At 36.7% G+C, this 143472-nt stretch overlaps 9 protein-coding genes and 7 non-coding genes across 17 annotated transcripts; 7 read left to right on the top strand and 9 right to left on the bottom strand.

Moving 5' to 3' along the window:
- The first annotated feature begins 6219 nt into the window (after nt 1–6219).
- LOC133871026 (glutamate dehydrogenase 2) lies at nt 6220–10155 on the top strand. Its single transcript, XM_062308363.1, has 9 exons — nt 6220–6481; nt 6594–6707; nt 7983–8204; nt 8314–8388; nt 8525–8641; nt 8755–9005; nt 9302–9377; nt 9457–9543; nt 9664–10155. Exons 1-9 carry the CDS (start codon nt 6374–6376, stop codon nt 9847–9849), a joined length of 1236 nt encoding a protein of 411 aa, XP_062164347.1. The 5' UTR covers nt 6220–6373; the 3' UTR covers nt 9850–10155.
- A 206-nt stretch (nt 10156–10361) lies between these two features.
- Nucleotides 10362–13950, top strand: LOC133871027 (light-harvesting complex-like protein 3 isotype 1, chloroplastic). Of its 2 annotated transcripts, XM_062308366.1 has the most exons (4): nt 10362–10887; nt 11037–11174; nt 11502–11782; nt 13787–13950. In XM_062308366.1, exons 1-3 carry the CDS (start codon nt 10548–10550, stop codon nt 11768–11770), a joined length of 747 nt encoding a protein of 248 aa, XP_062164350.1. In that variant the 5' UTR covers nt 10362–10547; the 3' UTR covers nt 11771–11782; nt 13787–13950. The 2 variants fall into 2 exon arrangements, with proteins under 2 accessions (XP_062164350.1, XP_062164348.1); XM_062308364.1 differs by lacking the exon at nt 13787–13950 and having other exon boundaries at nt 11502–11868.
- Nucleotides 13951–15495: 1545 nt separating this feature from the next.
- On the top strand, nt 15496–22018 carry LOC133871827 (uncharacterized). The gene is made up of 8 exons (XM_062309261.1): nt 15496–15897; nt 16155–16294; nt 16450–16549; nt 16692–16790; nt 19215–19562; nt 20874–20966; nt 21050–21256; nt 21414–22018. The coding sequence occupies exons 1-8, from the start codon at nt 15568–15570 to the stop codon at nt 21675–21677; spliced, it is 1581 nt and encodes a 526-aa protein (XP_062165245.1). The 5' UTR covers nt 15496–15567; the 3' UTR covers nt 21678–22018.
- Nucleotides 22019–23554: 1536 nt separating this feature from the next.
- LOC133871106 (ankyrin repeat-containing protein BDA1) lies at nt 23555–26285 on the top strand. The gene is made up of 2 exons (XM_062308470.1): nt 23555–24156; nt 25429–26285. Exons 1-2 carry the CDS (start codon nt 23581–23583, stop codon nt 26155–26157), a joined length of 1305 nt encoding a protein of 434 aa, XP_062164454.1. The 5' UTR covers nt 23555–23580; the 3' UTR covers nt 26158–26285.
- Nucleotides 26286–30198: 3913 nt separating this feature from the next.
- Nucleotides 30199–71040, bottom strand: LOC133870145 (ATP-dependent DNA helicase SRS2-like protein At4g25120). Its single transcript, XM_062307203.1, has 29 exons — nt 70743–71040; nt 69548–70238; nt 69369–69410; nt 69041–69204; nt 58723–58921; nt 55713–55769; nt 55524–55629; nt 55298–55431; nt 55065–55139; nt 54788–54913; nt 54557–54688; nt 54385–54468; nt 53595–53708; nt 53405–53505; nt 40052–40118; nt 39576–39626; nt 38251–38328; nt 37939–38148; nt 37775–37813; nt 37515–37586; nt 37329–37415; nt 35295–35351; nt 34735–34940; nt 34546–34639; nt 33433–33483; nt 32535–32597; nt 32256–32315; nt 31315–31377; nt 30199–30638 (listed from the first exon to the last, which is right to left on the bottom strand). The coding sequence occupies exons 1-29, from the start codon at nt 70907–70909 to the stop codon at nt 30549–30551; spliced, it is 3480 nt and encodes a 1159-aa protein (XP_062163187.1). The 5' UTR covers nt 70910–71040; the 3' UTR covers nt 30199–30548.
- A 7569-nt stretch (nt 71041–78609) lies between these two features.
- On the top strand, nt 78610–82665 carry LOC133870949 (uncharacterized). The gene is made up of 6 exons (XM_062308250.1): nt 78610–78859; nt 79007–79099; nt 80316–80565; nt 80660–80756; nt 82020–82085; nt 82252–82665. Exons 1-6 carry the CDS (start codon nt 78724–78726, stop codon nt 82447–82449), a joined length of 840 nt encoding a protein of 279 aa, XP_062164234.1. The 5' UTR covers nt 78610–78723; the 3' UTR covers nt 82450–82665.
- A 1012-nt stretch (nt 82666–83677) lies between these two features.
- LOC133871264 (protein ORANGE, chloroplastic) lies at nt 83678–95871 on the bottom strand. Its single transcript, XM_062308671.1, has 8 exons — nt 95516–95871; nt 95296–95410; nt 90384–90500; nt 90104–90190; nt 88192–88268; nt 86347–86474; nt 84300–84436; nt 83678–83992 (listed from the first exon to the last, which is right to left on the bottom strand). Exons 1-8 carry the CDS (start codon nt 95722–95724, stop codon nt 83915–83917), a joined length of 948 nt encoding a protein of 315 aa, XP_062164655.1. The 5' UTR covers nt 95725–95871; the 3' UTR covers nt 83678–83914.
- A 19532-nt stretch (nt 95872–115403) lies between these two features.
- LOC133872088 (small nucleolar RNA R30/Z108) lies at nt 115404–115509 on the top strand. Its single transcript, XR_009900937.1, has one exon. It is a non-coding gene; the product is annotated as a small nucleolar RNA R30/Z108 (small nucleolar RNA).
- Nucleotides 115510–116346: 837 nt separating this feature from the next.
- Nucleotides 116347–116435, top strand: LOC133872105 (small nucleolar RNA SNORD34). The gene has a single exon (XR_009900954.1). It is a non-coding gene; the product is annotated as a small nucleolar RNA SNORD34 (small nucleolar RNA).
- A 5104-nt stretch (nt 116436–121539) lies between these two features.
- On the bottom strand, nt 121540–121679 carry LOC133872119 (small nucleolar RNA Z247). The gene has a single exon (XR_009900965.1). It is a non-coding gene; the product is annotated as a small nucleolar RNA Z247 (small nucleolar RNA).
- Nucleotides 121680–126644: 4965 nt separating this feature from the next.
- Nucleotides 126645–127302, bottom strand: LOC133871072 (putative glycine-rich cell wall structural protein 1). Its single transcript, XM_062308426.1, has one exon. It carries the CDS (start codon nt 127249–127251, stop codon nt 126793–126795), a length of 459 nt encoding a protein of 152 aa, XP_062164410.1. The 5' UTR covers nt 127252–127302; the 3' UTR covers nt 126645–126792.
- A 7924-nt stretch (nt 127303–135226) lies between these two features.
- On the bottom strand, nt 135227–135321 carry LOC133872126 (small nucleolar RNA snoR31/Z110/Z27). The gene has a single exon (XR_009900970.1). It is a non-coding gene; the product is annotated as a small nucleolar RNA snoR31/Z110/Z27 (small nucleolar RNA).
- Nucleotides 135322–135523: 202 nt separating this feature from the next.
- On the bottom strand, nt 135524–135614 carry LOC133872136 (small nucleolar RNA snoR31). The gene has a single exon (XR_009900979.1). It is a non-coding gene; the product is annotated as a small nucleolar RNA snoR31 (small nucleolar RNA).
- A 126-nt stretch (nt 135615–135740) lies between these two features.
- On the bottom strand, nt 135741–135842 carry LOC133872087 (small nucleolar RNA R30/Z108). Its single transcript, XR_009900936.1, has one exon. It is a non-coding gene; the product is annotated as a small nucleolar RNA R30/Z108 (small nucleolar RNA).
- Nucleotides 135843–136005: 163 nt separating this feature from the next.
- Nucleotides 136006–136108, bottom strand: LOC133872127 (small nucleolar RNA Z107/R87). The gene has a single exon (XR_009900971.1). It is a non-coding gene; the product is annotated as a small nucleolar RNA Z107/R87 (small nucleolar RNA).
- A 3918-nt stretch (nt 136109–140026) lies between these two features.
- LOC133871292 (cyclin-U4-1-like) lies at nt 140027–143214 on the bottom strand. The gene is made up of 2 exons (XM_062308702.1): nt 142797–143214; nt 140027–140552 (listed from the first exon to the last, which is right to left on the bottom strand). Exons 1-2 carry the CDS (start codon nt 143129–143131, stop codon nt 140282–140284), a joined length of 606 nt encoding a protein of 201 aa, XP_062164686.1. The 5' UTR covers nt 143132–143214; the 3' UTR covers nt 140027–140281.
- Nucleotides 143215–143472: the final 258 nt, after the last annotated feature.

The following is a 143472-nucleotide window of genomic DNA, read 5'->3' as shown; positions in this document are numbered from 1 at the left end:
TGATGGGTCTATTGAACGTCATAAAGCACGTCTAGTTGCTAAGGGGTTTCATCAACAGGCCGGTGTTGATTTTGGAGAGACCTATAGTCCTGTTGTCAAGCCTACAACCATTCGGACAGTTATTTCTATTGCCTTTTCAGCAGGCTGGTCCATCAAGCAGATTGATATTCAGAATGCATTCTTGCATGGTTTTCTATCCGAGGATGTATACATGGTACAACCACCTGGTTTTATTCATCCCAGCTTTCCTAATCATGTGTGCAAGCTTCAAAAGGCGATTTATGGCTTAAAACAAGCTCCCCGAGCTTGGTTTTCTCGTCTCAGCAATAAGTTACTTCAGATTGGTTTTGTGGGTTCTAAGGCTGACACCTCTCTATTCATTTATCGCACCAAGACAGTAACTATTTTTCTTTTAATTTATGTCGATGACATAATCATTACAGCCTCAGATCCAGGTGCAATTACAGAACTTTTGAAGCTTCTAAGTGTTGATTTTGCAGTAAAAGAATTGGGTGATCTTCACTATTTTTTAGGTGTTGAAGTCAATAGAGTGGAAGCGGGTCTTCTTCTCTCACAGAAACGATATATTTTGGATCTCTTGAAGAAAACAAATATGCATGAAGCCAAGCCTATATCTTCTCCTATGGCGTCTTCTTCAACTCTCTCTGCTTTCACTGGTGATCCAATGGAAGATCCAACCCTATACCGGAGTACTGTAGGGTCATTACAGTATCTCTCTCTCACAAGACCAGATTTAGGGTTTGCAGTAAATAGAGTGTGCCAGTTTATGCATCGCCCACTTCAACCTCATTGGCAAGCTGTGAAACGAATTCTTCGGTACTTGAAACACACAATTTCTCATGGACTTCTTATTAGCCGTACTTCTTCTCTTCAGTTGCAAGCATACTCGGATGCTGACTGGGCTGGATGTCCCGATGATCGCCGCTCCACGGGTGCATATTGTGTGTTTCTTGGTTCTAACTTGGTGTCTTGGAGCTCCCGCAAATAACCTACAGTCTCTAGGTCCTCAACAGAAGCAGAGTATAAAGCCGTTGCAAACACTACTGCCGAACTCCTATGGATTCGTGCTTTACTTCAAGAACTTGGAATCAGTTTACGTTCTCCACCTACTCTATGGTGTGATAATATTGGGGCTACATACATGTCGGTTAATCCGGTTTTTCATGCTCGTACAAAGCATGTGGAGATCGATTTTCACTTTGTTCGTGATCGGGTAGCTGATAAATCCTTGGAAATCCGGTTCATTCCTAGTTCGGATCAACTTGCGGATGTACTTACTAAACCTCTAGTCTCCCAACGTTTTCAGCACCTATGTCACAAGCTCAACGTGCGATCTTCCCCGTTGATCTTGCGGGAGGGTATTAAGGATACTACCTAGGAAATCAACTTCTATTCAAACTCTAGTGTTAAGCTAGATAAGATTCAGTTATATTAGAATTCAAATTCTATGATAAATAGATAAGAGATAAGATAGCTAAGAATTCTAATCCTATTATATAGGAATGAGATACAGTCATGTATTGTAATTCAAACTCTCTTGTATCCTCCTATATATATCAATGAAAACTCAATAGATGAGTACGGTTTCAAGAGCCAAAATATTCTTGTTCTATCACGGAGGAAATCTATTTTAAAGTAGTGGGATTTGATGATAAAACCATGATTTGTAATGCTACATGTCCTTAAAGCTCTTACATCACAAAGTATAAAACTCTGCAAAATTATAGCCACATATTATGAGGTTACATAGTCATAGATACAAATAAAATTTTTACAATAAAATGTTATTTATGACTTTCATCTTTCGCTAACCTATGTACAAATATAGTTAAAGAGTAGATCTGTTTCGAGCAGACTAGATATAAGTCAATGGTAGCCAAATATTTTAAAATATTTATCTAAACCGGTCATGAGAGATAATAACACCGAACTATTCAGGCCATGAGAGATTATCTTTCACACCTGATTAACATTCATCCTATAAATCGCCCATAAGGGTAGATTTAAAGAGAAAAAAACTCTTATTTAAAACAAAAACACAACCAACAAACAGCAACAACGGCGAAGAAAGAGATAAATGGCACAACATAAAGGTAGATAGACGGATGCATAACGAAGATGCCAAAATTGCTAATTTAGTCGGAAAATACCTAAAAAAAAGTAAAAGGAAAACTAGAATGGGAGGGGAGATGGGAGCAGGGAGTAGAAAACCAGCTTTCTCATTGTAATTTCCAACCTATCTACTACTACAGTTTCATCCAGAATTACATGTGTAACTTGCCAGGATGTAATGTTTCATATTATGTTTGGAAAGACGTGCAAAGTTCATGCTTTGTATCTAAATGGCTGGATAAACTGGCCTCATCCTCATCATCATCATCATGTTCTGGTTTCTTATCAACTACGTAATACTAACATAACTTCACGCTTCCAACATGTCTTCAACAGTACTTCTTTTACGTTGCTTTTTTTTTTTTCGCGCCTTATTACATGTTTACTTGTTTAGACACTTGCTTTTTTGGAGAGGATCCAAAAATAGATAACACGATTTAAAATAATATAATTATTATTGAAAAGATAGAGATATAATAATTTTCTTTGAAACAATCTTTGTTTTGTTTTTCCTTTTTTTATTAAATATTATTTGGCTCAATTGCACCAATAAAATGAAGAATCCGGGCTCCTTTATTAAAAAAAAAAAAAAAACTATTGATAATATACCTATGTTTACTACTTTTATTAAACAGGAGTTAAGACGTTTGATAAGAATCTTGTTTGATTTTTAAAACTTATTAAGAATAATGTAGGATATTGAAAAAGTATGAACTTTCACTTTTAAATAGATTAAGAGTATGTTTGTTAATTTTTTTTATTTTTATTTTTTCCTTATGTTAAAAAAAAACATTTTGATGTGATATAAAGATAAATAAAAAAACAGTTTTGAATGTTTGGTCTTTTTGGATGCAAGTAGAAAACGTTTTCTACTTGCTACAATATTTGTTTTTTTTTTAAAAACAAATCATATTTTATTCAATTTTTTTTAAATAAATCATATTTTATTCAATTTTTTCTAATTTTATCTCACAAAATCAAATCTTGAAATTCGTGCACCAAATAAAAATTGAATTCTGATTTCAAACATCGAACATTCAAATGCAGAAAGAAGCCTAAGTTTTGAAATAAGCTAAAAAGAGTTATAATTATTTTTGGACTAAACTACTTTTCTTTTACTTCTCAAGCATTTTATTAATATATTCTAACAAAAAATGTTTCCCTTTTGAAAAGGTAGATATAGTGGTGCAAGACACGTGACACTAATTGGTTGTTATTGCAAGAGGTTGTTTAGATTAGAGTCCCACTAATCTAAAACAAGGAAAAGTAAAGGATTCTTACACTACCATAACCATGATGAGTCACACTCAAGAGAAAGCCCACAAAAATGTAACTTTTCTTATTATGATCATTAATTAGAGTTTGTTTGGGTGTGCGAATATTTTAAAAAATATTTAAAATTGCGAATATCTAGAAAATTAGTCTTAGAAAAAAAAAAAAAAAAAAAACAACTGTACAAATATCTTTGATTGGAATTTCATTTTTTAAAAGAGCCTACTCTCATAGCTCTTCGCCTCTTACCCAGAACAATTTATATCTCTTTACGATATCAAATCTCATGCAACAACGTTTTGCGACTCTACTCGACAACCATTCATTCCCTTTTCTCCTCAAAGCCCGCATGTGGTCGTCTCTCACTTTCTCAGATATTCTTCATGCAAAACACCGAGTGTCTATGTACTCCGATCCGGTCCCTATGTGGCTTGCTTCAATTCAGACCACCCCCGTGGTTCTGCCATGGTGGCCGGGGGTGGTTCACTTGATAGCGGATTAATTAATCTGCGATTTGGCATGACCGGGCTACACGTGATTTTCCTTCCATTAAATTGACAGCGTACGTACGTGGGATTGGCTAGCTTATATATGGTCTATGAACAATTATTTGTCACAACTCACAAGTTCTGTACATAGTTGGAGGATTATATACATAATTAATTACAATATTTGGTAGTTTAGGGTTCGTTATTATTGCAAAGGTTTAATTGGGTAAAAGAATAAAGTGCTTGTACTTAATTATTATTATAATATATCAATTAGTAGAAAATTCTGTAAACTATACTTGTAAAGTAATTAGCATTTTTCTATTAGAAAGGGAAAATTAATTAAGAAAGAGAAGATAATATAGATAAGGAACATATGCTAGCTAGCTAGTTAGTTAGTAGCTACAGCACATGTCCACGTCACCCCGTCATAATACCGACCAAAATTGAGTCAACTTAAGTTGGCAATGCCTGTGCATGCACGAAGCCGGAATGAGGTATTGATTATAATAATAATTAATGCTCGTGTTTACAAATAAGTGCTGTATTTATCCACGTGAATATCAGTCTCATCTATCTATAAATAGTATATATATATATAATTCAAAGCTACCCATTAATGATGAATAATTAAATATATATATATATATATAATCCCCTTCAATAAAGAAATTAGCAATATTATATACAATATTTACCACTATCTCATCGGTCATCATTATTATTACGTTAACGTGGCATTGTTAATTTATTATTGAATTTGTTTTTCTTTTAACAATGATTGATATATGGATGGATTGACAGTACCTTGTCAGCAGAATGAGATAATTATGCCATATATAACGGACATTATTCTAAAGAAAAAGAAGTAAAGATAACAAGTAGCGTTAGATATTATATTTATATTTTACTTCTATTTCATTGGGCTGATGTGACAGTGTCATCAGCTTTTGTATTAACAGGTAATGTTATATATTATACTTTAATTATTATTATTAGCTTTAATTTTTTATAGATAACACTTTAATTTTTTTATTGTTTTTTTAAAAGCTAACGTGACAGGTCCTCTCATTTTCAATAAAAATGGAGTAAAACTAATGTGTAGTGTATTAAATTACTCAAAAAGTAAATGGAAGAGGTGTCACCAAACACAGGCCAATATGTTGAGAGTGCAAAGCTGAATTTAGAAGGACGGATTTGGTGGTTAGGTGCCCGGCCAATAAATTTTAGGAGGAGACAGGTGACGATTCAGTTTAACGAAGAGCCAGGATAAGATCGTAAGGCCTGACGTGGCGGGGCGCCACCATGCCACCTGTTTCTTATTTGTTTTGTTTTGTTTTTTTTTTTTTTTTAATATTTTTTGCTGGTCAGAGTTAAGCTGGCACGCTCATCTCTTGGTCCACGTCATCAAACGCGGCGAGCGGAGTACGTGATGAACACATGGACGGCGCGCCGCGTCACCGTCAAGCCACGTGGGAAAAGCACTCATTGGCCATTGGTTAAGATCCTCCTGGCCTGTGACCGGTCGAGATCATCTTCCCAGTACGTCTGTCCCATCGAATCTATTCAGCGTCCACAATGGATGGCTTTACTTTGACTCCTACCCTTAACCAACCATGTTCTGTTCTCTTCACCCACAAAAAGGAAGAAAAAACCATACCGAAATTTTAAAAAGAAAGATCACGATTTGCTTTAGAATTTACCTTCAGGCTTCAGCATATGTTCCGAAGCTTTGAGGTTGAAAAGTTAATTCAATGATAGCATGAATTCTTCTTAATTTTAATATGACAAATCCCTTCTTGGTACTTTAAGATTAAATTTAAAAACATCAATAGGGTTTTAAAAAAAAAAAATGTTAAAACTCTTTCTAATATCCTTTTTAAATTTTTCTATGCTGATATGACATTTTATATTTTTTTTAGTAAAAAAAAAAAAAAAAGCAATCAAATTGTAAATATTTTTCTAAAAAAATTGCCAATAAATATATCTTGCATTGTATTTGCGTGCCTAACAAATTTATAAATATATTTACCTGTAAAATTTATTATGGATCATAAAATAAATACTCTTAATTTAACCCAAAACAAAGAAAATTTATTTCAAGCAATATCTCAGTTTACTTAACATGTTTTAAGTAATTTATTTGTATTATTTTTTTAAAACAAATAATATGAAAAAGTAGTTAAAGCACGGTAACTAGGAAACATCCCATCTAATTAGCTTGTCATAACACGTTTACCTGTCAAACTCACTCCATATCCATCATTATTCACCAATTCAAGCCAAATACATTGTGTGTATATATATATATATATATCCTACCACTCCACACCATCCCACACCACACCGCTCATTCATTCTTGTTCACTCCAATCTTTCATTCACTCTCGCTAAGTTTTTTCTCCAAGATTTTCTTTCGCTTTCTTTCTTTCTAAGCCAATCTTTCTTCCTCTGCTCTCAAATTTCCTAGCCGTCCGATAATGAACGCTCTCGCCGCGACGAACCGTAATTTCCGCCATGCGGCACGTTTACTTGGGTTGGACTCAAAGATTGAAAAGAGCCTCCTGATCCCCTTCAGGGAGATCAAGGTTGGAAATTTGTTAGCTTTCAGTTCATGGGTTTTGTTTTTTTCGCGAGAACTTTTTCCCCCCCAGAAAGTTAGAAACTTTGATCCGTTTTGCTGGGTTGTTGTTTGATTAGGTGGAGTGCACGATCCCCAAGGACGACGGGAGTCTCGTGTCGTTCGTTGGCTTCAGAGTGCAACATGACAATGCACGTGGGCCCATGAAGGGTGGGGTCAGATATCATCCTGAGGTATGGGGTCACCTTTTCCCTTTCTGTTGATGCTTGGATTTTGTCGTTTTGTCTCTGTTCAAATTTTTGTTTGTTTCCCATGAAAATTGCTTTTGGGTTCTGGGTTTTCTTCTTCTGCTTTTTTTTTTTTTGGTTGGGATTTTAGGTCATCAGAAACCTTCTTTTTCATTTAATTTATGGATACTTTAAATTATGCCACTAAAAGCGTACTTAACCACCTCAAATTCCCAACACATAGATAGGTATAATAAATAAACTAAAGTATGTAAAGGGTGTCTTTTTGGATGCACTTTGCAAATGGAAAGGTGCTGGATAGTGTGTTTTGGCAGATGATGCGGAAAACTAATTTGACCTAGTTTGTTAATCACTTTGATAAAATTTCATTAAAACTGCATATTTCGTAAGACGAGTGCTACACATACTTTCAAAGTGCTCACTTTTTGAGATGGCAGTAAAATTCACAATTGGATGAAATAACAAAAGATATCTAATGGTGAATTTCATTGCCACGTCAGGGAGTGAACACTTAAAAGTACGTGGCATTTGCCCTTTCGTAAAGGTTGATGGCTTGGAAGAATTTGCTTTTGTGGTTTGCTATCAGAAACTAGCTTGGTCTAGCTATGCAGTTGAAATTAATGAGGCAAGATAGAAAGCATCTTGATGCCCTGCATGGTTCCAAGCCTTCACAAACCTGATATTCTCCTTTCAAGTCATCTGATGTCCAAATTAAGTGAGAGGACTTTTTGTGTTTAATGCGTAGCTTGGATGACTGCTATTTAAAACCCTTAAGAAAAATATTACTTTTCATACTTTGGCTCCGTCAAATATAAAGTTTCTAGCCCCCGGCCCTCATATGACAGATTTTTACTCTGATATTTCTATGTTAGAACGCTTATGACTTATGATATGTAATTTTTTTATATATTTATCACTTATCACATAGTATAAAATTAAATTTAAAACTTTTCTGTTTTTATTTTACATAAACGTGCGTGCACGTACATGGAGAGACTATATGCATCTATGTGCTTATTTATTTATGGGAGTTCAGACCCTCTTCACACAAAATCCTGATTCCGCCCCTGAATGCATGCACCAATCTTCTGGATTTGCATGACTACTGCCCGGTCTTACCCCTGCTTTATGCAGCCAATCTACATATTATTTACTTTCTTCCCGTGATCAATCTTGATGAAAAAGTGAACTGTAGAATTGGATCGGTATATGAAAATCCCAATTCTCTCTGTGGACTTATGATATGTCTGTTTTAAAAAGGTTGACCCTGATGAAGTGAATGCACTGGCTCAACTAATGACTTGGAAGACTGCTGTAGTAGAAATTCCATATGGAGGAGCAAAGGGTGGGATTGGATGCAACCCTAAGGATTTAAGTATGAGTGAGTTAGAGCGTCTCACTCGTGTCTTTACTCAGAAAATCCATGATCTCATTGGAATTCATACCGACGTTCCTGCTCCAGACATGGGCACTAATGCTCAGGTTTTCTGACCTTGCTGACTGTTATATGAATCTAGAATTTTCACACTATTCTCAATTTCATGGAGCTGATTTCCCTTCTCCCTAAAATGTCTAAAATCTCTTTGTACAGACTATGGCATGGATTTTGGATGAGTACTCAAAATTTCATGGTCACTCACCAGCTATTGTGACAGGAAAGCCCATAGTAAGTACTTAAGACTGAAAATTCGAGACTCTTTTTTGATTGAGGATAGATGCTACAGAAGATTGGAAACAAACATCTCTCTCTGTCTCTCTCTCTCTCTCTCTCTCACTCATAGCCATACTTTCGATTTTTTTAGGACCTTGGTGGATCACTGGGTAGGGATGCTGCAACTGGGCGTGGTGTTGTATATGCAACAGAAGCTTTACTTGCTGAGTATGGACAGTCAATTAAGGGTCTGAGATTTGTTATTCAGGTAGATTTGACATTTGGGTTTGATTTTCAATCCTCATTTTATTTAAAAATGCATTCATAGTCAAAATACTTCACCATCTTCTGAAGCTGTACTATTGTGAATGAATTGCCTAGGGATTTGGAAACGTTGGTTCTTGGGCGGCTAGGCTAATTCAGGAGAAAGGTGGTAAAGTCATTGCAGTAAGTGACATCACTGGTGCAATTCATAACCCGAATGGAATTGATATAGCAGAATTGCTTAAGCATAAAGAAAGCTCTGGCAGTCTAAAAGATTTCAATGGTGGAGATGCGATGGATCCTAATGAACTGCTCGTACATGACTGCGACGTTCTCATCCCATGTGCTTTAGGTGGAGTTTTGAACAGGTTTGAACATTTTGCCAAAAAATTTCTTCCTCACCTTGTATTTTTCTACTGTACTGCATACTCTCAAGTGGTATTTCTCTCCCTTGTAAAGGTTGCCTGAACCCCATCGTGGGTATGGGAATAGTGGGATTAAGGGTCTTTTATCGTTTGAGAAATGCTAGAAAAAATCAAGCTGTAGGCTTCACTTCTATGTACTTTTAAGATCAGCACCAAAACTTGTGTGCTTTTTTGCTAAATTTTCTGACTTACTGGATCCCAAATCATTTTGCCTAAATTCCATTGTTTCTCCTTTGAAGGGAAAATGCTGCAGACGTGAAGGCCAAATTCATAATTGAGGCAGCAAACCATCCTACCGATCCAGAAGCAGATGAGGTAAAGTCGCATTTTTATTTTTTCAGACCAATATGTTGTGAGAAGTTAGGTTCTGATACATGAGACTATATTAGTGCAGATTCTATCCAAGAAAGGAGTTATAATACTCCCTGACATATATGCAAATGCCGGAGGCGTCACCGTCAGCTATTTCGAGTGGGTTCAGGTAACAAAAAGAGATCTGTTCTCTCCATTGAATCTCTGATATATGTCTAATCAGGGCTTATATCCTCAATGAATTTCATTGCATTTAAGGAGTATACATGTTGCAATTCTTTTTTCGCAGAACATTCAAGGATTTATGTGGGATGAAGAGAAGGTAAATGCAGAACTTAAGAGGTACATGACTAGAGCTTTTCACAAAGTCAAGGGTATGTGCAAGTCACATGATTGCAATCTTCGGATGGGTGCCTTCACGCTAGGGGTTAACCGGGTTGCACGAGCCACCGTTTTACGGGGTTGGGAAGCATAAACAGCTTCCTTTCAGTCTTCTGATTTTCCATTTTCCCCTCTTTTATCTCTAAATTTATCCCTAATCACAGCAGAAGAAAGTATGATTGAAAGCTATTCTTGCCTCCTGCAAAGTCTTATATTTGTTCAAATTTCCTTAATCATCAAGGGGGATTTGTTTTATTGAGCAACATAATTTCTTACCACCAAGTTGTTTGGAAGATGGGTTAGTCATCATTATTCTTGTTATCATTTTCGTTTTTGTTTAAGACTGAATTGCCTATCTTCAGGCACATTTTAATGGTGAACAATATTTCTTTCTACTAAATTGATTGTCAGAGTAAAGGGAACTCCAGGTTAACTTATTATCAATTTTACCTTCACAACTAAAAGTCAGGCTGGCCTTGGAAATTCTGTACAATAAAGGACACTGATTTCATTTGGCAGCTCCATTTTCATAGATAATGCCTATTCTGTAAAACACTTTAAAGTTTAAAAATGTGAGAAGGGTACAGATAAAATAGTTTGCCCATAACTTCACTGACAGAAAACAGGGGAAGGAAGATAAGCTTTTTTTATTTCAAAGCATGGGTTTCTTCCATCTTCCCTACTTCTTATCTATTAAGCCCATCTAAAGCAGTAAATTGAAAAAGAAAAGATACCAGAAAAGAAGAAAAAGGCCAAAACAAGGGCTAGAGGAAGAGCTTTCTTAGAACAGCCATGGCTTCTGTTGCCATTACTGCCTCATTGCACATAGCATGCAGTTCACACCATGTCACCAAGAAACAGCAGCCTCAACCAGGACCTCCAAAGCCCAAGCAGGCAACCTATGTTACTCTGGATGTCGAAGGCCAAAAAGGTTTGAATATGGCAGAACACCATGGGAGGTCTGCTTTAGACATTAATAAATCAAAGAATGCCATAGATGGAGTTGAAAACGGTTTGGAGACAGATCCTTCTGCTCCAAAATTTGCTGATGAGCGATGGAAGAATGGGACGTGGGATCTAAATATGTTTGTTAAGGATGGGAAAATTGATTGGGATGGTGTGATTCTTGCAGGTAAGGCTCTCTCTCTGATGTTCAGAAAGAAAAAGAAAGAAAGATATGTATTAACTATTTTTTCATCTATCACAAATGAAGCAAAATTTTCAGGCTTCAGAGTCTGACAAACAATTACATTGCATATTTCACATGCGTTGGTCTTGCAGAAGCTAGGAGAAGGAAGTTTCTTGAATTGTACCCAGAAGCAGCAACAAACCAAGAGCCAGTGCTCTTTAGGAGTTCTATTATTCCTTGGTGGGCATGGCTGATTAGATCCTATCTCCCAGAAGCCGAGCTGCTCAATGGTTATAAGCCAAACCTTTAGCACATGATATTTGTTATAATATTAATTAAATGATTAAATCAATTATTTTTTATCAGCTTAAACTTTTAGAACAAGTGTTGATTTAACATGGTATCAGAGCAGACGTCTTGAATTCAAACATTATCTTCGTTATTTACCTCCTATTTCAATTATATATGTTACGTGTTGAGTCTTACTTATTAAGAGAAAGTTTGAACTTACACGTGAAGATAAGTGTTAAAATATTAATTAAATCAATATTTTTCTATCAGCTTAAACTTTTAAAATAAGTAGTGATGTAATAACGTTCATTGCATCTTTCTTGTAGGTCGAGCTGCAATGGTGGGATTCTTCATGGCATACTTAGTTGATGCATTAACCGGGCTTGATGTGGTTGGCCAAACTGGCAATTTCGTATGCAAGGCAGGGCTCTTCGTGACGGTCATCTCTGTGATACTCTTCAGGCGAACCCAAGATTTTGACACCCTGAAAAGGCTAGCAGATGAGGCTACCTTCTATGACAAGCAATGGCAAGCATCGTGGCAAGACAAAAATGAAAGCACCGGTGCTTTGGAGCAAACTGGGAAGAGAATTTAGTTTGCCTTCCAAGTAAATGAACTTGACCATATATTGTTAGAAAAGTTACGACTATTAAGAGTATCTCCAGCAATGATATGCATTTACTTGCCTTTTTTATAGGGTAATTACCTTTTCTCCCATCAACTACCGATCATTGCTAACATGCCATCACGAATTGATACCTCGACTAAAAGAGAGCATGAAACTACCATTTTCATACCGTTACCCTTCTTTCGTTAATCAACATTGTTAAATCGGACGGTCAACCCATCACGTTACCTACTACTTTTTACTTCAAATATTTTTTTTTATTTAACCACGAAGAGAAAAGAGAGAAAAATAACTGTAGGAAAAAAGAAAAAAAAAAAAAGAAAAAAAAAAAGAGAGAGAGAGAAAAATGATTAAAAAAAGAATACATAAGCTATAGTGCTTGCCTGATCTTTCATAGCTTTTGTAATCACACTCCTAAAGTTTAAAAATTCTTAGTGTCAGGTATTTAAGTTTAAAAATTTTGCAATTTCACTTTTCCATTTAGACTTTTTTGTTAAATCCTAATGGACGACGTGAAAATTCCCAAAATACACATTTTTTTTTTAAAAAAAAAAAAATTAACTGGCACAAGCTTGGCCATGGCATGGGTCAATTTTTTTTTTATTTTTTAAATAATTATTTAATTAAGGTAATTTTGTGATTCTAAAAATTTTATAGGAGTATAAGATTCATTTCACCACTTTACCGTCTTATTTAATCTTAAACCCTAACGATAGAGGTACCATTGCAAAGTTTTTAAATTTAGATACCCAGCATTGAAAGTTTTTAAATTTTAGGAATGTAATTATAAAAGCAATGAATTATCAGGGAGTGAATAAAATTTCCTTCAAAGCAATATATTTGCTTTAAATAAAGAGAAAACAAGATACTGAAAGTGATTTTTGCCTCGTAACTATTAAATATACAAAATATAGAGGGTTTAGAGCATTTACAAGAGATGCTCGAGGCATTGGATTTGCAATGTGAAATAAAGTTTTAGTAATACAAAGTGATTGATGTGATATGTTAGAGAGAAAGTGTAGAGATTGACTCACTTTTTTTTTTAGAGAAAAAAAGAAAAAGAAAATAAGGGTGGAGAGGTTGCCAAGCGGGCCCTAAATGTTAATTAAATAGGAAAAATGGTTGTATGTGAGGATCTTTACCACTCCTAATTTGAAAGGAAGAGAGAGTGGGAAAATCGAAAACCGAAAAAGGGATTAGTTCCCTAACATCATGCCTAAATCGAAAAAAAAAATACAAAAAAATAAACAAAATTTAAAAAATGAGTCAAACAAATGACTCGCAATCCTAAATGTTCTAGTATAGCATTTTTGTTACTTTTTAGTGATTCTTCATTTTTGTTGTCGTTGTCCCCAGAACAATCGGGCTATATATATAGCAAGCAAGCTTTCCCCCTTTGTTTGTTGTAGGTTGCGCCTCACCGCAGGCACTAAATGATTGGAATGAGAGGAGACCTTCCTTCCCCCTTGAAAATTACCAATAATTTCGTTGCCACTAGTGGTGAAGACAAATTCTACCATCCCACCCAAAAACCACTCAAAGCCTAAATAGATGAGAGTTCAGTCTACAAGAAGCTGGCAGAGCATTAGCCATTGGACTACATCCATCTATCATCCTACCTAAACGTTAACCCTTTTTTTGTTCATTCTTCGAATGACGCTAGTGGATGTTGGTTGGCTGGTTCAAGTCTCATAACCCATGCCTTAAAGATGCATGTTGGCTGGTTCGAGTTTCATAATACGCATGCCTTGAAGAAGTGAACAATAAGGAGACTTAAATGAAATACTTGATGACTGAAATGTAAAGTTGGCATGTTTATGTCTTGCATCTATTACATAGATTGGGACTGTTCATCTTTCATCCACCATTAAACTAGAGAATGTTTTCTTTATACCATCATTCAAATTTAACCTTAATTTTATCTGTTAGTCAACTAGCAAATGCCTAGTACTGATTTTCTCTTCTACTCAATGATTTTTTCAGGACCTGTCAACGAAAGGGGACGATTGGACAGGATAAAGTTCATGAGGGGCTATACTATTTCCAGGTGGCTTCAGCAATGACAGCCACTAAAAACTCCTCCATTGATTTGTGGCATTGCCGACTTGGATGCCTATAAATCCTTTAGAAATGATGATATATTTAGTCTTGCAAAGAAATAATATCCTTTTGATTTTTCTGAGTTGAGAAACTTAATTTGAGATTCAGTTAAAGCATTTTGAACTTAATATGCTTAATAATCTGTTTTTTTTTTTTGTTCTTTAAAATAAATTGTTTTCCATTACAAAATTATGTCGACGGTTGAATTAGATAGAAAAATCAAAGTCATGCTATTCTATTAATAAATTGATTCATCCTATTTTAAATCTTTCATTCTCTATGGCCGGGGACTATTAAGCAAACATTTTCAATTATAAAAGTTGTTAAAATAAGATAAATTCTTTTTTCTTTTTTAAAGAAAAAATTAAACTTTTCATTAATCAAAGACCAAACAGATGGTTCTACAAGTTACAACCGGAATTGGTGTACAACCAAACTGAGTCAAGACGGACTCAAACTATTATAGACAATTGCTACAAAGAAACCTAGCAAAACATAATGATGCATCTACATAGACATAAACATTTGCTTGAACTAAGAGTAGCTCACACATTCTAAGCTAAAAAGCAATGACTAGGATTTGATCTAATAATTAGAGCAAACTGCCAAAGGATCAACAGAAAAACAAATAAAGAAAAACATAAACAAAAGCACCCAAACACAGAGCTGCCGTCGGGAGATTTGCCGTCACTGGATAGATTCTATGGATTCTGATCCCGGATTTGATCTATACGGTGGAAGATGATTGACAGAAAGTGGCGGCAGCGCGTGAGAGAGACACGCAGAGACTTTTGGTGGCGTGTGGCTGGTTGGAAGGTGGTGTTTTGGGCATGGGCGGAACGGTCTGCGGTAGATCTGTCTGATGGTATGACTGTTGAAGTGGTTGGAGGATTGTGGCGGCACGTGGTTGAAGTTGGTAGAACCTCTGGGCGGTGCGTGGCAGTGATTATGGTGGTAATCTCGGTGGCGGTAGAGCCGATTGGTTTAGATTTATCGATTAGCTCAGGCAGCAAGGTGATTGGACGACTTTTGAGGGAAAAAAACCGACAAACAAAGCTTCATAGCCCTAAAAGGATTAAGAGGACGTAAACAACTATTGAATCTAGTTCAGAGGGACAAAAAACTCCACAGCCCTAACAGCTGAAAAACTCTCATTCACCTTAAAAAGGCTAGGAGGAAATCACCACCAAAAAAAGGGAGGTGTCGGGACCTCCCCCTCCCACAATTTTTACCTCCCCAACTCACGTGAGGGCTACGTCATGGAGATGTCATCTCCGTCGAATGAGCTCAACTACTCAGAAGGTCGAGATTATTAAATCTTCGTCGTCCGATCTCATCTTTAAGGCCATGAGTCCCATGACAGATGGAGATGCTGTCTCGGTCAAACGATATCCAATCTTTGATCGAACGAGACTTCTAAATTGTCTTAAAAACAGTGGCCCTCTCTTTACCTATGAGAGGCGGGCCATGTCATGGCGTGGATGACAATGCTGTGATGTCACCAACGCAATAACAGAACTCCCATTACATAACTTCCTTTTTCTCGATTAGAAAATAAAAAATAAAAAAAATTCTCTTCCTCCAGGCTCCAACGGACCAATAAAAGTATAAAACCTCCTCTCTCTTACAGGTACCAAACTCTCATTCTTTAGTTCTCGTGTCAAATGGCATCAGCGTCGCCGCCGCTCCAGGACAACGTGGACGCCGAGGGGCGGCTTCGGGAGGCGGAGGACAGGCTGCGCGAGGCCATCGAGGAGCTCCAGCGCCGGCAGCGCAAGGCCGGGGCCGCGCGTGGGCCGCACCAGAACCAACAGCAGCAGCAGCACTGTCCGCCATGCGACCACGCCGCCGAAACGTCGTGCGTGGCCAACGCCATCGGAAACCTCTGCCAGAGCTTCCTCCTCTCCTACGGCGTCCGCGTCGGCATTGGCATCCTCCTCCGCGCTTTCAAGCTCGCCCGCCGCCAGTCCTACTCCTCCCTCCTCGATCTCAAGGTCGGCATTATCTGTTTCCTTTTCTTGTTGTAGTTGTTGTTGTTGTTGTGGATTGAATAGGCTTGTGAGTGATCGGTGATGAAATTGGTTGGAATTAGGGTTTTAGAATTAGAAAGAAATGCTACAAATTTGAAGTAACAATGCTGATCTTGTTGATTGCTGTGAAAAAGAGAAAAAGGAAATCTAGAATACTATAATCCATCAATTGTTGTTGTATATTTGTATGTGTGAGGACGCTTTTTTTTTTTTTTTTGCAGCAACTTGTCTCAGAAAAAGATCTAATAGTAAGAGAGGAAGCATGCCGAATTGGTTTATTTTTTGGTGGCTTCACTGGGTCTTATCATGCCCTTAGATGTTTGTTGAGAAAGTTGAGGAAGAAAGAGACGCCATTGAATGCGTAAGTATGCACAGAGAATACGATTATTTACCTTATTTCAATTTTGAGTCATTCTTGGTACGTCTTTTGGTTTACTTTGCAACGTCTTGAAGTTATTGAGTCATGATAATGCATATTCCTCGTTTATGACTTTGTTTAAGGTGATGATGGAGCAGCATTTTAGCAGGTTCAGTCTCCGGGTTGTCTATTTTAGCGCTAGAGGATTCTAACCGTAGGCGCACACTTGCTCTATATCTTTTGGCCAGGGTAGGCCAGGTACGTGAACAAATGGCGTACAGTCTAATTGGTTTTGACATGCCCTCTGAAGCAATCAGAATTAGTCTTTTGTTTTCTTTTGCTTGTGTGTGTGCTTGTGTGCAAGCACACCAGTCTAATGGTTGTTTTCTTATCCTATCAGTGTGCTTATAATTCTGCAAAGTCTAAGAACAAGTTTCACCTTTGGGGAAGCCATTGGAGGCATGGCGATTCTTTGCTCTTTGCTTTAGCATGTGCCCAGGTACCATAATGTTCATTTTGACTTGCGAAGCTGTAATTGACTTGAGAAAAAAAATTTCAAATCCGTTATGCCTACCCACCTCCATGCACTATACAATTGCCAGTGGGATAGCTTTTAACTAGAAGAACAAAATTATTTATGATTGTTGATCAAGTCGTGCCAAATAGTGACTAGTATTGTTGCTTTGACAGTATTATACCTAAGCAGGATAGAGTTCATGTTGCCCATGGAATTTGTTTGTGATGGATGAAGTAGACTAATGCTGTGCGACCAGCCTATCTCTATCCTATAGGAGGGGATATTTAATAGACAGGCATACAGCCAGCCATGCTGTTATGAAATTGAGTGTTGGGTGATTTAGCAAAAAATTGTCCATGATTTCTGCCTAAGTTGGATCCAAATGTTGAGACTTGAGATAAATAAATGAATGCTAAGCTGAATAAGGCAGATTTAAAGTTGGGAGCATCAAACAGTTGATGAAGATTTTCTGTGTAAGAAGGAAAGAGAAGAAGACAACTATTCATAAAGGATATGGATGAAGTTAGTGAGCAAGTTTGTGTCTGCTTATGCTTGGTGAACAAGTGTGGAACAAGAACTTTTATGAGTCGAGTTGATAAGTTGCAATCTAAACTGGATACAAGAGGAAAAGAACTAAGGGCCAGTTTGGTAATCCTGTAGCTTTGCAAAAGGTTACTGTGAAGAAGCTGCTGTTGTTTTTGGCTAAAAGCTTGTCTGATAAATGTGTTGCATAAGCAGCTATATGCAGCTCAAATGCTTTGTCGAGTTTTTGGTAGATATTGTTGTAAATGTGTTATGAATGTATAAGATGACCAACACGCATTTCTTGGAATGATTGCAGAAAAAATGAAAAGAGTTATCATGGGAATTTTGGAAGAAATAATACAAACAAATTTGATCATTCAAGAATAATTCATTAACCTAGGGGCTTGCTGCTTGGAAAGTAGCTCTGGATCACAGCCTCCTGGCTGCTTCTCAAAATCTGCCACAAGGCAGGAGCTGCTTTCCTAGATGCAGCCTGCCATGTTTTTTGGCTACTTTTGCTCTAGAAAGCAGCCGTCTGGCTGCCAAAAGCTTTACTAAACAGGCCCTAATGGTAGTGCTGTAAAATAGATAAAACCATTCTACTATTACTTAACTGGCGTGCATGGGTTTGGAAAGCATGTATTTTAGGTTTTGGAAATACATAGAAAAGGGTGTAGGACATCTGGTTTAAATGTTGTTAGATTTCTGTGGGCTTCAGAGACAAGAAGTTGAAGAATTGCATAGAAACATGGTGCAGGAAACAGAACTTATGGTGTTTTCTTGAAGGTTGGTTTCCATGGTTATATGTTGGTGAAGGACGGGAATATATGTGGTGCTAGGGTTTGTAAAAGGTATAAGCATGTCTGCATGTATAGTTTGGGGCTGCAATTAAGGAATCAACGACTATTATGGGATCCATGAATAGTATCCTTAAATTGAATATTAGAATTGTAGAATTGCAGGGTTAGAAGACTCACAATTTTATTGATCAAAGTCCTTTTTTTGATAATATTAAAAAAAACAAAGCTAGAAATCTTACAAACTATTAGGCTGTCCTAGACCAATAATCAAAATATAATAGGCTGAAAACAAAAATATACCAAGAATTCTAGGAAATTTCTATCACCCACTGCACGTAAAAAATCTGATGACTCTAAAGCCAAAGACCCCAATCTTAATCTGTTCAGCATATTTTCCACTGATATAATCCTAAGTTCCACTCGGTTAACTGTTTACTTGTGACTCAAGTGTAAGATAGAGTAGGACTTGCTCAGATATTTCATGTGAGTGCCTTATAATAAATTTCAAAATTGCGGAAATTTGAGGCTAGACAGATAAAGTAGCAATATCCCTTTTTCATTGTTGCGTTGCTCTCTCTGTGTGTGCACTTGTGTTTTTCGGATAATATTAAAGTATAAGGTCTGTGATTCCTTGAATGCTGTTTTGCTTGGTATAGAATATGTGAGGTGAAATGAATGTCTCTTCCCCTATTTGTGATGCAAACCAGTAAATACCTTCTTGATTGATTAGGCTAGCTACATACACACCTAGCGGGTTTTGAACCCATTACTTCATCCTCCACCCTATTTGTGGAAGAGGATGTGCTCTTTGAGTTACGGCTCATTGGCAAGCTCAATTGGCTTGTTTTGTAGTATTTACTTACTTTTAAGCTGGTGCACATTAATATTTGCGCTGCAGTATCATTCATTCATTCACCTACATGAACATATTGAAATTGTGGTCCTTTTAACATGTTAACACCTTATCAGAATTTGATTGGAATTTCTTAACTCCATGCTTACTAGTGTTCTGTCAAAATATCCATTAGTAAGTTATGTTTATATCTTCCTCATATCTTATCGGTTGATGAACTCATTTCAGGTTATGTATTCCTTTGTAATGCGTCCTGAGAGCTTGCCGAAATCATATCAAGACTTCATCCAGAAGACTGGTCCAGTTGCGCAGCCTGTATACAAGGCTGTAAGGGACAGCTGTAGAGGTTTCCCTGTGGATGTGGTCTCACTCTCTGCTTACTTATCTGACAAAATGAATTCCAACTATGTAAAGATGGAAGAGTTTCCATCCATTATTCCTTGTTCTGTTATTCATCCAGATGCAAATTCGTGTTTAGTGCACAATGCAAATGCAACATCAGCTACATTCAGGAAAACATTTCCACTTTACTTCTCTTTGACCTTTGTACCATATGTTGTTTTGCACCTTCAAAAGGTACTTTCTTCACTCAAGTTGTTTCTTTTGGCACTACCTTGATCTCTAATAGCACAATCACCACGTGTTTTTTCATTGACATTACCATTACTGCCATCTCCATCTACATGGATGTTACCACATTACCATCAATACTTCAATTTACAGCACCACCTTCATCAATACTACCAGCCATCTGTTTTTGTTCATAACTGTCTTCATGGACATTATTGGTCAATAACGTACAACTGCACCACAACTACCTCCATTCTTTTTGGCCGTACTGATGGTGATAAAGATACTTTTTATGCTACATGGATAAAGATTGCATTTATGTTTTAGTTCTGTTCTTTCTGAACCTCCACTGAAATACAGCAAAGTAACTCCATGTATGTTATAGTGGAAATGAGATTTTTCCTGAGTTTTAGAATTGTGCTTTGTCCATTGCTGCCGCATAAAGAATGTCACAATTAGTGATATTATTGGAAATATAATGGTAAAAAGTGTCTACTTTCATTAAAAATCTCTAATTATAAATTCTTGAATTCTATTCGGAAATTAATAAAATCTTCTTACTTATCAAAAAAAATAAAATTTATATGATAACTTTTGTTCTTGTTGATTATATATATATATATATTTTCGGTCAGACCGGATGATTGCTTTTTAGTTGTTGGGTTTTGGTCCAAGTAGTGGAGTCCTGTATTGTCGGTTTCATTTAACTTATTTCCAACACCTTAGAACTTTCCTGTTCCTAGTTTTCTTAGTAAGTGGCTTATCTATATGACTGTTGGTGTCTGTGTAATTTCTGTTCCTTCTTTGCATATGTGCTTAATGTACCACGAACAAATGATAGGAAAGCAAATATACGTTGTGCATTTACTATTATTCCATACATCTTGTGCCTGAGAATTGGCATTTCTTTTCCCAAGATCAAGCACTAGGTACGGCTTGGTACACATACATTTGGTTGTCCAAATAGACTTAGAATGACTTTCTCTTCAGGATATCATCTCTTTTAATAAAGGCATAACAATTCTGATATTCCTGCTAATACAAACTTCCGTGTTCCTTATGTTGAATTCATTTTATACATGTATTACGTGGTATGTTTCTGTGATAACTGGTTTAGATGTGCTATATATTGATGACTAGGAACCAGGACAAAAACAAACTTCATTTTAATGCAATGAACCGTAGTTTCTGCGTTATCTTGAAATTGAGAGGGATTTATTTTAATTTAAACTAGCCATGGATAACATGCTACGTCTCTGGAAATATTGTTGTTAATGAATTATTGTTATTAATTTTAGTTACATGATGCCTTTTCAGTTCATGGATGCTCCTGCTAGTACCTGCTGGCTTGCTGTCAAGGGGGCTGTTCGCTCAACAGCATTTCTGTCAGCTTTTGTTGGACTTTTCCAGGTAGTTGTCTCTTAATTATTATCCAAATCTTTGGTTAAATCGGCATGACCATGTTCTTAGTTTTAATGCTTGGGCAATGCAAGGGAGTGATATGTACGCATAGAAAAGTTGCATCAAAAGACCACAAGCTTGTATATTGGATCGCAGGCGGAATATCTGCTCTTTCTGTATTATTGGAGAAAAAAGCTAGACGAAGTGAACTTGCTTTATATGTTCTTCCACGGGCCGGAGAGTCATTGTGGTATATCTTAGTGAACCGCCAGCTGCTTCCAGATATTAGGAATGCTGAGGTATTGCCAACTTTCTTACCTTGCTGTTATGATTCTTCTGAAAGCATTTTTTGCATTGTTTTAGAAAGCAAATATTCCTATTGAAGACTTAATGAACTGAAACATTGATTTTATATTACACCAGACACCTAAAATGGACACTTTTCCACTGTGACAGGTGTTTTTATTTTGTATGTGTATGGGAGGAATCATGTACTATTTAGATTATGAACCAGACACCATGGCTCCATTCCTCCGGGGCTTGATTCGCCGGTTCCTTGCCAGCAGAATTAGCAATCCTGGCCCTTCATCAAATCGTAATGCCTCCTCCGCATATTTACAAGCCCTTGGTGCCATAAAGGAACCAAAATTGCAAGAGGGTCACCCAGGTGAAGCTTCCGCTTCTCAAAAATACAATCTTGAATCCATACCAGGCCTATAATTTTGGTAGTGAGGGAGTGGATTCGGGGGTGGACAGTGCCCCCTGATTTTTTATTCTACATTTTTTTTTGTCGATAGGTTAGTGAAAGTCTTCCGTTTTGAGTTATATTCAAAAGTTTCAGTTCCATAGCACTTTCTTATTACGAAAATGCATAAAAGTCAACGTGATTACATGAGATTAAGTTTCCTGATTTGTGAGAGTTGTTGAATGTGATACACAATTCAAATAATTCGATTGAAGACAGTTGTTGAAATGTTTCATTATGTTGAATTTGTAAAAATTCTCGACATTCAGCACTTTGACTTCTTTGGAACATTGACATTTTTTAGTAGTTTGAGGAAGATATGTGTATTTTTTCCAAATAGAAACATATCATTTGTAAGAAGATCAAACACCAAGTAGGCAACAGTTCTTTCATTTTTATTGTGGCATGACAATTAGAACCCAGTTGCCCCTCTTGTCTCTGCCAGAATGAAGAAAGAATTAGGGTTAAATCCAAAATTTGGTCCATGTGGTTTTGGTGTGTATAATTTCAGTCTTTTAGGTTTTTCAATTATTGAGTTTTGTGACGGTATAAAATTACTCATTTCGTCCAGTTCCGTACGTGAGCCGTTTGCCATGTGTACCAAAAAACCAACTGGTCAAATCGCATTGCGCCATGTGTACTATTTCCATGTAAGCATTGTTAGATTATCACAAGGTGCCAAATTAGTGCTCCATATGGTTTAGTGCATTCATGTTAGCACCGCCATATCAACATATCTCCTTTAAAAAAAAAATAAATAAATAAAGGGTTGGCCGCGGGTGGTATTGGAATTTTCCCGCACCCCCAATGCTATGGGTTCTTCATCCATTATAAAATACCAAAAATATATGTTGGAAAACTGAGAGACTCTATTATGTGATACATTTAAATAGGGAATTTTTAGAATTGATGAATTGTATATTAAGCCCTTTAGCGGACGTGGCTTTGGTCATATTGCCCATTAATAAATTCAATGTACATATCAATATCATTCTCACAGATCATATAATGCATACTCTTTAAACTTTTAAAAATAGGATTTGATTCTTACACAATACCAATACAATAACCCCTCACATGAGGGTGGGCCCCAGTGTGTGGGACCCACCTTCATGTGAGGGGTTGTTGTGCAGTTGTTGTATTAGTGTTGTAAATCTAACATTTTCCTTCCAAAATTCCCCGTGATTGTTAATTAGGCCACATTTAATTCTAAATTTCTAACAATAAAAACTATAATATAATTTGACAGCCAAGAGAAGGCCAAGAGGTAGAAAAAGAAATGTTTAGTTTCATTTTTCAACAAATCTCTTGTACGTATCTTTTTTAAAATCATCACTGAATTTATGGAACACATACACGTGAGTCTCATATTTAATTGTGAATTTGCACATCTCTTGTATGAAAATAGAGAAAAGATATATGTATTGAAGAATGGAACCAAATATTTTTTTTTCTATCAAACAAACCAACCTTTTAGGTGTGAGAAGTAATTTTTAAGCTTGATAACACAATTCCAAATAGGCTCTGGCCGCTCCACCACTCCTTTCTACTTTCATTTAATGCAATTAAGTCAACTCATAATTATTAATAAGGCACCTTTGATAAATATTGGTCGCAAGGACCGTCACCTAACCTACCTTTACAAGGACGCGCGCGCTGGCCTTACTTCTGCCAATGGCTTTGGCTGACAAATGACATTAATAATTTTTTACAATAGTCAAATAGTCTAGTTTTTTTTTTTTTTTTTTTTTTTTTTTTTTATTTATTTATTTATTTTTTCTTTTCTAGGTGGGAGCTGGGAGGCATCTATTCCTTCTTGTAGCGGAACTATTTTCTTCAACTCTATAGAAAATAACTTCGCGTACATCTTCCACCCTGATGGATAGGAGGCTGTTTGAGGCAGCTGAAACAGGGAATGTCCAACAGTTGCACCAAATTCTTACAGAAAACCCCCTCATCCTCCATTCTGTTGCGATGGCTTCTGCCGAGAATCCCTTACATATTGCTTGCATGGCCGGCCACGTTGAGTTTGTCAGGGAGATCCTACGGTCGAAACCAGACTTTGCAAAAGAAGTGAATCAAGATGGTCTTAGCCCCATGCACGTGGCATCGGCCAACGGACACTTGGAGATCGTCAGAGAGCTGCTGAAAGTTGATGGAAATCTCTGCCGCTTAGAGGGGATCAGAGAGAAGAAGACTCCTCTTCATTACGCAGCTGTTAAAGGAAGGGTTGAGGTAATAGCTGACATGCTTTTGGCTTGTCCAGAGTGTGTTGGAGACGTGACTGTGAATGGGGAGACTGCTTTGCACCTTGCTGTGAAGCACAGCCAGTTTGAAGCAGTCAAAGTTCTGGTAGAATGGGTCAGGGAGATGAAGATCAAGGATATCGTGAATTGCAAGGATGAGCAAGGGAATACAGTTCTTCACGTAGCAGCCTGGAAGAAGCAACGCCCGGTGAGTACTTACGTTTTATGATTCATTATTCGGCGAGAAAGCTCCACTTTTCCACCGTTCTTATCTTTTATCAATTTTACAATCATATTCATAAATTTTAAAAAATGTTAATTTATTTTATTTATCTTAATTTTTTTTTTAAAAATAAATTTCACCAATCCATCAGAATTTTTTGTTAAATCCTAACGGATGGGTATATAAATTCCTAAAATAGTACATACTTTTTAGGGAAAAAAAAAAAAAAAAAGAGAAAAAAAATTGCAATGATCGAGTTAGGAATTGGTCAGAATTTAACAGAATTTCCAAAAATACCCATGTTTGAATATTTTTTTTTTATTTTTTTTTTATTTTTTTACAAAAATAAATATGGGTATTTTGAAACTTTTATTGGATTTAAGGGAATAAATCCTAAAAGAAGGGTAAAATTGGAAAAAAAAATTAAAAAATGAATATATACACTAAATTGACAGTACTTTTTAAAATTTAAAAATATGATTGTAAAAATAATAGAAGAATGGAAATAGTAAGCGAATTTTTTTCATATTTTATTGTGTTTAATTAGGAAGTTCCGCGGGGCTTGATGAGGTTGCCTGCATCTTCTACAAATCCCGCCAGATTTATATATGATGTAATGGATAATGAAGTTGGATACATAAACTATATATGGCCAAAACTCATTCTTGATGAGATTTTTATAGTGGCTTAATCTATTTAATTAGGAATATCTTCGACTGACCCCAAATTTAATTGGTCATTTTCATGGTGGTATGTTTTAAAAATAGATTGCTTATTGACCAATATAATAATTGGCTTTATTTAACAGTTAATAGATAGAAGCTTAACAGGAAAGCCCTCCTCACTGAGCAATCTTGAGCTTTGCTTTATTTTTTAATTTGGTCAACCCCATCTACGTATCCCAATTCCAGGCTGTAGCATTAATCAATAGAACAACACCTAAAACTATGCAATATGTGGCTCTCAAGATAATCAAAAATATTGTAGCTATCCTGATCAACTATATATATGTTTGACCAGAATTTCTCCACTTTTTTTTTTCTTTTTGAATCAGAATTTCTCTTCTCTTTCTCTCTCTAACACTTCTAGAGGCCGGAGACGCGACTTCTCTTAGGATTTTTAGGGTTTTATAGGAATTGAAAGTCGAGTTTTTAGAGTTTTGGATGCTCAAAAATCATTTACTCTCGTGCTAGGATCGATCCTCCTTTTGAGCTTACTTATTTCATTTATAAATGTCAAAATTTGAAAATACTGCAGGTGATAGAGTTGTTGATTCACAATGAAGCCGTAATTGCACTGGAAATAAATGCCGTCAACCAGAGCGGTCTAACTGCGCTTGACCTGCTAAAGATTTTCCCAAGCGAAGCTGGCGATAGAGAAATCGAGGAGATCCTTAGAGGTAGTACTGTAGGAGCCATTAGCGCAAGAAGAGGCGATAGTCACAATATACACACTACTCCTGCAGCTGCTGCTTCCTTCGCAGCATCAAGAACCTCTCTTGTGCAACCCAAGAATTTGGAGGAGTATTTCAAGTTCAAAAAGGGTCGAGATTCTCCCAGCAATGCTCGAAATTCCCTGCTTGTTATATCCGTTCTAGTGGCGACCGCAACGTACCAAGTCGGGTTGAGTCCCCCCGGCGGCGTTTGGCAGGATGGCGAGTTCAGAGGGCAGTCGATTATGGGTTATAATAGCGAAGTTACGTTTTTATTCTTCATGTTTTTCAACTCTGTTGGGTTTTCTGTGTCTCTTTTCATGATCAACATCCTCACCGCCAATTTTCCTATGCATTCCGAGCTTCAGATCAGTATGCTCGCCATGTTCGCCACCTACAGTATTGCGGTGGTTACAATTGCACCCAATCGCCTAAAGCTCTACGTAACTATCTTTACTTCAGTTTTGCCTTCATTGGTACGGCCTGTTGCCAGGGGGGTAAGACAGCTTATATGGAAGCATAGAAATTCGCGTATATCAAGTTCTGGATGCTAGCACTTAGCTATAGGGTATATAAGTTCGGCCTGACTCGGCTTGGCTCGGCTCGGCTCGGCTCCTTCTGTACACTTGCTCGAATATATATTCGTATTTATTAATATATGTATAAAAATAAGTTTTATAAATATACGATTCAATAATTGTAGTATGTAAACGTAATAGAGTATAATATATGTAATACTACAAACGTTCCATTTAGAAGGGAAAAATATATTAAAAAAAAAAAACCTTTAACTAACAGACGATTTTAAAATAGCTTCATAAATTTTCAAGTGTATTAAAGTGACTTAACAAACTACCATGTTCTGCCAAAAATGCCACATTTTCCGATAATACCATTATTCTCCTAAAAACTAAAATAAAAAATTAATAAAAAAACTATTTTTTATAAACAAAAAAAAAAATCTGTAAAGTTAAATTAAAAAATTTTATTTTTTAAAGTTTTTAATTTTTCTAACTTTTTAGCTTTATATATACATATACACACACTTAGTAACAATGACAAATGTCGTCATTTTATTAGCGCTGACGTGACAAACTAACAGAATTCTTCAAGTGTATTGACGAAATTTGACTGAAATGAGTGATTTGTATTTTTTCGAATATCATAAGGACCTCTGAATTCATTTTAATATCACATAGAGTTAATTGTGAATCAAGTAAACCACATGAACTAATTTTACATTTTTATTTTTATTTTTTTCAAACAGTGACACATGTTATCATTTTATTGGTGCTGACATGGACACTAAGGAATCTGTCAAGTGTTTTGACTGCAAAATTAAATTGTTATTTTGGTTTACTTTGATGACTTCTAAATTATTTTTATACCACAAGAGTGATTTGTAATTTAGGCCAATTACATAGATTGATTTTGCAATCATCCAGAAAAAATATTTTCTTTTTCCTTTTTTTTTTAAAAAAATTAAAATTAAAAATTGTTGTTTTATTAATTTTTTATTTTAGTTTTTAAGAGAATAAGGGTATTATTAGGAAAAAAAAAGTGGCCATTTTGGCACACCTTTGTAGTTTGAACGGTCACTTTAACACACTTAGAAATTCATGGGGCTATTTTAAAATCGGTTATTAATTGAGAATGGAGAAATATAGATCAAAGTTAAAATTTTACTGAATTTTAATATTAATTTTTCTTTTTTGAAGTAAAAAATATTACAAAACTCAAATCGAGCTTGATCAGCTCGAGCTCAATTGGAGGCTCGTCTTGTTAAGCTAACCAAGTTCAAGCCAAACTCGGACTTGGCTAGACTCTTAACAAGCCGAATTCGAACAACCCTTCAAAATTCGACTCGAGCCTCTATTTTATGTATTCGAGTCAAATCCGACAGCTTCAAGCTCGGCTTGAATACAACCCTACTAGCAGTGAGTCAGATTCTGTATGTTTTGCTCTCTTTCTCCCCCATAGGAAACTTCACTTACCTCCTGATGATTATGCACTTTTACAATCATACCCTCAAAGTTTAAAAAGTTGCAATTTTGGGTTTTCATGTTTTAAAAGTTTGCAATGTCACCGTTACCGATACGATTTGGAGTTAAATTGATCGGTAAAAGGGTGGAATGTCCTTTCTATTCCCCTGCAAAACTAATAAAAATACAAAAATACCCTTAAAATAAAATTTAATTTAACATTAGAAAAAAAAAAAAAAAAAAAGGAAAAAGGAAAAAACAACTCAATGGTAATGGGTGAGTTGATCCACAACTTGGCCTTGGTTGTGGGCCTGCCAAACCCACGACCAACCTTAACCAAGCATTAAAAACCCTAATCGATTATTACAAACCCTAATTGTATCTTTCTTCGATGATCAAACGTTCAATAATTAACACGTTCAATAATTAACAAAAAACCATAATCTCAAGCAAAACCCACCTCTTAAGTTACCAAAAAGTCTTAATACATAAGGTTTTGAGTGGGTTTCGGAGGAGGGAAGCCCTCCCAGTTGTTTTGTTCTTAATATTTTGTCTTTCAATAAGTATTCTCCTAACTATTACAGCTATGAAAGTTTTTGTTCCTCTCGGGCTAGATCTGGTGGAAGTTGTGTGTCTCCGAGCCTTAGGTCTGTGGAGTTGAGTTTTTGTGTTTTCATGGTTTTCTCTGGCAAGAAGGCAACACAAGTCATCCTCTGGGAGTTTCGGTGCCCGGCAATTTCTAGCCGTTTATTAAATCCGTCCATGTGCATCTATGAAGCCAAATCTATGATCATTCGCGGCTCCTTTCTCGACACGTCCCCCACTGTGGTGTTCGCCGTCATCCGCCAGTCCTCCCGCTTCAAACCACGGCCTCGTCAGAGTTTTGGTGGTTGGCACGTGGCCAGCACATGCCAGTGACTCTTATATCCTTGGCCGGCACATGAGGGCCACGCCCTATCTCCCAGGCCTTGGTGGCTGGGGCCCGATGGTCCATGGAGGTCACCTGCTACATAGGGGTCTTCGGGGCTTGTGCATATTCTACACGCGCCGTCTCCAGCGACAGCGACTTTGCATGTGGTTCATGTTGTGTTGGTTTCTATTTTGTTGTTTAGTTTTTTAGAAAGTTTGTCAGTGATTTTTCATGTATTACTGGACTGTTTATGACTTGTTAGCTCGGATCAGCCCTATTTTCTTTGTTAGATGAGCGTTATTGTCAAAGAGTGACTTCAATATCTGTCCCTGTAATTTTTGTGAATTTGTTGGCAACACCCAAGTCAGTTTTCTGGCTTAGTGTGTAGGATGTCGTTGTACCTCTATTCACTGTATTTGCTTTTTTGACCTTTCAAATTAATATATGGTAGCTCCGGGTTACCTTGTTCAAAAAAAAAAAAAAAAAAAAAGTCCTAATACACAGAATATATTATATACACTCATGGCAATCAAATCTATACTCATACATCGTTTGAAAACCATTAAAAGTGGTAACTTTTATTTTCCATAATCAAACCCATTAAGAAAGCATCATGCAAAAGGGTTTAAAATAATTTAATATAATTACATAACTACTGTTTTAACTCAAAACCTTTTGCAAAGATTAATTTTGTTAAGGCAAACCATCAACTTAAAACTATGAGTTTTGAAATAATAATTTAAACATGTATAAATAAATGTAAACATCAAAGCATATATGAAAATGAAAGCTTGAAAAGCCAAGGTAGAAGCTTTCCAAGCTTGAGAAGCCAACAGGCCCAACACCCCCCCAAGAATAGCTCCCTCCCTCCCTCCAGGTCTAGGGTTTCTGAAGAGGGGTAAAAATGGGTCCCTCCCTCCCTCCCTCCGTACCAATTTTACCGAGATATTTCCTCATTTTCAGAATAATTCCTTCAACTTCTCCCAAAATATTATTTCCTCCATAAAATATCACAAATATGCCTTATCCACAAAATTAAAGTTCGTTTATTTTAGAGAATAAAATTTCAAGTGTTGCAATTTGTACAAAATGAAATCAATACAAAACATTTTCAAAGATTTTTCTATTCTGAAAAGAATATTAGAATTATGTTTCGGCACAAAAAACGAATCAAAACAAAACAAAACCTTATTATTACAAAATTTTGAATAATACACAAGGCTTTTGAAAAAGAGATAGGAGAGAACAAAAAAATTGCAGATCCTGATTCATCAAATGAGTGAGCTCTTCATAGAAGTGAATTTTCAATCAACCACTATGTCAACAGTCACCTAAACAGTTTCTTTGTCAATTAATTAACAAACAATTTTCATAAATAACTGAATTTTAAGAGCCGATCCATCGCACCTTTTACCAACAGATACTTCATCTTGATTGTTAAATCATACTTATTAGTAACGGTCAAGTAAACCCAATCATTGAAAGCATCCTAAAATCTAGATCGAACAAGCAGATCGCATAATCACAACAACACGAAATTTAATAGTCATGATGGCAATCCACACCCTAAATCTTTCATGTCAAGTGCTCCATCAAGGCGGTGGCTTCCAACCCACAGCCACGTGTGTGCATTTCATATCTACCACTTCAAGTGGAGCGGCCCAAGGTACTGTCTGACTATAGGTAAAATTGAGAAACCATGATAACAAAATGAAATAAATATCTTCCGTTTTCTTTTCAATGTTCTACGTGATAATTCAAGATTAATACCTTCCATAATAGAAGGGGAAGTAAAACTATACATATAATTATATTTCATCGTGGGGCTCGAAACATAAACTGGCTCACCTTTCATTCTCTCAAGGCAATAAGCAATGCCTTTTGAGACGCATCTAAATTGACCCTCAATATCAACTGTGAGTTGGCCCTTTCTTTAGGCTTGACAGTTCATAAGATTTACGACGACAATCATTGTATAAACCTACGTTAACCAAACATTAGAGACATTTATAAATGACCTTTCACAACACGCAGGAATTGTAACGACGAATAATCACAATGATTTATACTGCTCGATCAAACGTGAAGCATGGAGACGCGATGAAGGGGTGACAGTGCATCCCAAACTTTGCAAAAAAGAGATCTGCCGTTGAAAATGTTAAACAAAATGAAATTAAGCAAAATAAAAAATAAAATAAAATAAAATAAAAAAAGAAACACTTTTTGAACATTAAGCAGCTAAACAATTAAAATTTGAAAAGAAAACTCAAAGATAAACCTAATCAGAAGCTCAAAAGAAAATGAAAAATGTATTGTAAATGAAATGTGGAAACAAAAGAAAACAGCAATGAGTATTGTCCACTAAACTCATTGAAGAAAGGTCATTATCCAATGTCGATCCACAATAACCAAAGACTTTTACTTACCATTGCACTAGAAAATGATTGATTACTCAGAATTCATAAGCCAACATCATAAAGGTGTCCTACGGTACTTCCAACTGTTTACGAAACATAGAACCACTAATTCATTTCTGGATTCAGTGGGGCAAGTGTGCGTGTATATATATCCACAAGGAAAGAAAAAAAAAAAGCATATAGTTTACTTCTTTTTCTTTTTTTTCTTTTTTCTTTTTATGAAAAGTGCATAGTGGATGTTGCAACAAGACAGCATATACATATTGAACACAACCATTCAAGTGTGTAAGTGGGTACAGGATATACTTCATCAAGTAACATAACCTAAACCATAGAAACTGTTAATGCAAATGATAAAATAAAAAGGATAGAGAATTGGCTGATTTATTTAATGAATGTTACCTGTTTACATGTTGGTTCTGATGAACCCATTGAATTCTCAATCCTTAGTTTTTGGAAATGCTCCTAAAAGGAAAAGAAAAATGTATACCATGGATTGTCAAAAACAAGCAAATATTGCATTTTAAACACAAATTCTGAAACAAAATGTTTTATAATACAAGAAGTGCGACATCAATCTTATGCTCCCTCAAATTTTAAACTGAGATCTAAAAACGTTTACCAATATAACTTATAACTATCCTCATATTTTAAATTAGGATATTAAAATTTCAATATAATTTAGTAAAAGAATACATATAATTTTAAGAAAAACAAATACACATTAGGCCCTCTTACTACTCACAATCTATCTTAGAGCAAACAATCTCATCAAGATTATATACGCAACTATAGTCGTACTTCCAAAATTCTTTTGATAAGTAAGAAATTATTTAAAAGAAACATCAAGAACTTTAGAAAATGTAATGAATACCTATATAGCTACATACATACGTGTATATATATATATATGCACACACAAACACACACATGAGAGAGAGAGAGAGAGAGAGAGAGAGAGAAGGGCATGTTTATCTACCTCCACATTAGATGGTTAAGTACAATAATAGGGAGCCTTAAAAGAAAACAGTCCAGATATTTTTCAGTCATAACATGAATATACTCTCTGTTTTCTAAAATTTGGACAGCCTAAACTAGAGAAGGGAAAAACTTATCCAAGCACTAGGCTGCCATAGAACAAAGTCTCCAGTTTTCAAACTTTGAGCCAAGCAATAGTATAAAGTATTTATTTGAAAAATAAAATCACATTCGTATTCACTTTTAGATTGATGGACTAAATCAGATAGCTATAATAAGTGAAAAAACAAATAAAAGATATTCACTCCACCAATTGCAGCCAAGGAAAATAAAAGTATGGAAATTTATAAGCCGAAATAGGGAACCTGCTTTTCCCGCATGAAATGGGCACGTTTATCAGCAGGAATTTTCTCCCATCTCAAAACCTAGTACAAAAGAAATATCGTATTGAACAAAAAATAGCATACACATTGACTCTGCATAAAAATTTAAATTGTATGGCGATCAAATTACTCTTAAATTAATACTGTAAGTGCCTGTAACAAGGAGTTACAATGAATACTCAACCCCTATATGTTGAATCCATTAATTATTATCTTAGATAATAAGTTAAATCATATTCTGGAAGAACCAAATATACTTACATATTCTGCATATTGAAATGCTTCATCACAGCTCAAGCAAGACTTCAGAGCACTCAAAACATCCTGACAAATAAAACATGATGAAAAGACATCATTAACTGGAAACATGTTTGGGAACAGGTGATTAATGAGCCACATTGCAGAACCGTACTAGTTGGTGATTAGGGTTTTTTAGTTTTAAAATTCTGTCATTTCATTCAAACAATTGCCTTTATTGCCACTTGAGCCAATTTGGTCCCTCCAGTGGATGGCGTAAAGGAAAAATCAAAATGAAACATTTTTGGAAAACACAATGACCGATTTGACATGGAAAATTTTCAAGGGACAGACTTGATTTTTGAATAATTTTTCAAGTACGAAATATATACTCTAACTCAACCTTATAACACATCATGAAGTCAGCCTTTAATTGTTCATGTATTAACATACTCTACACATGGGCTATCTAGCATCATTCTTCAAATGTTCATTAGTAAATGCAAACACTTCAATATTTCTGTAAGTCACCTTCAAGAGTCAGAAAATGGCATCTTTGAAAAGATTCTTCTCTACCAAAGCTTTCTAGATATTGTATTCCATCTTACACAACAAAAAAAAAAAAAACTAATTTCATAAATGAAAATAGCAGGGTTTAAGAGAGAGAAAAGGAAAGTATTGGGAAATTAAAATGCCCGTAGAAACTCTCCACCCGACTTCTTACCCTCACTAGGTATACTTACTACAATCACACCATCTAACGGTAAATATGTCAGCATAGCTTGGTGCAGCCATTCAGGTATGCAAATAAATCACATAGCTATGCTTGACAAGTGCAGAATTTCTTATTGCTAGGAAGTGGAGCATATTAAAGTGTAGACAAGAAATATAACTTGTACAGAAATTGGGAAAACTGTAGGACCTTGTGTTTGTTTTTCTTGGCTCTTAGGCGTTCATCAATCACAAAGCCCACCTGTAAGTACAACAAAGTAACGTGAATCAGGAGTTACATGTTCATATTATTTCCATTTCAAAGATTACATACTGAAAATAAGAATCTCAAAGTTCTATGTGAATGCTTGTTGCCTACATATATAATACCAACATCACCAACCACTTGACTGAAAACTAGAACAGAAAATAAGTAGAAGTGAACAATTATGCCCAGAATTCGATCATTTATTAGTATTACGTAGGACACCCAATCAACATAAATAGTTTTGCAGAAAAAAGAAAACATCTATATTATTTCAAAGTAACATTCAATCTCAAAAAGCTTCAAAGCTTTTATCTCAATCTCAAGAACATCGCTGCTTGCAGCTATAACATCATTATCATGTACCTTAAGCACTAATGTCACACATTCAATGTTGCCTTAAAACATAATCCGATCTACTTGACTCAATGCATATCCAATCTGCCTAACTTTTCATAACTAAATCACTATACCCGCCGATAAGCTCATAGCACTTTTTCTTTTTCTTTTTTCTTTTTTTTTTTTTGACATGTCCACACAAGAAAGGGGAAGGGGGATTCGAACTAGTAACTTCCGCTTCATGAGGCGTGGTCCCCAGCCGATTGAACTAGCTCTTGAGGACTCATAGCATTTTTTCTGAGTTCAATGTTATTCTCTTTCTATTTCCAATCTTCTAGCAATTGGATTATGTCATTCTAGGAAAAATCTTCTTACTAACCTCAATGTCTGCTTGGAAATTTTCATAATTTATTATCAGTGAAGAGGTCACAATACTCTTATACAGCATAGGGTGGGCCAACACGATGCTCAATCCTAGCTACACGAGTAATTCTACATATACATTAAGTGTCCATCAAATGTCCATAAAAAAATGAGGTGGCTTTTAAAATCCCCATAGAGCGTGTGATTGATCAAATAATGATTTTAATCAAATGGTGATTTTAAAAGCCACCTCATTTTTTTATGGACACTTGATTGACACTTAATGTACATGTAGAATTACTCTAGCTACACTATCCAAAATTTACACGACAAAATTTGAAAGAACACAAAAATCACCTTGTCAAGCAACCTCTTAGGATTTTGAAATGCTTGCTTCTTAGCCCATTTATGGAATAAATGGGAAATAACCAATCTATCCTCGACACTGAATCTGTAAAACAATGATAGGAATCAGGTTCAGTTACAATAAAATACAACTAAAAGTGATGGTAATGTTGATCAACCCATCATAAATGGGAGGAGAACCTTCTTAAGAAACTATTCCCATTGCTTGCCTCAACTGGTTCTTTCCACTCTTCTGAAGCCTTATAATTACAAGTATTTAGGAACTCATCTGGCACCATATCTACTTCAGAAAGTTCTTTTTCTCTTGGTAGATCAACGGAAAACTGCATGGTTTCATTTGGAATGTGTTCCTGCTTTGTTTGTAAATCTTGTATACTGAGTTCAGCCTACATAAACAAACCATCCACTGAGAAGAGATGTAAAATAAAAACTAGTGATGTTTATTCATATAAGATATTGAATAACCGATGTGAACTGTCTCTAGGATCCAATAATTAATAGATTAAAGGGTTCATTAAATCTTACAATTGTGCTTAATTTACTTTATTAGGTCTAACAGCCAACAATCCATGTCAACTCAAATGCATGTTCCTAGATCAATCCATTTTGAAATGTCAATCAAAGAACAGTGGGAGACAACATAACAATAAAATTCTCTATAAAATAATGGTATTATAAGTGGAAAGCATTTATATTGTCACTAACAAGACAACTTAAAGATTATGATAAGAATGACAAACCTGAACCTCTCGAAGATGATCTGGAATTTCTTTGAGAAATCTTGATGGTTGAAGCATCTGAAGGAAAACACTTATTACTCAAAGAGCAAAAAAATTAACATAGTATTGTTGATTCTCTAATAGTAAATATTGTTGGTGAACAGAAAATATTTTCAGCATCGGATCGGAGCAGTGAAGAGAGAGAATTTGACCTTCTCCCTCTCCTCTGCTCACTAAGACCTTGTTAACCTTCTCTCAAGTGAGTGAAGTGACCAGACAATCAAACGGATGCAGCAATCAAAGGGCTGCCATTAATTAGTCTAACCCGCAACGGCTTTCGAGCGCACTTATTACTCAAAGAGCAAAAAAATTAACATAGTATTGTTGATTCTCTACTAGTAAATAGTGTTGCTGAACAGAAAATATTTTCAGCATCAATTATTAAATTTCTCTATTAACCAAAAGGCCTTAAGAGGGAAAGACTAAAAACCCCTCGGGGGCACTCTAAGCAACACTGGCAAGGCCTGGGAAGGTTAGATTCACCATTGCTATCTTCTGAAAGGGCCAAAAAAAATCTAGACATTTTCTAAAGAGTACTCACCTTTCAAGAGAACGTGTATGTATAAAAAAATATACTTTAAGTTAGAGTAAAGCTTCCAACATCCTGCAAAGCTAGAGACAGTTTAACTTGTGTCCGTTTATTCATTTCTTTCTCTTGTACTTTTCTTTTTAACTTGTGTCCGTTTATTCATTTCTTTCTCTTGTACTTTTCTTTTTCTTTTTTGCTAAGTAATTTGAAGAAGGAAATGAGTGGATGGGCTCCTTCATTTATTTCTCTTGTATATTACTCAAATAGGCAAGAAATAAATTGGGGCAATATCTTGCTACCATATTAGCACATTAGAAAAAGGAGAGATAAGACACATGCGGGAAGATGAAAAGAAAAAGGAGGGAAAATAATGAATGAGTGCCCATCTTAAGAGATAACTAGTTTTAGAGCATCCAACTCAAAAGTTTAAACTGGTAGGTGGAGAGACCCGATACGTACATATCTTCATAACCATATATACACCTAATCGATGTTAGATTCCTTTACACCCTCTCTCACATCAAGGCCCAACAGAACTTGCTTTTGTTTAATTCTAATTTTATTCCATTTTAGGAGTTTGGATATTTTTATAATTTTCAGATTTTAGGTATAAGAAAAACAACACAAAACACGAGACGAATATAGAATTGTAATCCTCTCCTAACTAATTCTACTCTTGGATGGCATAGGCGAAACCCTCTTTTTCTTTAGTAGCACCCTCATACACTCTGCCCCGTCAATGCCTACCAGATTTCCCCCCTCACTAGCTATCCATGCTCTCTAATCACTTTTGTAGGTATGAGAACACAAGGAAGGCTGCCTTGATAAAGGGCATTGTCTTGGCATCCTCAGACTTAACTCCACAAAACCTTTGTGTTATGGCCAAACCATTTTGTGACCGATGCTACCATTGTTGAGCCATTTTGACAAGAATTATTTGCCATAAAGATGTCTTCCTGCGGACTCTAAGATTGCCAAACCACTCAAGAATCTAAAATTGTTGAGCCATTTTGACTATAAGCACCCGCACCAGAGTTCTTTGAGTGTTGTTAGTATTTAGTTGCATTTATGAACATTAAAATTTCAAGTATGAACGGGTATCGAATCTTTCTGCAACCACATGTTAAAACAAAGGAAATTAAATTATGAACCAACTGCGTGAATGGATTAGTTGCATGACTAGACTAAGATTCTCCTTGATTCAATCACTTCTCTATAGAAAGTAGTAAAAGTAATATGAGACGAAACTAATATTTCAGATTATTTTATGAATACAAGTTTAATTTTTTATTCCAGTGATTAGTAGCATCAAATTATAGTTTGAAAAATTTACTGATTATTTACTAATAGAACTAGTAATTGTCTGAAGATGTAAGTTTTAAAATTTATTAGACATTAGAGAGTATTAAGTTATAGAAATATTTTTAATTAGAGAATCGACTGTAAAGATGTTTTATGGCAAGTACCTGCCAATTGGAATCCATCATGACATACAGAATGAAAAGTCTTTTCCGAGCACGAGTCATGGCAACATATAACAGGCGCCTTTCCTCCTAAGGACCAAAAGAAAAGAGTAATTGACGAAAAATACTAAAAGATTTATCTAAAACAAAGAAAAAGATACACAATGTTCCATACAAGAACAAAATTACCTCAATTGAGGTCCCATTTTCCTTTGCAACGCCATTAAATTCATGCAACAAAGGAATTTCAGATTCATTCGCCTGTGTAATTGATTAGAGCATTAACGCAAGGAAAACTGCCTTCAATAATACTATCATATAATGAAGTCTAAGGGAAGAAATTGATAATCATAACAATTCTAGAGGACAATTATGATGCATTATAAGTGCAACCATTTGTTTAAAAGAGCATGTCGAGCAACACCTAGTAAATCAATGTGATCAAGTACCTTAACAATGAAAACAACATCCCATTCTAAGCCTTTTGACTGCACAAGGAAGTTGAGAGGGATTAAAAGAAAGTTGAACCAACAATATTTCCATGCTCCAGAAGAACAGTAATAGAACGTCCCAACAAATAAAAGAAAGGGGACAGTGGGAGTCAGAAATATACCTGATGAATGGTAGTCAAGGTGACAGAGTTTTCATTATTATGTCTCCTAGAGCGAAAATTTTCTCTCTCGCGCTCAGATATGAAGTCAATAAAAGCTTTGAGCACATTAACACAACCTTTTTCTTCTACTATAATTTTGCTAGCCCCTTCCACAGCAAGGAATTTAGTTGATAAAAATTCAGAGACGTCATCCAGCAAGTACTGAAGAACCTGTGGGGAGAAGTGATCAGATTGCAACCCATGTGAATGCACCAAGATTCAGGCGATGACAAAAAGTAAATTGAAACTTCAAGATGAAAACTCCATACTTACAGATCTGATGTCATTGTCTTCATTCAACAATTTTCCTCCATCAACATCAATAATTGCCCGTTGCTCAAGAAGGTATTTCTAAACAATTAAGGCATGAATGATTGGTAAAATATTACGTAAGTCTACTGTCAGAACAATAGTAATCAAACATTTGAATGAAAAAGACATACTCATAACATTGTTCTTTAAAAACTCGATCAGAAATAAAGTCCTATTTCAAGAAAAGAACATGAAAGTTGGTAGAAAGCAATTCATTGAATCCGACCAGAAGATTAATCAGCAAACAGCTTGACAAAAAGAGCATGCTGATGGCATAGGTAAACATATCTACATTAACCTAATCGCTAATCATTAGAAATACTTGCTAATGGCACCTCACAAGATAAGGACACGGACAGATGCATGATAACTATTAACAAATGCAAAAGCAAATTAACCAACAACATTTGACCTGCACATCCTTTATTCAAAGCAGTTCATGCAGCCAAACTAGGGTATCATAGCAAAACAATCTTGTACACTGCATATAAGCTTAATTTGCACATCAGTTTCAGGAGTCCATTCTTGAAAAAATGTCATCTTAAAAGTAATTTGTAGTCCATAAAAACTAAAGATACCCTGAGTCTGAAATCAAGGAGCTAAATATACCAGAACATTACCCCAAGTAGAATTTATATTGATACATCTCACTCCTTATAAAATGTAAGAAGCATAATATGCAAGCTACGTTCGAAAGTTGCCAAGTCTGCAATAAATCAAGTAGACGGTGCGTCATAATTGTGGATTTCCTAAAAACAACCACAAAGGCCACAACATACAACCAAAACCCCTTTTTTTTTAATCTTTTCTCAAGCATGCCCTTTTAATGCCAACACTTAGCCAAGTCAAACTCATGTAATCACGTTCACAATCACAAACTTCAACTACAAACCTCAAAAAATTAAAAATCATCCAACAGATGTTCAGGCATCTAGCAACCCTGTTTGTCCATGGCCTCATCTCTATACCAATGTACACGAATCTGTGCTAGAAGTGTGCTATAGAAAGAAAAGTAAGATTCACGTATTCATCCTCAACAATATGTCATTAAGTGATTTTGCATCAATACACTTTCAAATGTACATCAGATAAATTTATGGACAAGCAATGAACTAAAGTGATAAATATCGTTGCAAACATTAGCTTATAAGAAAACAGCATCAAGCACAACAAAAAATCTCTTGAACAATTTTAATGATTTAAGTTTTGAGTTCATATAAAAGCTTTCAACTTTAAAAATAAAAATGAAATAAAATAACATAAGATAAGGCCAAGAGAAGACAAACCTGAGGTACCATGTTTGCTACTGAGGTTATGACAGCTGAAATTGATTGTTCCTGTAACCATTTATATGTGAGGTCAATTTCTTTAAACACAAGCAAACGACTGCAATGGAGGTATGTGAATGACTGACCAAATTGCCCTGTTATAGGCGAAAAAGAAAGCAAGCATCAAACATTATCTCAAAAGCAACGCATGGTCGAGCACAGACTACCATCAAACAACTTGGAAATGCTTTAGATAGGAGGAAAAAAAAAACTTGAAAAACATGAAGAATTTCTTCCATATGGCTAAAATTCTATAAAACCACACAGGGTTGAAATCATTGGATAGCCAAACCAAGATCAGATCACAAATGACCACAAAATTCAGTTTATTTCATATATTCCCACCATATAGAAGAAACTTTTTGTTTTATCAATAGAGATCTAAAACAAGAAACATCAAGTCAAAGATTCTGCGGTGAAGCCAGATTATTTACCCTGTGAACAAGTTTTGATACTATCTCAAGTGTTGACAGCACCTTGCGTCCTTGGGTGAGCTGACTCCTATTATCAATTGCAGGGCTCATATTTCAGTAAATATTAAGAGATTTTACATGGTTTAAAGGCATACAACACTAACACAAAAAGCTGATAAAAATAAATGTATCTGTGTATACAAAAAGCTGATAAAAATATATATATATATATATATATATATAGAGAGAGAGAGAGAGAGAGAGAGAGAGATCTTGCAGTTTAACAAGACTTTTGCAACATCAACATCAACTTTCATGCTTCGCAATAAAAGAACAGAACTTTGTTACAATAACAATGAAGTGCTGCAAGAAATCCTTGGTAGCAAGTTTAAATACTGGAAGATTTAATAATTCTAATAGCATCCTAATCAAGGAACAATCTTTTACATCTGTTTGAGCTAGCAATGGGTCAGGATTATGCAGATTTCGGTCAGGTCACATTAACCTGCCACTGTACACTATCTATTCATTTGATATAGTCTGTCAATATCTTTTCCAGAAAAGTTAATTTTTCATGTTTCATCACATTTCACACAACAACAGAAATTTGTAATAATTGTTCTTCTGGGTTTTACATATCTGCAAAATAACTATAATTATCAATTTCTGAAACTTCCTCGAGGCTGCCTTGCCCATTTTTATTTCCAATGCCAAACTGCATAAATCATAAATATGCACAAACTAGACATTTGAAAATTGTTAGAAGAGTGTTTGGGTTTAGAGTACAAGGTTATTTTAGTCCCAGTAAAATTTTCCAACCTATAAAATTATAAAGTATGTGATGCAACGTAACAGTAATGAGCCTCCACCTCCTGTCTAAACCTTTCATGCAAACTACAACATGGTACTAGAGCAAGTTCAGGGTCCTTGGTTTAACTTTAAGCCTTTCGTTTGTAGTCCTGGGTTTTTCTTCTTTTTGGTTGAACTTCCTGCTGTTGGTGAGTCTCCCTTTGGTGGCAGCACCGCCCGTCACGGGTGAAGCCAAAAATCTTTTGGTGGGGGGTCCGAACCAAAATATATATATATATATATAGTCCCGCTATATGTGCGTGCGCTTGTAAAATAAAAGCAAACAAGTCTCAAACTTAACTTCATACTAAATCATAAGTTATAACTGTATACAAAAGTTACATGTCTATAAAATCATCTTTAAAAATAACTTTTCTTCCGAATACAAAAGCGTTCGAGTTTGCTATAGACATGTACAAAAAAAAAAAAAATACAAAACAACACTTCGTATCTCCTTTGAATTGTGCTCAACGACGGTCAATAAAATCCATCCATTATCATCTCTGTCGTGAAATCCTTAGCAATTTCTTTCTCAATATAAACTACCAAATGATCTGCTAGAAACTCATCTTTTATTCTACTACACAATCTAGTTTTTTCAAGTTTCATGGCAAAAAATGCTTGTTCAGTAGTGGCAGTAGAAACAGGGAGAGTCAATACTCGACAAATCAACCTGTTAATCAAATTATAGATCTTCGATTTTCCTGAAATTGCTGATCCTCTGCATAACTCAAATAAAGTAGACATATTCTGAAAATCTGAATGTTTTGGCACATCAAGCTTATAATGATCCAATTGAAATATCAAAATGATTTTTTCTTACTCAGTAAAATTTTGAGGATAAAACTTCTCAACTAAGTTGCATATATCATCGATCTTAAATAATTTGTGTGCATCTTGAGGGCTTAAAGCGGCACTAAGAATAAGAAGTTCCACTGCATGCTCACTAATTCTATTATTCAATTCTTGCAATTGGAAGTCTATTGCAGCAGTAAATACATCAATTCTAAAATGATGTTCCATTGTCATGGAAGATTCTTCATCTTGGCGATATGATCTACCTCGAGCTCTAGTGTAACGAGCATTCATATCAGGAACATCAATTTCATTTTTTTCACAAAATGATTTAACAGTATCAAGGAAAGGCTCCCACTCTTCATTTCTCAACTTCTGAAGAAGTAATTTTGTAGTTGAAACAGCACTCATGGCATTTAAAATGTCTTGAGAATTTTGTTGCAAAGCTTGGCAAAGAGAATTAGTAAATCCCATAATCTGCTTCATCAAATGCAAGATCAAAACAAATTCAAATGATGTTAATACTATTTAAGTCGCATCAGCATCACTGTGCTAAGAATAGTTGGTTCCCTCCTATGAGATAGTGTCGAGAACTGAGCAAGTTGTACGAAACATTCTTATCAAGCTACAAACAAAATAAAAATGAGAAGACCATCGAGTATCTCCAGGTCGTTGCAAAGTACTTGCCCCCCTTCCGGTCTCAATTTCATTAGAAGCAATCATACTTTAAATCTCAGCAACTTGAGCAAATTGCAATTTATCATTGTGTTTTGAAGAACCAATAGCGATGTTGATAATAAAATTCAAATTGACAAAGAACTGATGAACAGATTTTGTTTCTCTAGATGCTGCAACCAAAGTTAATTGTAGCTTATGAGTAAAGCAATGAACATAATATGCATAGGGACATTCTCTAAGAAATAAAACTTGTATCCCATTCCATTCACCACGCATATTACTACCTCCATCATATCCCTAACCTCAAATATTCTCAATTTTGAGGTCATTACAAGAAAGGACATCACATATCTTCTTTTTTAAAGTTAATGCAGTAGTATCTTTGACATGGACAATATGAAAGAATCTGTCAAACAAAACTATCTTTATCAACAAATCTCAAAATGATTGTCATTTGCTCCCTTTTTGTCCCATCCCGAGCTTCATCAACAAGAATGCAAAATTTGGCATCCCCAATTTATTTGCGAATCACATCTCGCAGTTTAGTTGCAAAGATATGCAAAATTTCTTTTTGAATTTGGGGTGATGTATGCTTAGAGTTCCGTGGAGCATTTGTCAAGACAACTCCAGCAACTTTATCATTATAAGTTGCTAAAAACTTTATCAATTCAATGTAGTTACCTTATTTTTTGAGTAGGAGCTTTCATCATGACCTTTAAATGCACATGCTTGGAATGCTAGCCATCGAACACTATCTATTGAGGTTTTGAGCTGCAATCGATTATTCTCCATTTCTTGTGATGACTGTTTTTCAATTAACTTGTCAATATGCCGTGAATAATTCTTCAGATCTTCAAAACATTTCATAGCAATTTTATGTAGTGAATTTGAATCTTTCCCCACATGCCTCATTGAAGGACAATTCATTCCATCGTTCACCTTTTTCCAATTCTTAAAACTTTTCACTGTAAATGCATCTAATCCCGGACGGCCTGTCGATTTCTTAGCAAAAATGTAACATGGATGACAAAAGATAGCATCCTTTGCTCTCGAATACTCCATCCAACTTTTGTATGTCTAGAACCAAGAAGCTTAAAATCAACGACGATGATTATCCGGTCCTGAAGCTAGATATTATGGAAGAATAGGTTGACATGGGCCAGCTCTAAGATAAGCACGTCGCATTGCATCTTCTAAGTTTACAAGAAGCTCTCATATTTGCGAACGTTTTCCTGGATCACGTTCCAAAGAGGTGGCATCAATTTCTTCATGATGGATTCTTCGATATTTAGAAGGCCGCTAATTAGTCACTGAAGCATTAAGATCCGTTTCTAACAGTCTATTTAAAGGTGTATCACTATCAACCTCTGAATGACTCGCATTTTTTTTCTTAAAGAATGAATTGATTGTTTTTGGTCTACTCATATTTTTCTAAGCTGTAAGAAAAATTTATAGATTAATAAATTAACCAAAAAATACATAGAAATAAAAGATCTTTATTAGAATTTTTTACTTAAAATAGTTCTTATTAGCTAATACAAGTGAAAAAGCAACGAATAAATTAATCAAATTAAACCCATCAAATAAGGTTAATTTGATTAATTTGATTAATCTATAATTTTTTCTTACAACTTAGAAAAATATGAGCAAACCAAAAACAATCGATTCATTGAGGAAAGTACCTTTTACCCCCCCCCCCCCCGCCCCCGAAGTATCAACAGGTTGGCGATTTGGCCCCCAATGCACAAAAATTGTTAGAAGACCCTCTCGAACTTGCCAACGTGTTGCAATAAATACCATTCGTCCACTCACCCGTCAATTTGGATGGAAATTCGGTCACGTGCATTGCATGTGACCTTTTAAGCATAAATCATTCCCAAAACCCCTGTCACCATCAGCCTTTATATCCAATTCAAACCCACCAAATACCCGATTCAAACTCCCCGTGCAGCATCTTCCTTCTTGGCAGAACATCTTTGTCCTCTGTGAGGTACCAGCAACCAATATAGCTACCAGAGAAATTGAGGGGTGGGCAGTGGGCTGACGTGAATCGACGGAAAGTGGAAGAAAAAAAACATCTGTCCTGTTTGGGGTATTTGTGCTTGTTGTTTCTAGTGGTTCTTCCATGGGTTTTGTTCATTCCAAGCACTTAATGGGTTACCAACTTCTCATACACAAGTCTTATTGCAGCTAAGAAAGCAATTGGAGTACCCATCTTCATTGCAAATTTGGGAATAAATTACGGTGGTGATTTTTGTAGCATCTCTACACGGCCACAACGACGTCGTTCTTGCGGTAAAGCCTGAGGACTACACGCACAGCCCCGTCCACTAACGGGCCTGAGAAGTGCTACAATAACAGTTCAGCAGAAGAGAAACGAGTGGTTCCCACATGCCCAAATCCACTGCACAACAGGTAGAGAACCCTCTTTTCTCCTCTGTTTTACAGAATGCGAACAAAGGACCTGTTCTTCTTCTCTTGATATTATTGAAAGCACATCAAAGAAGCAAAGAAAGTATACCCAAACCAAAGTCCAAGCCCCAGAGCTCCTCTTTCCCTAAAAAACGGCCTTTCTCTAGATTTGTGGGTAGTTGCATTTAACACTGTGTTTCCCATGCGGTTTTGGTAGAGACTCTTCAAGATGTAAAGAGTTACCGCTCAAACGACGTAATCCAACGCCACTATTCTTGCTTGTTATGTGTCAAGCCCACTAGCAAATGCGTATGCGAATAGCACTGAGAGCAAGTTATCCATAGAAGGGAAGGTTGTTGGAAAGAAAAAGAAGAGACCATTCTTTCCATGGGTTCTCTGTTTTTGGCCAAAAGAATGTCAAATACAACCAAGTCAACGTAAACTCGTCGTGAAACCAGTATGTATTGTCTTTGCTGCTATGGCCTACCTCTTTCTGTTGGGTGGTTTTTATCACAGTGACCCGAGTGTTGCAGTTGATCTCACATGAAGTTACTCGAATGTACATGTTAGAACCCATCAAGGTTTTAATGAAGACACTGTCAAGCCCTTCCAATAAGGAAGGTAAGAGCATGTCCACGCTCTCTCTGAACAACGCTCCATCTAATAATTGATTTCTTTACAATATGCATAGATACAACTGGAAGTTCAAGCGACAGTCTTCGGCTTGTGTCTTCCAGTAGCTCTTATGTAGCAAAAAACTGCCACTAAGAAAGTCGTAGCAAGCCCCCCCAGGATTACACCACCTCCAGCAACTAACTTATCTACAGAGTGATGATGTTGCTTCCTCGAGAGGATCCCCTCTTATTGGACACCCCCATTCTCTTCATTGCTTGGCTCAATTGGATCTATTTGAATAGAAGAAGTACTGGCAGCTTCCTCCACAAACTGCCTTTTCTCTTTTGTTTCAGGCGCTTCTGATGGGCTGAGACCAAGTACTGCACCATATGAGCTTACCACTACTTTAGGCTGGTGTTTTCCAAGTTTTCAAACCATGGGTGCTTCCCCATCGTGCAGGTTTTCACTGTTGCTAGACGGACTAGAAGCTGGTGCCATGGTCCACGCCACCTACAAGTATATGAAATACACGTTGCACGCAGAGAGTGTTTTATTTTGTCATTTTGTCATGCATGATGCCACGTACTAGCATACATGGTAATTTGAGTTTGATGAGGCACACCATAACATTTTGCAAAAAAAGAGTTGGTCAGGGAAAGAAGGGTCGTAGTTCTCGTAGCTCATGTTGACTCATGCAGCGTTAAGATCACGTCGATCTCGGCCATTTTATAGTCTAGCTATTTCCAGTGTAATCTCTGCGGCTCCGGCTTAATTTAGCAGCGTTATCTCCAATCAGCATGTTGGTCTCAGGCGTTGGCTCCATCTGCGGGTACGGGCTCCTGACTCTGCCTCTGGTTAATGTGGTCCAGATCAAGCTCAGCACTTTGGCTTGTGGCAGCTCAGCTACCTTCGGCTCTTCATTTTGGTCCCCGTTGGGCTTCTCTTATATGTTTGTATGGTTTTGTACACTTTTACTCGCTAATGTTATCCCTAGAGTTGTTTGTAATTTCTTAATATTGGAGGCCTTATTTGGATGTCTAATGCCATTTTATCTTAGTTAATTCTTTCAGTTTCTGCTCAAATTTATCTTTGGAATATGAATTTAAGCAAACTCAATGATCTTATAATTAGGCTTTTCACGGTAGATTCTAGAGGAATAGGGGAGGGGTAGCTGAATAGATTTTTGAATGTCTTCACCGTTTTGCTGTCAACTGCTCATGAAAGGCTCTAATTTTGTTCATTTTCAAGTACAAAAATTAAAGGCTCTTATCCGCATGGGCGTCAGACGATACGAAGGTTGCATTCAAAGCACGGGAGAAGATTCTGATCGTCAACACGGAAGAGTCGGAGGCAGAGGGCTTCGATTCTTCTTGGGTCCCGCCGTTCTTGTGGAAGAAGCTGTGGATGTTTATCGGGCCGATGGCTGCTCATGTGGGCGCCGTGTCTGGGTCAAAGCCGCAGGAGAGACCTGGTGGGGATGGTGGGCGTCGTGTCGAGCTTGACAAGGTTAAGGAAAGGAGAGATTGTATTATTTCTCAACACGTCTCTTCTTCCCCAAACATGTGCAGGTATAAAGGCTAATGGGGTGGGGGCATTTTTGGAAGGAAAAATGCATTGAAAGGTCACGTGCAACGCACGAAACCGACTTTCCGGGCGAGCGGACGGAAGGTATAACTTGCCAAACGTTGGCAAGATCGAGAGGGTCATCTAACAACTTTTGTACATTGGGGGCTAAATCGCCAACCCGTGGATAATTCAGGAGGGTAAAAAGTAATTTCCCCCAATTCATTCTTTAATAAAAAAGATGCGAATCATTCAAAGATTGCTAGTGAAACACCTTTAAATAGACCTTTAGCAACGAATCTTAATGCTTCAGTGACTAATGAGCGACCTTCTAAATATCTAAGATCCTGAAGAAATTGATGCCATCTCTTTGGAACGTGATCCAGGAAAACGTCCGCAAATATAGGAACTTCCTGTAAACTTAGAAGATGAAATGAGACGTGCTTATCATAGAGCTGGGCCATGTCAACCTATTCTTCCATAATATCTAGCTTCATGACCGGATAATCATCGTCGTCGATTTCAAGCTTCTTGGTTCCAGACATACAAAAGTTGGATGGAGCATTCGAGATCAAAGGATGCCATCTTTTATCATCCATGTTACATTTTTGCTAAGAAATCGACAAGCCGTTCGGGATCAGATGCATTTACAGTGAAAAGTTTTAAGAATTGGAAAAATGTGAACGATGGAATGAATTGTCCTTCAATGAGGCATGTGGGGAAAGATCCAAATTCACCACATAAAATTACTGTGAAATGTTGTGAAAATCTGAAGAATTATTCACGGCATATGGGCAAGTTAATTAAAAAACAGTCATCACAAGAAATGGAGAATAATCGATTGCAGCTCAAAACCTCAATAGATAGTGTTCAATGGCTAGCATTCCAAGCATGTGCATTTAGAGGTCATGATGAAAGCTCCGACTCAAAAAATCAAGGTAACTACATTTAATTGATAAAGTTTTTAGCAACTTGTAATGATAGAGTTGCTAGACTTGTCTTGACAATTGCTCCACGAAATGCCAAATATACATTACCACAAATTCAAAAAGAAATTTTGCATATCTTTGCAACTAAGTGTAAGATGTGATTCGCAAAGAAATTGAGGATGCCAAATTTTGCATTCTTGTTGATGAAGCTCGAGATGAGTAAAAAATGAAGCAAATGGCTATCATTTTGAGATTTGTTGATAAAGATGATTTTATTCAAGAGAGATTCTTTCATATTGTCCATGTCAAAGATACTACTGCATTAACTTTAAAAAATAAGATATGTGATGTCCTTTCTTGTAATGACCTCAAAATTGAGAATATTCGAGGTCAGGGATATGATGGAGGTAGTAATATGCGTGGTGAATAGAATGGGATACAAGCTTTATTTCTTAGAGAATGTCCATATGCATATTATGTGCATTGCTTTGCTCATAAGCTATAATTAGCTTTGGTTGCAGCATCTAGAGAAGCAAAATATGTTCATTAGTTCTTTGTCAATTTGAATTTTATTATCAACATCATTGTTGGTTCTTCAAAACTCAATGATGAATTGCAATCTCCTCAAGTTGCTGAGATTGAAAGTATGATTACTTCTAATGAAATTGAAACCAGAAGGGGGGCAAGTACTTTGCAACGACCTGGAGATACTTGATGGTCTTCTCATTTCTATTCTGTTTGTAGCTTGATAAGAATATTTCGTGCAACTTACTCAGTTCTCGACACTATCTCAAAGGAGGGAACCAACTATTCTTAACACGGTGATGTTGAAGCGACTTATATGGTATTAACATCATTTGAATTTGTTTGATCTTGCATTTGATGAAGCAAATTATGGGATTTACTAATTCTCTTTGCCAGGCTTTGCAACAAAATTCTCAAGACATTTTAAATGCCATGAGTGCTGTTTCAACTACAAAATTACTTCTTCAGAAGTTGAGAAATGAAGAGTAGGAGCCTTTCCTTGATATTGTTAAATCATTTTGTGAAAAAAAAAAAAAAAAAAGAAATTGATGTTCCTGATATGAATGCTCGTTGCACTAGAACTCGAGGTAGATCATGTCGCCAAGATGAAGAACCTTCTATGACAATGGAACATCATTTAGAATTGATGTATTTACTGTTGCAATAGACTTCCAATTGCAAGAATTGAATAATAGATTTAGTGAGCATACAGTGGAACTTCTTATTCTTAGTGCCGCTTTAAACCCTCAAGATGCATACAAATCATTTAAGATCGATGATATATGCAACTTAGTTGAGAAGTTTTATCCTCAAGATTTTACTGAGTAAGAAAAAATCATTTTGAGATTTTAATTGGATCATTATAAGCTTGATGTGCTTCAGATTTTCAGAATATGTCCACTTTATCTGAGTTATGCAAAGGATTAGCAATTTCAGGAAAATCGAAGATCTATAATTTGATTGACAGGTTGATTTGTCAAGTGTTAACTCTCTTTGTTTCTACCGCCACTACTGAACGAGCATTTTCTGCCATGAAACTTGTAAAAACTAAATTACGTAGTATAATAGAAGATGAGTTTCTAGCAGATCATTTGGTAGTTTATATTGAGAAAGAAATTGCAAAGGATTTCATGACAGAGATGATAATGGATGAATTTTATTCCATGAAAAATCTTCGTTGAGCACAATTCGAAGGAGATACGAAGTTCTTTTTTGGATTTTTTTTATACATGTCTATAGCAAACTATAACGTTTTTGTATTCGGAAGAAAATTTTATAGACATGTAACTTTTGTATACAGTTATAACTTATGATTTCGTATGAAGTTAAGTTTAAGACTTGTTTGCTTTTATTTTACAAGCGCGCACACATATATGGGGACTATATATATAGTTATTTAGGTTCAGACTCCCCACCAAAAGATTCCTAGCTCCGCCTCTGATCGTGACCAACAAAATCCTATGTAAAAAAAAAAAATTGTTTGTTCTTCAGAGGTTTCCGATCAATTTTGCCGAAGTTTGGTCTTCTGTGATGTTTTCAGTGCTTTTGGGGTGTCTCTCAGAAGTTTTCGCGACAGTCAACATTTTCTGTGGTGGTCGGTGACGTCAACGGTGGCCGGAGAGCGTTGCAATGGCTGTCTCAACGGTGGTAAGTTGGGTTGTCATTGAGAAGTTGCTTTGTGGTTGGCAGTTGGCTCTTTGGTAGTCGTAGTTGGTGTCGCCGGCAAGTTGTTGGAGACGAAGAACCTTGTTTGCTTTCTGGTGCTCACTATTCCTTGTCACTAAAAAGGATATCCTTATTGACGAAAAGAATAGCTTCTCTTTAGTTTAATTTTAGTGTTCTTTAGCCGGTTCTGGCCGGTTTTCTGTGTTTCTCAACCGGTTCACTTTCGTTGTTAGTGTTCCTCAATGTTCGGCCGGTTCAGCACCTTTCTAGACCGGTTCGTTGGTTTTCGTTACGGTTCAATGCATATTCAGACCGGTTCGGTGCATTTCTTGATCGGTTTAGTGAGTTACACATCTGGTTCAGTGGTCTTTTATCCATTTCACTTTGTTTCTCAGGCAGTTCAATGGTGTTTTGTCTAGTTCGATGCATTTCCCAACCGGCTCAGGGCATATTTTGGCCGGTTCAGTGAGGTTCTACCATGGTTCATGTTAGATAAGTATAGTTCGGTGCAATTTTGGCCAGTTCTTGCTCTTTCTTGGCTGGTTCAGATAGTTTTTAAGCCGATTCAGTTGTTTTTTAGCCTGTTCAAGTTGTTTCTTAATCGGTTCAAGTGGTTTATCGCTTGATTGGGCTACTCGGAGCAACCACTGGGTTTGTTGCTCAAAGGGAGTACTAGAGTGGTGTTTACAAGTAGTCATTGTTGTTGGTTGAGCATTGTTAGTTTTATTGATGATCAATCTAACGTTGTTAGTTGTTGGTAGGGGTGAGCATGGGGCGGGGGGCAGTTTTCCCCTTTTTTTGGCCCCGCCTTGCACCCTGCAGGTTGCGAAAATCGCACCCGCGAACTGCACAAAAAAGGGAGAATCCGTGTGGTGTGAGGTGATGCAGGGGGGGAGGGTTTAATACCTAGATCTAGAAACATGAGAAACCAAACCAAAGCTAGATTTTTTCAGAAACCAAACAAGAAAATCAGATTCAAACAAATCACAAAAGCCAAATTCAAACAAAAAAAGGAAAAAATGGGATAATTAATTGAAAATGTTACGAAAGTTCAAGGAGATTAAGTGAAAAGATCATATTTTGCACCTTTATTTGCTGAGAATATTGATCTATAAGAACTTAAGCGTATTGATTGGAGTATACAGGCATTTTGTTAAGGAAAAAAATAACTTAAACCCGCGCCCCGCACGAGTTGGTTAAAATCCAACCCGTACCCGTAAAAAAAAACTGCAAACCGTGTTTTTAGGGGCTGGGCGGGGGATGCGGGTTGCAGCAAGTCCGTGGGTTTTTGCTCACCCCTAGTTGTTGGTTGTGGTTGACAGTTGTTGGTTGTATTGATCATCAATCAAACTTTGTTGTTGGTTGTCCGTTGTAGGTAGTAATGCAAGTTGTTGGTTGGATTGATCACGAGAAACGTGATTATCATTGGTTGTTGATCGCATTGATCATTGGAATCGTGATCATCGTAGTTGGTTGTCGAGATCCGACTAGCCTTGGTGTTTTACCGTAGGTTCCGACCAGTTCATGGTTTTTTCCACTAAGATCCGACCACCCGTTGCAGTTTTCCGGCGAGTTTCGACAAGCGTTGAAGTTTTTGGCGAATTTGTGTTCGGTGTTGGAGTTTTGTGGAATTTCAGCTTGTTTATGTTTGGTTTAGCGCATTTTCTTGTTCATGTTTTTTAATAAGTCAGTCTTTGTATTGTGTGCTGAGAGGGGGTATTAGAGTTTTTTTTTTTTTTTTGGGTGTTTTTCAGTTGTTTGTTTCTTCCAAGCTGGGCTTCTATGATATATATGAGGGGAATGCTAGAAGAGCGTTAGGGTTTAGAGTACAAGGGTATTTTAGTCATTGTAATATTTCCAACCTATATAATAAATTGTGAGTCTACGTAACAGTAACAGTAACAGTAACGAGCCTCCACCTTTTTTTTGATAAGTAAGAATAGTTTTATTGAAAGCGTAAGGCGCCCCTACGTACACTAGAAGTATACAACAGGAAACACCTAACTAGAAAGCGAAAAAGAAGCAAGAAAATCAGCAAAGCTGATTGATAATGGGTACAAATAAGCCATCGACCAGACATACAAGGTATGGAGGAACAACTCTAACACCTCCTCTAGGGAGCTCTCTAGGTTCTCAAAACACCTAAGGTTTCTTTCTCTCCAAATACACCAAAAAAGGCAAATAGGCACCATCTTCCAAGAAGTAGCGCTCCCAGATCTCCCAGCCTTCCACCAACAAGCAACTAAGTCAAGCACACTCCTAGGCATGACCCAAGAAATACCAAAGCGAGAGAAAATGTTGTTCCATAGAGCTGAGGCCACATCACAATGCAAAAGAATATGGTCCACTGATTCCCCATCCCGCTTGCAAAGACAGCATCTATCAACAATAATTATGTGCCTCTTCCTGAGATTGTCCAAGGTAAGAATTCTGCCTAGAGCTGCAGACCAAGTGAAGAAAGCTGCCCTCGGGGGAGCCTGAGACCGCCACACACTCTTCCATGGGAACCGACTACCTCCAGAACACATCATAGAACCAAAATAGGACTTCACCCTGAACACACCTGTCTTGGACGAGACCCATTTAAGACAATCTGCCCTCACATTATTCACCTTGGAAGAGTCCAGCACCTGGAAGAAAGAGGCAAAAACATCGACTTCCCAATCATGAGCCTCTCTAACAAAGCTCACGTTCCATTGAATGGACCCGCCCAAAATCTCCAAATTATCAGCCACTGACGCATCCTTGACCCGAGCAATGCCAAAGAGATCAGGAAACACTTCTTTCAGAATCGTATCTCCACACCACAAGTCATGCCAAAATCTAATCCTACTCCCATCCCCCACCTCAAATCTAAGGAATTTCGAGAAATTCTCCCAACCTTTCCTTATAAACTTCCACAACCCCACTCCAAACGCCCCAGCAACCTCTCGGGAGCACCACCCACCCCACAAACTCCCATACTTGGAATCAACCGCGACTCTCCACCAAGCATCTCTATCCATGCCAAAGCGCCATAACCATTTACCTAGCAATGCGCGGTTAAACAGAACCAAATTTCTAATGCCAAGCCCCCCATTCGAAATTGGAGTACAAACCTTCTCCCAACGAGCCTCCACCTTCTGTCTAAGTCTTTCATGCAAACTACAACAAAAATAAAACCTAGAAGCTAATTATTTGTTATTATTAAGCCACAATATGTGCTCTGTGTTGTGTTAAAAATCAATGTTTTGATTATGATTTGAGCTTCATACCAGCATATAGACTCATAAATACATCTACACACACACAGTGAGCAACCTATCGCATGTAAGAACACTAATATAAACTTGGAAAACCGAACCTCTTGAAGGTACCAGAAACCTTTGCACTAAAGATGTCGGAAGCAGCTGATATAAAGCTACATTTTCTAACAGTTGATATTTTGTCAATGTGGTCAATTACCTGCAATAAAGAGAGATAGACTCTTTGTGAGCCTCACATAGAGTGAATATATCTTTGATAAAGAAAAATAGAACACATTGTGCACGTACCCTCTTCTTTTCCTCTTTCTCAAAAGGAAGTAAAGCCTTGAAGACCTGACGGTATTGGGCATCATCACAAGCGGGCAATGTTGTTCTAAGCATAGCAACAATGGCTCTAACAACCTATTATAAGACGAGCTAAATCAAAAACCAAATAACAGTAGCACTTTATGCAAGTCAGCACAATTATAAGAAAATAGCATCGCTTTCTACAAATCAGAAAAATATAAGGACACAGGCATATAAAAGTTTCAAATAGCTTAGAAATTTTGTACAGAATATTAGAATAACCACAAAGGAATGACCGAAAAGAAGAAAAGAGAAAGTGGCAAAGAGTCCACAATTACCAAAGCATGGACCTTATACTGTGCAACACTGTGTACTTAATGTTTTCTTGGTGTTTCTGTTCTCTGGTTTTGAAGACTCCAATTTGGTGTTTTCAGTTTTCTCTAGTGTCTTCAAATTTGCAAAACAAGGTTTTCAAGGGAGAAATCAGTTTGTCTGGCTTTAAAACTTGTTTCCAAAATGACCCTTAATTTTTCCTAAAAAAACCTTCAAGATGGAAGTATATTACAAAACCTAGTCATGACAGGCAGCTAAAGAAATTATAATAAGCAAGAATGCTTCCTAGTAAACATGTCTAGTGACACCAATAGGGATTATGTCTATACAATGAACATACTTCATACTAGAAACCACCCTGAAATGATAAGTCCCATATGCATAACATTCTGCTTGTAATCAAATAGAATGGGCGGACAGAGAATAATATCTCAGTAAGCTAAAGAATGTCAACAACCTTTTTCCGATAGAATGCTACACCATGAATGTTAAAAGGTACTTTTCTTTCACGGAAAGTCATTTGGAAGACTTTTCCTGATACCTGTAACATACAAGATTAGACAACAATTAGTCAGCAGATATCTAATGTTTGTATCATGAAAATTTATACCATGGGAGGTAAGCATCACCTGCCTCCGGTAAAGAATTGCAATGTTGCCAAAGGAGCAGCTCGCAGCAGAACCATTAGAAGCAGTTTCCAAGATCTTGTCAACAACAAATGCACACTGTGCATCCTCATTGTGACATTCTTTAATAGTTATCTGTGTATAATGGAGCAAATTATCCGAAGCAACTGACTAGAAAAGAAATAGCAAATTGAATAAAAATATGATATAAAGAATAAGGCAGAACTAAATTACCTTAGATCCAGAAGAATTATCAGTGATAACATCTTTTAACTGGCATCGGTTTTTATTATTTTGTATAAGAGAAGATGCAGCCTCCACAATACAGCGTGTGGATCGATAGTTTTTATTAAGTCTGATCTGAATCATAAATGTGTTACAAAGTTAAACGAATCAAAATGAACCACTACCACGCAGACTCCTTTGCAAGAACTCAATTCTAGTCATACACATTTTCGTGGATAAGTAAATATAATAAAGGAATATGCATAAGTCAAAGGGCAAGGCGAACCTCTTTGTAGTTCGGAAAATCTTTGCGAAACGAATCAAATCCAGAAATGTCAGCTCCATTAAAACTAAAAATGGACTGCAGTAGGACATGTTATTGTGGACTTTAGAATTAAGTAACTTGAACAGAATGGATTTACAGTGCACGCACACCTAAAAAGAAATTCAACTAATGAACAAAAAAAATTTTAAGTAAAACAGAACCAAAACTTCTGGTGTAAAAGGAAGCCAGCACACCTGATCGTCATCACCAACAATAGTTATGTGGTTATGAGATGCAAGAATCCGCAGAAGATTGTATTGCATGGAACTTGTGTCTTGAAACTCATCTATTACAATGGCTTTCCATAAATCCTTGCACTCCTTGAATACTTACAATTGGACAGAAAGAGCAACCATAGTCAATACATGAATAACATCTGAAGTCGCAGAGACTAATTAAATTTATATCAAAAATATCAACCTTCAGGAAAATCAGTAAGCAGCTTTACAGAACAGCTGATGAGGTCATGGTAATCCAGAGCATTACAAGACTTTAAAATGTCATTGTAGTTCCCGAGAATTGCAGCCTGGTTCAGATCCAGAGCTTATAATCACAAAATGCAAGCAGAAGTACCAAAAAAGCTTCTGAAACAGCAATTTAACAGCTTACTCCGATGTCATCACCCATTTTACGGCATTCTTCAGGAGTCCTACCAGAAGCTTTAGCCTGAAAATGGAGTAAATAAATTGCATAATACCAATACGAAGTCCAATGGTGTAACATGCACACACACATATAGAGAAAAGAGAGAGCACTTGCAGTTGTTTCATTCAGCAACAAAAATGTGCTAAAAGAAAATAAATAGATGAATCATTCATGACACTGGTATTTCTAAAATGATCACCAACATAAGGTCCACACAAACAAGAGGACAGCCAAGCCACTTCCTAAACAGAATATATTTACTTAAATAAAACTCAAAAAAACTATTCAGTATTTTGAAGATCTCCTTTAGTCTGTATATAAAGCCCCATTCCCATATCTTGACAAATCTAAGATTCTCACTGTTCTCACATCGATGGAACTGTTTCTCACCTGCTCCTGTGAAATATATTAACTTCTCTTCTTTCTTTCTTTTTTGTTTTAACTCAGACATCCACATAAACAAGTGCTCTTACTACTAAATTTTATAAGGCATCTCCTTATGACCATCAGCCATATCAGGAACCCCAAAGCTATCATTAGTCAACAAATATCATTACTTGGAAGAGAATATAAAATCTGAGAACACTAGCCTATGGACCACTCATGCTATGTACCTTGTTCTCCATGCAAATAAATCAATACGTTTTCGACTGATAAAAAATGCCTATGCATATAAAGCTCAAATAATAGGAAATTTCCTAAGAACATGACACCACTCATGAAAAACGTTGTCCTTATGTGGCCAAGATGGAAATGCATATCAACTGCTTCTATCTATAACTTGCCTTGATTTCAGCTTGATGAAATAAGAGGATTCATCACAGAAATCTTCATGAAAGGAAATACATTGTACCCCTCCTGGTATATCATATTGTCCCTAGATGTTTGTCTCTTTTGTTTTTCTTTTTTTGCTTTTTGCCATGTACGCAATGCATCACATAGCTACAACTCACATCGCTACTTTTCACCAATGACAGCTGGTGACACCTAACAGTCTGGCAATGATCCCTACCAAAGTTGGTCTGCTATGGAGCATCTCAAAGCCAGCTTAGAATTAGAGATCAGAGTTTCACGGACACTTTTGTGGCCTAAAAGAGGCTTACAGTCCCAGCATAAAAGTATCAGCAGGCGCCAAGACATATCACACGGTAAATCTGAGTCTTTTCTCCACAAGTCACCTAAAATCATATCCACATCATTATTCCAAATTGATTTACCATTCAACAGACGGATTCAGTAGAGGCAATGTCCCAGAACAGTCCTCTAAAGCATAATGAAATGACTTGATTTTTACCAAACAGATCGCCAAGCCAATATGTGTTGACCAACACTTTACGGATATACAGCAAGACGGCATAAGAATTCCCTAAACTGTGCTAAACTTTACTTAAATTTAATAAATAATGACTTCACCTGATCTCTATATCTACTTAATTCAAATCAACTAAGCCTCAATAACAATTGAATTTGAGATCAGCTTTATAGATCCTTGTCAACTGATTAAGGTTAACCACATTTATTATTTTTCACTATTCTATCCTATCCATCATCTTCCGAATTAAAATATCTTTCTTAACTACTTCCGACCATTGTTATTTTTCACTTCCCTCTACCTCTTTTCACTCTATCAACTTAAAGTAAACTATAAAGGATCCAATCAGGAAAAGTGAATAAATTTTTACGCTGGTCATCACCCTATCATAGCCCTCCTTTTTTTTTTCCAGCCTTGGACTGATTCTGTACAAAATATAGGACAGAGCCCTGATACAGCCAGAGTTTAGTCTCCATATATCATATTGAATCTTGAGTAGTGAATTTGATTAATTAAACTTCAAACGGTGAATTAGGAATATCATACTTGGTTATTTAAAAATCACTTGCAATATTATTAAATATCTGAAATCAAAATCTGTGGATCAGGGAAAATATAATGAATCGGAAGGTAAAGCATAACTTTTATCAGATAATAGTCCCAAAAAGAAATGTCAAATATACACTTTGTCATTCATGATTTTTTTCAATTAGAGAGCAACAATGGAATCAAGCTGTAATGAAGAGAATGAGTCCAATTGCTATTAGCAAGTTGTAACATCTCAGGAGCCACAGAGGATCAGGACTGTGTAAATCATGCCTCATGACTATGTTATAATTCTATAGTTCATTTTCCTTCTCAAGAAACATACATGCATATTTAATGCTTTTAACCATTGATAGTGTTCCCTTTCTAGCCCCTTTTTAGCAATTTGTGGGCATTTTTATTAGAAACTGCTTTTTGCTCAGATATTGCATATGTAGACCAAAATGTTAATACAACTTTCCAAAGGTCAATGCAAGTAAAAAAAAAAAATAGAAAATGCAGTAAGGATTGTTTTGGAGGCTGTCTAGTGGACTGTTTATCAGATATTAAAGTTACAAAAGGTGCGTTCAGTTACTAGTCACACGTGCAAGATGCAAATTATTTCACACACACCAAAAGCGAAAGGAGAAAGCAGAGAGACAGAGAAGCTCTGTCAACTTGTATTTAATGTGTTACTTTAGTTTTAATTTATCTATATATTAAAGCGTCAAATGTTTAAAACATCCACCATCAAAAGTCCTGAACTCTCTACAGTATGTAATATGAGCTAAGAAGATACCGACATCCTATCTTCCAAGTATCTAGAACAATAGTAACTAACGATTTGTAGGCATTGCTTACCAATGATGTCAAATTTTGCGGAGAAAGAACCAGCCATAATAGGGATTATTCATAAGTCATCAACTACTTCCAAGGAAACTAAGAAAGTATTGGAACTTCTAAGTGCATTAATTGACTAGTTAATTGAATGGTTAGAAAGCTGAAATATAAAAAAATAAAAGATAAAAACCAATTTATCAATATGAAAGCAATTACTGGCTTTTATACCAGATATATAAGCTTTTTAAACTGCAAAATACAGCACCGCATTATAAATAACATTGTAAAAAAAACAACCTTGGTCACAAACTTCAGCCATTTCCTTGACTTATCCTTAAGATGTTGCAGAGACGTTAGACCATTAGACCCTTCACCAAGTATGCAGGCATTATGATTTTGTATACTTTTCTCATTTTCTAATAACCGCACAGCCTCAATAGTTGCTTTTCTCTGTTGCCCTTGTCCATATATTAGGAATTCTGATGTGCGCCCTAACCTGTAACATGAGCAACATCTTAGTCCTCAGATAGTCTCAGAGACCATAAAAGAAAAAAGGACACTAGGTACCATGTATCTTTCTTATCTATCCTTTGTATTTATCCTGGGTTGTTTCTATTATGATCTTTGTTGTGGTTCTATCGTAAGTTCGTAACCATACAATGCCAATCTGCCAACTGTATGAGTGCCTTTTCTCCATTAAATATTTGCTAGATAACACACAAAATGCATATAGATTTATTTGTCAATTTCTGCTGAAATAAATAAACATCTTGACACTGTTTCTTGAATAATCTATAAGGCTATTGAGTGGAATATGTACATTACAGATTTGAAAAAGAAAAGAGGTTAACCACTATTCAAAACAACCTACCATTGTCAAACTTGATTGCACGTATCACATAGAGCATCAATGACAACCTATCAACTTGAGGCACATGTTAACCATGAATAACTACAAATTGCCAAATTTAGAGTCCACCAGAACTCTCCACCAAGCCTCTCTCTCATGCATATGCGCCATAGCCATTTTCCTAAGAGCATTCCCAACAACTTCCCTATAGCCCCTGCCCTTCCCTACATATAGGAAAAATGTTAAAAAAAAATCACAAAAAACCACCCACAAGAGATACCCTAAGCATTGGAAATGCTACAGTTCTACCCAATGTGTAAGGAACCAAAGAGCTTCCCTATCCCTTATTTTAATACAAAATATTTTTCTTTCCTCTCTCATCTCTCATCTTCTGGCCTTTTATTGGGAATTGTGTTGGAATTTTGTGAAAAATGCAAGGGTAGGTACAAACTTATATTTGTAAAGAAAGAATATTTAATTAATATAAAAAAAGATACGAGAAGCTATTGTGGAGTGTATTTGGATAGAGAAGTAAAAAGTAGTTTTGTTTCCTAAAGTTAAGGAAAATCAAAGGAAGCTGATGTGAATGCTCTAAGCGGAGCAAACTTGAACATCAACAAATTCAAAACCCCCAACTCTCCCTCAGAGATTGGAGAACAAACCTTGGACCATCTTACCAAGTGATATTTGAACTCTTCGCCTAGCCCACCCCATAAGAAATCTATTCAATACGGTTTGCAACACCTGCAGGGAGAGGAAATAGGGAAAAGAAATACTTAGGAAAATTGGAAAGTGTGCTCTTAATAAGGGTAACCCTACCACACTTAGGCAAATATATCATTTTCCAACTAGCCAACTAACACTCTATCTTTTCAATAACGCCATCCTAAATAGGCAAAGAAGAAACTCCACATCCCACAATACCAGCCAACCCATCCACATTATCAACATTACTCACAAGAACTAATTTTGACTTAGCCAAATTAATTTTCAAGCCCGACACAACTTCAAAAACATAAGAACAAGCACCGCAGATGACGTAGATGATCTAGGTCTGCCCAACAAAAAATCAAAGTATCATCAGAAAACAGAAGGTGAGATATATCAATCCCACCAACATTCCATGTCCCCACATAGAAGCCAGACAACAAAACCCCACTCACTGCAGCAGAAATCATCTCATCCAAATCCTCCATCATAAGGACAAACAGTAGAAGAGACAGAGGGTCCCCTTGTCTCAAGCTAGGGGAGCTATTAAATAAACCGGTGGGAGTGCCGTTCACCAAAACCGAAAAACGCACCGAAGAAATACAATGAGCTATCCATGAGCACCATTTCCTCCCAAACCAGCACCTCCTCAACATGTACATCACAAAATCCCAATCAACATGATCATAAGCTTTTTCTAAGCCCATTTTGCAGAGAACACCTGGCTTTCCAAATCTTATTCTACTATCAAGGCATTCACTGGCAATAAGAATGGGATCTAACATTTGCCTACCCCGGATAAAAGCATTCTGGGATTTAGAAATAATCTTCTCCAACACCATCTTTAGCATGTTTGCTAGAATCTTAGCAATACTTTTGCGAATTCCGCTCACTAGACTAATTGGGCGAAAATCCTTAATATCAACAGACCCTGAAATCTTTAGAATGAGAGCGATAAATGTAGCATTTAGGCTTCTTTCAAACTTACCTCTAGCATGAAAGTCGCAAAAGACCTTCATGATGTCTTCTTTTAAAACAACCCAGCAAGCTTGGAAGAACGGCAATGCGTAACCGTCAGGACCCGGCACCTTGTCAGCATTCATAGCTTTCACTACCTCCAACACCTCCCCTTCCTCAAAATCTCTCTCCAACCAAATTGTCTCAGCCTCACCAATAGAGTCAAAAGAAGGTCGTCCAACAATGGCTTCCAATTGAACTTTTTGGTGTACAATTATAAAATTGGACAATGTGCTAGTTGATCTCCAAACATGTTGTTAGAAATGGTACCATCAACCAACAATGAGTCAATGGAGTTCTTCCTTCTATTGAAGTTATGGGCTTTAAAGTTATGCGTCTATTTTTATATTAGCTAACAGGGAAAGATACAAAATCGGTCCCTATGGTTACATTGATTTGCAATAAGCTCCATGTGGCATAAAAATATTTTGAGAACTACTTTTGGTATGCAAAAATAACAAATAGGTCCATGCCCCCAACTTCTGTCTAATTTTTTGACGGAAACTGTCAAATACTATGTCAGCGGTATCAGAATATGACACGTGTCACCTATAATTAAAAAAAAAAAAAAAAAAAATTGATAAGTAAGAATTCATTAAAAAGCGCAGAGGAGCGCAACCCTAGTACACAGGAAGTATACAAAAGTGCCCCTAAACAGAGAAAATGAAAGAACAAGAAAGTAAAAAGTCAGCGAACAACAAACTACCCGGGCTATGCGCGACACCCAAAGATATAACAAATTAAGCACCTTTCTACAAATAGCTCCAACTGAAAACTCCACATACTCAAAAAGCCTAAAATTTCTCTCACGCCACAAGCCCCACAAAACACAAAAAGGAACCTGCTTCCATATACGAAAAATAGGACCACGACCCAGCAAAGTGCCCCAACCCCTCAATAAATCCACAACACTACTAGGCATAACCCACTCCACCCCAAACAAGCTATAAAAAAAACTTCAAACAACCCGTGCCACATCACAATAAAGAAGAAGGTGATCAACGGACTCCCCATGCTTTTTACACATAACACACCACTCAACCACCACAATACCACGCCTACGTAAATTGTCATGAGTTAAGATATTTCCTAAAGCCGTTGTACAAACAAAGAACGCCACCCGCTTCGGAGCTTTAACACGCCAATACCCTTCCAAGGAAAAGAGACCGCCTCGTGACAAACTAAAGCTTTGTAGAAAGTCTTCACTTCAAAATTCTTCCTCTTGGAAGGATTCCACACTACCCTATCAACCTCCCCATGCCGAACCCGAGTAGAGTATAACTGATCATAGAAGGACATCACCATCTCCACCTCCCAATCCTGAGCATAGCGCGTAAAGAGAACATTCCAATGAACTTCGCCTCCAACCACAGACAAATTATCCACCACCCAAACATCAGGAGAACGCGCAATAGAGTACAAAGCTGGAAAACAGAGCTTGAGAGGCTTGTCCCCACACCAAAGATCATGCCAAAAGCGAATATGAGACCCATCTCCCACCTCAAAACCCAAAAACTTGGCAACACTATCCCACCCCCTTCGAATAAACTTCCAAACATTGACACCATAAGGCCCCAAAACCGATAAAGAACACCAACCTCCCCTCACACTCCCGTACTTCACCTCAATCACCAATCTCCGCAAAGCATCACGCTCTTGAGAGAACCTCCAAATCCACTTCCCCAATAAGGCTTGATTAAAATTAATAACATTACGAACACCCAATCCACCAGCCTTAATTGGAGTACAGACTCGATGCCAATTGACTAAATGAAATTTAGTCTCATCACCCAAACCACTCCACAGAAACTCCCTTTGAAGCCGCTCCAGTTTTTTCACTACACTCACAGGAATAGGGAACAGAGATAAATAATAAGTAGGAATGCTAGAAAGAGTACTGTGAATCAAAGTTACCCTACCACCCTTGGACAAATATAGTTTCTTCCAACTAGCCAACCTTCGTTCCACCTTCTCAATAACCCCATTCCAAATAGAAATAGATTTGAACGACGCCCCCAACGGCATACCCAAATAAGTCATCGGCAAAGACCCAATTCTACAACCCAGAATATGAGCCAAAGACTCTACATCTTCCACCTCGCCAATAGGGACCAATTTGGATTTGCCTAAATTGATCCTCAACCCTGACACCGCTTCGAAACATAAGAAGGTACACCTCAAATTTCGAACATGCTCGGCTTGAGCTCCACAAAAAAATTAAGGAATTTTAAAAAATATTTATATATATACATATATATATATATATAAACTTCAATAAAAATATATAATTATAGTTTTTATATATTTATAAATTTTTAATAATAGGTGACACGTGTCATAATCTGATTGGTGTTGACGTGGCATTTGACAGTTTCCGTCAAAAAATTAGACGAAAGTTGGGTGCAATGACCTATTTATTATTTTTGCATACCACAAGGAGCTCTCAAAATATTTTTATACCACCGGAAGCTTATTGCAAATCGGTGAAAACTCAGGGACTAATTTTACATTTTTCCCTAGCTAATATGATCAAGGGAGCGCGTAAAATCAACAAATTTGAAGGGACTCCTATACCAATTGTTAGGATATTAAGCATAAATGATTAAATTCATCATTTCTTATCAGCTTTAACTTTTGGGACAAGTAATGATTTAACATGGTATCATAATACTAGTCCTAAATTCGAACCCTGTCTCCACAATTTGCCCCTGATTTCAATTAAAAATTTCACGTGTTAGGCCCTACTTATTGAGAGAGAAATCCTACACTTGATGAGAAGTATTTGAATATTAATTATAAATAATAAAATTTATCATTTCCTATTTATTTAAACTTTTGGAACACGTGGTCATTAACACCAATAAATTCATCTGAAAATGTTTTCAAAAATCCATGGGCCCCAAATCAATCACCATTGTATTCACTTAAACTTGGTATGACAACTTAAGTTACCTTTATATTTCAACACCATCGTATAGAAGTCCACAAGATAATACTTGTAAGAGTCATGACCAAACAATTCACTTCTTCATCAATTTCAATAAAGAAATGTTATGGGTTGGTTTTCGTTAATATCCATTTCCCATAAAGGAGCCAAATGAATAATTATTCTCCATTTCGACATCACTCATAACCCAAAGTACTTGATTGAAGAATTAACGAAATCTACACTAGGCAAAAATAGCATCCAATTGGCAACTTTAGTGATAAGTGATAATTGCCACTCCAAACCAATGATGACTTCATATGTAGGAACAATATCTGAATTCTTAGTGTTGAACACCTAGGATATCAACTATTGGATATGGTAAGGATGGTTACAGTTCACGAATCAGACATAGAATAGAGAACTTTGGATTACAAAATGGTATGCCTACTGGGGTAGCTGTTCAGTAACTTAGAAGGTGATTTATTAGAAACAAAATCCAAGTAATTGTTAGGAATACATTGGAAAGTTTAAAAAGGCTAATAATACACATTAAGTACTATCCAAACTGTCTTATGCCTTGACCAAAGGATTCAAGGCTCAAACATGGGGATCCGAGGCCTATCAGAGGATAGACACAAAAATGTTGACACACAATATATTGGACAAAACTAAGGAACCAAGTGAAGCAAAATACCTATAAAAGACACAAAGCACCATAAGAATTTAAATGATGCTTGCCATGATTTGCAACTTTAATTGATTAGATTTTTGCATATGGAGGACTTGGAACTTCTCTTCACTAATAGCATTTGGAATCTTTGTTGAGGGTCAATGGACATGTCACTAATTGGACGCAAGAACTTGATTGAGTGACTACACAAATGGAGCAAAAAACCTTGGGGTCTACAACTTGAATAATAATTTTGGCAGCCACTATGTACGTACCTTGGAAGGAAAGGAATAATAGGATTCTTCATGAGGTATTAAAAGTGTTGAGAACAATGTGTGGAAGATTGTTGACACATAAGGTAGAATAGAATTGTTTCCAGACATTACAGATAATCCTAGGAAAACAAAAGAAATTATAGGACAAGTTTGGTAAACATTTTCAGCACTCTTTTCTCTTTTCAAACATTGAAAAACATTATCAAACAATCTTTAGATGTAGCCTCAACCACTAACACACTTTTAAACAAACCAAAAAACACTTTTCAAAAAATAAAATACAAAGCACTTAGTAAAAAACTTTCCACATCTTTCTATAGGAAAAATTTTTAAAACACCTTCCAACAGAGGAGAGGGAGTGACCTCAACAAAGGAGAGGGAATGGCCACGCAGTGACCACTTATTTTTTTCTTTTTTGGTTTTGTTTCTTTCAATTTTTTGAAAACAATTCTCTGATTTTTCTTTTCAAAAACACTTTTCGGTTTACTAAACACATTTTCTTCTATGGACTCCACAAACAACACTCTTTAAATGTGGCCCCCACCCGAAAACACTTCTCAATTTTCACCTTTTCAAAAATTCTCAAAACCCAAAACAATTTTCAAAAACTTAGCCAAACACATCCCTAATCACTTGGAAAATAAGCCCTAGCATGTTCATGTAATTGTTTCTTCTGTTGCTTCAAGGAAGGGTAGGTATACTGGTCTTCTCATGCATAGAGGGTTTTTTTTCTATTTGTGTTGTTGATCATTGTATCTTTCTGTTCTTTTGGTAATAAAATCAGTTATTCACCAAAAACAATTCTCACGCTATTTGTTTCTACCTAAATGGTGCCACTAATAAACATGGTCCATTCAATATTTCATTACAAGACAATATATGACAAAGATATTGGAATCAAATCATGATTGTCTAACATAATTAAAAGAAAGCACTCAGTGATTGTTCGTATGGTTGTTCAACTAGAGATAAGGGACTTCATACATATCAGCCTGTTAGGGAGCGTCTATAAGATCCCGGCAAAGTTCTAACAAGTAGATTGTAGCCAGTAGTGGGAGCTCTTATTTCTAACAGCCAAAATGTTTTCATTAGGTGGCAACAGATTCTAGATTCTGTTTTTATAGCTAATGAATGTCTGGAAAGCAGGTTAAGATAAGGGATTCCTGGGGTTTTATGCAAACTTGACCTGGAAAAGTCTTTCTTTCTTTTTTAATAAATAATGTCATATCATTAAAAAGCGCAGAGGGGCGCAACCCTAGTACACAGAAAGTATACAAAAGTGCCCTTAAAAAGGAAACAAAAGAGCAAGAAATTATAAACTCTGCCAACGTAACACGACTCGAGCTATGATGAGCCGAGACCCATACAAATAGCGTATTAAGCACATTTCCACGCAACTCCAACACCAGCATTTCTACATCTTCAAAATGCCGAGCATTCCTTTTACGCTAAAGACCCAACATGACACATAAAGGAACCTGCTTCCAAATTTGCTGAACTTGACTAAAACCCAACGAATTGCCCCAACTACTCAACAAATCCAACACCCTTCGCGGCATGACATGGAAAAGACTTTTGACCATGTTAACTAGGACTTCCTCTATTATCTACTGAGGCGTACAGGTTTTGGTTCTAAATGGAGGAAGTGGATTTCTGCTTGTATTTCTACAGCTCGCTTCGGGATCTTGATCAACGGCAACTTGCATGGCTTCTTCGGTAGTTCTCGGGGTCTTCGCCAAGGGGACCGAACCTCTCTCTCCTCTTCTCGTTGTTTTAGTCACGGATGCCCTCAGTAGGATGCTTTCTAGAGCGATGGCTTGAAGCTTTCTTTCTGGCTTCTGAGTAGACAATCTCAACAGTACCCCCTTTGAAATATTACATTTGTTGTTCGCAGATGATACTCTTATTTTGTGTGACGCAGACTTTGATCAAATCTGTAATTTGGATCACATTCTCCTGTGTTTTGTGGCCATTTTAGGGTTGAAGGTTAATTTACAAAAATCTGAGTTAGTCGTAGTGGCGGAGATCCCGCATATTGAGGAGCTGGCTAGTTTTCACTATTGTAATATCTCTTCTCTTTTGTTGGGTTACTTGGGTCTTCCTTTAGGTGCTCCCTTCAAATCTAAAGCCATTTGGGATGGGGTGGTTGAGAAAATGGAAAAAAGGCTAGCGAGTTGAAAGAAGATTTACTTGTCCAAGAGAGGGCGTCTTACTCTCATCAAAGGTTGGCATAGCCAGTAGACTGGAGCTTCTTTAGAGTGACTTTCTGTGGGACAGTCCAGGTGGGGACCACAATTTGCATTTGGTGAATTAGAGGACTATTTGCTCCCCAATTCCAAGAGGGGGGTTGGGTTTAAAAAATCCGATTCTATTCAACAAAGCCCTTCTTGGTAAATGGCTTTGGAGATTTGGGAATGAACAAGATTCTTTATGGAGGCAAGTGATTGTGTCGAAGTACGGGTTCCAGAGAGGGGGGTGGTGCTCAGAGGAAGCTCGAGGTCCTTATGGGGTGAGTCTCTGGAGGAATATTAGGAAAAATTGGGGAGTTTTTTCCAACTTTGTTTCCTATAAGGTTGGGGATGGTTTCCTCATTCACTTCTGGCATGACATTTGGTGCGGAGAAAGGGCTCTTAAGAGTTCTTTTCCAGAATTCTATTCCTTAGCTAGTGACAAGGAGGCTTTGGTGTCAAATTACATGGATCTCTCCAGTCCCCACATCATTTGGAATCCTAGCTTCATTAAAGCAGCTCAGGATTGGGAAATTTAATCTCTGGATTCTTTTCTTACTCTTTCATGCTCCATGAATCTGCTTCCGAGAGAAGTGGACAGTATGGTGTGGACTCCTTCTAGCCGCCATGGTTTTGCAATGAAGAGCTACTATACTATGTTACAATCAGATGAGCATAGTTCTTTCCCTTGGAAAAGCATTTGGAAGGTGAAGGCCCCTCCTCGCATTGCTTTCTTCTTACAACTTTGAGTAGAATCCTCACAGTGGATAATTTCAAAAGGTGGGGGATCCAGCTGATTAACCGGTGTTGTCTTTGTGAGAAGGATGAGCAAACTATTAATCATCTTCCCCTTCAATATGAGTATGCCGCTGACATCTAGAACTTAGTTCTTACCAGCTTCGGGGTCTCTTGGGTCATGCCCTGTAACATTCTACAGCTTCTCCATTGGTGGAAATTTCAAAGGCGGGGACATCCCAAATAGGCTATCTGGAAAGTTATTCCCGCTCTCTTAATGTAGAGAATTTGAAGAGAAATGAATCGTCAACTTTTTGAGGATAGCGAGTCCAATGTGCTTCTCCTTAACTCCTTTTCTGAGATCTCTTATGGTTTGGGCTATTGTATACGTTCCTAATTTTGCCTCAGGGAATTTGGTAGGTCTGATTTGTTTTCTAGATTGTAGTAGCAGATAGAGCCTTGGCTCTCGTGTATACTCTTCATGTACGTGAGCTTTGCCTTTTTTTTTTATAAAATTATTATTATTCATAAAAAAAAAAAAAAAAAAAAAAAAGAAAAAAAAAGAAAAATTGTATGGTTGTTCTAGTTGGAACGTTAAATAGAATATCCTCCACCGCATATGATATGACATAAAAGCATTTCTTTGAAAAAAATAATAATTAAAAAGAAAACGGTATGCAAGAAGTACAAATTATCCACTGAATAACTCGAGAATTATGATCAAAGTACAGCTAGCATAAATTACCTTCTTTTATGTTTATTTATAAAAAATAAAATAAAACAAAGCAATGGCAACATTCCGTGGAAATCTACCATACGATGACACTTATGGGATGGCTAACACCAAAACGCCATCACAAAAAATCTATGTCGTATAATGCCTACACAACACAAAGGGTAGGCTCTTCCAGATGGTCATTCCGATCGAACGCATGAAAAGTTTTTCCTAACATGTATAAGACAAAAGTAAAGAGAACCTTTCCTTTTTTACATAGTGTTACAAGGCTGGAGCACCTTTCCTTTTCTTTTTTTTCTTTTTTTTTTTTTGGGAGGCGGGAGGTGGGGTAGGTGAGCAGCTTTCAAGTAGTGGAAAATATTAATGGGTATTTTATTAATTTTGCGAGTGAAACAAAATTCAAAAGTAAAAGATGTAAATCATTTGCAATTTTGCAGAAATTCCATACAATCTCTGAGTGCACATACTTCTCTGCATGTGAACGACAAAGTTGCAAGGAAAATGAATGGAACGTGCTGATTGTGAGCTCCTTAGCAGTTGCCTTTCCAGCCACTGCACCAATGCGATCTCTCATCTCAGAAGCTGCTGCTGTAGTAAAAGTCATCGCCAGAATGTTTGACGGACTAATACCCTAAACATGTTTTAATGGATAGGAAATCAAAACAAAAGGAATAATCAAGCCAGTTAGTATACTAGATCAGATGAAGGGGGAATATACAAAAGAATTAACAAGCATTTAAATTATAAATCAAAGGACGAAGAAACAAATAATTCAGAGGAGAAAAGAGGCAATACCTCATTAAGCAGCATAAACACACGCCCAACCATTGTGGAAGTCTGGCATTAAAAGCAGAAAATTTAGCTCCAACCGTCGGAGAAACACTATATAGTATATAAACAAAATCAACCAAAACAATCAAGAAAATCATTTTGCTGTATGTGTATGAGAGAGACACAGGGAGGAACAGAGGAACCTTTCCACTTCCAGGACCAGCAACAATCATCAAAGGGACTGAAATATCATAACAAGATGCTTCTCTTTGCCTGTCATTCAGAGACTGCAAATATTTCAGGTACTCCTCAGGCATGTTCCCAGTCTGTACGGTCTGAGAAGTACCTGACCCGTTTGCTCGAGTGTCTAAATGACTTCCAGAATCCAATGTGCCTTGACTTCTCACATCCTCGTACCCTGTGGCAGGCTCCAAAGTGGTGCTGAGTATACTACTACTATTATTAGTATGCTGACTACCCACAAAAATTTCACCACTAGGAACCTCCCTCTCTGCTTTTTCTGCAGATTTCTGGTCACAGAAGACATCTATTTCTTCTAAAATGGACTCATCAAAATCATCATCTAGAATGCTAGGCATCGAAACGGAATCAATTAAAGTAGAACATTCTGGTTGTTTCAGAGGAGTTTTAAAAGAATCTAACAAGTGGTCATTCTCTAAAGGAACACCAATCCTGCTTGCTCTAGAACTATGATCAGTTAATTCCATCCGATTGATAGTTACGCCCCCAGAACAGGAACTGCTCCTATTTTCACAACCTGTTGACTTGACCCCCATCACAAAAGATGGGGATGGCGTGTTTGTCGGTACCTCTGCAAGAGGAACCCTCTTGATGCTAGTAACCGGGGTTGCAATTCCATTTGCATCCACAATTCTGAAAAAATAAACGATCAGTATTATCAGAAATTCATCGCATTTAATCATTTTATTTTTGTCATAATTAACAAAGAGGAGAAGACATATGAAGTAATAAATTTACATATTAACACGAGCATATTTCTCCTACAATTCCAAAGATCTCCGAGATCCAATTATCTGTTTGGTTTTCAAGAAAAAGTACGGAAAAGGATGTGGATTTTTACAGGGTCACAAAAGAAAGGTAAAAGAAAGCAGCATGCCACGGATAAAATCTTAGGCTTCATTTGGTGGACGAGAATTAGAATTTGCGCAAACCCAACCTCATCTTACCAATACTATAGCAACCGCGTAAAAAGCAGAATTAAATTTGACTTCTTTCTAAAACTTTGTCAGTAACCAAACAGCGCATTACGTTTTTTTTTCGAAAGTCTGGGACCTGGTCTGATGCTTAGCTCTATCTTCCGCAAACAAAGAGGAATTATGAAAATAAAAATAAGGTTCGATGCAGAAGGGAGCTTACTTGTGAGGAGGAAATTGATGATGAGGGGATGCTTCGAGGCGAGGCCGTTTGCGAGCAAGTAGTGCCTTTGCGGCTCTGAAGTTCAGAGAAATTCGAGCCTTTTGTTCATCTGTGATTTCTCCTCTAGAAATTTGAGGCACCATTGCATGCGCATTTTCCTTAGACATTAAGAGGAAAGTGTGGCTCAAAAGCTGAACCCTAGGAGGGAGGTGGGTGGAGGAGCAAATAGAAAGGACACAGCTTTTTGAGTTTCTGTTCGGTTTCTCCCCCCTCCGTCAAATTCAAATAATCGGGCTTTAGGTACATATGGGCCAAGACGCCAAGTCTCTGTATCAAAATCTAATAATAATTTATTATAAATAAAACGATAATTTTGAAAAATATATCAAAAAATAAAAAGACGATAGAAGTCTTGCATATAATTAGGGGGAGGACCCAAGCTTGGGTTTAGGGGACGAATGTCTCCATAAAATTTTCAAAATTTGTCTTAAAATATATATATTTATAAATTTGTTCCCTCAAAATTATACTTTTGTCTCTCCAAAATAATGTTTGTGCCTCCCTTTAATTTATTTTTTTTTTTAGTTTTGCCCCCTCTTCCAACACTAAAAAAAATTAATTAATTGATTCTAGTTCGCTCCTAGCTAAAAATTCAATTTGGTTTGGGACTCTTAGTGGTTTTTTTGTAATCATTTAGGTTCACAGTATTTGTTTTGGCATCACAAGTTAAATGGTTTAATCGTTTATGACTGCACCATTGTTTGACTCGACTTTTAGTATTGTTGTTGTTTGGAGCTTAGGAGATTGTTGGAGAAATAGTCAACACTCAAATGTATTGTTTTTCTTCGACCCTATAAATTATGTTTATTTTATTTTGCTAGTTGTTTATACCATTGCGTATTTGTCATGCCACGCAATTAAATTTAAAACTTCTATGCTTTTATTTTATAGAAGGGTTAAATACAAAAAAGCCTCACAAACTACCACCCGTTCTCCGGATGGCCCCTCGAATTACCAGTGCTTGCAGTCCGGCCCCCCAACTACCAATTGCTTATTTTTTGGCCTCATCCATCACTTTGTGATGCTTAAGTGGATGGAAACCAAGTCACGTGCACGGCACGTGACTCTTTTAGCCCAAAAGCCCGAAAATACCCATTTGCCTACACAAAAATTCATCTTGCATCATTTTTTATTCTTGTTTTTACTCATTCGCAGCAGGTCGTCACCCCACACGCCAGCGACACTGCTCGACCTCGCCTTCTGGTAGCCCATCGTCTCCCCATACGCCGACGACTCCGCGAAATCCCGGAGGTTTCGACACCTGGAGTCGCGTTTAATACTTCAAGTTTTCAATTTTTGTTTTCTTTTTGTTTATGAGAATTCAAGTTTGTTGGTTTCATCTGTAGATTCTATACAAGGTACTCTCGTGGTTTCACGTTTAATATTTGTTTTCCACCCAGTTATTACGGCCGCTGGCAGAGCACAAAACACAGAAAGAGAGAGAGATTTCGATGGTTCACAATTGAAATATAGTATGCATATTTTTTTGTAAGATTGTTTTAGAAGATATTTTTATTTCTATTTTGTTTCACATATCCGGCCATTCGAGATGTTGTATGACTGTTTTTTGTAAAATGTCGATCAATTTGGGTTAGAACAAGCTAGTTGTAACAAGCTAGTTGTAACAACTTGGAGGTTTTCATTAAGGAATTGCATGTAAAAACAGATCCAGGTGCTTTGAAAGAAGGTGGAAAGATTCAAGGGTATATCAAGGAAGAGAAGCTAGACATGAACGTGATAGTTATAATGGAGTTATTGATATGTATGCGAAATGTGGCTTCGTCAATAAAGCGTATGGTGTGTTTGAGAACATGTTCTGTAGAAAGAGTCTTGTTACGTGGAATACAATGATTATGGTGTTTGCTATGCATGGTGATGCTTACAAGGCACTTGAGCTTTTTTATGCAACTGGATCGAGCCGATGTGCACTCGGATGCTCTATCATAACTTGCTGTGTTCTACAATGGCATATTCGTAGTATTGTGGTCTTATACCACTAAGTACCATGTTATTTTTGTTAACGTATCATCAAGACATCATCCTAATAACAGCACACGTGCAGCTACACATGGCACACATGCAGCCACATATGCAGCATTAGCTACATCAGTAGCAGGGACACATGGCACACAGTCCCCTTTCCACCATGTTGCCCACCAAACCATGTTTGTCTAGATAATTGCTGTTATTTTATATTAACCTCATCTCATTATTTTGTTAAGGACCTGAAGACACACGCCCTACTCCTGGAGGGGAAGAGTGAGCATGGCCTATATCCCATTCGGTTTGGAGGGAAGCTTCACAGGACTTCCAAGACCTTTACTGCTTTGTTAGGAATAAGGACCACATCTCTAATGTGGCATTTTAGACTAGGACATCCCTCTCTAGACATTGTTAATCGAGTTGTTAAGGATAAACACCTACCAGTTTCTGTTTTTGATTTCAATAATACCTCTGCTTGTAATTCATGACAATTAGGCAAAAGTAAAAGGCAGCCTTTCAATAATTCTACTCGGATTTCTCTTCAACCTTTGGATTTGATCCATTCGGATATTTGGACATCTCCCATTACCTCTATCAGTGGATGCAAATACCATGTTGTCTTTATTGATGATTTCTCTAGATTCACTTGGATCTATCCTCTTTATAACAAATCTGAAGTCTTTGACAGCTTTGTGAAATTTAAGCTCCTCGTTGAAAATCAATTCTCCTCCAAAATCAAACAACTTCAATCGGATGGAGGAGGAGAATATATGTCTAATCATTTTCAATCTTTCTTAACAAAACACGGGATAATTCACAGAAAATCTTGTCCATACACATCTCAACAAAATGGCCTTGCTGAAAGAAAATTAAGACACATTCTAGAGATAGGCCTAACTCTTTTAGCTCACTGTCATTTGTCAAATCGTTATTGGGTTGATGCCTTCATCACTGCTGTGCATATCATCAATAGGCTGCCTACCCCTACCTTGCAACACTTGTCTCCATTTTTTAAGCTTTACAACCGAGAGCCAAATTATCAGGAACTTCGTGTCTTTGGGTGTCTTTGTTACCCTCTTCTTAGACCTTATGGGCTGCATAAACTTGAATATCGATCTAAACCATGTATCTTTCTTGGTTACCATCATGCAGGTTATAAATGTTTGGATCCTGTTACTAACAAAGTGTATTTGTCTAGGCATGTTGTCTTCAATGAAGCTTCCTTCCTTGCCAAGGATCAAGCCGTCTCTCTTCTCCCCTCCAAGGTAAGTGCACAAGGTGATGTCCCTTTTATCCTTCCTGTTCAATTCTCTCCCCTTCACTTACCCCACACCTCTGTTTCTCATCCAACTAATTCACCTCTTGCTTCACCCGGGTACTCCCTCTCATCCCCTAGCTCTAATCCTGAACCTTTGTCTCCTGACTTCCCTTCTCCTGCAGCTCCTGATTCCTCTGACAATTTTCCTTCTTCTCTACAACCATCACCTTCTGCTCTCCCCACCCCTTCTCTGCCAGACCAACCTGCCTCCTCCCTTGATCCCTCCCCCTCTCTTCCTATCCCTGCACCTCCCACTCACCCTATGGTTACTCGCTCTAGAACCGGGACCCTGAGGCCTAAACCTTTTCCTGACTATAAACTCTTCCATACCCTTATTTCTGAAACTGAGCCTAGTTCCTATAGCAAGGCAGCCCTTGACCCCAAATGGCAGGCTGCCATGCAGCTTGAGTATGATGCCCTTATTTCTAATGGCACATGGACTTTATGTCCCCGGCCTCTTCATCACAACATAATTCGGAACAAATGGGTGTATAGGATTAAAAGACATGCTGATGGCACTGTGGAAAGATTCAAAGCCCGGCTGGTTGCTAAAGGTTTTGACCAAAGAAGTGGAATTGATTACACTGAAACCTTTAGCCCTGTGATTAAACCTTCTACTATTCGTGTAATCTTAACTTTGGCTGTCCATTTTGACTGGGAAATTCGGCAGCTCGATGTGTCTAATGCTTTTCTGCTGGTTTCTTTGCTTGAAGAGGTATATATGGAGCAGCCTCAAGGTTTCATCAACAACCTTCACCCTACCTTTGTGTGCAGGTTACACAAGGCTCTCTATGGCCTTAAACAAGCCCCACGGGCTTGGTTCACCCGGCTCTCCACCTTCCTACTTGATATTGGCTTCACTGCCTCGTTGGTTGACACATCCTTATTTATTTTCTGCTCAGGACAGGTTCAGATCTTCCTTTTGGTGTATGTGGATGACATCATCCTCACGGGCACTCATTCCACTGCTATCTCAGCTTTGATTGCTCGCTTGCAGGGTGAATTTCCCTTAAAGGACTTGGGACCCCTTCATTTCTTTCTTGGCATTCAGGTTACTCGAAGCTCTTTTGGTCTACATCTCTGTCAAACTAAATACATCACTGATTTACTTAGCAAAACTCACATGAGTGGAGCTAAATCAGCAAAATCTCCCTGCCCGTCTGGCTCCAAATTGTCTAGGCTTGGTGGCAGCCCCCTTCCCGATCCTACTGTTTATAGACAAATCGTGGGCGCTCTTCAGTATTGCACTCTCACTCGACCTGACATTGCTTATTCTGTGAATCAGCTGTGTCAACATCTCCATGCACCTTGTTCTACTCACTGGACAGCAGCTAAGAGGGTCTTAAGATATCTAAAAGGCACGTCTGATCATGGTCTCTTCTACACTAAAGGCCCTCTCCAACTTAATGCCTTCTGTGACTCCGATTGGGCTGGCTGCCCTGATGATCGACGATCCACAACCAGTTTTGCAGTTTTTCTTGGTGACTGTCTCATTTCTTGGAGTGCCAAAAAGCAAGCTGTTGTTTCCAGGTCCAGTACTGAGGCTGAATACCGATCTCTCTCCACTACCACGGCTGAACTTTTCTGGCTCCGGATGTTATTCAAAGAACTTGGTATACCTCTGTCCGTGGCTCCTATTCTCTGGTGCGACAATGTTAGTGCTCTTGCTTTAGCCTCTAATCCGGTTTTTCATGCCCGGACCAAGCACATTGAAGTTGACTATCACTTTATTCGGGAGAAGGTCCTTAATCGGGATATTATCCTCAAGTTCATTTCTACTCTCGATCAAGTGGCTGATGTGTTCACCAAGGGCTTACCCTCTCCTCGATTCCTTTATCTTCGCTCCAAGCTGCTGGTGGTTTCACCCCCTATCAGCTTGAGGGGGGCTGTTAACGTATCATCAAGACATCATCCTAATAACAGCACACGTGCAGCTACACATGGCACACATGCAGCCACATATGCAGCATTAGCTACATCAGTAGCAGGGACACATGGCACACAGTCCCCTTTCCACCATGCTGCCCACCAAACCACCTCAGCAGCCGACTCTCCTAGCCCAGCAAGCCTTTCCATATCAGCCTACCCTTCCACACCATCAGCCGCATATCATGCTGCATATTATGCAGCAAATCTTCCCATGACAGCAGTCTATCTCCCCATGTCTACAACATGTCATGCTACCAAATATCCCCAAGATTCTAACAAACCAAGATGGAAGGAAATCAACCATACTAGCAGCCGCATGAAGTCCCATCCTCTTATAGTATCAAACGTGCCCTTCAAGTCAAGAGTAACTCCCACGGCAACATCAAGTCTCAAGGTCAGCATGCCGCTCAATATCAAATTCTCTAGAGAAGGAAAGAATCAAAGCATCGAACGGAAAGATTCAGCACCAATTATGTAAAGGGAAATCTGTGCTCTATTGTAACAAATCAGTCATGATTTGTTACAATAGAGCACAGATTTCCCTTTACATAATTGGTGCTGAATCTTTCCGTTCGATGCTTTGATTCTTTCCTTCTCTAGAGAATTTGATATTGAGCGGCATGCTGACCTTGAGACTTGATGTTGCCGTGGGAGTTACTCTTGACTTGAAGGGCACGTTTGATACTATAAGAGGATGGGACTTCATGCGGCTGCTAGTATGGTTGATTTCCTTCCATCTTGGTTTGTTAGAATCTTGGGGATATTTGGTAGCATGACATGTTGTAGACATGGGGAGATAGACTGCTGTCATGGGAAGATTTGCTGCATAATATGCAGCATGATATGCGGCTGATGGTGTGGAAGGGTAGGCTGATATGGAAAGGCTTGCTGGGCTAGGAGAGTCGGCTGCTGAGGTGGTTTGGTGGGCAGCATGGTGGAAAGGGGACTGTGTGCCATGTGTCCCTGCTACTGATGTAGCTAATGCTGCATATGTGGCTGCATGTGTGCCATGTGTAGCTGCACGTGTGCTGTTATTAGGATGATGTCTTGATGATACGTTAACAATTTTTTCATAGGGCAATTTAGTAATTTTATGTTTAAAAAGAAGGGCATTTTCGATTTTTTGGCCCTTTAGAGTCATGTGCGCGGCACATGTTGTGTTTTCCATCCATATTGACGAGAAACACTGACGGAGTGGGCCATTTTCAAAGAAGTTGGTAGTTTGGGGGGACCGGACTACAAGTACTAGTAGTTCAGGGGGCCATCCAGAGAAGAGGTGGTAGTTTAAATGGCTTTTATATATATATTCATCCCCCACACCAAAAGTCATGATTCTGTCCTGCACATAGCATTACTCTTTCTTTAATACCTTATAAAACTTGGTCAAATAGATTATGGTAAGAGAAGTTCTCAGTCTTTTCTAAGTACGAGTTTTCTCTCTTTAATAGGGGTGGGCAGAATATCTGATTGTTGCCTACTGATCGCCTACCGACCGTCTACTAACTTCTGACGATGGCAGTAAAAAAAAAAACTGGTTCGATGTTGATTAAGTTCGTAGGCAGTAGAATTTTTATTTCGTCAATTACACTAACCGATTTAACCAACCTTGCAAGCTCCATATCGCAGGACAAGGATCCTCTCCAATTCAAATGAACTGGAGATGATCCAGTTAGTTTCATTTGATAGGTAAAATTGCCCTTTCATATTTTTAAGAACAATTTTATCTCGAAAATAAAACTAACTGGATCCCCTCTAATTCATTTCAACTGGAGATGATCCAAATGCTTTCCAAAATAGGATCGTCTCAATTTAAAATGGAATGAATATTATCCATTTTACAGTCAGGATTTAAAGTTGGTGTATCTAATGGTGTACATGATTTCATATTATTTAAATTTTTCAAAGACGTGTCAACATTGACTTCATATACACTATTAGAGTATTAGATGCATCAACTTTAAATTTCGACATTTCATTTGAAATGCATAGTATTCATTTCACTAAATAAAATAGAGAGGATCATATTCCATTAGATTAAGAGAAGTGCTTAAAAATAAAAAAAAGCCTGGCCCAACTTAGAATATGGATGTTTAACATGTCTCGTTAGGCTATGAATACATAAGTAAGTAAAGAATACATATGTCAAGTTATCAATGTTCACTTTCAAGTATTTATTATTTGACGTGGTATTAAAAATTATCATTGAATATTACATATACTTTTATTTGTAATTTTATTCAATGATAATTTTTACTGTCACGTAAATGAATGAGAACTTAAAGTAAACACTTGAACATATGTGTAACACTCAATTTAATTTTATTCACTAAATTAGTACAATACCCTTTGAAAGATTCATTTATTTAACGAGTTTTCGTGATAATAAAATTAGTATATTTAACCGTGTATATAATGTTAATATTAACACGTTTTTTTAAAATAATTTAATAATGTATCATTATTTCCATCGTTAAATATCCCACTTTAAACCTCACTATTCAATTTTTTATTTTTTATTTTTTTATTTTTTCTTAATTTTATAAACATGACTGTTCCTTTATGGCGTAGACCAGAAGAAGCAAAACAAGAATTCAAAAAAGAAAAGAAAAAGAAGAAGCAAAACAAAAGGTGGAAGGAAAAGGAAAAGGTGCTTTCTTCACGATCCGTGACGCAGAGGGTGAGAGGGAGAGAATGGAGGCCCTGAAAGCCTCGTACGGAGACGCAGCTTCCGACTCCGACGATCCAACTCCAGTCAACATCCGCTCCCCAATGCCTTTGCCCCCACCTCCTCTCTCACTCCTCAACCCTCCCACTTCCAATCCCCTTGGTAACTTACCCACCGATATTCTCTACTTCCTCTCTCTCAATTTCATATTTTTTTCTCAGCAACGAAACAGAGGTGAAGAAGATTTAATGGGTTTTAACGATTATGTAAATTTTGCTTACCAAGTGTTTGATGTTTTGATTTGAGAAGGGACTCTGGATCGCCTGCAAACTGGTCAGGCCAGTAGAGTTAGGAGCTTTCCCCATGTAGATGGAAACTATGCCTTGCATGTGTACATCCCAGGTAATTCTAATTCTTAATTCACGTCCACACGATACTTTCTTGGAAAGGATTAATATGTATATATGTATTTATGTTCCTACCAGTGTCACTACTGTTCGGAAAGTGAAACTTGTTGTTTGGCTTGCTTCTTATGCAAAATGAAAAGTGGACAAACTTAGTCCACATTGATCGCTAACTTTGGTTGTTGATCCTAATGTTACCTCGTGTTGCCATGCATGAATTCGGTAAGATGATAAAAAAAAAAAAACCCAAAGAGCTACAAAATTAGGATGAGTAATTGATGACATTAAGAGTATTTCCTCTAGGCTCTGGTTGTTTTTGGTCATGGATTCGGGTTTACTTTACTGATAATAATTGGTTGTTTGGTGATATAACCAATAAAGAAGCTTAGCTAGTAATTATACGCACACAGAAGACAGGAAAAAGTATGAAAAATGAAAACAACTCTTATGCGTAGAAACACCCACCAAAGATGCCGGTCCTCTTAATGGTTTGGAGAATTCTGAAGTAATTATGGCGAGTAGTGCTTTTTTTTTTTTAAAAAAAATCTGGCAAGTTTGAAAAGATATAGAGAATATATGATTTAACTGAAACCTATGAACCAGATAAGATTTATTTATTATTTTGTGCGTGTGTGTGTGTGTAAGTTCCAGATAAGATTTTAGGTGCATATGTGATTTTGTGTATTTTATGTATGGCATGTCTGATTTTCCGGAGGCTGTATGAAAGCAAAACAACAAAAAACAAAAAGAAGTTTAATGTGATTATGGTTGGATAAGCATTATGAGATATTCCAACTATTTCATTAATGTTTTCCTAATTCAATAGACATTTAGATATCCTATATAATTAACCCAGCATTTCAAATTCCAGAACATGTGAATAAAAGCAATATTTAAAGAACTTGAAAAAAGCATGCGTAGATTATTATTATTTTATTTTTTGTCAAATTTCATTCTTTGAAATTTGTCCTGACTGAAGGCTCTACGGGACGGTCATCACCTCTCTAGATACTTCTTGTCAGTGAAAGTTTGTGATTTCCTGTATTGGTGGGAAATATTTGTAAGGGTAAAGAGTTAGTTTATGACTTTGTTTTCTTGCCTTCGTTTCTTCAATTTTTAATTTGCTTGAGTGTATTCATTATTCTAATTCTGAAGTTTACTTATTAAATGCAATGATTGCGGAACTAGACACTCGTTTAATCTTGTGCTTTCAGTTTACATACCATCTATACCAAAGAAGGAGCTGGCCTTGTTTTTGAAAAAGATCTCATTTCTTGTACCCGGTCTTCATGTGGTTGATGTTGATGTCCCACTTAACATTCTGTGCAAAGATGATCTCAAGCTTGAACAAGTTGCCCTAGGAAGAGAATTCCACATAAGTTTGGGAAGAACTGTCCCAATCCGGGTGCACCAGATTGACTCAGTGGTGGCAATGCTTCGGCAGAAGCTTCAGTTTCAGAAGCGGTCGGATTATTTTTGCTAGCGTATGAATTCTAGCTCAATTGTTAAGCTGATATTACGAGTTTCCACATTAATGCATAGTTTTCTCCTGAAGCAGGTATTGGATTGATTTAAGTAAGTTGCAAGTTTTTGTCAATGATGATCATACACGAACCTTTTTATCAATTGAAGTTATTACGGGAGGATTAGCTGAGGTATGCTTGAATTTGTTTTCTTCTCTCTTTTCTTTTCATGTTTACTTCTGTTTTGTCCTTGTTAAGGTAGAGCTTCCAAGTTTCAAATTTGTAATTGGCACCACAGTTTTTTGCCTTTAGCCTCTTTCCTTTTTATTTTTGTCATTTTGTATGGAGCTGGTAGAATTATATGCATTATTGATGACTAGTTGGAAACAGTGAGTATATTTTTGCCCTGGTGTAAAACATTGCTTTTTGCATATCCAAATTGATAGAGATATCATCATTAGTCTGTACAGACTGTTTATAAACATTCATGTCATATGTAACAGGAACATTACACCTTTTGAAACAAGGTAAACTCATAAAGAACATAGCAAACTCATCTAGAAGTTATAACCTTACATGAGACATGAACAGTTTGGCTTTTCAGTTGCTTTTCCATGGAATTTGAATGTCTATTTATTTCAGAGGAATAGGTATAAATAGCTATTGGTCACTGCATAAAGTCCCTTTATCTTCCCCTTTAAGTTTTTGTTAGATCTTTTTTATATTTATGCTCCGTTTGTTTCGACGTAAAATGATTTTCGTCGTAAAATGGTTTCAGGGAAGTCATTTTTCTGAAAAATATTTTTCGCCAAAATCATTTTTCGGTGTTTGGTACGTAAGGAAAATCATAAATATTTTTTATATTTTTATTCAATCATATTAACCTATAAAAATCGATTTTTATTCAAAACATATAAATATTACTGTAAAATAATATGAAAATCCACCGGAGACGAAATTCCGTCATTAATTGACAGGATTTCGACTACTTTTATCGGATTCTGGCTATAGGACAAAGGTCGGAATCCGGACAGTCTCGTCAAAATCTGAGTTGGCCGGATTCCGGGCAAAATTACAGGATTCCGGCAAAACTGCCGGAATCCGGCCAGAACGGCCGGACGCCGGCATACTGGCCGGAAACTGCCAGAACCGCCGGAATCCGGCGTTTCTGGCCAGTTGGCAGAGATCCGGCCTGCCGGCTGTTCTGGCCGGGATATTCTTGCCAAATCCGGCCAGCCGGCCGGAAATCCGGCCGTTCTGGCCGGGATCTTCTGCAAGGGTATGCTCTGCTTGGGGTTCTGATTCTGTTTTAGTATATTTTAGAAATATGGCTTCTTAAGAAGCATGCTTGTTACATATATTTCTATGTTGTAGCAAATCTTTCTCTAGATATCGTCTGCTATTGTTTATATATATATATATCTGTGAGATTTATTTGGCTTCAATTTATTTCAGATAAAAAGGCAGATTCACGCTGTTAATGAGGTTTATAGGCTCCACAAGCTTCCCGAGTTCTATAAGGTTAGGTTATTATCACTCTTGTTTATTAATTTATTTATTTATCTTAGTTGATACTTTCTTGAATATACAGCAAAGAGAAAATTGCAAAGATTCTTTTACAGCAAGTTATTATGCTTGTGTTTTATGTTTCGGAGACTAGTTTACCATCCCGGATTTTCTATCACAGGATCCACGACCCCATATATCCTTAGCTTGGGCATTGGGTGACAGCAGCGATTCCCTACAGAGAGTGGTTGACGAAGAAATGAAGAGATCTAATGTAGGGGGCTCATCACAGAAATGCATCTTTACAAGTAAATTCAATGGTATTGAGTGCAAGATTGGTAAAAAAACATATAAAATATGTAAATTTCAAGATGAATAATTAAGCTTCATAATTATAGTGTCGGTGCTGAAGAGTTTTACGTGTGGTATTGTATTTGATGAGAAACATTTTGTTACTTCCACATCATCAATTGGATGATGGAGGATGGCTGGGTAAAGGAAAAGACTAAAATGTAAAAAGTTATTGTGACTGTTCATCGTTTAGTTCTACTGGCTTTTTCTAGTCAAAGAGAAACGAAATATGGCTTTGGTCTCATATCATAAGCACCCATTTCCTGTTTGTGGTAGATTGGAGGTTATTTTATTGACGTTACTAATTTCAGATTGCATTTTCCATCGCTGAGGAAGACTGGTGTAAAATTCTGTCTAGGTTTACAAGTGAAATACCAGTGGGGGAAATGGTTTTCAACTATTGAGAAAAAATGTAGCCCCTTAAGGTAATTTTCAGTGGTGGACATAGACTTTCAAAATCGAACCACCCCAAAATTTGTTGCTTTTTCTTTCTTTGCTTCCGCTATATTCTCTTTCATTTTATATTTTAGGGATAAATGCACTTTAAGTTCACGTGGTTTGAAGTTTTGACAAATAGCTCTCTGAGTTTTAAAAATTGATTAATCACTTCGTGTGGTAAGCATAAAAGAACAAATTAGTCCATATGGTTAGAAAATTGACAAAATCCATTACTATGCTAAATTGGGGTAGTTTGGGCACTCCCCTGAAAAAAAATAATGAGGGGGAGGCTGGTCGGTTTGATTCTTTCTGATGTGACAATTTTGTCAACATTTCTAATGACAATGACTAATTTATTATTTTTTGGTTACCTCCGGGGGCAAGGAGCGATTAATCACTTTTTAAAACTTAAAGAACTATTTGTTTAATGCTATAAAGAAAACTCATATCTACCTTGTGTTCTTCCAAAATTGATATGAATTTTAAAATCACTATTGAATCAAAATGTAATAGCGGTCTAATGGTGATTTTAAAAGGCACACCAATTTTGAGAAGATACAAGAAAGACATAGTTTTCCTTATAGCCTTACCCAACCATGAAATTTGTATATGGATGCAGACAAATCCCTAGGAGAAATAGATCACACACTACACAGAACAACCATAGCAGCTAGCGCCCTACCCAGACAACCATGGGAATAGAGATTTCAGAGTGACATTTTGAAATGAAGATGCAAGAGGGAGCAACGTTTAAATATCCTTATCAATTAGTTTATTTATTAATTTGCTTGTTTACTTTTACTTTTTGCATAGAAAAATGCTGAACTCTCGACAGTAGAATACAATTTATTGGCAAGATGTCCATAATTTCTTTGAGCTGTTTGTACTTCGTATATACAAAAATTAGTTACACTTATGGCTCCTCTTCTGAACCTTGGCATTAGAATGCAATTTATTGGCATATAGATGTCCATATGCTTTTTCTCTATACACAAATTACTTGGTGTTGTCAAGAAGACAATTGTGGCAAGACAGCAGCTCATGATGATACAGCTCTAGTCAAAGGGATCAATCCGAGGGTCATGTTCACTAGCCATCGCCATTCCTGTACAAAGGCATGTGGGGCACATAACCTGCCAAATTGAAAAACGGTGTTAAAACTGAACATGGAGGTTTGAAACTTAAAAAAACAAAAGAGCGAGAGAAAGAAAGAAATAAGTTAGTGATATTAGGAATTGCAACTTTGTTTACAGTTTCATAAGAATCAGAATAATGGCCGAAGATGTTTTTGTTTTGATTCCATTCATTAGTGATGGGATATAGAGCATTAAAACCAAATTGATTCCATTAAATCATAATCAGAATTTGATTCCATATATATCAAATTTCTCATTCAATATTGGAAAAAGAACATTAAAACCAAATTGTTAGATGTCCAACCTTTCCAGATCCTGAGCAGTTTGAACACCTTTCTGTTTTAGGTGAAGATAGAGGCCGATCTCCACCATTGACCGTTGATACCGGTTCAATAAGAACTAATGATCCAGTGTTTGAACAGCGAGCACAAGCGAGATATCCTGCATTTTAATCAATTAGAAAAGATAAGAGTGGATATATGTATCCTCTTCTCAGGTATCAGATTCTCAAGTATGAACTCATAACTACTTGCTTTCACTTATTTATCCAAATGGTAATCTAAATTGCATACAACACATACAAGGTAATTCACATCAACTCAAATTGGAGGTTTATGTTTAATATGAATTTCAGAGAAAGATCAAAATCATTTCATGGGATAATTCCATGCACTGGAGAAAACTACAGAAGCAAAACCCACCAGTTTGGGTGCGAGTCTAGGTTACAACACTATATGTTCTGAGCTTTCAAAGTCTCCTTTATTTTACTTTAATGGGTTTTTTATGCTTTACCAACCCCCCCCCCCCCCCCCCCTCCTTTGTTCTTTGACTAAGGTTCAATATTCCCTTTCATTGATTGAAATTTCTAAATTACATAAAGACCATTCCAACCCCACGTTTTAAGGTTTCAAAGTTCCTTTTATTTTTAATTAAATGTGTTTTACGCTTTACCTCCTTGTAGTTTGCTCCAAGTTTCAATCTCATCTTTTCACTTCAAATTGCATCAATGTCAGCCATGTCCTTTAACAAAGTGTCATTTTGTCCCTTCATTAATCAACGCCAGATCCAATAGAAATTCAACCCCCCATGAACAGAATATGATTAATTATGAGAAAAGACATGATGGCCTAAGGGACTGAAGATGCAGACCTAGATTGAGCTGAATGAATCTGTGTAGCCCACTAAATATGGGCTTACTTCATCTCTTTGGAAACTGAAAGTTCCATTTTGGTTCACTCGAAGTACTCGAGTATAGTACTGGAGCCAAGATCTTATGCAAGTGGGGGCAATAAACAATTCATAAGATATGATTGAACAATAACAAAAAAAATAAAATAAAATTGTTTCGCATATATCATTTTCAACAAAAATAAATAATGTTTTATAATTGTCTTAGAGCATCCCCAACAAGCTCTCTATTTCAAAGTTTTCACTAAATTTTGGTGAATATCTTAAAAAAACTCATTTCAACAAACTCTTTATAATTTCTCTATTTTGTCTCTTGTCACAATTCCAACCCTAAATTTGGCTCACAAATTCTATGAGCTATTCAATTTTTTATCACTTTTTAGAATTCTCTCCCCCCTTTCACTTCACTTTTCATTTTTCCTCTCTCCTCATTTGTTAAGAGTAGTTGCTTAAAACCAATAAAAAATTAATATTCAGTTAAAATAGAGAAATATTTGGAGAGTTTGGTGTAGGAAGTTTGTTAAAAGTAATAGTTAAAATAACAAAAAATAGATTTTTTAGCTAAAGTTTGGTTAAAGTTTGGAGAGCTTGTTGGGGATGTTCTTAATGAGTTCAAATATTTGGAAGCCTATAACGGATTAATGTTGCAAACTTAATTAAACTAATATATGAGATTTATGATCTGCATAATTTCAGGCAACCAATTCATTTAACTATAATATTATATCAACAAATATTTTAAGTAATCAATTCCCCTTTGTCATACCAAAAACAATAATTTTAATCCATTAAAAAAATCATGAAATGTAAACCCTAAACTACAGAACCACTCATATTGCATATAAAAACCAAGCAATTGACTCAATTGAATTACAAATTTTAGGCAAACAATTCAATTGATTACATGATTTGATTAATTAAGGGAAAGCAAATGAGGCGAATTAGATAAATACACAAAAATAGATAAATACACAAAAAAAGTTTCTAAAAATTAACCCTAACTTATTTAAAAATTAAAATGAGGCGAATTTCCCAACTTAAATGTATGTGGCTCCGCCCCTGCTTGAGTATAATAGTGTACAACATCTCAAACATAGATATTAAAATAAGTGTACAAGTAGAGAGTTGTAATACGAATATGGGGGAGAATCCAACATTCATACCAGTTCCAAGACAATATTTGCATCTTTTATGCTCCTGTTGTTTTACATTGTTTATTTCAACTACCATCAATGCTGAGATCACCCCAACTGCTCCTCCGGAGAATGATGCCACGATGGGATCAACCTGACTGCAGTTTGTGACAGGAAAGCTGGTTAATAAACAAATCTACAAACAGAAGTGTATTGGAACCATCTATAATATTCATATCAAGGGAGATTAAACGCAGCTCATTACTGAAATGAGCTTCTTTAAAGTTTGAAGCTTTTGGAAAAAAATTAATGGCAATAAAAGATGGTAACAGAACAACTAAATATTACTTTATTTCAAAGCTTTGATCTACGATCTTAAGAATGGAGCAGTAAGTCATCATTTACCCCACCCTATTGTTATCTTCTTCTTCTTCTTCTTTTCTTTACTAAACATTAAAATCTTCGGACAACAAAAGTTCTCATTGTTGGCAGCGTTTGAAAAATTTAAAATTAAATACCTAGACAATATCTGGAAGATGTTGCACCACATTGAATCACACGCAAACAGGATGTACTTAATGTTTCTCAGAGTCCCCTTTTCTGGCAAGAATTTTGAGCCAAAATGAGTTTAGGATGTTAACCAACAGAAAACTCTTTCTTGTTGTCAATATTAAGTAATACTTGTTCCCTTACCAAACATTGCAGAAAGGATAACGGAAAACCAGTTAGTATACTTATCTCCAGTTTTTATCACCTTTCTCAGATTCAAATACAATTTATTTATCAAACATTTTTGTTACAATAGAATATTGGAATTGTGTGATCAACTACGGAGATTCTTGTGCGTCCTCCCGACGCAGGAAAGGCAAGGCGCACATGGTGTAGGGCTGGGGTCCCCGTAGGTTTTGGGGTTGGCTTTTCTTTGTATTTGGGTTTCTTTTTCTTGTTTTTTGGGTTGTGGGTGTTTTTTTTGGGAGGGTTGATCGGGTTTTCTTGTGTGTTTTGGGGGATTTGTTGGGTTGGGGTGCTTTCGGGGCAGGTTTGGGTGTTTGACAGGGGCTTCTTCGGGTTTTAGGGTTGTTCTTTGTTGGTTTGTTTGGGTTTTTTCCTTTTGTGAGCTGGCTTTGGTAGTTCTTGTGTATACTCCCGGTGTACTTAGGGGCGCCTTGCTTTTTATAAAATCTTCTTACTTATCAAAAAAAATATTGGAATTGTTTTTCATCCAAATAGCCCTTAAGAACTAAGAAGTGGCATAATTTCAGTCAATTAAAGATAAAGACAGAAGTGCATCACTAGAAAAACTTAAAAGGAGCCGGCTTGAAGTTGTAGCTTTTGAACAGGGAAACTGCTTACAATTAAATTAATTGTAGAGATATTATTCCATTTGTCCCATATTGTTTGTCCGCTATTTCATTTTGACATGTTCCGAAATATTATGTAACTTTGAAAAGTGAATAGATACAATTTTAATAATTTTCCTAACTTACCCTTTGTTTTATTTAAAAATTCCATACCTCTTTTCTACTTTACTTTATTTGACAAAGAGGCTAATTTTGAAGACTGGTAACTTTTTACTTTAAAGATAATACATTAAATTATGTCCCTTTAAAAAATTGAAGGTGGAAGAATATTTTGGAATGGAGGTAGTGTCAACATTTGGTTGGAAGAACAGATATACAAGGAATAGAAATTGATGTTTGGGATGATGAGTCTAGTTTCTAAACCACATATAAGTGGTAAATGATACAGTAATTTTTGGAACATGAACATTTTCATGGAAAAATTCTGCACATTTCAACAAGCAAGTGAAAATCAAACTCAAACCAGCCAAAGCTAGAGAAATTGAGTAGTAAGAGACCTAGAAATGAGTTGTACCTCAATTGCATTGGTAAATGCATACTCAGGATGAAATCTTCATATGATGTGCCTCCTAGTCCCAACTTAAGCTCCAACTGAGACATGAAAGAGGAAGCATAAGGAAAAGATAGAATTTAGAAACTAAAAGCATGTTTCCCAATGAACCAAGAGTTATTTATATGCGTCCCCATGTTCACCTAGGTCCTAATTTATTCTCTAAATTTATTGACCATCCTAAAACTTAAATGGGGAAACTTAAATGGGGAAACTTTAAAAAGCTTTCAGTAACTTGGAGACCCATTGGTATGAGCTACACAACCGGAGGTAGTTGATATATCGGGCCAGCCACATTAACTATAGTTTAGCATTCAGCTTTCTCGTCATCCATATCTTCTGTTGAATTCGAGAATGTCATACCCTTTCACAAAAGCCCATTGTCACTTTAAATTCCTAGTTTTACTAAAACTTTAGGATTGTTGACCTACCACTCATTGTTTGTGCTCTAACAGTGCTCCAACCCAACGGATCTTAAACTCCCACGTCCTCCATCGGCAAGGACTGATCTAGTACATTATTTGGATCATCTTTTCTTTATTTTGATGCCATAGTGATTTGCAAATCTTACCAAAGGTATTTTGACTTGGTCATCTAATAGTAAAGGCAAAGCATGGTTGAATATAACATATTCTACATGGAAATTAGAAAAAATAAAGATGTGGGAACCATGATATCAAAGAGAACTTTTTGGTCCAAGAGTGAGCATCCATGATAGTCTATCAGATTATCAGCATCTTATTTCATTTACATTTGTCTTTGCTTTAAGTTTCTAGAGTTAGGGGTAGTTAGGTAATGTATGTAATTGCGAGATGTAGGCCATAGTTGTGGGTCATGGTTTTTATTTTATTACCATATGAATCTTGTTAATTTAGTTTAAAGTAACCACCAAAAAGTGAACGCCATGAGATGATTTCCTAGTGCAGCTGTCCACTTCAATTTGACTAGCATACACCAGCTACACAACACTACTAATTGCAGCTGTCCACTTTATATACATTCTAGCTTTAAAAGCGAATTCCTTTCAATTAACATGGATGACGGAACAAACAACAAAATATGGCATTCTTAATTTGCACTGAATCCATTGGGCCATTTTAGCTTGCATTAGAGGTGAGGATAGATGTGCTCCTCATACTAGAGGAATCATTCTTCATGGTCCAATTCTGAAGACTAGTGTACTTTCAAATCCAAAATACTTTCCATTAGTATAATCAGTCATTAGTGGTCTAGCTGTATGGCTTATGACACTCAATCACAATACGGAATATCACAATGCCTCTCCTCCCATTTGATATACATATATAATGCTCTAAGTCAGGATTTAAAACTTATCAAAAAAAAAAAAAAGTCAGGATTTAAAAACAACCAATATCTTCTACTTGCTGGAAAATACCAGCCAAGCATTTAACAAAGAAACATCCTTTGAACAATAAAAAGGAAAATGTGGCCGGACAGTGTATAAACAGAATTCTTAATTAAGTCTTTTACTTTGAACAGGTAGCATTTCCATGCTCATTTTTCTCCAACAAAAGGGACCATAATCAAGAATTCAAACCAGTACAATAAAAAGATACAAGATTACACGGCCTTAGAACATAATTCCTTCAAACCAACCTTACACACAATATACGCACAGAGTAAAGTCAAAACAACAAAAAATTAATGTCTATGAATCATTGGTAGAACATAAGATTAAAAGAAATGCTATATACTTCACCCTCATCCCACTGGACTAATGTGATAGTGCCCATAAGACCTTGGATTTTTTTACCTATACTTTTTAATAAGAGCTGATGGGCACTGTCACGTCAACCCAGTACAATAGGGATGTAGTATATAGAACTAATCTAAGATTAATCCAAGAAATACTTACAGCGGGTGCTAGAAGGCCCCCAAAAAGGATAATCCCAGCAATAAGAGAAAAACAAGAGGCATAATACAGCTTGAGGTTTTCTGAACTCTGCACGCAATATATTGATTATCTACCACATGATCAACATCTTGAAGGAGAACATAGCTCTAATTTTCTATGATTCAAGAACAAAGCAAAAATTCAGGTAACATAAATTGGGTTGAAGAATAAGTTATTGAAAGATGTAGTCTCCATAAAAATACTAACCTAAGTCTCTATGGGGGCAAAAAAAAAAACTCACCAAAGGAGGCAAGAATGGAATGAATGATGGAAAATTAGGAAGTTCACTCTCTTGCTCTTCCTTTACAATTCCAAGTTCTGCGTTTTTAATCCTCTGCTGTATTCTCAGCCTACGAACCTACACATACTGAAGAATGTCAATAAAAAGAAATGTAATCAGCTAGGAATGCAGGCAGAAAACAGGCAATTTATTCTGAGCCATTATTTGAACTTTATTAAGCATGATAAATAAGATACTGCACTATGTGTTATTTATAGTTAGACAAGTGGAGCTACGCATAAAGCTAGAACTACCAAAGAAATGTAAAATCAAAATGAAAGCCTAAGCATGGATAAGAGTCAAGAAACATGAGATGTTAGATTGAAATCAATATTAACAAATATATAAAAATAAAAAAAATAAAAAATAGTAGGAAAATAGTGAGTAACAATAGCTAGACTTCACTCTGGGTACAAGGGTAGGGGAAGACAAGCAAACGTATATTTGTGTAACCAATAAAAAAGCCTAACTACACAATACAGGCAAGCGCTAGTAAATGCACATTTTAAGACAGGCTGGAGAGGGAGAAGAGAGAAGAGGGAGGAAGAGGATTAACGGCCTAAAATAAGATAAAAGTCTCAATTAGCATACAGGTCTTTGGACATCTGATGAATTTCATAATGATAAAAATAAAATAAAAAAATGAAAAGATGCAACACTTTTTTTTTAATGAATAATAATTTATTAGAAGAAAGAAAAAGCCCTCGTACATGAAAAGTATACAAGCTTCCCAACTCTCCCCACTCATACAAGAAGCCTCTCCTCTTCTGAACAATTGAGAGACTGGATCTCTCTCTTTTTTTTTTTCTTTTTTTTTTATAAGTAAAGTATATTTCAAATAAACGCGCAGAGACTATGTCTACAAAACCTCCTTGTTCCAACGTTTTAAATCAAGCTTCAACCTTTTTTAAGCTTGTTAGCAAAAACAAAACAGGGAGTACTGACTACTGAGGCATTGTTAGGAATCCCACCATTGTTTCACCAGGTCTACAAAACCTTTTGCTTTCAGCCACATGTTCTCAAATTTAAATGAGTGTGATCCTCTAACCAAACCTCTGCTATCAAGCATTATAAGAAAATGATCTGATAAGGGTCGAGGAAGATGGCTCTAAATCAGGTTTGGAAAATGCTCTTCTCAATCCGAAGAAACAAGGAATCTATCAATCCTGGAAATAGAAGGCGGGTTTTGGTTGCTAGACCAAGTGAAATAACCTTCTGCCAACAGGAGATTCATCAACCCTGTTTTGAAATAAAGTATGAAAATTTCTTCATTGCAACAGTTAACCGATTCACCTCGAATCTTTCGTTCGGAAAGCAAGTTACATTAAAATCTCCCCTGGTGCACCAAGCAACTTCCCACCAACTTAAAACCCTTGATAACTCCTCCCACAAAAAATGCCTTTCAGAGTTTGCATTAGGACCATAAACTCCCGAAAAAGCCCAATCAAACTGGTCCAAAACAAATTTGAATTTACATGAGATAAAGAAAGTGCCTACCACCCCTTCAATTCATTCTACTGTATGTTTATCCCACACCAAGTGATGAAGAGGATACTCCCCGAAGCTCCTATGGCTGACAGAACAGACCACCCCATAAAAGATCCGCCCCACATGCCCTGAACATTGCGAACAATGCCAGCTGAAATCTGCTCCATTTTAATTCCTTGGAGGCACATTCTGTAAGGCTTCCAACTTTTCAACAAGTTGCTAATGTTGAATCGTTTCCTTGCATCATTAAGTCCTCGAACATTCCAACTAATAATTATAAAATTCATAATGGGGTAAAAGCCTTGCCACGATACCGTGGAGGAGGACAGAATTTGATGGATACCTCTTAGAATCATAGTTCATTGAGCAAGCCAACCTGAGGAGTTCCCTCACTCCTTTAACCCCACTCCTTGTTTCCATTTAGCAAGAGCCCAACGTTACTTTGTAACCCTTCTGGCCGGATTCAATTGTAGAGAACAACTCTAAAACCTCATGTTCAAAGCCTTCGTAAGAAACCCACAAAACCTTTTCAAGCCCATACATACAACTCTTGACCCGTTCTGAGTACTCAAACTTTCGTGCCCATGGGGTTGAGGAATTGAAAGAGTAAAACTCGTGAACACTACAAGGGGCATCCTCTTTGCAAGAGGGAGCCACAAAAACGGTGTTGGAGCACTCAGAATTTGCTAAGGCAGCTCCCTTAGAGAGATTGAGAATAATCCTATCAAAACCATTCTCAGGGCCTAACTGGGAGAGCAACTGAGTCTGGCTTAGATGAAGGGGAGAAAATACGACAAAGGGAACAAGCCTCGAACAATACCCAGCCACTGTCAAGACTGCAGCCATGTTCCCTGACGTGTTCTAACCCTCTACCGCCGCCCTTGCCTTAGGTTTCGTCAACGCTTCAACTACCATCGCGATGTACAACGAGAGGAACAATGTTGACCCACATAATGTCCGAATGGACCATTCACCTGAGCCTGATAGACGACCCAAGAATCGACTCGAGACTCGCAGCTCAGGCTAAATGCATGTTAACTAGTGCAAGCTAATGTCCACTGCTAAACGGGCCTCTGGGTAACACAGATCTGAAGCCATTCACAAAAAACTTCTATAATGAAGCCCACTGGTAGCATGAGGATTGGGGTAGGCTGTGAGGGCTTGAGGCTTTATAATCCCGCTGGATGCATATGGGCTGGAAAGAGCTATGAGAGCCTGAAGAAGGGCACATTATTACCGAGGTATCTTTAACAACCTGTTGTTTGCATGAGGACTAGATTGGGCTATAAGAACATGAAGCAAGGCTCGTTACTGCACCACATTCTTTAGAACCAGAAGTTGGGAGAGAAGCAGAAATTTGAGTGTCTTATTATTTCTTGATGATCTTTACTCATACAATTAAATTTTTCATAAAGAGGAGCAATGTTGTCTAATATGAAATACAATAAATGGGAAATAAATAAAATAAAATTTAGGAATCATATCAGAATCAAATCAGCCGCATATCTTCAACACTCCCCCTCAAGCTGAGTTGAAGATGTCTCACATGCCCAACTTGCACAAGGTTGAATAAAGAACACTAGTTAACACTCCCTTCGTCAAAATATCAGCAAGTTGCTCCTTGTCTTCATATGAGGGGTACAAATCAACAATACACGCAATTTTTCCTTAATAAAATGTCTATCAATTTCAATGTGTTCAGTTCAATAATGTTGAAGTCGATTATGAGCAATATTAATAGCGGCCTTATTGTTGCAGTCTAATCTTTTTTTTGATAAGTAATAAACTAGTTTTATTGAATGCGTAAAGCTCTTCTAAATACACTGGCAGTATACAAATGAATCACCCAGCAAGAAAGCGAAAAACGAAACAGCCCACAAAAACAAAGAAACCCTCAACAACCAAAAATCCACATACCCAAACCTTGAACAGAAGCCCACAAAATGCACTCAAGGCTACACTAATGAAACCCAAACAAACCCACAAACCAAAGACCTTGAACCCAAAATACCAGCTCCCACAAACCCACAAAAACCTATCTTTTCCTTCGCATGTTGGGATGACAAGCAGCCAGGGGGTAAAAAATCAGCTCCCCAGACGGGCCAAAAGCAACCAGCGGAGCATAACCAACAGAATCTTATCCAAGTTCTTTCAGCAGAATCTTCAACCATAATAACTCACATATCGCGTGGACCATGGCTCCGAATTCAGCTTCTACACTAGATCTAGCAACCACTAATTGTTTCTTATATATATATATATATGTCTTTTTATCAAATAAAGGGATTGAAAACTGTAACACACACACACACATATATATATGCCTCTATCATTAGAGCTGGTAGTCCCCGTTTCTGGTGTTTTAGTCACCTTTCAATGGCTCCCTTAAATGTGCAAGGAATTGCCCTCTTGAGTAATGGAAGCGGGCAACTCCCCGAAAATGCCCTTTGTCGTTGGGGCTAAAAATCTTGCTCGTTTCTAGGAACTCAGTAACGTGACCAGTAAGTCAGCAGGCATTGAGGCAGGCAGTCAGTACAAGAGTAAAAGTAGGGACTCTTTTTCGAGACATAAGGCCCCGAAGGAATGAGATGCAGTTCTTTAATCACTAATGTCGTGGCGAAGGTTATACCTCAAAAAGTCAGTGAAGCTAAGGTTATGTGTGTGTGTGTGTGTTTTGGATGAATGAGTAAAAGATAATAAAAACATGCTTAAATGGATGTTTGATAACAAAGGAGAAATTGAAATAAAAATAAGCAATAAGTAAAACTAATCAAATTGGTATAATTGAAGTATGGCAAACCACTGTACTTAAAGTCAATTTCAGCCCTTCAAGATTGTAGTCTAGTGCAACAGGCTGGGGGTAATTGGTCTCCAGCATTAAGAAACCGCTAGAGACAGTTAATCACAAGTGATCATTTCCAATATAAATTCAATTGGCGGACCAATCAAAGGAAGAATAAGAATATTTTTTTGGACAGAGCAAGTAATAAGGAATAAGAGAGATTTTGAATTGTATGTTGGACTCCATAGGCAAGAATTGATAAAGAAGACATTGAGGAGCAGTTATAAGAGTGTAGACGAGGTAGTAATGGCCCATTATTATAGGAAATTTGTTAACTTTTTCCATTTTTTTGTACATATTTATGTCCAAGTTTACAAGATATACTTTTGTATACTCCTTTTCAATACTAACACAAAATTGATATATAAAGAATCTCGTTTGAAACTCTTTATTTTGTGTAATGTTATGAGGTTGATTTTCAGGAGTATTATAATTATAAAAGAGAATATTTCTCACAGACAAACTAAATTAATCCTGATAGCAATCATAGAAGCACAGTGAATGATTTTCATAAAGAGAAAGAGTAGCTACTCATCCACTCACCTCTTCCATATGCAAAAAAATTTTGTTCCGACGACTCCGAATGTTATCCTGAATCTCTTGCAATTCCATTTTGACAAAGTCTTGCACTGTTTCAGGCCCTTCTATTATACAGAATCTGAATCCAAAATCCCAACACACCAACATCATTAACCAGATGATTCAATCATTTCAAACAACAATAATATGCTTCCCAAGCAGAGAGAGAGAAAGAGAGAGTCACCCGGCGGCGGTTTTGTCCGTAGGATCGGAGTCGATGGAGGGAGCAAAAGAAGAAGAAGAGGAGTCGGGGTCGGAGGCCCTCGATCGCCATCTCGAGCTTAGCTTATTAGGGTTCACATGACGAAATCTCGAGCCCCAGAAATGGCAACCGTTGGGACACGGCGGGTTTGGCGGGTACGAGACCGCCAATACTCGACCCGCACAGAGCATCCTCTCAAGTCTGAAACCAAGACGCTCTCTCTCTCTCTCTCTCTGTGTATCCAATTTTTAGTGGGTGAGCTTTGGTAATGGAGTCGACATATCGAGTGGAGTGGGTGTCTGGATCTGAGGGTATATTTGAAGATGTTATGACAGGGATCTTTCAGGTGTGGATATATATATATTATATGGATTATGGGACGACTTTTTTTTTTTTTATCTGGTGGGAAAGTAGGTTGTTAACATCGTTCGCCACGTGGAAGGAAGGCGTTGGTGGGGTTTTGTTTTTTTCCTTTTAAAGAGAATATGGAATTTTGGTTTTTCAAATGGTGTGAGTTCTGTTGGAATCCAACACAAAATCCAATCCGCTCGCATGAACGTCTTTTTCTTTCTTTCTTTTTGACAGTATTGTTAGGATAAGGATATTTTTAAATTATTTGGTAAAATTTGAGAGAATTAATACTAGTAATTATGAGATATTACTTATAGAATTTATCTGACCAAATAAAAATTAGGTTGTTCAACCAATTATCCGATCAGGTTAGTCTCATAAGTGATATTTTACAATCACCTACTTGAATTCTCTCGAATTTTGACAAATAATATGAGAGGACCATCACAAGTTATTATAGAGAGTCTCAAACTTGACCCTCAAACCAACTTTTTTTCATTTTCTTTTTTCTTTTTTTTTTTTTTTTTTTTTGGTTACACATGCACGTAAAAATTATTATTAGATCTAAAATTCAATAATAATCTATCTAAATCTATTGGTGATTTTTACTACAACGTTAGAGAGTGTGCACTTGAAAGTGCGAGAATGAGAGTGTACACTTAAAAGTGCGAGAATGAAAGTGTGTATAACATTTCTTTTTTCTTTTAATTGACATAATTTGTTAGTGTTTAGCATTAAATAGTTAGATCATAATTCATAAATAGAAAATACGAAATGAATTAGTACGCAAAATGTTATAGAAAATACTTCTCCATTATATAATGGAGTTCATAAAATTTATGTAACTTGGTTGCGTTTTGCACAAAATGAAACCAAACTAGAATACCCTTTGATTTTTTATTATAACAAAAAAGAGATACACACAATTTTAAGACTACATATGATTTTTAGAGAGACCGGAGAAGATAGATTTTATGTATCTAAAAGTGGTTTACAGTGGACTATTTATAGTGTTAAAACGACAATTTTAATGTCTATTCAATAACATACATGTAATTTCGCACTTAATCTCAACCATTATATCAAACATAATTTGATCTTACAGTTAATTTTACTAATGATATAGTAAATCTAACTATTGGATCAACCTTAGGCACATCTGGTGCTTCGCACCATAATAAAACATGCACTTAAGTGATAAGTGCCAAATATTGTATATTTTGACCTATTAATTTGCATGAGTTAGTCATTTAGCTTTGTTATTTTCTGATGCATTTTGCTAGTTTTGGTGTTTTAACATTTTACAGGTCATTAAGTAAAAAATAAAAGTTTTGAAGCAAAAATGTGAAAATTCGAATTTTAAGGCAATGGGCTCGAGCACAGTCCTGTTGAGCTCGAGCTCACAGCAGCCAACAGTTCTTCAAGCCGAGTGAGCTCAAGCCCATCCCTGTTGAGCTCGAGCGCACATGCCCTTAGCAGCCATCAGCATACCGCGATGCACCACAGAACAGACATTCAGCCCAAGTGGGCTCGAGCGCAGAACTTCTGGGCTCGAGCGCAGAACTTCTGGGCTCGAGCACAGTCTGCAGAACTGGCAAAAACGCAGACTTGTACTAGAACTCCAATTAGACAATTTCTTATGACAAAAGCACTTCTTCCTCTGATTTCTGCAGTAAAGCACGTTGGTTTCGTGATTTTGATTGTCTCTTGCAATAGAGGAACCCTAGAGAGGGGTAGGGAAGTCTTTCTACATGGCCTTCAAACCATAATGCTCCTCTATAAAGTCATAGCATTCCTCCATTTGAAAACCAACGAATTGGGCAGTAGTCTTAGGCTATTTTCTCTTCTGTAATAGCTTAATTTCGGAAATTCTTTACATTTTGTAACTCTTTTCTTTAAGTCTTCTTTAAGTTTATATTATTTCTTAAAGCTTTTGTGGTGTTTTTAGTCATGAGAAGCTAAAACCCTCAACTAAGGTTGAGGATGAAACCTCACCATTGATAACACTCACACTCTTGCTATACTATTTGGACATTCCAACTTTTATTGAAATGTTATTCAAGTTTCATTCTCTTTATTGTTTATGCCTTAGAATGAATGTGAAGTTATTGAAGCAGTAGGGCATTTAATGTGTTTCAACCCATGAATACATCGAGTTATTGGTTTGAAAGAGGGTATCCATTATGATTTATTTATTAAATGGGTACAATAGATGATTTGATTTTAAATTTGTACTCTTTGTAATTTAAGTTGGAATCATTAAATAGTTCTAACATATATAGTTAAGTAGTTGAATAACAATGCAAAGCTTAAATGTTCTTTAGGTGTTTAAATGAAAAACAAGAGTGTGTATTGTTGGATTTGGTTTGGTGGATTCTTAAGCCTTAGTTCTTTTTTATATGTTGCTCTTCATGATCTTTAACTTAGTTGTTATTTTGCATGTTTGAACCTCAACATTTGGAACTAGTTTAAAATGAGATTAGTTAAACAAAATCCTAATTTTTGACCATTTCTCTGTAGGATCGACCTCACACTTGCAAAACCCTTTATTACAAACGATTCGTGTACTTGCGAGTACATTTAAAACTCCTAACATCAAGCATTGCTTGCTTTAAAGCAATAGCTTTGTGTGCATTGGGCCTTTTAAATGCACACTTTAATTGTTCTTTTTTTCATGTGGGACTCTCTTCTTTCAATGCTTTTTAAAACATTCCATTTAAAAACATTCACAAACCAGACTATATATATATATATATTTGATTTTGAAAATTCTTTTACAATCCCCCACCATTTTCAAAATTAAAACACAACTTGACTGTAATAGGAAAACTCATGCATAAATGAAGGTGTCTTAAGGACTTGGATTGTCACTTATGCTATGTTTGTTTGGGTGTATATTTTCTGTATTCTTCGGTGTTTGGTGCAACTAAAAATAATTGTCAACGGAAATTATTTTCAGTTTGACAAAAAAAAACCTCTTCAATTTTTGGAAAACGATTTACGTAAATTATTTTATGAATTTAAACTCTTCATTCTTGAACGCACGTTTATGGGAATCCACCACCGCTAGGCATTGGAGTTTGTTGGTAGCCCGAATATGTCGACGAAGGTCTATAGATTTTGGAAACTGATCACCAGAAACCAGCGGCACTGCTTGGATTCTGGCCACCATCGCGAAAATCCGACAACCCAAATTATGGCGAAACTAGCCTGAATCTGACCACTTGCCACTTCTGTTAGTGTTGTCGGATTCTGGCCGACCAAATTCCAGCAAAACTAGCCAGAATTCGGCCGGCTAGTGCCGAAATCTGGCCAATGCTGACAGATTACGGCAAAATTGCCGGAATCCGGTTAGCCGGTGCTGGAATCTGGTCAATGCTGCAGGATTCTGGCTACTGTCGTCGGTTTTTTTTGCCGTTTGTGATTTTTTTGTATGAATCAAACTCCAAAAAATATTTTCAAGGAAATCATTTCATTGAAAATATTTTACGTCAAAACGAATAGACCATGAGAGCCCCTTCTGTCCGGTCTTGGCAGAAAACATGGGTTTTTTGCCCACCAATAATCAGTGGACACGTCAGCTTAGCACACCAAAGCACCATAGTTTGAAAACACCCAATCACACCCGCTGAAACCCATCCCCGTTCTCCATCACTGCCTACCCAACCCAACCCGCCACCACAATCGGAGTCGCCACCAATGGGCCGGCCGGAGGAGTCGGAGTCGGAGTTGACCTGGACAGAAGGGTTGGCCCGAAGGCCACCCCCAGGATCGGGCCAACCCCAGACTCTGGGGGTGGCCGTACAGAGCCTGCAGTGGCCATCGGGCCAGCCCTATATCCATCTAGGGCTGGCCCGAAGGCCACCCCTAAACCCCCGGGGTGGCCGCGCAGGGCCTGGGGTGGCCATCGGGCTAGCCCTAGATGGATCTAGGGTTGGCCCGAAGGCCACCCCCAGACCCCGGGGATGGCCACGCAGCCGCCCTATGGACCGGAGGTAGCCGCGCGGCCACCCCGGCTAACTTAGGGTCCAAGAAGAGCGGACGGGACTACCCACCTCGTTCGGCTCTGTCGCGTCGTCCGTGGAGTTGCCGATCTCGGGTGTCCGGCGTGGCCGTGGAGTTGCCGATCTTGGTGTCCGGCGTGGCTGCGTGGGGCGGTGGCTCTGTGGCTGGGAGGAATTTTGGTTTTTGTTTAGGGTGAAAGGAGGGATGATTCGGTGTTTTGCCAACATTTACCTTTTTTGTGTTTTTTTTGTTTCATGCTAATATGTCAACCTCTTATTGGTGGGCAAAAAGACATTGGTTTTTGCCACCACCGAATAAAAGTTATTCCATAGACCATTAGTGATAATATGTCAAAGCTAATCAGGGTATTATAGAAGACAAGCTTTGAATCAGCTATCCTATTTGACTAGCCGGACATATCTCACACATGTGTTTTTTTTCTCTTTGGATAGTTCAATAAGCCGACATGTCGATTGGCCTTGTGTTTATATCTTGATTTCATAAGCAGTCTACAGACAAAACTTTAGTTTCTAGAAGGCATCATCACCTTCAACACTCATGCAATTAGGCTTATTAGAAGTGCATTGTAACTAATACATTCAACATAAATATGTTATAAGCATATTAAATGCATAATACACAACCTCAATTGTAATAATACAGGTTTCATGTACCTTAACCTTGAGATGTCAAATTAGTTTAAAAACTAAAATTTATGGTGCTTTCAATCACAACATATAGTGTATTTTAGCTCATTAAACTCAAGATCTTGATACTCAAAGATTGTAGAATACCCGATGTGCCATATACCATAATTAACGATTTTCTCTAAATATTTTTAAAAAATGTGTACATTCCAATGAATATGACTAAAATTACTACTATATTTACTCATTTACCAATTGTAAAAGCAATATTAGGTATTGTGCATGTCATTGCATATATTAAACAACCAATGACTATGGCATATTCCAATTGATTTACATCCCTACCAATATTAAGATAAAGTTTCATGCTAGCATCAAAAGATGTAGTTAAAAGATGACAATCAAATTGATTAAACCTTTTAAGAACCTTTTCAACATAATGTGACTGAGTAATAATCAAAATTATAAGACAAAAATATATTTTTATTCTCAATACTACCGTGGCCAATCCTAAAAGTCAACATGTGATCAACATATATATAAACAAATAATGATGGAAAAACTTCACTTACCACTCCTAATATTTTATCACTTTTACAATCATACCCTTAAACTTTAAAAATTGTCAATTTAGTGTATCCATCTTTCAACTTTTTCAATTTCACCCATTTATTGGGATTTTCTGTTAAATATTGTCACAATTTTCAAAAAACCCATTTTTTTCTTTAAAAAAAATAAATAAAAAAACTTACAAACTTACAAATATTTGTAAATTATGTTAAATCTTTACCAATGCTTAAATCCTTGCAATTTTTAGTATTTTAGAAATTTTAACACCCCTCCGTTAAGATTTAATGAAAAATTGTAACGAATGTTTGAAATTGAAAAACTTGATAGATACACTAAATTGATATTTTTTAAAGTTTAAGGGTACGATTGCAAAAGTGATGAAAAATCATTAATGGTAAGTGAAGTTTTCCCAATAATGATTCACTTATTATTATAAAACTTATTGTTAACACACTTACTAGATTCATATATTTTAAAACCATTTGCAACCACAACTTCAACAAATTTGTCATGCCATTGTTTATGAACTTGTTTAAGACCATAGATGGACTAAACTAATTTACAAGCTTTATATTATTAATTAGGCATAACAAATCCCTCAGGCTGATGCATATACATCTATTAATCAAGCTCGCTATTTTTTTTTTTTTGAAGAAATAATGATTCTCATTAATCATAAAAAATGAAACTTGCTCAGCAAGTACAATAGTCTGGATGTAAGAAGGGCATTCCTCCATCCACAATTCATCTAGTTGGAAAGAAATAGCACCCTTAGTTAATGTATGGGCTGCATAGTTTACAGCGCGACTTGCATTTTTGAATTCCACCCGATACAGACTTTGGGCCTTCTCTTTTGTATCTTCAATCAACTGGCCGTAAGAGCTCCAATTAGGCAAAGACTGATTTAGAGCAGAAACTACAGTCATTGAATCCCCCTCCAACACTACTTGTTGATAACCACGATCCACACACAGAGAGATTGCATGCCATGCGGCTATAGCTTATGTTGCTGTTGGGTCTTCTACAAACGGAATGAGTTTGGCCAGTGCTCCAACAACCTCCCCTACTTCGTTCCTCACAATGAGCCCTATGCCTGTTTTCCTTGACAGAATATTAAGAGCTGCATCCCAATTTATTTTCAGCCAACCACTTTCTGGAGCCCTCCATTTAGGAATAGTATGAGCCTCTGCCACTGAATCTATAGGATCCTCTTGAAGTGATTCTAAGCAATCAGCAGCCATGTTCCTTGCCTTCAAAATGATCTGGCTTGGTGGAGAGAATTTGCCTTGGAACACAAACTCATTCCTTCGTAACCACCGTGAGCGCAACACCGACAATGCTACTAAGAGTTCATCACTGGCTAGCCTCTCCTCAAAAGACTTTATGAGTTGAATCCCCCCACACTCCTCAAGCACCATTTTTTGTACCCGGCGTCCATAGCCTGCCAAACAGCTACAGAAGCCGGACAACTCCACAAAGCATGGAACGCAGTCTCTGTGTTAGTGAGACAAAAAGGGCAGTAAGGGTCCTTTACAAAACCTTCTCGGAATAAATTCTCCCTTGTCGCAAGGATGTTACTACCCAGTTTCCATAGAAAATTTTTCAACATTGGTGGACACTTCCAATTCCACAGCTCCTTCCAAAAACTTTGAATCTCTCTTGAGTTTGAGGATTCCCCTGAGTCCTGAGCCCTCCTATCCATTTCAAGATTAGAAACGCTTCGGACCGTGAAACAACCTTTCTTTGACCCTGTCCAGATCAACTTATCCTCATGACTCATTGGGCTTGGCACCACACATCATACCTTTGCTACGTCCACGGGATTGAAAATCTCATGGATAAGATTATAATTCCACCAACCTGAATCTGAGTTCAACAGAGTGGCAACCGGTGCATCTGGAGGTAGAATTTGAACTGGGGAGTGAACACGGTAGTCAGTGGAGGAAGGGATCCACTTGTCTCCCCAGATCCGAACCCGCTCAACATTCCCTATCCTACAAATGAGCCCTTGCTCCAAAAGTGGTCTAGCTTTTAACATGCTCCTCCAAGTAAAATAGGGGTTTGCACCCAACTTGGCCTGCAGGAAAGAGTCCCTTTGAAAATATTTCCCTTTTAGGACTTTGGCAAGCAGAGAGTTTGGTTGCTATATCAGCCTCCAGCCTTGTTTAGCAAGAAAGGCTAGGTTGAATACTTCCAAATCCCGAAAACTGAGTCCCCCTCTCTGTTTAGGTAACTCCAAGCACGCTCAGCTCATCCAATGTACTCCTCTAGTGGCAGAATTATTCCCCCACCAAAAACGGTTCATCAAGGTATGAAGTTGCGAACACAGGGATTTAGGGAGTTGGAAAACACTTATGCAATAAGTCGGGATGGCTTGTACCACTGCCTTGAGAAGGACCTCTCTTCCCGCCTGCGAAAGTAACTTATCTTTCCAATCTTCCAGCTTCTTGCGAACCCTTGAAACAATTCCAGCAAAGGTTCTCATTTTCGAACGCCCCACCATGGCCGGGAGGCCTAAGTACTTCTTAAAAGAGACTGGGACAGGAATTCCAGCTGAGTCGTGAATGAAATCCTTAAAGGCTCTGCTCGTATTTCTGCTGTAATAGATTGAGGTTTTCTCACTATTTAGTTTCTGACCTGAAGCCATTTCATACTGTTGAAGAATGTTTAACATAGCTCCCCATTCATTAAAATTTGCCCGGCAGAATAAGAGACTATCGTCCGCGAAGAGTAGATGACTAAGCTGAACCCCCCGCGCTGAAATTGGGACCCCAAAGATCTTCCCATCCAGACAAGCTCTTTGAATCAAGGAACTCAAACCCTCCGCGCACAACAAAAAAAGGTAAGGGGAGAGAGGGTCCCCTTGCCTTAAGCCTCTTGTTAGGGAAAACACTTCAAGTGGAGAACCATTTAACAGGACCGCATATGAGTCCGAACTAACACACCTCGTGGCGAGTTGAACCCATTGATCAGAGAAGCCCAACTTGCGCATCATGGCTTCCAAAAAAAAACCACTCGACCCAATCATATGCTTTTGACATATCTAGTTTGATAGCCATATACCCCTCTTGCCTTTCATCCGCTTGCCCATCGTGTGGAGAGTCTCGTATGCAACCAAGATATTATCCGTTATCAACCTTCTTGGAACAAAAGCACTCTGAAAAGGATAAATAATCTTATCCAGCACAAGTTTTAGTTTGTTAGCAATTGCCTTAGCAAAATTGCACCGTTGGTCCCTGTGGTATACCATAATTATTTTTCACTTCCTATGGTTTAAAAAGTTCATGGGAGGTCCTCGTGATATGCAATAATTACAAATTGATCCCTGGCGTCAAATTCTGTTAAATTTTTTAACAGATTCCGTCAAATGCCACGTCAGCGACACGTGTCGCCAATAAGATGGCGACACGTGTCTACCGTAATAAAAATATATAAATTTATTAAAAAATAAATAAAAATACTTATTTTTTTTAAAAAAAAAAAAAAAAAACAAAACAAAAAAGACCTGAAGGAGCCAGCCACTGGGGGTGGCCGCGCGCCACCCCTGCGGCCACTGGGGGTGGCACGCGGCCACCCCCAAGCCACAGGGGGTGGCCCGATGGCCACCCCAGGCCACTGGGGGTGGCCGTGCGCCACCCCCAGACAACTCTGGGGTGGTGTGCGGCCGGGGGTGGCCCGATGGCCACCCCTGGATCTTCTAGGGGTGGCCTTTCGGGCCACCCCTAGGCCACTGGGGTGGCTCCGCGCCACCCCCGGCCACTGGGGGTGGCGCGCGGCCACCCCCAGTGGCTAGGGGTGGTTGGCCCCTTCAGTTTTTTTTTTTTTTTTTTTTTTTTTGATTTTTTTTTTTTTAAAATAAGTATTTTTATTTTTTTAAAAAAAATTATATTTTTTTATTACAGTGGACACGTGTCGCCATCTTATTGGCGACACGTGTCGCTGACGTGGCATTTGACGGAATCTGTTAAAAAATTTAACAGAATTTGACGCCAGGGATCGATTTGTAATTATTGCATATCATGAGGACCTCCCATGAACTTTTTAAACCATAGGGAGTGAAAAATAATTATGGTATACCACAGGGACCAACGGTGCAATTATCCCATGATTTTATACAAAACATTGCACAAGCTAATTGGCCGGAAATCACTTACCAACACAGCATTAGATTTTTTAGGGATCAATGTTAAATAAGTGAGATTTAAGGAGGGATCAAAGATACCATGATTCAGAAAATTTAGGGCCGCCCCACAGACTTTTCCACCCACTAAGCCCCAGTGTTGCTGAAAAAAACAGACTCCAAAACCATCCGGTCCAGGAGCCGTCAAAGGCTACATTTGGAACAGGGCCTCCTTTATCTCCTCAGGCTGAAAAGGCCACAAAAGTGTTGCAATCATCTCTGGAGTCAGACTAGGTGAAACAACCTCCAAGACCCCTTCGACCCCCTGCACCCCTGAAGTAGTAAATAGGTGCTTGAAATATTGAGAAAAAACTCCCCCAATGCCAACGGGTAGAGTCCATTGATGGCCTGCTTCATCCCTTACCGCAGCAATATAATTAATCTTCCGACGGTGGGAGACCCAAGCATGAAAATAGCCTATGTTTCTATCTCCCTGCTGGATCCATTTCCGTTTTGCTCTCTGCTGCCATTTTATATTTTCCACCTCAAGCAGATGTTCAATCTCCTTTTGCAGCTGGTTGATAGCTTCCAAATTCCCTGGGTGTTCAATACTTTGTAGAAGTTCCAACCTCTTTGTTGTAGTTTTTAGCCTTCTAGGCACATCTCCGAACTTCTGAGTACTCCATTCAGTTAAGGCTCGCCTGCAACAATTCAATTTCTCTATGGTTGTGGATAAAGTCGTGGCCCTGCTCTGCCCCCCAGCATGCCAAGCTTCACGAACAACCTCTTTGCATTCGACTTCTGTGTTCCAGAAAGCCTCAAATTTAAATGTACGCTGGCACCGACCAGCCCCAATTGAGGTAGCTAATCTTACCCACAATGGATTATGGTCAGATGTCCAGACTGGCAAAACTTGAACCTCCATCTCAGGGAATCTCCGACACCAACCATAATTTGTGAGGGCCCGGTCCAATCTCTCTTTGACAAATGCCCCTGAGCCACTTTTGTTTCTCCATGTGAATTTGGGCCCTTTGAAACCTAGATCCCCTAAGTTACAATCCACCAAAGCAGAGTGGAAGCATTCCATTTGAGCAGCACTGCGTGTCAGCCCCCCCTTCTTCTCTGATAAATCCAGAATCTCATTGAAGTCTACCATACATATCCAATCTAGAGGGGAGTAAGTTTGAAGATGGCGAAGGATTGTCCAGGATTCCGCTCGAGCCACACAGTCTGGGTTCCTATAAAAACCGGTAAATTTCCATGGTACCTCAGATCCTGTCACAGAGACTCTAGCACAAATATGCCTTGCGGAGAAATTTAGAATATCGACCACAGCGGGATCCTTCCAAAGGAGGGCAAGACCCCCGCTTTTACCAACCGGCTCCATCATGAGCAAACCACTAAAGTTCAATTTATTACGAATTTTCTACATCATGTTGTTTCTCAGTTGAGTTTCCATAAGAAACACAAGAGTGGGCTTTTTTTTCCTTCACCCAACAGTGAAGTTCCTGAACTGTACGAGGGTGCCCAAGCCCCCGACAGTTCCAGCTCAAAAGACTCATAATGAGCGGCGGGGCTATCATGCAGCCACCGCCAGAACACCAGCACCATTAGGAGAATTCAATTCTTGCCCTTGAACAAGGGCAACAAGTTGAATTACCTTGGTGGTTTTATGACCAGTACTAACCTTCTTCAGAGGAAGACTCAATACTTCCGGCTGTCCCCTTGAGATGTGAGTAACCCTGAACTTGAATTGAGTGGTCCCTCCACCGCTGGGTCAAGTGCTTCCAAGTCTTCTGCCCGTCGAACAGATGGCCTCTCTGAATAAGGTTCCTCCTTCCCTCTAGCCAGTCTCTTCCAGCCACGAACTCCTCCTCCTGAGCCCACTCTTTCCATTGGGCTCACAGAGTGAACTTTAGCAGAGTTGGAACCCGGGGTGTCCCTCTCCTTTCTTTTCCAGTATTGATGGGCCACTTTGGAGGGAGAAAGCTTCTGGAATGATCTCGCCAAAGAGGAACTGTCGCCTTGCCCTTTTCTTGCATGATCATCACGTGGCATTTTAGCGAGCTGTGGGGTTATATCAAGTGGGACAGTGTGCAATCTCTTGGGCCGATAAGCAGATCTCCCATGACCCTTATCCCCTGTAGGCTTCTTCGGGGGCCCCACGTGGCCCACGGCCTGCATAGCCTCAGAATTCAAAACACACCCCTTCTTTTTCTCCAAAACAGTCGTTCCTTTTCCTAACTTTCCATCTTTTTTTCCCCCCCTTCTTTCCTTTCTGAACCACTGCCTCATAGGCGACAGGTGTGCCCCCCGCGTAGTGACTGGGAGCGGGCTGTGATAAACCTGGGGTATTGGCCGGATCCCCCGGGATCTTCCTCTTAAGAAATTGCTTATTTCCCGCAAAATTGCCTCCCTGGGTTTGGAGCCAGACTGTCGGGGGGGGGGGGGGGAGAAAGATGTCCTATAATGGAAGGAGAGTGCTTCACGGGACTGGCTTCCGTCTCTACCGTAGATTCCATTTCCGACTTTCTGTCCGTTGGGACTGCATCTTGGCCGGGATCGGCTAGCTCCGGGGAAGAAGAGCGTTTAACCCTCTGCCCCTCAAATGCCCCCGGACGTTTTGATTGGTCATCTGCTCTCAGCCAGTGACCCCAGCCATCCGACCCACCATCATGACTCGATTGCCGAATACTAGCCTCCGAACATCCTTTCGGGCCATGGATAATAGGACCACACCTGAAGCAAAAGACTGGTAGCTTCTCGTATTTGAACGAGACCCATCTTGAGTTCCCTGAGATAATCAACGACCTCCCTCTCTCCAGGGGATGATGCAGGTTGATCGCCACCCTAATCCTGAGATAGCGTCCCCAGCCCACGTCATCTTCTGCTACCGCAACGTCTTCTACCGTGCCCAGAGAACTACCAATTAGATTTCCCACCGCCCGGTTCATACAACCTAGCGGCATGTCATGAACTTGGATCCAAATAGGAGTAGAAGAGAAGTCCATTTGCGATGGAGAGATTTGACCATCAAATTCGTTAACGATCAAAGGGTACGGTCGTACGACCAAGGACGACCAGCCAACACTTTCCATTTATCCCCCTCTTCAGAGAACTCAAACAGCCACAAATTATCCTGTATTTCTTTGAAAATGACTTTGCCAGCCGATCTCCATATGCGCACCAAGATGGCTTTGAATGCTTCCTTATTAAGCTTTTTTCGGTACCCCAATCGTCCCACAAGACACCGGGATCCCTTGACTTGAAGTTCCTGGATTGACTCGTCCGAAATTTGGAGGCCTCTCTGTTCCCCCTCAGACAAAGGCAATCCCCCAAGAAAATTCTCATTGCCTTCCGCCATTGTCTCTGTCGTAGTCAGAGAGAAGTGGAAGCAAAGGACCCGAAAAACTCCTTACTCCGGTCACCGGAAAGGAGAAGCCCTTTATGGTTAAGTCACATAATTTCCAACATTCAAATTCCTTTTCCACCTTCTTCCATTCCTCATCAAGCTCACTATTAAAAATGCAGTTTTACATCAATTTGATGAATATCAAACTTATAAATACTTGTCAATGTAATTAATGCTCTAATGGTAGTAATCCTAGCAACATGAGCATTGGTATCAAAATAATCTACATTTTTTTTGTTTAAAACCTTTAGCAACTAACATTTATTTGAATTTTTATATGGTTCCATCTACCTTCAATTTCTTTCTAAAATACATTTACAACCAATAGGAGTGGAACCAAGGGTAAGTCTACTAATTTCTATGTGTTATTTCCTATTATATAATCAATTTCATCATTAATGACTTATTGCCAAAACGCAACATCTTGAGACTTCATAGCATCTTTATTTGTCAAAGGATTTGATTCTATATTAGGTAAATCATCTTTTGATTACAAAACGAATCTCTAAATCCTTCAACGAAATATACAATGAAATCTTATCCAAATGATTTTTCTTTTCTCGTTATTTTACTCATCCTTATTTCAAAAGGTTCACATGGCTCGCTAGATGCATTATTATTTCTTATAGGTTCCACATCTTATCATAGATGCAATTGAAGTAAACCTATGTTCATAAAATTCTACATCTCGGAATTCTATAATAGTACTTACCTAAACCAAATTATTAGGTTCAACAACTAAGAACATATAACTCTTACTATGTTGAGCATAACCTAAGAAACATACATTCAAGGGCTTTTTGTCCCAATTTTATGATTTTCGGTTAAGGTAATCTAACAATAACCCTACACCCCACACTTAAAAATAAATAAGGTTGGATTTGATTTTATTCCATAATTTGTATAGGATAATCTTGTATCTCTTATGTGGTATTATGTTTAATATATAACACGCAATAATTATAACTTCTACTAAAAAACTTTTGTTAAGTCCAAAATTTCAAAGCAATGCATTAACTATTTCAACTAAGGTTTGATTTTTCATTTATGCAACTCCATTTTATTGTGGAATATATGTGATGGATGTTTGATAAATAATGCTTACATATTCCCCATAAGAAGGAAATTGATATTATCCTCCTCTATCTGATGTAAAGCATTTAATTATAACACCACACTGATTTTCAACTTCTGTTTTATAATCATTAAAAATTTCTAGAACTTCATATTTTGAATGTATGAGATATAAATAGTAGTATTTCAAAAAATCATCTATAAAGGTTACAAAATACTTTTTATCCCATCTCGTAGGATTACTATGCATGTCACAATTTGAAACATAGTCGATGTTCTATCTATTTTTAGGAAAATGTTTTATGGTTATCTTTGTTTGCATGCATATTATACACTTATCAATCATATCACTTTCAAATTTAGGGACTAAATTTAAATATGCCATATCATGCATTCTTTTAGTATTTATATGACCTAATCTATTATGCTATAAGTCAAGCATGTAAAAAGAATTAACAACTTTATTAATAGGGTTAAATATATTTTAGCCCCCCAAACTACCACTTTCTGATTTTTAGGCCCCATCCGTCTATTTATGCCGTTAATTCTAACATAAATTGGCCAAAAACTCGAAAATACCCCTCCCTTAACTGTGTGAATTTCAAAGTGTAGGAGGAGTATTTTCGAATTTCTGTTTATAATTGACGGCATAAATGGACAGATGAGGCTAAAAAGTCATAAAATGGTAGTTTGAGGGGCTAGAATCTAAGTATTGGTAGTTTGGGGGGGCCATCCGGAGATATGGTGGTAGTTTGGGGGGCTAAAATATATTTAGCCCTTATTGATAAGATTCAGTTTGAACATTCTCTCGCACAACTAGCCCTTGCCCCAAAACACCTCATTTGTTTAGCAAAAACTAATTTGACTCAAAGACTAAATTAAAACCAAATTTATCAAGAAGACACTCATATCTAAGGTTCTTCATACTCTCTTGTACATAATACACATCATTTGAAGTTAAAACTTTTCCAGAAGTGAATTCTAAATGTACTGTTCATTTTCCTTTTGACAATGGTGGTGAAATAATTTCCCATAAAGAGAATTCATCCATCCTCCACTGTTTTAAAAGTCTTATAAAAACTCATATCATTGCATACATGCTTTGTTGCACAAGAGTTAACCCACCCAAAACCATCTTCCTCAATCTCGAAAATCATGGGCACAAAGTTTTCTTTTTGAGTCAGAATCTTGTTATTTATTATTCAGAAAATGACAGTTCTACATGTAGTGGCATTGCTTGCCACAATGGAAGTAAGCACCATTATTTTTCTTCTCATGGTTCTAGCTATTGATATTGAAGTTTTTCATCCGAACACACTGGCCTTGTTTGGCAAGAGAAATAAAATTTTCTCTTCCCCTCTTCACTTATCCAAAAAACAATCAACTTCAAAACATTCCAACTTTATATCACATCAATAATTTGTTATTATTATTTAAATAAAAAAAATTCACTACAATACAAAATTTTTTCACTTTTCTATACAAATTCTTTTTACTTTATATCACATTTATCACTTCCAACTTCCAACTTCCAACTCCCACTACCAATTCCCCTTCCCTTACCAAACAAGGCGATTATTAGACTGTCCAGACGAAATGAAAACTAGAGAATTAAATTCATCTTCCATCAACGTCCTATCACTCCAGTCTTTTGTTGACACGTGGAAATCTAGTTTCGTTTGCACAAACATGCTTTTCGTTCGAACAGAAACAAATATCTTGAACCAATCACCCGTCCCATCCACAGGTTTGCATGTGCACGATGACCCTGATCGTCCATCAAGACTCGTTTGGAAGCTTTATTGAGTCCATTTGAACAGTTGTTGGTGCTTGCTCGTCTGGATGCATGTCATACTCTATATGTTTATACGAGACTTTGGTTCACTTTAATTACCATACATTTGAACTCCCGATCTTCGATCCTTGACCTATCCCTATAGCCTCGACTAACCAAAGTCAGTCTCGACCTTGATCAACAAGTGTCCTAAGTCCATATTTCCCAATATTCATATTTTGTATGCTTCTCATAATTTATTATTTTCTCGGGTATTACACATGGATTCATAATTTTACCTATATATATATATATATATATATATATATATATATATAGGTAAAATAACAATTTGAGCTTAATTGTGATTATTTAATGACGTAAAACGTTGTTACTTGATGTTTTTTTAGTTGGGATAACTCACTTAAGGTACTGAACTTTAAAACGTCTCAAATTAGGGTATTCAATTTTTCAAACGTCTTAGTTACTGGTACTCCATTAGGATTTGCTGTTAAATCCTGTTAATTTTTTTTTTTAAAAGGAAAAAATTGCTAAGATTTAAGTGTTGATCAGAATTTAACGGAATTTGTAAAAATGCTCATGTCTGAATCTTTGAATTTTTTTTATAATTTTTATAATTTTTTTTTTTAAAAAAAACACAGGGTATTTTGAGAATTTTGATAAGATTTAACGGTAAATCATAACGGAGTATCTGTAATTAAGACGTTTTGAAAATTGAATACCCTAGTTTGAGACGTTTTGAAGTTTAATATCCTTAAGTCAAATAGGCCGATAATTTGGTACTCTTAAATGAAGTTATCTCTTTTTAATTTGGATTAATTTCACGAAAGTGTATCAAACTATTGACGTTTTTTACGAAAAGGTACCAAACTAACAAAGCTCTCGAATCAGGTTATCCATCTATCAAAAATTATCACTTAAGGGAATTCCGTTAGGATTCGGTGTTAACTCCTGACGGAGCCCAACTCACATGCCTAACACATGCTTCAAAAAACACATTTACTTATATATTTATTATACATTTACCCTTAATTATATTTTCAATCCAGATTTTCAAACATCACAAAAGCGTAAATGTGGTATTACACATGGACTCATAATTTTACCTATATATATATATATATATAATTTTACAGCTATTGCAGCTCGTGATCCGAAGTGGATCAAGAAGACTGGGCATCTCGTTCGTTATAGCTTTTGTGTGGCATCATAGAATTTTGGGACCCAAACGAGGATCTTATTTGGAGATCATTAGGTTTGGGTGGGATGAAAAATAGTTCATTTTGGGAGTAATTACTTTTTTTCCCCGTCAACTACCAACCATTGTCAACATGCCCCCATGAACTGACACTTCGACCAAAAGAGAGTATCCAACTATCAACTTTACATACTTTGCCCCATTCTGCCAGTTTAATTCGTGAAAAGACTTAAATACCCTAACTCAAATTCAAAAATGACATAAATGCCCTCAACTTTTTTAAACATATTAATTTTAATATTAATTACTATTGGAGGGCATTTTGGTCTTTAAACCAAAATTAACGCCAAAAAATGGCATATTCCGTCCAACTTTGCCCCATTCTGCCAGTTTAATTCGTGAAAAGACTTAAATACCCTAACTCAAATTCAAAAATGACATAAATGCCCTCAACTTTTTTAAACATATTAATTTTAATATTAATTACTATTGGAGGGCATTTTGGTCTTTAAACCAAAATTAACGCCAAAAAATGGCATATTCCGTCCAAGTTAACGAGATTCCCTGATGGAGGAGGGCAAAATATGTAAAATTGGTAGTTGAATGCTCTCTTTTGATCGAGGTGTAAGTTCATGGGGGCATGTTAACAATGGCTGATAGTTGACAGGGGAAAAAGGTAATTACCCCTTCATTTTGATTATGTAATGTAAATTTGTGAATGGTGTAATTGTGATAATAGGTAGTATATTGTGAACAAGTTATGTCTATAAGTTATGAATGAAAGTGTACATATGTGTGTATTAATTTAACTACACACACACACACGTATGTATATAACAATTTGAGCTTAATTGTGATTATTTAATGACGTAAAACGTTGTTACTTGATGTTTTTCACACACACACACACACACACACACACACACACACACACACACACACACACGTATGTATATAACAATTTGAGCTTAATTGTGATTATTTAATGACGTAAAACGTTGTTACTTGATTTTTTTTAGTTGGGATAACTCACTTAAGGTACTGAACTTTAAAACGTTTCAAATTAGGGTATTCAATTTTTCAAACGTCTTAGTTACTGGTACTCCGTTAGGATTTGCTGTTAAATCCTGTTAATTTTTTTTTTAAAAGGAAAAAATTGCTAAGATTTAAGTGTTGATCAGAATTTAACGGAATTTGTAAAAATGCCTATGTCTGAATCTTTGAATTTTTTTTTATAATTTTTATAATTTTTTTTTTTAAAAAAAACACAGGGTATTTTGAGAATTTTGATAAGATTTAACGGCAAATCATAACGGAGTATCTGTAATTAAGACGTTTTGAAAATTAAATACCCTAGTTTGAGACGTTTTGAAGTTTAATATCCTTAAGTCAAATAGGCCGATAATTTGGTACTCTTAAATGAAGTTATCTCTTTTTAATTTGGGTTAATTTCACGAAAGAGTATCGAACTATTGACGTTTTTTACGGAAAGGTACCAAACTAACAAAGCTCTCGAATCAGGTTATCCATCTATCAAAAATTATTACTTAAGGAAATTCCGTTAGGATTCGGTGTTAACTCCTGACGGAGCCCAACTCACATGCCTAATACATGCTTCAAAAAACACATTTACTCATATATTTATTATACATTTACCCTTAATTATATTTTCAATCCAGATTTTCAAACATCACAAAAGTGTAAATGTGGTTGTGAAAAAATATTAATTTTTTTAGAAAACTTCACCTACAGCCTTACACCCCCGAAGTATAATACCTCGAAGTTTAACAATTTGCAATATCAATATCCCCATATTTTAGCCCATTTTAATTTTACCATTTTTGTTAAAATGCTCAAAGTGATTTTTTTTTTCTTTTTATAAAAGAAAATTTGGAGTCAAAGGCATTTTTTTTTTTTTTAAAAAAAAAGAGAGGGTATTTTAGATAGGACATAAATTTTTTACAAACCGATTTGTAAGAAATTTTTTACAACCCACATATAAAATTGACATGTGAGAAACACATATTGTTTTAATAGCATGTATTTCTTAAGTGCTTTTTTAATGCTATTAATAAAAAACATATGTTTCTCACATGCTTAAAGGACACATGTCATTCTTATACATGAGTTGTAAAAAGTTTCGTACAAATCTATTTCTAAGAAATTTCAGTCCTTTTATATATTTTAATATAAAGATAGTAAAATGTAAAATTAAAAGGGCTTAACATAAAATACTACAGTACAAATCTTTAACTTCGAAATTATATGGAAGATTATGAAATCGCAATCTCGCACCCTATATTTTTTCAGTAAATGAAACTTCAATTTTCCTTTTAAACGCCCGATTGCAAATATTTAAAAGGTGGAGCCGAGATTTGAGCAAACAAAACACGTGCATATCCCCGATGAAACCCTAGAGGTAATCCCTATAAATTCACAACCTTTGGTTCTATATTTCGTCTCTGCTAGACAACCCCTCTGGTTCAGCCCCTCTCTCTCTCTCTCTCTCTTTAACCTGTATATGTGTGTGCGCATTTGTGTGAGGTTTTTCAATTTCCAAATCATTTTCAGTGCAAGAAATTCGTAGGAAACAAAATTCTCTAATCGTTAGCTGTTCTTAAAACTATTATTATTATTATTTTTGTTAAATTTTGGCTTTTGAGTTTGTATTTCATTTGAAATAGTTTTTGGGGGAAACAGAGATTGCAATGAGGATGAAAAAAGCTCCCTCTTCTGAGATTTTAAGATGAGGAAGTATGCTTGGCAGAATCGAACCTAAAACTATAAACGCCACCACTGAGTAATCTCTTTCCCCTTTTTTCCCTTACTTTTATCTCCTTTTCTTTTTTTTCCCCTACTAGTTACTTTGCCCTAATATGTGTGTGTAAGATATATTGAAGTTCCTTAATTCTTTAGCTTGTTTTTGTGTGGTGTAGAGATCGGTTTTTGTGCCTGTTTGTTGATCTGTGCTTTATTTGAGTTTCTTTTGTGTGCTTTCCACTTTTGTTAGGGAAATGTGGCAAGACAAAAATAATTAAAGCGGGTCACAAATCTGATCATCTCATTTATTTAACGCAAGATTTAAACATAAAATTAGAATAAAAAATTACAGAAAAAAATCGCACAAAAAATTATCTGCAATGTCAAGGTAAGTGATTATATCAGAGGTCGTAACAATGTTTGAATGGTTTTGGTACTAAAGAAGCTCATTGAAGGGTGATTTTATTTTCAGGTTCTATCCCAAAAATTGCAATTTTTTCAATTTTTTTTTTGATAAGTGAAGTTGCAAATTGTTTTATATATTACGGTAGTATTATCTTTATGCTTTGTTGGTGCATATTGGCTGAATTTGATGTTGGAAGTTGTGGGTTGTATTGCATATTTTAAGAATGTGAGAATATCCCAGAATTAGAGGTTCTGTTCTTAAATTGTTCCATCAGATCTCTTGAAAGTTGAAGCACCATGAACCCTTTCTATAATTGGTGAAATGATTAAGCTTTTCGTACCCGTGTGAAGAGTTGAAAATACTCGGGGGCTTGTAGTAAAAGCTGCAATCCCCTAGCGAGACTCATTCATATGTATATATATATATATATATATATATATATCTGTGTGTGTGTGTGTTTTCTCCTTTATTTATTCGAGGCCGGTGATGATTTAGAAATATTTTGCCTACATTGCATGATTATCTGGTTAAGATAATGATATATCTCACATATCTGAGGCCTTTCCATGAACAAATCACGGTTTCTTTGAGTCAATGGAAGTCAGCTTGGCGACTATGCTGTTTTTAGTTTGCATTATAGTGTCCATGTTTGTAGCTTGGTAGTTGTCATTTTTCAGTTTTCTATGTGTTTATTTCTTTTTATTAAATGTTAGTAACTGTTTCATGGTTTGCTCAACCTGCCATCAAGTTTACCATCTTTGTAATCTTCTCTTCTTCATACTGAGTTTGTATTATATTTTCAAGAGGTAATTTTTGCACTTACCAAAAAAAAGAAGAGAGAATTCTAGTTGCTTTACAATTCCTCTCTCTCTCTCTCTCTCTCTCTATGTATTTTCTATTTTCATCTCTTTGGATGAAGCAGCCAAATTGATGGGTTTTGTGTTCTCCGCTGAAAACGTATTCCTCTTTCCAAAACGTTCTGGTGATCAGTGGGTAGTTGCTGAGTCACTTTGTTGACGTGGTATTGAGAGGAAGTCATCGAGAATGTGCGGCAGGGCGGAAAAGGAGGGATGAGGATTCTCTTATTTATTTATTTATTTGTTTTTTTGCCTAAATCTAAGAAAATTCGAGTCGGTGATTGTGAGATATCATTTATTGGACTCATCTGACTGGATAAGTGGTTGGACAGTCTAATTTTTATTTGTTTAGATGAGTCCTATATAGTTTTTCATAATCATATGTTTGAATTTTTTTAAAATCGAACAAATAATTTAAGAGGATCTTGATCCAATAAAGAGACCTTTAAATTTTCCACTAGTTTTAATCAGCCGGATTTGTGTTTTTGTTTGATTGTTGTTTTGTTGTAAAAGCGGAAAGTAGAGAGAGCTGAAGTACAAGAATACGGTGGACGCTACATTTAATCCTTGATGAATGATTTGTTCATGCATCACGACAAAGATGGTAGATATATGGAAATTGCAATTTTATAAGTTATGGATTTTTGACATATCTTTTTAATCAAAGTGTCACGTAGTTTTAATGGTATGAGTTCAATTAGTATTTTATGGATTTGTAACCCTGTAAAGGGGATTTAAAATTTTTTAATTTTTAATTTTTTTAAAAAATTACTGTTACAAGTGGTCCAAGAATAACTAATGCCTTTGCAAAAAATAAAAAATAAAATTACTGTTGACACGCGAATTAGAATTGAGTACTGGTGCATTATGTAGGTTTTATTTTTTTATTTTTATTTTTTGAACAAAGGAAATCTTCTCATTAATAGAACTATAATAATTTCTGTGTAAAAACCTCTTTTGTTCCTTACCACTGAATGTGGTTTATATTCATATATATAGGAAATACAAACATAGTCCTTATAGGAGATTAACTCTACATGCGTTGCTGTCAAGGTAATAGCAACCTAATAGAACACTAAGATACTATCCTAATGAAACTCTATAGCTATGATAGCTGATCAGATATACAACCGAGATATACTGTTATTATAGAATTACAGTTAAATATAAACTCTAAGTAGGACTCTTGATAAATACAAAGTTACTTTGATAACTATAAACTGTGATAGATATCACTTAGGATTTATCTGCCTTAACACCCTCCCGCAAGCTCAACGGGGGAGAGCGCACGTGGAGCTTGTAGCAGAAGTCTCGAAATCTGGTGGCAACAACTGGTTTGGTCAATACATCGGCAAGCTGATCTTTACTCGGAATGAAGAGAACCTGAAGAGATTTATCTGCCACTCGATCACGAACAAAATGAAAATCAATTTCCACGTGCTTTGTTCTTGCATGAAACACTGGATTGACCGAGAGATATGTTGCTCTTATATTATCACACCACAGTTTTGGTGGAGAATGTAGTTTTATACCAAGATCACGAAGAAGAGCTTGAATCCATAAGAGCTCGGCAGCAGTATTTGCAACAGCCTTGTATTCCGCTTCTGTACTGGACCTAGAGACAGTAGGTTGTTTTCTTGAGCTCCAAGAGACAAGATTTGTCCCAAGAAAAACACAATAAGCACCCGTGGATTTCCGATCATCTGGACATCCTGCCCAATCAGCATCAGAAAAGGCCTGAAGTTGAGATGAATTCGTCCGGGTGAGAAGTAGACCATGCGTGACAGTATGCTTGAGATACCTTAGAATGCGTTTAACAGTTTGCCAATGGACCTTTGTTGGACGATGCATAAACTGGCACACCCGGTTGACCGCAAAAGCTAAATCTGGACATGTGAGGGAGAGATACTGAAGGGAGCCTACCGTGCTACGAAACAGGGTTGGATCATCCATTAGATCACCAACAAATGCTGAGAGTGTATGAGAGGTAGACATAGGAGAGGTAATGGGTTTGGCCTCCAACATGTTGGTCCGTTTGAGTAAATCTAGAATGTAACGACGCTGGGAGAGCAACAATCCAGATTGTAAGTGGAGAACTTCTACACCAAGAAAATAGTTGAGATCTCCAAGTTCCTTCACAGCGAATTCCAGTTTAAGCTGTTGAAGGAGAGCATCAATAGCTGAAGGAACTGAGGATGTTATTATAATATCATCGACATATATCAAAATAAAAACAGTAGCCGAAGGAGAGTGAAGAGTAAACAAGGATGAATCTGCCTTGGATCCAATAAAACCAAGATCAAGTAACTTGGTGCTCAGCCGAGAGAACCACGCTCTAGGGGCCTGCTTTAACCCATAAAGGGCTTTATGTAATCTGCAGATGTGATGCGGCAGAGAGGGATGGATAAAACCAGGAGGTTGTTGCATATAAACCTCTTCAGAGAGAAAGCCGTGAAGGAAAGCATTTTGGACATCAATCTGCTTCATAACCCAGCCAGCAGAGTAGGCTATAGACAGAACTGTTCTGATAGTTGTAGGCTTCACAACCGGGCTGAATGTCTCCCCAAAATCAAGGCCTGCTTGTTGGTGGTATCCCTTGGCAACTAGGCGTGCTTTGTGTCTTTCAATAGTGCCATCTGCTTTCCTTTTCAACTTAAAGACCCATTTACAACCAACGACATTTGAGGCAGTAGTAGGAGGACCAAGGGACCAAGTTTTATTTTGGAGAAGAGCATTGAATTCTGTCTGCATTGCTGCTCTCCATTCTGGAATGGTATTAGCATTGGAGAAACAAGTTGGTTCGGCCAAAGTATCATCTTGGACTGTGAGTAATGCCCGGGCAATGGGATATCGAACCATCCCATCATGTAGCTTTCGTGGCTGAACAATATTATTCTGTGCCCGAGTAGTCATAGGATGAATCCGTGGAGGGTCTGGCGCAATGGATGAATCCGCACCTGTAAGTGTCTCAGCAGGAGATATAGAAGAGCCTGCAAGTGTGTCAGTTAATGGAGAAACAGGAGAGTCTAAATGCACAATAGGATCAGCCGGAGGTAAACTAGAAGGGGAGGATACACGAGGTGGAGAGGAGACACTGACACGGGGCGGAAAAAACAAAGAGAGAGGTGCTGGTGTGGAAATTATGGAAGGCTCAGTTGGAGAAGATTGACTGGCCGAGGGAGACGTGGCACTAGAGGTGGAGTTGGTAAAAGGAAAAATTGACTCATGGAAGACAACATCACGTGATACAAAAATTTTTCCAGTTTGAGGATGAAAACAACGATACCCCTTGTGATGAGAGCTATAACCCATGAATATACAAGCTTTTGAGCGGAAATCAAACTTGTGTGTATTATAAGGCCGCAGATTTGGAAAGCATTGACACCCAAAAACTTTTAATAAGGAGTAGTCAGGGGGCTTACCAAAGAGTTTCTGAAATGGAGAAATATTTTTCAGACTTGGAGTGGGAAGGCGATTTATGAGGTAGCAAGATGTTTGACACGCCTCATCCCAAAAACGCTTAGGAACACCACTGGCAGCAAGGAGAGCGAGAGTTGTATCAATAATGTGACGATGTTTTCTCTCGGCACAACCTTGTTGCTGATGAGTGTGAGGACAAGACAATCTATGCATGATGCCAACGGATTGAAAAAACTTGTTGAGGGAACAGTATTCACCCCCCCAATCGGTTTGAACACTTTTGATTTTATTATTGAACAACCGTTTGACCATAAGTTGAAATTTAAGAAAGACATTCATAACTTCAGATTTGTGGGAGATTGGAAACAACCAAGTAAACTTGCTAAAAGCATCGATAAACGAAACATAATATCTATTTCCATTGATTGAAAGAACTGGGGAAGGACCCCAAACATCCGAATAAATTAACTCTAAAGGAGTACTGAAAACTGAATTTGAAACATAAAAAGGTTGCTGATGTCCTTTGGCAAGTTGACAGGCCGAGCAAGGAGTAGCTTTATTTGCTGAAACTGGAAGACGAAAAGTAGAAAGCACACGCTGGACGGTACGAAGAGCAGGATGTCCTAATCGCCCGTGCCAAGTGTTTGCTGAAGTTCGCACACCAAGAAGAGCATGCTTTATTGACTGAGATGAAAGGTTCGGATGTTGGAGTTGATAGAGACCATCCTTAAGAGGGCCTTGATGCAGAAGACTCTGTGTGTGGCAATCCTTAATCAAAAAATGAGTAGAATGAAACTCAAAAAAGACGTTATTATCAAGGGCAAATTTACTAACAGACAGTAAATTTTTGCATATATCTGGAACAAGGAGAAGATTTTGTAGTAAGAATTGAGTACGAGAAGTAGATAGAGTGGCTGAACCTTTGTGAGTTATAGACAAACCTGAACCATTGCCAACACGAATCTTGTCTGCTCCAGTATACTCCTCAGAAGACACATTGAGATTATTCATCTCATTGGTGACATGATGCGTGGCTCCAGTATCGGGATACCAATTGTCATCAGAAATCAGATTCGGTGAGGAGTAAAAAGCCTGAGGATTGGTGGAGAGCTCACCCTGAAATTCTTGATCAAAACGACGATAGCACCGTATGGCAGTGTGACCTTGTTTACCACATACCTGACAAGTGTGTCGAGGTTGAGAGGATGTGGTATTGGTGAAAGAAGAGCCACGGCCACGGCCATTGGAAGGATGTCCACGTCCTCGATTTCCACCACGATAGTTGTTTCCACGGCCACGGAAACCTCGACCACGACCATCCTGAGATCGAGAGGTAAAGTTTGCAGAAGGCTGAACGATGTCTGCAGTGGGTAGATGTTGTTCCAGCCGAAGTTCATAGGCCAATAGATGACCATAGATTTCCTCAAGAGAAAGAGGATCCACACGGGTGGTAATAGAGGTGACAAAAGGATCATATTCGGATCCCAACCCAGCAAGAATATATGACACAGTTTCAAAGTCATTCAAAGGCTGACCAATAGCAGCCATGGTGTCACTCAAAAGTTTCATCTTCTGGAAATAATCGGTAACAGAAGAGGTACCTTTCTTGGATGTAGCAAGCTGGTAATGAACTTGCATCATCTGAGCTCGTGATTGGGAGGTGAACATCTTCTCCAAGGACATCCACAGAGCACGAGACGTAGCACACCCAACTGCGTGGGAGACTAGGGGTTCGGAAAGAGTGGAAATCAGCACACTCAGAATAAGTTGATCCCGCTGGTACCAGATGACATAGTCGGGATTCAAGATGGAAACGGGAGCACCATCAGTAGTGATGGGATTCGGAATAGTCTGCGGAGGGGAAACAGAGGATCCATTGACAAAACCATGGGCATCTTGGCCTCGGAGATAGGCATCAACCTAAGTTTTCCAGGAGATGAAGTTGGATTTGGTGAGCTTAACGTGCAGCGACGGATTCATGTGAGGAACCGTGAGGAGAACAGGAGCAGACAGCGGTGGGTTGGAACCCTTAGAAGGCGAAGTGGGTTCAGGGGTCGACATCGCAGCAAAAGGAGAAGAAAAAAAAAAAATGGAGCTATACGACGTTAGTCAATAAAATAGCTCTGATACTATAATAGAACTATAATAATTTCTGTGTAAAAACCTCTTTTGTTCCTTACCACTGAATGTGGTTTATATTCATATATATAGGAAATACAAACATAGTCCTTATAGGAGATTAACTCTACATGCGTTGCTGTCAAGGTAATAGCAACCTAATAGAACACTAAGATACTATCCTAATGAAACTCTATAGCTATGATAGCTGATCAGATATACAACCGAGATATACTGTTATTATAGAATTACAGTTAAATATAAACTCTAAGTAGGACTCTTGATAAATACAAAGTTACTTTGATAACTATAAACTGTGATAGATATCACTTAGGATTTATCTGCTTTAACACTCATTAAAAAAAAGATGATCATTACATTCTAGAGGCCAAAAAGTCTTTAAAACAAGCAAGAGAAATAAACACAAGCATTATGTAGGTATTGTACTTGACCTGGTGGTACTTTGCAAAAACTGCTCTACGTTGAGAGAAAAAATTGCTTTTCTCTATAGAGCCCCTCCCCTGTGAGCATGGTTTTCATCAGGAGGGGGTGGCCTCACGCCTCTCTTTTTCGGTGGTGTTTTCTCTCTCACTCCGCGTGAGTTAGGGTGTTTTTTTGTTCCTTCTGAGTTGGTCCAGTGGGATTTTTTTCTCCTAACCTTTAAGGTTGTAAAGCTTTTGCTCCTGGTTAGATCCGATGGTGGTTGACTTTTCCCTAGCCTTTTTGGACTATGATGGCTTGTTTTTTGTTTTCTTTGTTATTTCTTTCGTTGTGGCAAATTTTCATCTCAAGATGTCTTATTTGGCGGAGTGGTTGAGCGCCTGTGTTGTTGGCGGAGAGATTTTGGCCGCTGTTTTTTTTTTTTTTTTTTTTTTTTTTTTTTTTTTCACTTTTTTTCTTTGTTTTTGGAAGCCAGATCTACCTTTCTCTGCCGATTTCTGACTAACACGTGCCCCCCAGCCTTGTTCCCCGACGTCTTCCGCCCCTGCTGCCGCAAGCTCCGGTCGTGTCTGTTGTCGGTGGTCGGCGCGTGGCGCCCACGCACCTGAAAGCTCTCTACTCTGTGGTGCGCGTGAGGGCCATGCTCTGCCTTTTTCTGGCTGTGCTTGGTGGCATCGGGTTTTCCGGCATCGGATCTCCGTCTGGGTGGCCCCGGTGACGGCGCATGTTTTTCACGCGCCGCCGTCCGGCATCTCGGCTCCTCCCCCACTTCCGGCAATTTGTTTTGGCTGTTTTTTGCCTGTGTTTTTTGTGTTTTTCTTTTATTTCTCCAGTCTCAGCCTGCTTGTGTTTGGTTCAAATTTTATGGGACTATTTGTTGACTAAGTACTAAATCTGCCTCTTTTTTTAGAGAATGTGCATTATTGTCAGAGAGGCTCAAGTGTCTTTATAAAGTTTGTATTTTTGTTTAGGCAGCTGTTTTACTAAGTCAGATCCTTCTGACTTAGAGAGTTGGGGGGTCTTGTCTCTTACTTTTAAGTTGTAAGCCTTTGGGCTGTTTATAGTATTAATAATAACATATACTATTTTGTTCAAAAAAAAAAAAAAAAAGGTATTGTACTTGACATTTTGGGATTAGAATTCTTTCAAATTACTTGCTTGAATTAGAGAGAATTAAAAAAAGTAATTGTGAGAGATTATTTATATAACTTACTTAATCGAATAAGTGATACAGCAGTCTAATTTTTTAAAATTCAGACAAATAATTTAAAAAGATGTTAATCCGATCTCCGGTTTATTTTAAATGAACAGCTAATATATGATGATTTTAAATGCAAAAGAAAGGGCGGTTGAAGAGCGGTCAAACTAATGCTTTGGTTATTGGTGATTCAGCCATCAAATCATCAATTATTCATATTTTTATTTTTATTTTGTCAAATTGTATTTGTTGTCATGATTTGACGGTTCCAAATAAGAGGTATTGCTACACAGAATCTGAATCCTATTCCTGTGAACTATAGAAGCGGGCACGCCAATGTGCCAACTTTAGGTCGAGATGGCAGTGGTGTTCTGACCGTTTGCTATATCAGGTTTGAGAATTCATCGGCATTTTTTTATGAGAGGTCTAAAAGCAACGGCTTAACAAAACAAAAATGTCACTTTCGAAATTTTTTTAAGCAAGTAGAAAATTTCGATTTTAACCTCTTTTTTTTTTTTTTTTTTTTTTTTTTTTTTTTAATTACATTTTTTTCTCATGAATTATCGGTCATTGTCAACATGCCATCATGAACTGACATCTCGACTAGAAGAGAGCATGCAACTATTATTTTTGTACCTTTACCCACTTTTCCGTCAGTCAAATTCGTGAAAAAACTTAAATATCTTAAATCAAGTTTTAAATTTACATATAATACCTTAAGATTAAAAAATTAAAAAAATAATAAGTTAAAAAAAAGGAAAAGGAAAAGAGAGGGGGTGGCTGCTACCATTTTTCCTTCTTTTTGCTTTTTTTTTTTTTAAAAAAAAAAAAAATTGATTATAACTTCTTTTTTTTGGGTAATTACATTTTTCCTCCATGAAATACCGATCATTGTCAACATGCCACCACGAACTGATACTTCGACCAGAAGAAAGCATGCAACTACCATTTTTGTACCTTTACTCCTCTTCCATTAGTCATATTCGCGAAAAGATTCAAATATCCTAAATCAAGTCTTAAATTTACATATAATACCTTAAAATCAAAAAATTAAAAAAATAATAAGAAAAGGAAAAGGAAAAGAGAGGGCTGCTACCATTTTTCCTTTTTTCTTTTTCAGAAAAAAAAAAAATTTATATATATATATTATTAAATTACTGTTTGTGGATATTTATGTCTTTAAACAAAATTTAAAGTCTAAAAATCAAATATTTCATCCAATTTAATGAGATTCCCTAACGGAAGGGGGTAATGGTACAAAAATGGTTGTTGCATACTCTCTTTTGCTTGAGATGTCAATTCGTGGTGACATGTTGATAATACCCGGTAGTTCATGGGGGGAAACGATAATTACTTTATTTTTTTTTTGGTAAAAAAAAAGGTTTATTTATTTATATATTTATATTTTTTTATTAAGATGGACATATGTCGCCATCTTATTGGCGTTGATGTGGCGCTTACGTGGCGTTTAACGGAATCTGTCAAATTTTTTAACGGAATTTGACTACAGAGATCGATTTGCAACATAGATCTTTGAATTCATGTTGGTACCAGTGAGAGTGATTTGTAATTTAAGCCAATCACAAGACAAATGGTTCAATTATCCCTTAATTTTAATCGAACTTGGTCACTACAGTATAAACAGTTCAAGGATTATAATTCTTTCAATAGCAGGGTGCAAAATAGTATTGAACTTTAATGCTTTAATGACAGTTAGAAAAATGACAGTTAAAAAATTATTGCGTTAGAAAATGACCTTTTTAACGAAACAACCATGGTAAAATACGACTGTAAGAAAAATGTTCGTATTAAAAAAAAAAAAAAGTTTGAAAAAAAGGGCAGTAAAAAAAATACAATGTACTGTAAGGGAAAAGGGAGGGGTTCATCTCATGTATATAAAGCCAATGTACTGCTGGTTTATTTCATCAAGTAAATTTTTTTTTTTTGGAATGATATTTGGCTTATAGCTTCTTTAATTCTAAAAAATGACCATTGCTTCTTAAATCCTGTGATTCATGATTGTTATTTGGTTTCTTGTGATGGTTTTTCAATGATACTGTGTTGGTGATGATGGAGAATAGGGCAATGATTATGCTGCTAGAGATGAGATCTTTCAAAGTTAGCAAAAGTGGGTTTTAGTTAGTCATTTTGGATAAAAATTTACATAAATCACTTTGAGTGCTCTTAGGCCACTTCTAAGATGAATATATGTATATATAGAACGCATAAGCATAAGCCAAAAATCCCCTTCAATCTCACCTTTTGATTCTGGGTCTTATATAATATATGGTGATCAGGTCGTAATTTGCTTGACAAGTGAGGTGAAAAATGATGAGAAAATCAAATTGGGGATTAAGGGAAGGGTACAAAGCATTAGGACCGTCAAAAGTGGTGATCAACTTGAAATTAACATGCTCTATATTTCACAAACATGATGTTTATATGAATTAAGTCCATATGATCCCCAATATATATAATTTTTGCTTAATTTCCCAACCTTTGGTCGTTTAATCATTCCTCTCGGAGTTTTCGATCTTCTTATTTCCATAATTAATATATATTTTTTTTTTCCAGCCCCTAAGGTGTTAGAAATTCAAAATTAACCGTTCCTTAATGACTGAAATTAAGCCCTAGAATAATATCCCTTAATTTAAGAGTACTTTTTTTTTTGGATGAATAAATTTAAGAGTACTTCCCTAGCATGGAAATTATATTCAAGAGAGAGAGAGAGAGAGAGGGTAGCTTAATTGCAATTTAAACTTGCATAATACATTAACATAATCACACCACTATATATGGCTTATAAAGCAAACTCACAGCTTACACACAATGTAAAGTAATCACATATCTAAAGGCCATGCAACACCTAACCGGCCAGTACATGCATTCAGCCATGGTTCCTTTTGTCCCTGGGCTCAGGCGGTGAGTGATTCTCGTAGCCACCCGAGCCGCCACTTCCAAAACCAGTTCCAGAACCATGAGCACCACCACCACTCCCAGAGCCGTAGCCAAACCCCGAGCCCGAGCCAGAGCCAGAGCCAGAACCTGAACCATAGCCAAAGCCCTTTCCAAACCCATTGGGAGACCGGCCAGACCCTGAACCATAACCCCATCCGCTTCCAGGACCCGACCCCCACCCCCATCGGTAGTCCCAGTTAGAGCCATGGCCGGAGCCAGTAGCACCCGTTGGGGTCCCTGCCGCGCTGTTAGGCACAGAAGACATTTGGGGAGATTCAACGTTTCTTCCACCGCCGCCACTACCGACTGTGTCGGATGCTATGGAAGTTGCAGTGATCAAGAAGAGAAGGAAGAGAGCGAAATGGGAAATATTGGGCTGCATTATCATTTTGATAGAGAAAGTTGGGGTTGTGAGTTTTCGTGAGGTTTTGCACTATAGTGTAGCTAGTGCTTGAAAGTGGTATTTATAATGGGTTTTGACTCTTTTAGTCTTTGATAGAGAATCAGAGATAAGGGCACCCGCGTGCGAGAGTCACTTTATCGAATGGTGCACGTGTCGTCTCGGTAAAGATTTTACCCACCATAACTACTACACGCCATACTTGCACCACCGCCTCAACTAAATATAACTGATAACTTCAATTTAGTGCATGCATCCCAATCCTTATTTTTTTACATTTTTTCCCAAGAAACCCTCTATTGGATCATGTAAGAAAATTGCAAAATATATTTGTCATGCGTTCGTGAACAGTGTCACACTATAAGAGTTTTTTTTTTTCCTTCTCTATAAGATTTTTATCTATGAAGGTTTGTCGCTTTGCTCTCTTTCTTTCATTCATTCTTCGTCTTTTTCGTTGTCTTTTGTGCTCTCTCTCTCTTTCTTTTATAGACGAAAGTTGTGCATTGTTCGTTTGAGCGATGAATTTACAATTTCTTTGTAAACGAAGAAGAATGGGACTTTTGATTTGCAATTTGTTGAGTTCTATTCTTGAGATGGGTTTCTTTGCCGTTTGTATTTCTCTGTAATGGGTTCTATTCTCGTCGGATAAGAAAACCTTTACAAGGTGGAAGGGAAAGGAAACGAGGAAGAATCTTGATAAGAGGAAGTAAGTTTCCTCGTTTAGGTTTGTAATTTTAACAAGTGAGATTTAAAAATAGTAATTTTAAATTCAATTTTAAAAGGTTATTTTTTAAAACGCAATTAAATGGTTAAGAAAATTGTAATTTGACCTTTTAAAATCTCAACAGTAATGGTGACCATGCTGGCCATGCCCTGCTATTCCCGTACCTAAATTAGGTGATTCAGTTGTCAAATCAAATATGCTCATAGTAGTTTGATCATACTCAAGTACAATAAATTACTGTGTTTATCGTGTTCGTATCTTGAAATCCTAAAAATGTATGGTCCAAAGATCTCTTTTATAGAGTAGGTCTTGTCAAATCACTGCCAGTATCCTTTACTTAATAAATAGCAAACCAGTCCTCACATCAATCGATTTTGTTGACCGAGTCTTGACCACCAAAGCGAAAAACTCCAACTGCTAATCAAAATTCTACATTCGCAATCGAGAGAGATTGATAGAACTCAATCGCAAATGAGCCTTCATTTGTTTTGGTTGGATTTTCTGACAATCGATTGAGGAACTGAGCAAGCATGTAGGGCCAATTCTTAGGACACGGATCCTTTTTAATTCAAATGAATCGGAGAATATTCAATTTTATTTGAAAAACAAAAATATCTTTTCATATTTTTATAGGAATTTCATCTCTAAAATAACACTAGCTTAACTAGTGGACGGGATCCAAATCCCGTTAGATGAGATGCATCATCAGGAAGTTGGATAACTTCTTTTGGTGGTAGCTTTCACCGGCAATGCCATGCCACATAGGACACGTGGCGACGTAAGCACGCCAACCAAATAAATAGTATATTGTTCCTGACCGTTCTTTTTTACAAAACGACTTTCCGGTTTTTGTTTTGTTTTATCGGCGGGTATGATATAATATATATATATATATTATATATTATATATTATTATATATATGTGCTGTGCAGTTGTTGCTGAGAATAAGTTTGGCTGCCACATGGCCTGGTCCTTGAGGGGAGGGACCTGATCCTGACACGTTGCGCAGCCTTTTCGTGATCTTATTTTCTAGTGGGAATTGCACGGTGCAGATGGATGGATGTGTTCGCACTCGCACAACAAAATATCCAATATTTTCTTGCTAAAAAGGACCACAAATCCAATATATACTTTCTTTCACCCTTTTCATTCTTGGATAAATAAAATTGTTGATTTTGATCCGCTGGTAAGAGTTTTTTGTTACATTATTTTGTGTATTTTTTGTTCATCTTTGTAAAAAAGATGTGTAAATTTATAATTAAATTTATAATATCATTTGTGAGTTATACAAATTTAATGATAAATTTGTAAAAAAAAAATATGGAAGAGAATAGCTTACACAAACACGTCTCTTTCTTTCTTTTTCCAATTTTTTCTTTGTTTCTCGATGGTTTTATGAAAAATATTGGATTCTATTAACTAAATTCTCAATTCTTTCTATCTATTCTTGAATAATCTTGAAATAGTTATTTTACAATATAATCATTCTTATTTTTTTTTTAGTCATTTGTTCTTCTTTTGAATGTCTCTTTTCTTAATAGTACTCTATTAGATATTTTTTTTGTTAGAAAATAAACATAGTATTTGAGAAGTGATCCAGAATTATGTTTGCAAATATGAAGTTTATGTTTGGTAAAGAATTTTGTAGTGAAATTTTTGTTTGAATTGTAATAACACGTGATTGATGTAATATAAAAAGTAAAGAAGTTCTAAATTTCATATAAAGAAAAGTCAAAAAGCATGTTTTTTAGTCGGTTTTTTATTTGGGAGGGTTTTTACCCATCCTTCTCGTATTGTCAAGAATGTCTTAGAGTCTATTGAGAATTTAAAAAAAGCCTATGCTAGGCCTCATAATTATACTGAGGGTGGTACATCTCCTATTCACAAATGGATAGTGCCGTCAATAGGTCAGGTGAAGATCAATTGGGATGCAACAATGGATAAGGGTGGAGGAAAGATGGGTATTGGAGTGATGGTGAGAGACCGTGAGGGAGAGATATTGACGACTTTACTAGCCCCTAGATTACACATTGCAAATCCAACTGTTGCATAAGCTACAGGGCATTAAGGGGCACAATTTTTGCAAAGGATTGAGTCGGGACATCAACATTTAACAAGTTGCACTAGAAGTTGACGCTATCCAAGTTGTGCATGCTCTAACAAAGAAAGGAAATAATTGGTGCAGATATGGTCGATTGATTGAAGACAATTGAATTATATTGAATATTTTGCAGGTCTGGAGTGTTAAATATGTCAAAAGGGAGGCGAATGGAGTAGCTCACAAGCTAGCTAATGAAGCACTATTCTTGATGGACGAACAAGTCTATAAGGAGGAGAAGCTTATTGTCCACATTTATGAAAGGAAGGCATGATTGAATTAAAAAAAAGAGAACGAAAAAAGTATGAATGTTTTAAAGTTGATTTTTTTTTTTTTTTTGAAAAAAAGTTTGAGTAGTTTGCCTAACAGTGCTGAATTATTTTCGTTTGCTTTTATTTTAGGAAAAATTACATCATTGGTCCCTGTAGTTGACTAAATTACAAATCACTTTCTGTCATATCAAGATTAATCCAGAAATTCATGTGGTTGGCCTAATTTACAAATCATTATATAGAGTCAAATTTCTTTAAAATTTTTAACAGATTTTGTTATGCACTACGTCAGCACCAATATGATGATGACACGTTTCACTTTTAATAAAAAAATAAAAATAAAATATATTAAAAATAATAATAAATACAATTCAAAAAAATTATTATTTTTTTTAAAAAAAAAAAAAATTGGGAAAAGGAAAGGGGTGGCTGCGCGCCAACCCCATTTTGGCCGGGGGTTGCCTAGCCACCCCTTTCCTTTCCCATTTTTGTTTTTTAAATAAATTTTTAAGTTTTATTTATTTATATTTTAATATATTTATATTTTTTAATTAAGGGTGACATGTGTCGCTATTTTATTGGTGCTGGCGTGGCGCTTAACGAAATCTGTAAAAAATTTTAACGAAATTTAACTCCAATGAGCGATTTGTAAATTAGGTCAACCACCGTAATTTCTGAATTAATTTTAATACGACAAGGAGTGACTTGTAATTTAGACAAATCATATGAACCAATGGTACAATTTTTTCTTTATTTTATATAAACGTCCACACACCCATATAGAGAGATTGTATGGAATCTAGGACAAAATGTCAACCCCAAAGCCACATGCTAAAGCTCATGTTGGGCCCCCAGCACCCATGGTGGCAATGGGCAATCCGCGTTTCATCCATTTTCAGAGCTCATGTGCACATATAGTCCAAGCCAATGTGCTTAGTAGCTCACTTTGGGCCCGCTAGAATTGGATCCCATCACATATCTGGCCTAACCCATGTGCACTAATGTCAGTTACTTTTGCTTTTGGTTTAAATATCTGAAAATTCTGCTCTTCCAAATTCCAATCATACAGATTGGACCCAATTGATGGACATAAACAGTTGATGCATTTCATGTGACCATCATATCAATGTCAAATCAAAAAGTTCAAAGTTCAAGCGACCATGAAGGGGCAGTAATGGTTCGATGGGCTCAAAGGCTAGTTTATATGTAGTTTGGTAAAACATTAAAAAATGGGTTTGACTTTTGCAACGAAAATCTCCATGTCTTGGTAGGGCTATGTTAGGCTACAGTTTATCTTGGTTAGAAGGAGTGTCTGTGATTTCTTACTTTGCATATCGTTTAGGCCCCTCCTATTAAGATGTAGATACTACTATAGTCTCCCCAAAGAAGAAAAGTCACATCTAATCGCCCCGTCGACACTCATGAAATAGAGTTTGACTGAGCGAGTTCTTAACGAAAGAGGAAGAAAAAAAAAATAGAGTGGTAGGGGGAGAGAGAAATACAGAACTCACAAACTCAAGAAAGAGAGTATAGAAATAAAAAAATACTCACAAAAGAGAGTTTGATTGAGTGAGTTCTTGAAGAAAGAGGAAGAGAAAAAACAGAGAGAAAGAGAAAAAGAGAGAGGGAGAGGGAGAGAGAAATACAGAACTCACAAACTTAAGAAGAGAGCATAGAAAAGAAAAAATAAAAAAAAGAACTCACAAAAGAGAGGACCTAAGTAAGAGCATCCCATTGAGCTCTCCAAAGGTAATATTTAGCTAAATTTTAACTAATTCACAAAATCCATCATTTATCAAGCTCTCTTTTCATTCTCTATTATAATACTTTTTAGATTTGTACTCCATATTTGGAGAATCAATCTCCCTCTCTATTTCATTTTCATACATTTTTATATTTATTTTCTCACTCTCTCTCATTGTCTCACTCTTTCTTGGTTTGTAGGGTGATTTTGAGAATAAAAAAAGAATAAAGTTAGAATAAAACTTATATTTAAATAGAATAGAGTAAGATTTAGAAAGTTTATTGTGTAATGCTTTTGTAAAGTTGCTAGTTAAACTAAAAAAGTGAATTTTTTAGCTAGATTTTAGCAAAGAATAGAGAGTTCACTAGGATGCTCTAATGACATTTTCTTAGGTTAAATAGAATTAGATTTTATCCCTCACGAAAGATATGCGGTACGTTTAAGAAAATAGCAAAAGGACTTGCTGCCATGGAGAAAATCAAACCCTCGGTAACCCTATCGTTTTCTTGCTTCTTGTCACATCTCTCTAATTCTACTACAACAGAGTTACTAACAAGCTCAGAACATTCATAGTAGACTCACCAAATTTTACTAGTCAAAATAATTAAAAACTATTTTTCTTTATTTTTGTGAGCCACTTTTTAATGCACCCCCCAATAAGCTCACTATTTTAACTATTCACTATCACTATTATATTTAAATTATATATATATATATATATCAGATTTCTTTATTTTTTTTCTATTTAATCTTTTTTTGAATATTTGTCTTATTCTAATTGTTATATTTTTAAAATTTTGTATTGTATTCTATTATTTTTTACTATATTTAAAATTGTGAATACTAAAAAATTTTGTTTTGATGGTTTAAAGAACTCGATACAAAATTGAAAAAAGTTTGTAGAAACTTGAGTTGAATTTGAATTTAAAAAACTTACCCAAACATGTTTTTAAAAAATAAAAAGTAAATAAAATGCTACCCAAACATGCCCATTCAATTTCACAACCTGTTGGAATATGTGAACAATAAATTTGTATGGCACTGGATGCTTAAAGTGTGGAAATATTGTAGTTTAAGAAAAAAAAAAAAAAACTTTTAGCCTAAAACGTTGTAGAATGAAATAGAGCTGTGCGTGAAAAAGAGAGAGAGAGAGAGAGAGAAATGATTAAATTTTTATAGTTTTATTTAATGATTTGGTGAAGGAATAATACTCACTATTGTTTGTGAGTACGGTTCACTCACCATTTTTTTGCTGTTGGGAGTAATTTTTGTATATTTTCACTAAATTACTGCTCACCAAAATAGCTATTTTGGTTTTGGTGTTGTTGGAATTCTCTTAGAATGCTAAAATGAATTGAATTTGCTAGATTTCAAAGACATCCCTAAGCCTGAGAACGCTCCGAGAGATCCAGGGACTAACAGATAGGTTTATAGTTTGTGACATCCATGCAATCAATTTTGAAGATCTCATATTTTTTCTCTTTTATTCCTTTGAATCATCTAGATTTTGTACAGAAATTGAGTTAGATCCATGTACTACTACTATGTAAGGAACTAATTACTATCTCGTGTACTTGTTCTTTTTCAATTAAAGTAATTACTGGCCTTGATATGTTTGCTTGGAGCTTCCTCTTGATTTTATTTATGGGCTTATCAAAAACATGACCTACAAGGAAAGAGTAGAAAAATATTGCAACCTTTCTAAGACCATCCATTGGATGAGTAAAAATATTATTATTATTTTTTTAAATTTATTTATTTATTATACATTTTAAGTGCTTTTAATACCCAAACCACATTGATTAAATAAATATTTTTTTGTTACAAGTTTTAGCGGTGGTGATTTTCTTTCGAGAAATGTGAAATAAATGAAATAAAATGGCATGTAGCGGTGGAGGTGGAGAAACTTGATAAATGTGAGGCAAACGACCCTATCAGCTGGAAATGATTGTGCCAATTCAACTGTTTTAAAAAACAAATCTTCATCTCCATCTCCATCTCCATCTCCATCTCCATCTCCATCTCATCCTTGAAATAGAGAGGATCCTATTCCATATTACAACTAGCTTATCTTTTATCAACCCCTCCTATAGCATTTTTATGGTGAGTTTAAAATTGTAATCTCATAGATAATAAAAACAAATTTAAACTAAATTGTGAAATTTAAATCGTTTGAAAATTGCGATTTTAAAAATTACAATTTAAAAAACCAGATTCAAATCATAGAAAATCTGCTTTTCCAATCAAAGGTAAGATAATGTTTTTTTAAAAACGCATAATTTTAAAAATTAAATTGCAATTTTATCAAACAATTAACTACATTTTTTTAAAACTTTTTTTCTAAACCCTACATTTTAAAATCACAAACCAAATCGAATTAAGCTCTTTATTTTAAGTCCTTTTACAAAATTTAGGAAAAAGTCTCAAATACACTAATTTATCAAGCTTCTCTATTCTAGCTCTTGTCAGATTTCTACTCTCTACCTCTCAACTTCATTTTAGTTACTTTTATATTCATTTCTTCCTCTCTCATCCCTCCAGCTATACGTTGCCCCTCAATCTTGCTCTTTATTCAGTGCTTTCCTCACAAATCAATCGAAATAATTGTCCAAGTCTGGTAATTTGGTGATTGAATTCCAGTTTACTCATTTTATTCGTCATACAAGTGGGTGGGAGACTTGTAATTTGGTTATTGAATTGAATTTAGACAAGAGAGTGGAAGAAGAAGAAATAGCTGCGGGGTATATGGGTCTAGGAGAGTCGATTTGAAGTTGATGAGTGAGTCGATTTGAAGTTGATGAGCTGCTGAGTGTTTCAGATGGGTGAGGCTAGGAGAGAGGAAACTGAGGGGAAGAAACAACAGAGAGAGATTGGTGTTTCAACTAATAAAAAAAGGAAAATTTTGTTAAAATAAAGAAATATTTTGAGTGTTTGATATTTTGAAATAATAAAATGAGAATTTTTTAGCTAATATTTTAAAGAGTATGCTTTAATGGTTTGAAGCTGAAGTTTCACAAGCCAGCCACCAATAAGGGCATTCTTAAGGGCATTCTTACCAATAACATTGAAACTTAACAAACAACAACCAACCCATCTCAGTCCAAACATGAAGGAAATAAAATAAAATCATCATCAGAATGGAAATGTTATTCTCATTCACAGCTAAAGAACACTGTGTAGGAAGGTGTCCTAAGATTTTCCAAATTCATCACATGATGATTCAAAGTTGACACACACTTGCAACGATTAAGGAACAATTGCAATTAGTATAACAGGTCCAATCTTTGTGTGTGCAGCAGACCCTCAACTGCTGGGTAAAGGTGAAATCCTTGTATGAATAACACTTTCACTCTGATTAAGGCAGACCCAAAATTGAATGAAAAAAACAAGAATATTGAAACGAAAACCTGAAAAATACATAAGAAGATTCAGAAGCATACTATTTAGCATCACTCGACAATGAATATCTCAGATCAAGTGTTGGATTATAATATTGTGCCTCATCCCAATCTACAATTAATAAGTAAATAAGAAAGAACTAAATAAATATCAAAACCCAAATAGACACATTTGAAAAAAGTACGCCATACTAGAATACCATAGCGAACTGCCGAGAGTATTTGAAGTGGGAAAATAAGATTACTCAGTGGTGGCTTTAAAGTCATAGGTTCGATTCTGCCAGCTATCGCTCTTCAAACTTAAAATCAGAAGAGGGAGCTTAGAATCCTCATCGTAACCTTCAAATTTCCCACAACATAAACTCAAACAAAATAATCTGTTTGGTTGCCGAGAAAATGCAGGAGGCCATTATTACCAAAAAAGAACTAAATAAAAAATGAAATTGGCCATCTATGAATTTTAGATTTTTGAAAAATCAATAGAAAAAGGAATAGAGAGAGTGAGAGATCGCTCAGTTCAGCGGGGTTGTCGACACGCAAAGTTCTCCATATGAGAAGCCTGCATTCCGGTCTGTTGAGCTTGAATTTCTTGGGGTCATCACTGCGATCTTTCTATCCTCTTCTACCCATAAACAAAAAAAAAGAAGCAAGGACACACACAAAGAGAGACACAACAAAACATAAAATTAACAAACAATAAGAAGAAGAATTTACAGGACCCAATAAGAAAAAATGGGAATAGAAAGAAACCCTAGACGATAACGAATTGTGCGGGTGCCTGTGGTGGTAAAGAAGCTCTCACGAACTCTGAATTTATAGTGGGTTGAGTTAGGGTTTTGGGGTAGGAAACCCTAATTATCACTATTCGGGCCGAATATTGATCCATTGAAAGAAAGAGTCACTGGGCCGAGCATTTTGTAAAGGCATTTCAAGGTTAATTACAAAAACCTTTCAAAAAACTGAAAAAGGAGGCCATTGGACCTTAATTAAGCCTTTTATCAAAAGTGATGGCGGATTGCTGTATAAAGAATGTTTGGTCCTATTGAGGTTATTGGACTAGCCTGTGTGGAAAAGATGACTCATGGATTATTTTCCTTTTTTATTTTTTAAAAAAATTATTTTTTTAAGTTTTTTGGTTTTTTATATTTATATTTATAGTATATTAGTATTTTTTTAAAATTAAAAGTGACACGTGTCATCATTCTATTGATGCTGATGTGGCACACTAACGAATAAGTCAAGTATTGGCAGAATTTGACTACGGGGACTAAATTATTATTTTATCATATTTCTAGGACCTTTGAATTATTTTTTATGCCATAAGAAACGATTTATAATTGAAACTAATCGATCCGGCTTGTATGCGATAGTATAAACTACAGTATACATGTTGTTGCAAAAAATAACGTTGTTTTGACAATAAATATTACAGTAAGTTGATTTCTCTCCCTTTGCAATAAATGTTCAATAAATTTTCATACGGTTGATTTGATTCTTACAACCCTTTTTCTTTATATTTGAGATAAATTTTTTTAGAGATAAACTTTTTAAGTTTTAAAAATTATTGATATGATATAAAAAGTAAAAAAAAAAAATAGAATGTTTTAAAGTTGATTTTTTTAGAGCTGACTTAGGTTCCGTTTGCCAACTCTATCCTCTCCTCTTTTTTTTTTTTTTTTTTTTCTTTTTAATTTATTTATTCACTTCTCCCGAAAAAAACCTAGGTTGGCTCTCCAAAAAAATCAACTCATTTTTCACTTTTTATATCACATTATCAATTTTTAAAACTTAAAAATTTATTACACGAACAATTTCCACTTTTTATTTTTTAATATCACTAAAAAATATTTATCTCAAATATAAAGAAAAAGGGTTGCAAGAATCAAATTAACCGTATGAAAATTTAGTGACCATTTATTGCACATTTATTGTCAAGTGAGAGAAATAAACTTAATGTAATATTTATTGTCAAAACGATATTGTTTTTGGCAACAGCATGTATGCGGTAGTTTATACTATCGCATACAAGTTGGATCCAAACTAATCATATGAATTGATTTTACATTTATTAATTTTAAAAAACTTAAATACAAATACAAGAACATTAAATTCACTCTTACATAAGTATTCTACAAAATCATGATAATACGTGGTTTTATGTAAACGGTGGCTTATAAAATATTCTTCATACATAATAAATATAAACAACAAATTTATGTTGTACTATTTTTAAATAAAAATGAAATGACTACTTATTTTCTGGAGCACATATCTTCATTTTTATAACTAATACAACAATAATAATAAGTTTAAAAGTACACCTCCCTCATCCTTCATGAAAATAATTTCATTCTTTTATCTTCTCCCATGCATGTTTGGATTATCCAGGCAAGTGACAAAAAAATAAAAAATAAAAAAGAAAAAGAAAAAAGAAAAAAGAAAATTAGTGTGAAATAAAAAATCAATGCTTTAATCGTTTGAGAATTTAGTTGTCAATGTGGAATTAATTGTCGTAGCTCCTTGTCTTCTGATTTTCCGTAAACGAGATTATTAGGCAGTCCTTTGACTCCTTTCATTTACTTTTTCTTCCAATTTATTTTGTCTTTATAAATTATGAGTTTGTCGCTATTGCCCTCCACAAATTCAAGGTTGTCATCCAGCCTTTGCCTGGCTGGCACCGTTGAGGCGTTGATGTCCCAGCGCCACCAGCAGTGCGCGCGTCACCAGAAAATTCACAAGAAAATCTAAGCTCGATCATGTTAGCCAGACTGTAAGTGCCGTCAATTAGGGTACGTAGACCAGCATTCTGGCAAACAAATAAATAAGGATGAGTTTGACTTTGTGATTTTAATGGTGCGTTTGGGTATCGAATATTTCGAATATGAATAATATTTTGAATCTGATCACGGATTTTAAGGCAATGAAAATGTGTTTGGATGTTGAATATAATTTTAGATTCTTTTGAATATGTGTTTGGGTGTTGAATTTGAAAAATTGGAAAAAAGTGTTTTATAATAGTATAAAGTGATTGGAAATGATTGGATTGTATGAAAAGTTGTGTATAATGATTGGTATGGTAAAAAATAATAATAAAAAATATATGATAAGTTTTAAAAAAGTGTTTTATAATGGATCCGGCTTCTATGCGGTACTAAAAAGTACCGCATATCTGCTGTGAAATATTATACGGCTGAGATGCAAACTAATGAATTTAAAGCAAACTCTGTAACTTCTCTGTTATATGGTTTTCTCTCCTAAACTCTTCTTCCTCTTCCGCCTCTTCTTCTTCCTCAGAGCTTCTCTCAAACCCAGCCCAGCTTCTCCGTCCATGTAAATATCGGGATGGAACAAGTACGCTGACCCCTCGCCTTGCCCGAACTTCACTGACCCATCTGCCTCCTGAGCCACCACATGCTGCGGCAATTGAAGCGTATCGTTGAATTGCCTCATACCGTTGAAGTGGTGGTGAGGCTCGTCGGGTCCCAGTGCTGGTGCCGGAATAAAGGACGGACCCGGTGCCATCGCGTAGTATATTGGGAGAACCGGCGCCGAACCGAGTTTCCTCAGCAGTGTCGGTTTCCTCAACCTGTTCGTTATGGGGTCGATTTCCACGGCTCCGACTAGTTTGACGGCCGAGATTTCCCAGAGGCTCCGGCGATTGTTGAAGTCTTGCTGTACAGACTCGGGGATTATGAACTGTTCGATTCCTTGGATCACCCCATCTAGACGGCTGACAGCGTGCAGGTTTGCAACAAGGTGGCCTTCTCGATGGTCGAGCTCGGCGAGCTCAGTGTAGTGGGACTGGAGGAGGGCAACGAGGACGAAGTTGGAGTTTATTTGGGTGGAGTGGGTTGGGCTATGATCATCGGGAAATGCATGAACTATATTACTGGGTAAATTGTTTAAGAGAAGCTGTGAGGAAAAAGAAGAAGAAGAGGAATGAGAGTTTGGGAGAGAAAACCATGTAACAGAGAAGTCACGGAGTTTGCTTTAAATTCATTAGTTTGCATCTCAGCCGTATAATATTTCACAGCAGATATGCGGTACTTTTTAGTACCGCATAGAAGCTGGATCCTTTTATAATAGTATAAAATGATTGGAAATGATTGGATTGTATGAAAAGTTGTGTATAATGATTGGTATGGTAAAGAATAATAATAATAAATATATGATGGGTTTATTCAAACTATTCAAACTTTATTCAAGTGACCCATGGGTTTTATTCAACTTGGATCCGGATATGGGTTTTTGAATAAAAACCCGGTTCGAATATTGAATAATATTACGAACCAAACGCACCATAAAATATACCTACGATTTTAAAACGTAGTTAAGCACGTTGGACAAAATCGTAGCTGGTCTTAAAAATTGTCTTTTAAAAAGCACTCATGACAGATGTTTTATGTTTTAAAATCGTAATTTTTTAAAAACGCAATTCTAAATGATTTATTTTTTATGATTTAGTTTAAAATGACACTTTTTATCTATGAAATTACAGTTTCCAAACGCAGCCTAAGTGAAAATCCATAACCAAAAAAGAAATCGATATCATTAAACAGAATCAAGTACAGTGGGAATATGTAGGAACTCAGGCAAAGCGAGCTTGAGTTTATACAATGAGACCATGGACAAATGGGCCTAAGAAATCAAACGGGAAAGTTTGACTCCCTGGTTGCAAACTAAATAGAAATTTCTTACAAATTAAGTTGCAGGCCGGCTAAGTCCAAATAAGTAATACCAAAATCCTACAAGTTTAAGACACAAAATAGTGGGCAAAAGTGCCTAAACAGCTAGTTGCTTATGATGGGTGGAATCATCTTCATTGAAGCAGCAATGGAACTTTAGAGGTCTTCCCAAATTTAGAGGAAGTTCCACGAAATGTGGAGGGGATTTGAGCAGCATTTCTCTTTGGAGGTAAGAACAGTAGGTATAAAAGGTTGTGGGTGTCACATTTAATTGGAAGCCCAAACCAAATAAGAAGTCCACCTCAAGAAGGTTCATTTCTGTGGTGCTGATTCCTCCAACTTTAGCATAGTAAGCATTGTTGTAATTCCTGAACCAAAGAAAGACAAATAATATCAGAAATAAATGATTGAGAATCATGTGTTTTTTCAATGAAATTATTTATTTATTTATTTGAGAAAATATTTCAGAATTTTCCTGAGTTTTTATATGATTTTACTTTTCAAACCCAATTTTCAATTTTATTTATTTATTTTTTTGAAAATTTAAATTATTTAATAAGAATGACAATTGTATTTTATATAATTTTTGTTATTTAGTTGAGAAAGATAATAGACGATATTCTTAGATTTAAAATCTTTGTAAACTGAAGTCTTAATTTATCAAATTAAAAACTGGAGTCTAAAAGGTAAAATCGGATAAAACAAAAGAGGGTTTTAAAATATCTTCCTTATTTATATTTACTTGAAGTGAAAGTATGCGAAGAATACAAATTATACAATCAAACATGTTAGCTTTTAAAATAAAAATAAAAAAACCAGAGGATCTTGTATGAATATTTAATAGCATTCTCATTTGGTGGCCAAATATTATTTTGGTTAGTCGGATGCTAAAATTAGACTAAAATGAATTGTATTTGGCTCATCAATTTGAAGAAACATTTGGTCAGCTACTCTGGTGCTCACAAAATGTAAACACAACATATTTTTTTAATCTCTAATATTTTTTCTCGTCTTGAAGAATAATAAAAACCACTGAGAAATAATATTTAAATATAATAGTAAAAGTGGATAGCTAAAGTTTTTTTTTTAAAAAAAATCTGGATAATTTCTTTGAAAAATGGGTAATTAAAAAATTGATTTTTAGCTAAAATAAAAAAGTGGCTGCAAATCTTCACCATGCTTTGGTGCTAAAAAGTAAGTTGTTTTATATGCCAATATATTATAAATACCCCAAAAAAAGAAGAAGGGATAATTGCACCGTTGGTCCCTATGGTATGCCATAATTATTTTTCACTCCCTATGGTTTAAAAAGTTCATGGGAGATCCATGTAGTATGCAATAATTACAAATCGATCCCTGGTGTCAAATTCTGTTAAACTTTTTAACAGATTCCGTTAAATGCCACGTCAGCGCCACGTGTCGCCATCTTTTTGTTTTGTTTTGTTTTTTTTTTTTTGAATTTGAATTTTTTTTAAAAAATAAGTATTTTTATTTATTTTTTTATTAACATGGACACGTGTCGCCATCTTATTGGCGACACGTGGCGCTGACGTGTAGGGCTAACAGATTTCGTCAAAATGGTGGACGGAAAATCAATTCAGGGAGTAAAACGTAATTATTGCATACTACAGGGACCTCCCATAAACTTATTAAATTATAGGGAGTGAAAAATAATTATGGCATATCATAGGGACCCACGGTGCAATTATCCAAAAAAAAAAAAAAAAAAAAAAAAAATTCATAAGTTCAAACACAGCCAAAGTGGACAGAATGCATGGCCTGGAATAGGCTGTCATTGCTTGCATTTTTCTTTTAACAAAACTCTGGAATTCTCAGAGCTGCCCTATCACACAGAGACAGCAAGACCACATCTCAGGTGGGCTGTCTGGTAAAAGACAGGTAACATTGGCTGTCTTCTTTTCTTGGCGGTGGTGGTTTCCAAACCGTGGTGCTATTATGCGCCTAATTTGCACATTTTAGAATTTTCACTAAGTTAATTAACTATTATTAAAATATCATGAATATATTAGAAATTATTGAATTGATTTTTTCGTCCGTATTTTGTCAGCATAAAATTCAACCAATACCATGAACTATGAAGTAATGGAACGAACACACATTCTCTATCAAGATAATATTATTACTAAAATACTGAGATCGCAATCTCTATCACTCTGCGCGCGCGTGGGTGGGGCGGAGTGGAGTACTGAAGGAATCCCCAGGGAAATTTCCATGAATTTGGAGCAGAAAAATCCAAATGCATTACCCAGAAATTCCAGAAAAAGAAGATGGGAAGATTCATCTCGTCGTGAGAAAGAAAAAGAAACCCAGGTTGCACAAGAAGAAGAAGAAGAAAAGATCCAATCTCTGGAAAGGCGATAACTCTTTCAATTTACGACTGAAATTCCGCTAATATTATAGAGATAGTGAGAAAGAGAGAAAGAGAGAGACCATTAAAACTGTTGGCTAATCAAGAGACCATTAAACTTCAGTTACGCGAATTAAGTCCCACTTGATCAACCAGGAAACCCCCCCAAAAAGAAGAAAAAATCATTGAAAATCAATTAAGTACCTCAAAGATCATAAAGAAGGAAAGTTTGAGGAGAACTTACATGTCATCCATGAACTTTGCAGAGACCAATACACTGGTAATGAGCAAGCGATGAACATTGAAAGAATTGACGGGCAGCGAGGGCTGCCGCTGCGTGAATCGGTCGAGATAAACGTAGGCAACGATGAAGCAAGACGGGCTACAATTGGCGTACTTGAAGATCCTTTCGAGGTAGCCCTGGATGGAGATGGTGGGCCTGGAGAGGCCGTGGAAGACGGAGATCTTCTGCGTCTCGAATTGGCATGCGACGTCGTTGGACTCTGCCACGCGCTGGAAAAGAGAGGACAGGAAGGTTATGACCTTGGACATCACCTCAGGCCTCTCAAGCTCAGCCATTGTTGTCGACCTCAATTTCTCTGTGTCGCTGTTGGAGGTCGTTGGTTAATGTAAGCTACTGTAGGTCTTATGCTTAGTTATGGGACACAACTTGTTTACTTCCTTTTGTACTGCATTACGTGCGTTAAAGGGTTACTATTCTATATTCTCTTCCAATAAAAACATATAAAATTATATAGGTTAATCTTAATATAATTTATTTAATTAAATTGATCATACCTATTAATTATAATTTGTTAATTTTTTGTATTGAATTCGTGTCAAGTTTACAGATTGTATCAAAAGTTACAAGTCCTTATCTTGCGTGCCGAGTATATATATATGGTCATGTCTAGACATTG

This window comes from Alnus glutinosa, chromosome 6 (assembly GCF_958979055.1).
Source record: "Alnus glutinosa chromosome 6, dhAlnGlut1.1, whole genome shotgun sequence".
Lineage (NCBI taxonomy): Eukaryota > Viridiplantae > Streptophyta > Magnoliopsida > Fagales > Betulaceae > Alnus > Alnus glutinosa.
Note: the sequence above shows the minus strand (reverse complement) of the source record. Positions and strands in the feature narration are given on the sequence as shown.

Coding starts and splice junctions, on each gene's coding strand:
- LOC133871026 (XM_062308363.1), top strand. CDS start 6,374: ATGAACGCTCTCGCCGCGACGAACCGTAATTTCCGCCATGCGGCACGT. Junction 9,006..9,301: donor TTAGGTGGAGTTTTGAACAG/GTTTGAACATTT, acceptor TCTCCTTTGAAG/GGAAAATGCTGCAGACGTGA. Junction 9,544..9,663: donor GCTATTTCGAGTGGGTTCAG/GTAACAAAAAGA, acceptor CTTTTTTCGCAG/AACATTCAAGGATTTATGTG.
- LOC133871027 (XM_062308366.1), top strand. CDS start 10,548: ATGGCTTCTGTTGCCATTACTGCCTCATTGCACATAGCATGCAGTTCA. Junction 10,888..11,036: donor GGATGGTGTGATTCTTGCAG/GTAAGGCTCTCT, acceptor TTGGTCTTGCAG/AAGCTAGGAGAAGGAAGTTT. Junction 11,175..11,501: donor AGAAGCCGAGCTGCTCAATG/GTTATAAGCCAA, acceptor TCTTTCTTGTAG/GTCGAGCTGCAATGGTGGGA.
- LOC133871827 (XM_062309261.1), top strand. CDS start 15,568: ATGGCATCAGCGTCGCCGCCGCTCCAGGACAACGTGGACGCCGAGGGG. Junction 15,898..16,154: donor CCTCCCTCCTCGATCTCAAG/GTCGGCATTATC, acceptor TTTTTTTTGCAG/CAACTTGTCTCAGAAAAAGA. Junction 16,550..16,691: donor TTTTGGCCAGGGTAGGCCAG/GTACGTGAACAA, acceptor TTATCCTATCAG/TGTGCTTATAATTCTGCAAA.
- LOC133871106 (XM_062308470.1), top strand. CDS start 23,581: ATGGATAGGAGGCTGTTTGAGGCAGCTGAAACAGGGAATGTCCAACAG. Junction 24,157..25,428: donor CCTGGAAGAAGCAACGCCCG/GTGAGTACTTAC, acceptor AAAATACTGCAG/GTGATAGAGTTGTTGATTCA.
- LOC133870145 (XM_062307203.1), bottom strand. CDS start 70,909: ATGTCTAAGGAAAATGCGCATGCAATGGTGCCTCAAATTTCTAGAGGA. Junction 55,770..58,722: donor GGCTGAAGTTTGTGACCAAG/GTTGTTTTTTTT, acceptor CTCCATTTTCAG/GCTAAAGCTTCTGGTAGGAC. Junction 34,941..35,294: donor ATCATCTTCGAGAGGTTCAG/GTTTGTCATTCT, acceptor TTGTTTATGTAG/GCTGAACTCAGTATACAAGA.
- LOC133870949 (XM_062308250.1), top strand. CDS start 78,724: ATGGAGGCCCTGAAAGCCTCGTACGGAGACGCAGCTTCCGACTCCGAC. Junction 80,566..80,659: donor AAGCTTCAGTTTCAGAAGCG/GTCGGATTATTT, acceptor CTCCTGAAGCAG/GTATTGGATTGATTTAAGTA. Junction 82,086..82,251: donor AGCTTCCCGAGTTCTATAAG/GTTAGGTTATTA, acceptor TTTCTATCACAG/GATCCACGACCCCATATATC.
- LOC133871264 (XM_062308671.1), bottom strand. CDS start 95,724: ATGCTCTGTGCGGGTCGAGTATTGGCGGTCTCGTACCCGCCAAACCCG. Junction 95,411..95,515: donor ACGGACAAAACCGCCGCCGG/GTGACTCTCTCT, acceptor TTTTGGATTCAG/ATTCTGTATAATAGAAGGGC. Junction 90,501..95,295: donor TTTTTTTGCATATGGAAGAG/GTGAGTGGATGA, acceptor CAGTATGTGTAG/GTTCGTAGGCTGAGAATACA.
- LOC133871072 (XM_062308426.1), bottom strand. CDS start 127,251: ATGATAATGCAGCCCAATATTTCCCATTTCGCTCTCTTCCTTCTCTTC.
- LOC133871292 (XM_062308702.1), bottom strand. CDS start 143,131: ATGGCTGAGCTTGAGAGGCCTGAGGTGATGTCCAAGGTCATAACCTTC. Junction 140,553..142,796: donor GCAAAGTTCATGGATGACAT/GTAAGTTCTCCT, acceptor TCTTTGGTTCAG/GAATTACAACAATGCTTACT.